Raw genomic sequence first — 144,179 nt, 5'->3', positions numbered from 1 at the left:
AACACCTCGCTAGACCAAGCCAAAGAACCATCATGCTTCAAATTTGCCAACATCATCCCAGTGCCAAAGAAACCCCAGATCTTATCATTCAACGATTACCGGCCCGTTGCACTGACTCCTATCATAATGAAGTGCTTTGAGAGACTGGTTAAAGAGCACATCACCTTCAGTCTCCCCTCCTCATTCGACCCCTTTCAGTTTGCCTACAGGACAAACCGCTCCACCAGGGATGCCATCTCCTCTGCGCTTCACCTGAGCCTGACACATCTAGAGGAGAAGAACACCCATGTGCGGATGCTGTTCCTGGACTTCAGTTCAGCATTCAACACCATCATCCCACAACATCTGGTAGACAAAATGAGACTCCTGGGTTTCAACACCCCCCTGCGGAACTGGCTGCTGGACTTCCTCTGTGACAGACCCCAATCAGTGCGGATAGGTCAGAACAGTTCAGATGTCATCTACCTCAGCACGGGCTCCCCCCAAGGCTGCGTCCTAAGCCCCTTGCTGTTCACCTTGATGACACACGACTGCGTCCCTAGGTCCGCCACAAACCACATCGTGAAGTATGCTGACGACACAACAGTGGTGGGCCTCATCAGGGATGACAACGACCTAGCCTACAGAGAGGAGGTGGAGCAGTTGGTGGGCTGGTGCAGGGACAACAGCCTGGTCCTGAATGTTGACAAAACTAAAGAGATCATTGTCGACTTCAGGAAAAACCAGCCCAACCATGCCCCACTCTGCATCAACAACAAGGCTGTGGAGGTTGTCAGCAGTATCAAGTTCCTAGGGGTGCACATTACAAACAAACTCACCTGGTCCGTGAACACTGCATCACTGGTTAAGAGGGCACAGCAGCGCCTGTACTTCCTGCGGAGGATGAGGAGAGCCCACCTGCCCCCACCCTCCCTCATCACATTCTACAGGGGCACCATAGAGAGTATCCTGACCAGCTGTATCTCTGTGTGGTGTGGAGGCTGCAGCGCTACCGACTGGGGTAGTGTGAGGAGGGTAACGAGGACAGCAGAGAAAATAATCGGGACTACACTTCCCTCCATCCAGGACATTGGCCAGAAGCGCTGCCTATCCCATGCTAAGAACATTACCGGGGACCCCTCTCACCCCCATCATGGACTGTTCACTCTGCTAGCCTCTGGGAAGAGGTTCTGCAGTGTGCGGTGCAGGACCACCAGGCTCCGCAATAGTCTAGTCCCCCTGGCCATTAGACTGTTAAATGGTCAATCTAACATATAGTTAACTTTAATCTAAACGGCTGCTAATCTGACTTTTTGCACTACTGGCAGTTTTTTATAGCTTGCCACTCATTGCACATTGCTCTCTGCACTATGGTAATTACAGCGTTATTGTTACAGTGTTAATGTTACTGTGTACCTGACTTGTTAACTGGTTAGCTACTCTTCTTGCACTATCGGCACTATGGTAAAATACTATACGTAGCCAATTACAATACAACTTTATTTATATCTGTACATTCAAGGAAACTGTGGGGGTCAGATGCATCGACATTTCGTTCTGTATACACGTGTACTAGAATGACAATAAAGTAGATCTGAATCTGAATCTGAATCTGAATCTTTATCATATTCAAGCCTATCCTGTCCTTTCAAAATATAGGTGAATTTTAAAAATGTTGTAATTTTTCAGGGTGCTTGATTTGAATTTGGCGGTGTCTGAGCACCGCATAAAAAACGTCTGGTTACGCCCATGATTTAGCTACTGGATTTGTGGATGCTTATTTTGGGTTCTCAGGTAAAATTTTGCTATAAATAAAGTAAAAATAATAAGGATCAATATAAAAATAGTAAATTATGAAAATTTCCTTATCCTGGCGACTTCCTGAATATACCAATTTTAAAATCTTTGTTATTAATATTTTTGGTCTGAATTGCAGGTATGTCTAATAATCACCTTATGGAAAGAATTACCTGTTCTATGGTGTTTTATGTTTATGTTACAGTTTTGATTACATTAATACACTCATTCATTAACGTCACTTTCTGACCTACCAGGCCCCACTTCTTAACAAACTGTGCCGATGCATCTAATATCTTATCTGCTAGTTTTTTTGTATTGAAAAGCTGAAATTGGTATTGGTAGATATTTTGCTCATTTGACCTGAATTTTGCACCATTTTGCGTCAAACTTTGTATCAACATCTTTTTTTGGGGTAGTGTGAGTGATTTGCTTCCATATTGACAAGCTGTATTTATTTCCACATTTTTTTAGTTGACACCCGACACGAGTCTCTTTTGCAGAGGCGATGAATTTACAAATGGCTTCAGCTGCACACATTGCCAGCCTAGACATGGTAAGAGGTAAGAGAGTAGGTTGAATAAAGTGAAGTGCAAACTGATGAATAGTCAGTGTTTTAATAGCCCGGATTTGCCCCCTCTCAACAATTGACCCTGAGTCAAAGCATCCTCAAAAAGAAACAACTGATTAAGCACTACGTGTGTGCTAAGTCCATGACTCAGGGTTTAAAAACCTCACCCCTTGTATTACCCGGATGGTCTGGTCTGGGTAAGACAGAGGTACGTATTTCAAGATTGTATTTGGCTCTGGGATAAAATTCACTTTTTAACGCATTTAGGTCGGCGTGCAACACTGTGTTTCGACCACTAAAAGCCAGAGCACTGTAGCGCTTTTCTACCTGGTAAGAAAAAAAGGTCATTACAATGTTTTTCCTGTCTCTATAACATTCATCAGAATACACGTGCGAGTGTGACGTCAGGCTGCTACTAATTTCTTGATAGATTTTCAAGAGTATAGTTTGAAAAGTTATGAAAACAATGACCAAAGAGGACTTTTAAGTCGAATGTTTGTAGAACTTAAGGATGTCGAAGAGTCTTATCTATAAAAATGAAAGGAGGGCAAATAATTAACCACTCCATTCCCAAGGTTAGAAGTATGACCACGTCACATAGCTGAAGGTATTCTTCTCATTTGTAGTATTTTTTGACATTCTTACAAAATAACTCATTCTTTTTAAACCTTTATTCACGACATCAACGATGACCAAAATTAACCTCTGCTTTTAACTGCGGGAAACAGATACATTTTAAGTGGGATGATTGTTGATATGGGACATATGCCCTGGCAACGCCTGCATTGACCAGCTGGCAGAGATGGGAAGCTGCGTCATTGCTGTCGTTGCTGTCGTTGCTGTCGTTGCTGTCAGTGCTGTCGTTGCTGTCGTGTCTGTCGTGTCTGTCGTTGCTGTCGTTGCTGTCGTTGCTGTCGTTGCTGTCGTTGCTGTCGTTGCTGTCGTTGCTGTCGTTGCTGTCGTTGCTGTCGTTGCGGTCGTTGCGGTCGTTGCTGTTATGGAATTTCTGGACTAGTTTACAGGCTGGTGGCGTCGTTTCTGTGATGCACTTTCCGGACAAATTTCAACATGTTACCCAGTGTTCTCTTTTATTGATGTTTACTATGTTTGTGTACTGCTACCAAATGCTACATCGATTCCACCCTGGTCATCCTGGAATGGGGGATTACCACTAGTGAGGCCCCTTCTCAAGGTTTCTTTTTTCCTTTCGCTGAGGTTTTGAGTTTTTCCTTGCACGCATGTTGGTTTAAGATCAGGTAATGGTGTGATTATAATCCTGTGCAGTCCTTTGAGACATTTTTGTGATTAAGGGCTATATAAAAAAATGTGACTTGACTTGACATTATTATTATTTCGTATTTAATACTTTTAATGGCATTGTTTGATTTTCAATTTAAATATAGGGTGACTCTCACTAAAATAATTAAATCTCAATATTTTGCTTTCGTGGCTCTTTGGGTTAAAAAGGTTCCCAATCCCTGGTTTAAAATATTAATGATGGATTGTGACTTGAGCATGTCCTTAGAGAGAAAATAAGCAGCTATATTTACAAACAGCAAAAAGAAGCCATTTTGAATTGTTGTCTTTTCTTGTTGTGCTGCTTTTTCAGGAAACTTTAAATCATAATTAAAACAAATCCTTTAAACGTCATGTTCTTTTAATCACATGCCACTGAATTATTCCCTGTCGAATGTCACCTGCACGGGTTCCCGATGTTATCCGAGTGCCTTCATCCAGGCGTTACAGCTGTTGAAAAGCCTCCCACAATGCATCTGCACTGAACCTTCCTGAAATGTTTACAGAGTCTTAAGTGAAAGCCCCTCCTTCTCCCATCTAATTGATTTGAGTGGATTATTTTCATCAGTTGTTATCCCTCTCTTAAATCTCCCCATACCCCCGCCGCATGTAAAGAAATATAGCAGCAGAAGGTTTGGAGAAAGGCAGATTGGCTTAGATTAGAGGCAGGAGGGGGCGCAAGGTGAGTAATTCTATCTACGAGACCCCCTCGCTTGCCTCCTTACTTGCAGCTTAAGCCTCTTTCAAACAAATTTGCGCAAATCAAAGTGCCACTTATGAATAATGATGTTTGGGGCCTCGGGATCAGAAGGAAAACAACAATTAACAGTGCAGGCTTTCTCTTTTTCAACCCCTCGCCTTTTGAGTCGGCACGCAGCTTTTGCGCGTGTGTGTTTTTTTGCCGCGATCGCTCGGGGAAGTATCTGTTTACTTAGTGATTACAGACAATTTGAGTGTCGCGGCCTAGTAAATTCAAACCATTCACTCGGCCAGATTGGCTCCGACAGCATCATCAAGCCACGATGTGCACAATCACGCACACAAGCAGTCTGAGAGCAGGCACAAGGACCCCCGATCACCTCCTGTCCTCCGTAGTGATGTTTGGCCAGCTTCCCCCTCTAAAGCAAATAAACGTTCATATGTAATTAGGGCCAATTGTGTATATTTTCAAGTCCATTTCCTGAGTGTGGCGGGACGTGTTCGGGTCTCTTAAGAGGGCGGCAAATGCGCCTTGATGAGCTCGTGCACGCCAGCCTGAAAGGCCATCATTTATCGACGGCGGCTCCAAAAATCTAACGGCAACATACGTTTTTCTGTCTCAGGTTGGGCGCAGATACTGGTATCGCCTACATGTTTGGTCTTTGCGGGAAAAGACGGCAGCACGTCACCAAAACATGATCAGAGAGTCAATATTTTGGCTGTGAGGAGGGCCACGTGTTATGAAATTGCGGGCAACCGCAAGCGCCAAAATGGTAGACAGGTCAAAATCATGTTGGGTATTTATTTTTTCATTTCAGTTCTTCGGTTTTCAACAGAAAATGTACTATTGCAGAGGGCAATTGTGCAACCACTTATCTATGAATCTACAACTTCATCATTCATCATATCAACCAACTCGTCAGGGTTGCCTTTGTTAGCATTGATAACAACAACAAATTGAACACAGTTTACAAGAGATTACACATGTCACTTCAGGATAAACTTGTGATAAAGACTAAAAGAGTGTCATGAATAAGAGGCAGAAGAACTTACATAGTAGTGCTTGAAGCCATAAGTGCATCAGAACAACAGTGGAATTAGAAATAGTGCAATGACATCTAGCAGCAACAGTGATAGGAAGCTTATAAACAATAAAATAATCTTCAAATTGATATGCTTTTTACAGATGAACTATTTTTCTATGAAAACGAAAAAGCATTAAAACACACTGTAAGACTGACAAGACCTTAGAAATGGAAAAAGACCAGCCACATTGAAACACTGTGGTTAAAGTGGCTAGCTGCACAGAGGAGGCCACTTAAACCAGATATTTGTACGTGCATGTGGTCCAGTTTTCGGGCCTCCGAGCCACGTACGCAAACACCGACTCCTCGGTCGCCACTTTTCTGTGCTTAGCTGCAGTAAACGAGCGGCAGAGCTGTTGCTTGGTTTCGAGGTGGTGCTGCAAGGCCAAAGTTTGCTGCCACTCGCCTAGCTGGCTCCACTCTCGAAAGGCCCGTGTATATTTTCCGGCCTTTTATTTTGAAGCACGTGTGTGTCAGCATGTATATATGTGCGGTGGCAGAGATCTGGATAATATCAGTGCAGCCAGCAAAGGATGTGAGTAATTACCGAAACTCCAAACTCTGTCTTACCCTGTTTAAAGGATATTGCTTTTTTCTTGCTACTGCATCCCCCAATTACACACATCAACACCCAGCATTAAACACACACATATTTTATATTTCTTTTCTTTTCCCTTCTTAATTTATTATTACATTTTAAAATTCAAATTTAGTGACACTATAGTGAAAAAGCATCTTTTGTGTTGATAAATGAATTATGTTTTTAATACTGGAAGCCTGCAAAGAAGATTGCACAAAATGTCAGTTCTTTGTTTGGACTCTTTGTTATTTTGAGTATTATGCACAAATTACACCATCACTCTTAGCCAATTATGTTGCTGTTCTTTGAAATCCATACCCTTTAAGACAGATTTACCTTTTGTAACCTGGTACGGGAGGTATTTTAGAACAGTTTTGGAATTTGGCGTTATTAGTTTTTTTTTTACAGTCTCTACTGTTCTCCTTGCAAGTTCAAAATTAATTGATGTCTTATCTACCTATTTGAGTGTGTACTAAACTAAACGAATCCGTGTTGAATATTTGATCATAAAACAGACATTTGATCTGATTTCACCTTATTTTCCTCAAACATGTTGCAACAAGTTTCAAATGAAAGAAAATAAAATAAAGAATCCCTGTACTGAACAAATTGGAAAGAAGCCCAAGCTTTAGAGACTCAATCTCGGAAAAGCTTTGCACGATTCTTCTGTCATATGTTTCAACTCGTGTTCCTGTCATATTTGCTATTTAAATCATAGAACATTAATACATTTTTCCGCTTGTCCTCACTAGAGTCACGGGGGATGCCTGAACCCATACCAGCCATCTTCTGGCAGTGGGCAGGGGACCTCTTGAACTGGTTGCCAGCCAGTCCCAGGGCACACAGTGACTATTCACACACTCATTCACTCCTAGGGACAATTTGGAATTGCCAATTAATCTGCAATGCATGTTTTTGGAATGTGCTAAGAAGAGACTCACTCAGATACATGGAAAACATGCAAACTCCGCATAGGGAGGCTGCTAGACCGCCTAGAACTCTGCAACGTATGGCTGTGCGCACACCACTCAGCCTCTGTTGCCCCCTACTTAACAGTCACATTTCTAGATTTCTATACTACACTCTCTATATTCTACAAGCGTTGGGACAAATTCATTCAGTTTTTCATATAATTTTTATAATCATTGTGAAATGCTCTATGTAATCATCACTGTTGTCGTAGCTGTCCAATCATATTGCAAGGAGACCATACAGAGAGCTCAAATTTTCTCTCCGCCTTTACTCAAAGGGTAAAGTTGTGCTAGGTCATGCTTTTTAAGAAATTTATATATTTTTAATTATTTTCCCAATTACGTGTGTCTGTGTATTTGGTGGGGAAAATGTATGTTATTTTCTCAATGTACAATACATTTTAGAGTTGCAATTCAACTGCTTAAAATGTCCATTAAAATATATTTTGATTGATTGATTATTTGTTTGATAAATTGATAAGAAGGTCCCGAAGTACTCACAAAGGAATACCCTCCCACACCTCTTCATTCACTTTTTTAACAGCAATCTGATGTAATTTTTGGATCGTCCCACATGTGTCGTTGCGATTATAAATCGAAGTTGGCGTAAGCCATTTCATGACAAAATTGCATTTTAATTTGATAATGGGTGAAAGACACTGCATCAGTTTTCTTCTTTCTCCTGTTCAAGAATCCACCTGACTGACCACCGTGACCACATCAGCAGCGGCAGCTAAACACACATTAGGGCTAATAACTCTCATTACTCTGCAACAATGTCCAGAGCGCTTGTCAACGTGATGATTAATGTCTGGACACTTTTTCACCAGAAGTGAAAATACCATACTTAAAGTATAAGGTGGGTTATATCTGGAGCATAATTTGGTGTTAATCACATGAACACAACTGAAACTTGTGTGTAGTAGTGTATAGCTGGGTACTCTGAGTAGTGAATTGAAAGTGTATGCATTTTTTACCTGATGACCAAATCAACTTAATTGCTCTCACATCTCTGTTGGAAAAGTTATGAGAATTAATTTGCGTTTTTATGTGGGTTTTATGTGGTAACGCAGATTTCAAAACATACCTGCAAACGTACACGTTTTCCCCTTATTTCACTTCAAATAGTGTACTCCGTGTGACAATTTTTGTATGGGAAAATAAAAACATAGTTCTCAAATTAAAAATTCCATACGCACAGGTAAAACAACTATGAATCTACAGCTTCATCAGTCATCATTTTAATCAGCTAGAATTACAGTTGTCTTTATTGTCCTTGATAACAACGAAGTCAACACTATTTGCAAGAGATTAGACATGGCACTCTATTATAAACACGAAAAGACTTAAAAGAGAGAAATAAGAAATAAAGAATGTCAGGAAGAATAGGCAAATTGACTTAAATTAGTGGTCGGAATTCCAAATTTTTGAGCCATAACGGACACAAAAACAAAAAACTAATATATCTGGAGCACTAAAATGATTAAAAGCCTTACATAAAGCTATTTTTAAAGACAAATGATATTCATGCTTTAAAGTGAGCGATTAAATATTTATTCTAAAATTCAAAGCATTGGAAAACGTAAGAAATTGTTGAGATCCAGCACGCCAACAGGCAGATGAACTGTAGGACCCCACACCGGTTACACATCACCTGTACCTGATTTTAATATCGTGTTTAGGATTAAAGGACTGTGTGGACAGCAAAAGCTGTTTGATTGCAGTTTGCCTTTGATGTTTCTGCCTAAGTATCTGTCTATCCTGAACCTTGCCAGTTGTGAAAGTTTTCTGGAGTGTGTTTTCGTCACTTGTTTTTCTACCCCCTCTCAGTTGATGAGCGTCTTTTGTCGAGTTTCTTCCTCCTTAAATAAATTCTAGTCAGTTAGATTATGTGCCCTTACTTGGGTCTGCCTCTCCAAGAATGTTTGTGTCATAAATAAATATATGTGTTATTTTCTCCCTCATATTTATCCATTTCAAAACATTTCTGATAGAGAGCCACTAGTGTGGCACTAAAAAGCCACATGCAGCTCTAGAGCCACAAGTTACCTGTGTGTAATAAGTGTGCAACCGGGTACTGAGAATATTGTGTCTGTGTGCGTGTGTGTGTGTGTGTGTGTGTGTGTGTGTGTGTGTGTATTGCCAAATTGAATTTGAACAGCCTTCACAGAAGAGGACAAACAATACAGCGTTTTTCCCGTTGGTGTTCGTTTCGATTTCCCACCCGAATCAAATCTCTACATCATACAACGTTAGACGCCACGATTTTAATCACAGGCAATGCGATCCAGACCCATAGATGATAAACAGCTGGCGGCTAAAAAGACCCCTCGGCCGCCTTTCCAGGCCACTCATCAATAAACAAGACATGAACGTGACTCCGCTGATGAATATAAACTCAAATTTAGGCCTAAATCACTTCTGGCCGTGCGGCTCTCCAGAGGCACGATGCAATATGTTGGACATTTGCATAGAAATTGGAAGATAAAGAAATCACCTGGATGTGAGTGTGTGGACACTTTTGTCCTGGTTGCACTTGAGAAGAGACATTTTGTAGTTCATTTAGCCCTCTATTGTTGATGTTTACTGCTCTTGTATTATCTAAAAAAATCCACTAATCTGGGTTCACTTTTCATTTTAAACCACCTGGGCCATCAGGGCACCACTTAACTGTGTGTCTTGGGCAAGTACAGCTTGGTGGTACCCATACCTCTTCAGGGTGTTTTCTTTTTGGTAGGGACTTGCTCCACCACATAAAACTGGTAATAAATGGTAAATGGTCTGCATGTATGTAGCGCTTTTTAAGTCAATGAAGACCTCCCAAAGCACTTTACAATGTGCTTCACACTTGCCAATTCACACACACACTCACACACCAATAGCGGTCATGCAGCCATGCAAGGCGCCGACCTGCTTTATTAGGGATTCAGTGTCTTGCCCAAGGACACTTCCACATACAACACGGAGGAGCCGTGATAGTTTTCACTGTTGTCAGGAGCAGGAGAATCCCCTGATCTGACTCAGATACAGCACCTTCATCATCTGGTCACCTCTGTCTTTTGGTTTACACCGTCATCAGCCACATGAGCCGGACCTTGGCATTGACTGACAGCGGCTCCAGCAACATAACTACTAATCCGTCAATTGTGGTTGGCCACAAACAAGAAATCTGTACTAAGAAATGAAATTAATTTAATTTATTTTATGTTAAAACCTATTTTAAATCAGTTATCATTATCTAAACTGTTTAATAAATGCTTCTTAGAAGAAAACATTCATGAAATAAATGTTTGTTAGATATTAAAGAATATATACTCAAATTATTCAAAAAAATGGTTTTAGATTGTTTCATTCAAGTTATTGTATTTGAAAACATTTGTTTTTAATGTATACAGGATTACAAAAATGCAACTAGAAAAACATACCATGAAAAGCAAATGCTGGCAAGGGTGGGCCTGAATCCCATCTAGGGTGAGTTTGAACAACTAGGATGATCTTGCTAAAGTGTACACACCCCTTTAACCCTTAGATCAATGGTTCCCAAACTTTTGCAGGCTGGCGCTCCCTTGGCTCCTCAGTGTACTACTGGAGCCCAGTCCACTTGTAGATGCACCTTCTTTGTCTTTTACTTGTCATGCCGTGTATTCTAATATGTGATAATTTTTAAGGTGCCGGTACAAATGATTTGTGCTTACTCTGGACCTAGCGACGACACAAAAGCAAATCCTTCAACGTGCGTTTTCTTCTGTTCCACGCCCGCTTCGTCAAAACCAAAATAGGTCCAAACAAGTGATGTACCGCCCTTCTTCCGTGCAAGCTTCGTTTCCTTCTCGTTTGTTGACTTTTGGAATATGTTTACGGAGTCTGCGATGACACTCAACGACCTCACACGGTGGGTGTGGCATAGTGTGGTGCTTGCAAACTTTGAATTGCGTTTATTGGCTTGTGCTATTATTAAAATTTGCCTCTGATTGGTCCGCGCTTTTAAAACTCCAACAGTAACAATTTTGGTTGGCCAAAACTCCATCACTCACTACAAAACCTTGAAAAAAACGCAGTGCTTTGCGCTTTCACAACCGCACTGCGTTAAAACTTCTGACTTCGACTTTGGACTGCCGCCCCCTACTGCCTTCTTCTTCCCCACTGCCCCCCCAGATCTTTCCACCGCCCCCAGGGGGGCAGTACAGCCCGCTTTGGGAACCACTGCCTTAGATGAGTAGGTGGGGTCAAAAATGACCCCATGGGATGTTCTTCAAAATCTTTTGAAATAAAAAATTTGTAAAATATTTCATATTCCAGGTATTCGTCAAAAAACGTTTAGACATAATACTATTAGTAGTCTTTTTATTTTTCCCACTAATTTTCGACCTCACTCATGAAAAAGTCTATATACTGGTAGGTCATGCATCCATGTGTTAAGCAGGACAATTTTTTTCAACCAGGGTGCTGCTGCACACTAGTGTTCTGTGTAACCTTGTCTAGTGTGCCATGGAAAATTTCCCAACATTATCTTTGAATGCCTTTGTTTGTATTTCTGCTTTCTTCCAGTGATCAGCTGACTAAATGTCACATTTATCCATATCCGTAGTTGGCATCGGATTACAATTTTTATTTTATTTTATATTTATTTATATACCGATTATATGCTCATGAGGTAGTACAGGGAAATATATCGAATGACTTATTTTCTTTGATGAGGCTGAATTTAATTTAAAAACAAATCATAAAACTTAACAATCTTGCACATAATTTTACAGATTCAAGTTATTATTTTCTTATATTACTGAAAAAAGGGGGCAGCACGGCGGCGCAGTGGTTAGAGCGTGTGCGGCACAGTTTTGAGGTCGTGGGAACCTCCTGCGTGGGTTCAAATCCAGCTACCGGCCCTACTGTGCGGAGTTTGTATGTTCTCCTCGTGCTTGCGTGGGTTTCCTCCGGGCACTCCAGTTTCCTCCCACATTCCAAAGACATGCATTTCAGGTGAATTGGCCCGTCCAAATTGTCCCTAGGTGTGACTGAGCGAGTGAGTTGTTTGTCCCTGTGTGCCCTGCGATTGGCTGGCAACCAGTTCAGGGTGTCCCCTGCCCACTGCCCGATGATTGCTGGGATGGGCTCCAGCACCCCCGCGACCCTACTGAGGATAAGCAGTGCAGCTAATGAGATGAGATGAGACTAAAAAAAAGATGAAGTAAAACATATTTTTTTCACCAGTAGATAAGTATTATTTTGGTCATTTTCTTCTAGAAACTATACACCAAAATGAATAACATTAGCCCTCAGTGACCTCAATGTTTGGAAAAACTCTATACTGTCAATTTAGGCACCATGATGATTTAGGCTCTTGAAAACAAAGCAACACTAAATTAGTGCAACTCATTTTTAAACATTATTGACGGATGTTGTATCGAGATATTTTAACGTTTTTTGTTTTTTTTTACTAAATACGTTGAGAAACACTAAAGCAGGGCTTTGGCGATTTTTTGAGTTAAAATTAACGTCTAACAATAAAATAACCAAAATGGAATAAAAATAAAAAAACTTATACCGTAATATTAATGTTATATTGAAAAGCCATGTAATCTCTGACAGAAACCTAATTATAGTCTTATTTGGACTCCTAATAGTCCGATCTAAAGGTTTTAGTTTATTCCTTAAATAAACTGACTTGTTCATTTAAAATCTTTTGATTTATCGGCTAGCTTATCCGGATGCTGAATTTAGTTTTTTCCCCCTCTTTTATTGATGCTTTGGAAAACCAGAAACAAATTAGACATGCTAACTCTGGCTAACTTGACTCAGACAAATTTGTTGATTTCTTATTCTATTTTCTCTCACTATGGCAAAAATGCAAACATAGTATCTACACATACAATGTGCTGGTAAGTCCAGTTTTCTGGCAATCAACATTCGAATAGGACTTGCAAGCACACGAAACAGTCAAAAGTTAAACGCGAAAATGATATCTCTTGTGTATTATTCCCAAATCTGACGCACAAGCGGTTAACTTTTGTCACTATATGTATCAGCAATACATGTATGTATCTATTATGTATCTATTATTATTCTGACTAGTCCAAAACTCAAATTCTTATCTCAATCCGAGTACAGTAATCCCTCGTTTTTCATGGGGTCTATGTTACAAAAAGGACCTGTGATTAGCAAAATCTTAGAGGTAGGAATCGTATTGTTTGTACAATTATCGTTCAATTAACTACTTTACTCTATAGTAAAACTAAAGAATAAACACTTTTTGCAAGCTCAAGAATTTGTTTAACAAATAATAATAATGTATAAACATTTTGTTTATTTATTTTAAAATAACTACTGAAAACACACGTGCTGTTTAGCAATCAGAACACAATATACGATCCAAATACGTGAAGTAATGCACCATAAAAAAGTTTTCCGTGTTATAGCGTGGGATGATTGTATTCCCTACATGTAATTATTCCTTGAGATTTATTCCAATTAAAGTCAGGATATTCCTGTATGCTTTTCCTAAAGTCATTTACTTTCAGGCGTAGATTTTATTTCCTGGTATAATCTTTTATTATTTATGATACACACATACACTGCTTCAATCCGATGTGGGAGCAAGCAGTGATTGCGCGGCCCGGTCGCAGGGACACAGAAGCCTCTCGATTTCACGTCTTGTAATGCTCCGGTTTCCTGCCATTGATCACAACATCCATTTCTTCGTCACGTGGACGGACGGAGAGAAACTCGATCGCATTGAGGGGTGGAGAAGATGCCAGGACGCCTGTTGAAAGAGGACAGAGAGGAAAGAGAAGGCATCAGCAGCATCTGTGCTCTCCTTTCGTCACCTTGGAAAAGGATGACATTGAACTGGGATGTGGTTTCGATTCTAGTTTTATTTTATTCTTGTGAGCTTCTTCACATGGATTTTTATTGTCTGTGTGTGTTTTCCAGCTGTGGGAGGTCAGGGCCTGCAAGGCTTTTTCTAATGGCCTAAAAACATCTGAATCATGTGTTGTTGATTATATTTTGTCCATGAATATTATAAACTGTCTGTCAGACTCCTTTTATTGCTTCCCCCCCTGGTTGTGCTGCTTCCAGATGTGTGATTTCATATTCAAGCATTTACCCAATCACATTCCAGCCATTACTTGTTGCCAGGGTCAGTAATCTACCCATAGGCTTTCACAATAACCTCTGCAGACCCTAAGGCATGACATCAGTAACGATACAGCTGCTGGTCTAGCCAATGAGATTTCAAGTTACCGGGGTCAGCGCTTGTTATTGGGCTTGGGAAACGTCAGCTGTTTGACAGACTATGATGGACTAGGGGGCAGTAATGGAAGTATCACAACGAAAACATGTCCGCTGCCTTTGCCAAACGTTCAGCCCTAAATCGGAGAGAAAAAAAAAGAAGAAAAAAACCTATGCAAAAAACAAGATAGGACAGGCTCGACTTTCAGCGTTAGCTTCGACGGTGATAGAAAATGACTAAACTGAAATGCACAGATACGGTGGGACAGGGTAATTGAAATCTTCTTGAGGAAAGTCAGGGGGATGGATGTTGTGCACCGATAAAATGATTTAAAATGAGTCAGATATGCCTACCTTCCTAAATAATATTGGGATTTTATGAGGTTCTTATTGGATGTTTTTCATATGCGTTGAACTGTAGCTGCAGAAAATGTTTCATGGACATAAAATAGTTATTAAGGTTTGGATTTAATCCGCCTACCTAACCGCCACTCGTGTTTTTTAGGTGTTAAATTGTGCTGTAAACTGCGAGTTGTGTATTTAAAAGACACTTTAAAAACAAATAGCCTGATCTCCTGATTGATGTGAGAAACATCTGCGAAAATGGTCTTATGAGAACATGGTTATGCATCTATTTTCTGTGGCGGACATAAAAACAGTTTGAGGAAGTCAATTATTGGGATGTGTTTTATCTACACTAAAGATCCCTGACCCAAATTCCATATCATAAGATCCAGGCCTGATCGATTTGTTGTCCGAATCATTGGTGTGAAAGAAGAGCATTACTCCGTCCATGTGTTTTTGATTGAGCTCTCGTCATGGGGCTTGTATTCTTTGAAGAGATGAGGGAGGGAAAATACCTTTCGGTTAAACATTAGGGATGTTATTGTTATATGTAAATAACCACAAATCTATGTTTACCAGTAAAGATCTTAACATTTTTTTTCAGTGACATGCAGTAAAGTTCATGTCTGGCGGGCGTAGTCAGATTTACACAGTACATAAACCTACATATTTTTATTTGTCATGTCATGTTTATTTGTATATCCCTTAATCACAAGGAATCTCCAAGGGCTGCACAGATCACAGACTATTGAAAACTACAGACTGTTATTATACCATCTGATCTAAAACCTACATGAGGGCAAGGAAAAACTCAATAACCTCAGTATAGGGAAAATGAAGTAATCCCCCTTCCAGGATGACCAGGCTGCAATGGATGTTGCATTAACAAACAATAAAATAAAAAATAAGATTAAAATAATTCAAGTGTAATATAAAATAAAAAATTAAAACACATAAATGAAAAGGATGACCAGATTTGCAGAGCAAGAAAGCAATATAAAAAGTGTAGCACAAAAAAAATGCTAATTGTCTTACGTTAACTTACAAATGCACTGCTACTTTTAAATAAAAGCATCGACAGAAATGTAATCCTCCATGATTGAACAGGGGGAAAAATTACCGGATAGTTTGACTTACAATAGCTGCTTGTATTGTCATTAATTCTGTTTTTTAGGGATAGGGTGTGTGACAAATTCGAATCACTGGTCTCACTATTGCCCTCTGCCATGAGGCAAGAGACCTGCATGCCTCACTCTGCATCTGCAGACAATACTAACTGTATTCATATTGAGAAAATAATGTGAAATTTTGGGCGATTTTGAAAAACAAAATGCAAAAATTGTAAAGGAGAAAAAACTCTTAACTTTGAAATAATATAACAATTTTATGTATTTTTTGTTTTACATTTACTTGATGGATTTCACTGGCCCAAGGGCAGATTGAAATGTGATCAAGATTAAATCTTGTCACTAGACATTTAAACATAACCTCAATTTAGGTACCTTCATCTCAAAAGACAGTACAAACTTTGCTACGGAGCTCTTCTACGTAAAATTTGTTTGAATACTGGCAACCCCTACAAAAAGACAAAAGGTATGTTTTGTCTCAGTTTGTATGTTTTTAGTTTAGACTTTAAGCAAAGTATATCTCTGCATATCCACAACTGTTCTAGTTCTTATAGTGAATAACAGTGACTTACGGTCAAACATGGAGATTCAAGTTCATTCAAAGGACTTCCTGTCATGTTTATAGTTATTATTGCAATAAAAGACATACCACCAGTGAACTATCCCTCTATTTTCAGGCACCATGCTACATTGAGTGCCCCAGGATCCTGTAGCGGGTTTTTACTTGGGAAGCCACTAAATTGAGAGCAATATTCAAGAAGAAACTCACAGTCAGGATTTTAGTTATTTATAGTTACAAAGGTAACAGCTTAGGTTTAACGGACAACATCAGAAACGGGTTCTTTGATCATTTCAATTATTTATGCCATATAACAATTTTTGTACAGGTAAAAGTACATTTTATTTCAACTTGATTTTTTGTTAGACCGATCTTATCTTGACCATTTGCATTTTTCGTCTTGGTCACCGGTAGCCGTAGATCATTAAAACCCCTTAATGTTCCTGCAAAAATCACCTAAAATCCCAATCCGAGATGTACCCAAGTAAATGTAATGCTGTCTTTGAACCATCTGGAGAATAAGGACTGTTTGGGGTTCTTTTGAAAGGTAACACATTGAAGTTTTATCCCAAACTAAAATAATCACTACTAACATTGAGTAATCTGAGTTGAAACACACAGTAAGACAAGATATTTATTACCGCCTGATTTTGTTTATTGCAATTAATTGCCTGCAGATACATGTAGCATTGGCATCTTAGGTGGAAAACTGGTGAGATAGGTCGAAGCCTTATATCGTACCTTGTTAAATTTGATCACAATCTGATAACGAAACATTATATTTTACACATTTTTCTAAGGGTAGGTTTAGGCGTTTTCAAAAGTGGCCAATTAGGAAACACCAGTTTACAGCACTAAAACATTTGCAAATTTATATTTTGCTTTGGTCATTTTTTTAGACAGTGTGTAGAGTTGTAAATGTTTGATTTCTCTTTCCAGAAGTCAATCAATGATTGTGCGCACTTGCACGTAATAATGGTGTGTAAAAGTCACAAAATTGCTTGGTGCATGTTTAGTTTCGGCTATGATTTGAAAACCCATTTAAAAATTGTATACATTCATGTTTGAAATTTCATTGGCTAACCAATGTGTAAATAATCATTTAAATCGGTTACTATTGGATGAAGATATTCGGACCTACTTGAGGAAATCTCCCTTTATCAAACAGGCCCGTATAGGTTAATGCGGGCTGTGGACTGTAAAAATAAGCCTACTATTGGGCGAGAGTGGTATCAATTGAAAGATCAGAGGCTAACCACCATATTGGGAAGAATTTTATGAGTCTGTTTTTAAAGGGGAGTTTTGGAGTGAAAGGATTGAATTACAAGAAGTAACGTTGTACAAAGCAGACATGCTTTTAGGCGGATTTTTTTTTAATTCTGTCGGCATTATCGTGTGTTTTGAAGTAAATATTTTACATGTTGGAATTCTCCAGATAGTCCTGGATGCAACAAAGCCATTTTTTTGCGGAATTTCAATGAATTTTATGACCACCAGGGGACGTAACGAGTTACACCATATCAATAGTATCTTGTTTCAGACGGATTTTGATGGATAATTAGATGGTCATATCCTGAAATCACAAGTGTTTAATCTTTCCAATGATATGTGCAATGATATGTGGCATGGCATATTTCAGTAACTGGTGACATCTTACAGACACGTATTCATTTATCAAAAGTCCGACCATCCATTAAGGGGTGAATATTGCCAGAGTATTCTACATAGGCTGTCTTTATGTAAGTAGATAGGTGACGCGTTGAGTTTTTAAGGTTGATTATCGCTTGGTAAGGAGAATTGCAATCATTAATAATCAGAGCCATTTACTGAGGTTGACAGATATATAAAAGTACTGCCTTATTATAATTTGTTTCTAATATTTGGAATCCCAGGTTTTGCTGCAATGAAAACATGTTCGTAATACAGTTGTATCTCTACTCACGAACTCAATTAGTTTTGGGAGGAGCTTTGTAACATGAAAAATTTGTAAGTAGGGACCCTTTTTGAACGTAAATGCGCTAATATGTTCCAAGACCCACAAAAAGTACGATATTTTCATTGATGAATCATAAAAGAGCTTCAGTACATGAGACGAATACATATTAAAATTAGATTACCGCACAATAAACATAAGACGAGAGGCACATAATGTTAAAAAAAACAGACTAAATGAAATTATGAAAATATTAATATCACCTTTTAACTGGCCTCTTTGTTTACTGGTCCTCAACAGTATTTTTTGACAGGCGTTTCTTGAAAAACTGATCAAATGACGTCTGCTTTTGCAGGCTTTTAACATTCTGCCGGAAAGGCGCGAGGCAGACGGCATCATAATGAGCAATAACCTGACATGTCAACACTTTTTCTCGTTGATTACTTTCCACAAATTATGAGACTTAATGCAATCTTCCAAAAATGCCTTTTATTTGGGATGTATCCTCCTCCTTGTCATCTCTTAACTCCTCCTGCACGGCGGTGTGTGTTTTCATACCTTTCTATTATCTCTTACTTTGTTTTGATGGACAGAAAAAAGTCTCTTGTTGGTCATTTCTCCTTATCCACTACTTGAATGTCTTATGTGAGGTCCATTGTGAACGATAGCTCTCTGTACCAGTACCATACCGTAGAGAATCTACAAAGTGGGAAGGGGACACGGAGAGCATGCCAGGATTCACACATAACACACCGACTTGCCAGGTAGAACACTGTGAGCGAATCGCTGTGCGTACTGTACTGTATATTTGAATCAGTATCCTGAAACAACTTTGTAACCAGAGACAATATTTCCCCGTTCAGGTACTTTGTAACCTGAAACTTTTGTATGTAGAGACATTTGTAAGTAGAGGTACCACTGTATTTTGGTGCTCAAAGAGCCCTAGGCTAGCCACAGTTGTTTTTTATTATTATTGCCCATCGTGTTTAGCTAATAGCGTATACTAATGAATTTAGTTCTACCCGCAAAAGCACTTTTGATTCATAATCCTGCCTTCTCCGGCTCTCCTCTCATATTGCCGGCCTCCCAAATGGCCAATTAGGTAATGATAGCATTACGCCGCCTTGTTAGCGCTAAGGCACATAATTAACCAATAAGTAATTTCCATGCTTTTTAATTGGGCAGCACATACAGTACATGCAGTATGTTCCTTGACAAACTAAAAAAAATGTGTGAGAAGGCGGCCTTTGGCTGACTTATTAAACGATTGAATGCATTGAAAGTCTTATTTCCAGAAAGTAAACGGAGTGATTTCATTTTCCGTGCTTTCATGCGTGTTTGTGGGAATATACGCGTGTGTGAGTGTTTGCCGCACCTTCAACCCAATGCCTGCGTCACGCCCTGCAGGGAGCGCTCCGAAAAGAAGAGAGGCGTTCTTGCAACTTGGACGCCGCTCGCTCCCAACAGGCGGCAAATGAGCCGCTTCCTAATTGGATTATAGCAATTCAATTCACTCGAAGGCTTGCAATAGCTATGCATGGATTTATAGATTTGGTTCATGAGTAACAGCAGCATAATACGTTTCACTGTGACCATACCATATCTGTCAACCTTTACGTTTTTTGTTTGTTTTCTTTGATTTTTGATCATTTCAATTTGAGTACGCCTTATAGCAATTTTTTTACGGGAAATGTTAAAATAATAAATAACTTGTTTTTTTCCTTGTGTCACGGTTGCCATGTGGCGCCAGCTGCGCCGTGTGGCGCCAGCTGCGGCTCATTGACAGATTGGCTTTCCGTCTATTTAAGCTCAGTGCTCACACTCTTTGTTTGTCAGTCCGTCAACGAACCTCTGCCCCGCAAGACGTGGGTTTTGACTCGGTCCTGTTTCCTGTTGGCATTTCCTGTCCGGTATTCTTCCCGTCTATTTTTGTCCTTTTTATTTTTCTCTCCAGTTTTCGTTCGCGTCTAGTTTGTCCAGTTTTATTTCAATACCCTGTTTCATTATCAATCCTGTCTGCCCATCCTGTCCGGTATCGACCCCATCTGTCCGATATCTACTCGGGCATTTGGTATCGATCTCGTCTGCCTCTGGCTTTCTATCATTTCACGCCAGACTGCTGCCTAACGTGCATGACTCCCCATTTCCCGTAAAATAAAAGGGCTTGTCTGAGAAACGTCACATGTTTGGGTCCTGATCCTGTTCTGGTTCATGACATCTTGCCTTAACCATTTTGGCTCTAATCCAGATCATCTCGGTCACTGATTGCTGCAGATGAAAACGTCATTGTAGATTGATATTGTTGCCGCAGTATTCTACATAGTCTATCTAGCTGTGATTAAATAGGTGCCGTGTTGTAATTATTAAAGGGTTATTATCACTTAATAAGAGGAATTGCAATAATTAATACAGGTATACAATACATATCAATGTGTTGGAATAATGTAACTTAAATAGTAGTTGGGGCAGCATGACGGCGCAGTGGTTAGTGCGTGAGCGGCACAATTCTCAGGTCATGAGATCGAACCTCCTGTTTGGAGTTGGCATGTTCTCCCTGTGCTTGCGAGGGGTTTCCTCCAGGCACTCTTGTTTCCTTCCACATTCCAAAAACCTGCATGTCAAGTTAATCGGCCGGTCCAAATTGTCCCTAGGTATGAATGAGGGGGCGAATTGTCTGTCCCTGTGTGCCCTGCGACTGGCTGGCAACCAGTTCAGGGTGTCCCCTGCCCACTGCCCGAAGATAGCTGAGATGGGCTCCAGCATTCCCGCGGCCCTACTGAGGATAAGCGGTGCAGATAATGGATAGATGAATCGAGTTAACTTGACTGTATGAGTCTGTTTAGAAATTCTTAATATTTGATCAGTCTGGCCCTCAGCTTTTCATGTAATGTTTTTATTTGGCATCCATTCGACTTTGGCACTGCTACCATACTATTTCCCATCAACTTCTTTGCAATATTAACTTTAATTCTGCCAATTAGAGTTACTTAACTTTTATTGTTTTCACATATTTTTATTATCAGTTCCCTTTGCATATCCACACTTAGCTCACTCAATATGGTTGCCACTTTCTTAGAAACACACATGACAGTAAGATGCATCGCAGGTGTACCTAATGTTCTATACAGAGTAGAAAGCCCCCCCCTAATTTTGCTAATGTCGTGAGTGCAGGGATTGTTTTGATGAACAAGTGTCACAATGTTTGGATCATCTCACCATGTTATGGAGCTACCTCTTGGAATCGACCCCCTCCCGCACCCCGGGCTCCTTCATCTTTATCTGGTGGGACTTTCGCAGGTGACCTAACTGCAGCAAATGGAAGGACGGCTATGTATTCCGCCGATGTGCCGTCTCCTAATGGAGACGAGCCATAAACACTGTCGTCCTTTTCCAAATCCCAGCAGGCTCGTCTGCACTTGATGAGTCGTCATCACCTTTGAACCCCCTCATGATGAATAGCGCTCCAAAAGGGGAAACGGAGTCTGTGTAAACCCCACTGGTCCTGACCCATCTTGTTTATAGGAGATCCCATCACTTTTGTAATGTGTTTTAATAGCACATCAGAAACGTTTAGGCAAACCTGATGACTTCTGCCAGCTTCTTTTATCATGTGTAATTCTGCATAATTTTTAACATAACATTTGAGTGTTTTGGGGAACAAAAGAGTGCAAGAGAAATGAAATAACCCTCCCTATTTTTTTCCTTCTATCAAACAGTCCAGATCATTTTGTTTAGAACAGTGGTGTCCAATGTGGTTCCCACAGGCTCAGGTAGACCCTAAAAGTAGTAGCCCATGGACTTCTTTTGAGAATAAGTCAACAGCTATGGGTCACAGTAATTTTCTATAAAATGTGAGAAATTATAGACAACAAGTGGTTGACTGCACTTTAAATGATTACAACCTGTAATAACATATTAATAACAGTGTAACGACATAGTATTAACATAAGTTGCTATTTTAGAAATGCAATTTAAACTGGTAACCCTTTGCGCTAATCAGTAAGAAAAAGTAGCTCTTTTGAAAAAGAAAAAAAGAAAAAAAAAGGACTAATAAACGGTTAAAATTTTTGTGTGAGTTGCATGTGTTTTTAATGTCTGTGAATAAGTTGAGCTTTACTTTTGTAATTTCATTATTATATTTTTTATAGTTTTATTTTCAGTTTGGCTTTTTCAAAGATATTTACACTTGTTCTAAAAAAAGGAATTCATAAGATTTGTACCGTTTCTGTGTTGAATGATTGGAATGATTTGTTGTGTTATATGTGATTGTTAATTGCAATTGAATATAAATATAAAATAAACGGTAGACTTAATTCTAACATTTCACAAGATTAAAGATATAATAGTAGATAAGCAATGTAATAACCAGTGTTTTTTCAAATGACTAGTTTATATTTTATTGACAGTTTGTAAAATACATCTGTATTTATGATATATAAGCATGTCATTTTGTTTACTATGTTAAGTAGGGCACATTTGTTATTTGGATTTTGAATGAGTGTAAACTGTAATTTTTTTATGTCATGACTAAGACTATTTCATTACTCCGATATGATTTTCTGTGAGTTTTTTTCACCATTGTAAAATATTTTACTTTGGTGAATTTTTAGGTGTTTTTTTTTTCAGGAAAAGTTTTATTCCTCAATGTGGAAATGTTCCAAGTTTTTATTAGTGAGTTATTCTTTTTCATTATACTATTGCTAAATACTTAATTATGTTAAAGAAAATAAATTAAGTGTTGTTAATTCACACTAACAACGCCTGAATCTGAAATCTCAACTCTAATTCTGATAATTGCAGTTGTTCCGCTTGGTTTTCATCAAGGGTGAAAAAAGTGTTGAGTGTTTTCAGGAAACTATTTTCATCAATTTCAAAGGTTTGACTTGAAACTGCTTTAGCAATTTTCGTGTTGTGGAAGGAAAACCCTTTGAACGCAACGGCTGGTATTTGGTCCCATCTGAGCTTTATGGATTCTCCAGCGCTCATAGGTCACGTCTGCCTGCACAGAATTCATTTGTGCGCTCGCAGAGCTCACATCGGAAAGTTCTCGCTCACTCGGCCTCCGTTTTCTGGCAGTTTGTTTGACTGGGAAATAAATATGAACATGCAAAAATGACAAGGAATGATGTGAACACGAGGAAAGTGGTCACACCCAAGTGGCGTGTTCTACACTAGCGTAAATAAACGTGATGAACCTGAATGCTAAATGCTTTCTTTCCAATTGTTGCAGTTTGATTTCCATACCTTCAGGCTTTCGTGCATTACGTCCTGCTTGCGTGTATTTATTTATCCTCAATCTTGTTGAGATTGTCGTCTCCGAGCCTTGGGTTATTTTGTCATTCTGGAAAAAACAAAACGCCTCATCCTTTTGTCTGAGCACATTGGCAAACTTTCTAGAGTAAACTTTCTGGTCGTGACTGATGGTTCACTGGAAGGCAGCAAACACATGCCTGCCACTAACGTGCCACAAATTGCAACGTTGGCATGAAGCAGACAAGAGAGGAAATGACACAATGGGTATGTTTACATGCAGCAAATAGTCGGATTTTGATCAGAATTTGGGTTATTGGGACCAATCCCAATATTTTCTATACACGACTAGTGTCAACGGTTGACCCGGGATAGATTTCAATCTACGCTTGGGCCAGTGACGTGTAGTCTGGGGAGGCAAATAAGGCTCTGCCTCACCTGTAATTATGGAAATATAAAATGAAAATATAATAAAAGGTTATATTAATTCAGTGTTTGCTATTTTTTATATATTACATTGTGAATATTATGAATTCAATTATTATGCAATGTATTATTGTACTGTGCATCTGCAGATGCAGACTGAGGCACGCAATTCTCTTGCCTCATGACAGAGAGCAATAGTGAGACCAAAATTTGGATTTGGTGCACACCTCATTCCCAAACGATAGAATTTGTGATTTTATTAGCAAGCTAACAGCAACTCAAGCCACCCAGTAATTTCTTTCTCGTTGCATGGACGATTTATGCCTTTTTTTTTTTTTTCAAAAGTAGGAGTGTATAGACTTAATTTATAGGTTGACGTAAGGCAATAAAACGTTTTTTTGCTATGCCATAGTGTATACTTTATACTTCTTTCTTGTCCTGCGAATAAAATGATGAATGAGATGTAAGTGCATTTGTTTGTAAATTTGACTGGACCTCACCAGACACGAACCTGGCGGCACGTCATTGGTTGGGCCACAACCCAATTGGAAGGGGTGAAGCACAAGATACATTGCACATAAATACGTTTCCGCATTTAACTTTTGATATTAAATCAAAGCTGACTTTATTTGTATCACTCACAACAATCAATAAAACTCCACAGTTGTTTCCTCCATGCGCCAAAAATGTTTTCCATTGCTGCGTCTCATGTGTTTATGAGTTGTGCTGCTATGCTGCCAGCCAGGAGCATAGACTTACACTATATATGTGTAGATGCAATCATGACATTTTTGCCAGAAAGATTGGAAATTAAATAAAAACGCCACAGAGAAATCAACCAGTTCACTTGATTCTTGTTGGGCAAGTTAGCATGTATAATTTGTTTCTGCACTGCAAGTTTCATACCGCACCAACAAAGAAGAAAAAATAGCCCAAAGACCAAATCAAGCATGCATCATAGGAATGGATTCTACATGAATAAGTGATCAGAATTCAAACGGACTAACCCAAAATTTGTAGTAGGACTATAATCCATGCAAATCTATTATATTCGGATTACTGTGTACGCTTACACAATATTACGATTTGAATATCGCATAACTATTTTCTGCATATTAATGTACTGATTAATCCATCATCTCATTTCACGCCCATATCTTTTCACAAACATTGAGACAAACCTTTTATGTTGTTGTTGTTTCTTATCTTAGTTTAGGAGTTGGTTGGTTGGTTGTCTGGTTGGACCCTCTTGATATGGGCTTCTTGTATGAAGGGCTCTTCCACCAAAGATTGTTGGTGGTATCGGTCGATTGGTGGTAAATAATTCTGTCTGTGTTTACACAATGCCTCCGTCAAACTCATTCCCATTTCTCTTTTAGTACCTAAAAATTTGCTTCTGTTGAAGGAACAATGACTTGCAAACAAGGGAAATACATCATGTATACCAGATCCACGACTTCAGTCGCCCATACCCTACCATTATTTTGTGTCTTTCTATTTTGTTTAATTTATTTATTTATCAATCCATATCCATTTAAGAACGCCGAGTTGACAGAGGTGGAGTTTGGGAGTATCACATTGCTACATCTGCCTTTTACTTCTGCTGGTTTCCTGACTACTGGAGTAAGCTAGGAGTCGAAAATTTGCAGGACTGGCCAAAGTTTTATCAAGATTTATACTAAAGAGCACAAATGTACACACACACACACACACACACACACACACACACACACACACACACACACACACACACACACACACACACACACACACACACACACACACACACACACACACACACACACACACACACACACACACATACACATATACATACACATACACATACACACACACACACACACACACACACACACACGCATGCATGTACACACAAAAATAGAAGCAACGATACCGTGAAAAATCATCATGGGCCTGATACACTTAGCTCTTAAAAAAGAAAAAAAGTAAAGACAGACTTTGAGACTTGCCATTACAAGTGTTTGTCTGCCACAACAGTTTTCCCAGATGATCAAAGAGAAAAATTATCATATGCAATCAAATACCTCCTGATAAATTGTATGAGTGATGCACATGCTCAATATTTATTTTTTATTAGGATTTCCAGTGATTTTTCCTGACAACAATTTGACGACATCACTCAAAGATCAGACAATTTCTCCTTTTCTAAATGTAAAAAGTGTAAGTGTAGCCTGATATAGGCATTTTGTAAACGTAGCTGGAAAATCCTTCTTTTCCAAACCCACACCACAGAATAATCAGTCCTTGTAAAACTACAATAGTATAGTTTACTCAATCTTTCCTTAAGCAAAAAAATGTGCTCATTCCCAACGGCTGCTCACACCTACTTATATTTAGATTGATGAGAAGATGCAAAGTCCAAATACTGTTATGTGTATTACTCCCAACTTTTGGCTTTCTTTTTGCATTGTTTGCAGTTTTCTAAGTTCGGCAGTTCATACAGAAACCATCGAATAAGGTTTTTTAAGGGAACGGCGAGTTATTATATTGATGAACAAACGTGAGGCAGACAAGTTAAAGTTTCTCTCCTTCTTCCAAGCAATAAATAAATCAGATGCAGATGAGACGAGCGTACGGGTTTGGCTTGCTTGTGCCGAGCAACGGCCGCCGCCGAGCCAGAAGCGAACTTAAGTCGCTCAGGAGCAAAAAAAAAAACAGACAACACTGAAGCTTTTGTGCAGTGGCTGACAGACGAGGGACGCGGCCATCGGACGGAGCAAAAAAAGATGCGAGCATTTGCCAGCCTTTCAGAAATCCTCAAGTATTTTCTAACTGTATTCACGTGGAATTTTCATTGAACTAACCCACAATACAGTGTACACAGTACAGTTGGTTTAATATTTGCAGCCTGCCGAACAGATTTTTGCAGCCCAAATATATTGGAAGAAGTAAAATGAGCATCTTTCTGAATAATTTTGCTGATTTGAAAAATGTTTTAGTTATCTTTTTAAGAATTATTTTCAGAAAAATGAGAAACACATACTGAGCAATCAATTTTGACATCGGCAAGTTTAAATAGTTATGCTTATCTTTAAGTAATATCATTTTGCCTGGAAAAAAATGGTAAAAATATAGTACAATAACAAAGAAAGAAGAAAGATAAGCAAAATTGCGATACTTTCTGCAAGAATATTTTATTTTTAGATATTGTGCTGCTTTTTTACCCCAAATATTCAAAAATTACTTCCATCCATCTATTTTCTGCACCACTTATCCTCAGTATGGTCGCGAGGATGCTGGAGCCCATTCCAGCTGTCTTCGGGCAGTGGGCAGGGGATTTGATCCCGTGACCCCAGAACCAATCATCCATTTTTGGTGAGCTTTGGAAGAAGACTGTTATGTTTCTTTTTTTCTTTTGCTGCATTATCCCAACCCTCCACCAACCCATTTTTGTGTTTGTTTGTTCAAAACAGCTTCGTAAGTTGGGTTAAATCAACCCAAGTATTTGATTGGTCCATTCTGGATCCTGATCAGTTCATTTCAACTTTTTTTTAGAGTGCCACAGACTACACGGCGACCTAAGTGCGGATTCCATCATGTAAAGGAAATACGAAATTCTCTACTTTTTTTTTTTTTTAATAAGCATTGGTTTGATAGGTCATGTATTTTCCCTATTATTCAAATCAATATGTATTTTACTAATTGAAAGTTTTTGTAAAACGAGGAGGTAATTAATATTACACACTGTCCCTTTGAATTTAATTGTAAAAAATGTCATGGATAAAAGAATTATATTGATTTTAATAATAAGCAAAACTATGTGCATTTTTTTAAAAATACTCTTGGTTGTGAATTTTTGTATTTATTTGATTAAAAATCACCCAGAGAGAGCTGAGATGATTGTCCGCCATCTTGGTCAAATAATGCATGCTGTCTCTTTAACTGTTTGAACGTTCCCATTCCCATTGATTATTTTAGAAAAAGTTGAGTTAAAATAACCTTAAAGTGATTTGGTTTTCTATACAAAGTCTTGGGATTGTGAAAACATCCAAGCAACCATTATATACTTTTTTTTCCCTTTGAGGAAAAGGTTTGGGCTCTTCCATTTTAAGACATACATCTGCATGTATATAATGTCAGCCACCTTTGGCCTGAAAACGGGCGACTATGAGAAAACGAGTGCGGAGGGGTATTGATGAGGGAGCGTTTGGTGAATGGCGTGTCTCAAGTGTCCTGTCAATGGCCAATGCATTAGTGCCCCGCTTTGGATTTAAACGCATATTCTCTAAGTACAACGCACAGCCCTCCCTTTACTCATGAATCATGTAACACGATTAGGGCGTCAGGTTGTAAAGCCTTTTACAATATAGCAAAAAATAGACCTTTCATTGGGCAAATCACCCGTAAAAGTCAACAATGTTATGTTGTTAGGGACGACAAGTCTGTGTCATGTGCATCGGTTCCCATCGTCTGGTTAAGGATCACGAGGCAACACATAAGACTTGGGTAAAATTTTTGACAATATCGTATAATTCACCATATCAGAGGGAAAACCGGCCAATGCCATACAGGAATGCTGATACAATGGAGTTCCTTATTTCAAATACGTATTCTTATGACAATTCTACAGTTCCTTGAGTTTTTGCTACGGTGAGCAAACATCAATGTGCAAATCTGCTGGAATCTGTCATGTTTAAGTTTTCAAGTTCATTAAAATAACAGTGTGACCTGTGCATCGCCTTGTCCTCATTACGGAGGAATCTTGATGATATATAACTTATAAGTTTTCACCCCACACTTGGTGTCCTCCAATCACACCCTTCCCTCTTTACTATTTAAACACTCCGTACCCTTGTCTCATTGCCTATTCTGTCACAGTTTTGTTGTTAGCACAACGTACCAAATCCTTGCCTGGCCTTCTGAATCACGGGTGCTGCCTGCCAAATTCTTGGACTGCCACCATTGTTGCCCACTGGATCACTGACCCCTTGCCAGCCTCTTGGACCACGACTGCTGTCTCTGGCGTTTGTAGGTACTGCTGCTTTTATACCGTGTACCAAACCCTGCCAGAAATAAAGACTAATGCAATAATCTGTTTCTGCATTGTGAATTTGCACCCCTGAGTGGGTCCTTCACATTTACAAAAGATAAGTTTCCTACAATTATCTCTTATTAGAATTTTTATCAGCTCAACAGTGCCAATCAAGAGGATATCGAGGCAACAATTGGCATAACGTGCCACACATGCAAGAGAAAAACGCTATCCTGGCGCAAACGTTCGAGACCCACTGCCATCTTTAGAAAAGGTGAAGACGGGTGTGTGTTTTGACTAATCAGTATTCTAGAAAGGTGGCCAGATGCAGAAGCCTTAGACGTCAGCTAAAGAATAGTCTCTTCATCGACCGGTGTCCGATCCAATCACCGATTCGTTCCGAAGTCGGTAGTGGCCTCGTCCGAGCGCGTCTCGTAATACGACACACCCACGTTCCAATGCCCTGATTCGCCCCATGGATCATTATATGACACACGCTCAAGCTTAGCAAAAATAAACATTTAATTAGGCCAAGCAGCCCAGGCCACAGAAGCGTCTTTATTTGGGATGAGAGGGAGCGTCAAATGTTCCGCCGTGATTTCACACGCGGACGTGACCTGATGCCTGCCGTTCATTTGGAAAGGCGCGTTCAGGAACAAACACGACCAGTTCTTCTCCCGCGTCCAGGCAATGTTGTAAATCCATCCCAGAACTGCTCAGAACCACACTTTTGCTACACTGCACTTACTGTTGGGTAAAATTCACAAATATGCAAAACAGCAGAATCTGCGAAAACTTGACAGTGGGATCAGTCTTTGGTTTTATTTACACAAGATTTGTGTTAACTTTTAAATCTTTTTCTAAAGTTCCTTGTAGAGGACATGGCAACTGGGGACAGAACTTCCTATTTTCTCTTCTCTACTGCTGGATTCAAGAGGACATGAATAGAAAGACAGACGTTAAAACGGCGGAATGTTTTACCTGGTCTGTTGTCAAAATGATGATTTCAAAACATTTGCCTTCAGAATTGTGACTAATGAGTGAATATTTTGTGAATGTTTTAATCAGATAGTTCCAAAGTTGCCATGGGCTTGCCTAATAATTGCAATCTCTCATTTCATTACCAGAGTAGAGAAAGAGATTTCTATACTTTCTCTAACTAAATGATCCAGAGAAAAATGCATAAGCGACCTTAACCTGGAAGGTCAACCATCTCGCGTTCTTCTCTTTGAGGTTTGGTAGCAAGGATGAAAAGCTTTTTATTCTAAATAGATTTATTCAAGCTCGACTGGATTTCACAGTTTTTCTTATGAAAAAAAAAAAAAACAGATCGACATCTTTTGGGCTATACAAGGTAAAATGTCCTCCTAAAAATATTTTGAAGTAAGGTACTATAGTCATGTTTTCAAGTAAAGTTTTTTTGTTCTACAGATACTTTGTCTCATTTTAAATATTCCTTTGTAGTATAACATTCACCTTTACTAAAACTATATGAAACATATACTGAAAACAAGTATATTTATCTACTTTGGCTATAAATTTGCTCATTTTATACATTTTCTTTTTTTATTAGACTAACAACTTGGACTTGCTTTAAATTGGGAAATAATTCAAGTTTTTCTCTGTAATAGAAGAAAAACATGTTATAAATGTAGTAAGATATGATAAACGTGTCATGACCCGGATCAGAAGGAGAACCCAGATGCGTAACGTTTCTCACACAAGCTTTATTTTACGGGAATGAGGGAGTCATGCACATTAACATAAACGCCAGTGATTCTGCGATCGCTGGGCGGAAGAAGAAAGACAGAAGTCTGGCGTGGAACAACAGGAAGCCAGAGACCAACAAGATCGATACCAGTTACACGAGCTGATACCGGACGGATGGTGTCGATACCGCACAGAACGGGACTGACAGGATTGATAATAGATATAGGACACTGGAGACAGAGATCAGACAGAACGAGATAGACGGGAACGATACCAGACACTGGAGACCGCAGACCAATATCAAAACAGGATCGATACCGGACAGGATACACAAACAGGATACCGGACAGAATCAAAACTGTCATGTCCTGCACGGTTGTCATGGCGCCCAGCTGGCCCCGCCCCTTGACACTGGCTGACCTGCATTTTCCTGATTACGCCTATGGGTACTTAAAAGCGCCTTTTGGAACTGCCCTTTGCCAGATCATTGTTTTTAGACTTGTTTGAACCTGTTTATGCTTGTTGTGCTTGTTGGACTTTGTTGCACTTCGGTGTAACATTCTGTGTGATTCTGGCAAGTTCTGTTTAATCCTGTTAAATGCAGTCTGTACATCTGTCTGCATTTGATTCTGTTTTGTTTTGTTTTTGGTCCGTTTGTGTGTTGGACAACTTTTCTTTCTCAATTAAAGTGACAGATCGTCCACGCAAATGAGTTCCTACTTCCTGCTTCCTGACCCGTTTCAAGACAGTCCCGTTCCGTTTCATGACACAAAACACTCGTCTTCCGGGTGCAGAGGTTCGTTGACGGACTGACAGAGGGTGAGTGAGAGCACTGAATATAAATAGGAGGGAAGCCAATCAGTCAATGTGCCGCAGCTGGCGCCAAAACGGGCGGGGCCAATTGGGCGCCCTTGGCAACCGTGACAAAACGAGTTTATAGAGTTAGATTGTCTTGATATTGTTTTCTTTTTAACTAAAACAGTAAGAAATATGGTTGGAAAAAAAATTGATTTTGAAAAAAGTTAAAATGAGCGAAATTATCTGCTGATGGAAAAAGAATTTATAGAAATGGCAACTAGCTGGCAACCATCGCAGGGTGTCCCCTTTCCATTGCTCAAAGGTGGCTGGGATGTGCTGCAGCACCCTCTGTGACCCAAGTGGGGATACGCCTCAAGAAAATGGATGGATTGATTTGGTAACCGAAAGGTTAAAGGAAAAGAACAATAATATTTTTCCAGGATTCAAGTCATTAAAATTCTAAGTGAACAAAACAAGAAATAATTTTACTCAAGTTCGGATTTAACAATAACCAAAAAAAAAAAAACATAAAAACGAGGCCATATTATCAAATTACCAAGACTCGGCTTGCTGTTGTTGAGCAACCAAGAGAGCCAAAGTGGTCATGAGAACAACACTTCTACAAAGCACTGAGACCTCTGAATTCTCTTTCTCTAGTCACTTGACATTTTTGTGACACTAATTATTTGAGACTTGTGACATCAGATCTTTCCGAGATCAATTGTGACAAAACTTCTGACATCAAAGCATTTCAACTCGTCATATAACTATTATTATGTCACGGTTTACGGTTCACAGATCCCTCAACTGCCTGGGTCGTCGGGTCACCTCTTCCCGTGGTGTGTCTTGGGCAAGTACAGCATTGCGCTGTCCACTTCAGATGTTTTTTTTCTGGGTTAGGGTTTGCTCCCACACATGAGGCAGATGTTAAATGTTTCCCTCGATCTGACGTAGAAACAGCACCTTCATCATTTGGTCGCCGTTGTTATTCAGTGTAAAGAATCTTCCCGCTCTTCTGCCGGATCTCTGCATTGACGTTCAGCAACGTCGCACGGCACTTGGCCTCCAAATACTTCTGCTACGTGTGTGATAATACTGATACCAGATCCTAGATTACTTGGGAAACATTCTTTTGTTTTGAAATTTTGAGTATCACATTGTTTGTACAATACGCATTCCAACACTTGTGGCTTTGCATATTTTTGTTGAAAAGTAGCGTAGTTTTGTAGCGATGACGTTATTTCCTTCGGTTTTGTGACATACAGTAATAAAGGCTCTTTGTCCAGTAAAATACTTTGCGTTTCATATTATTGAATCTGTGTCGAAATTATGTATTTTCATGATGAATATCTAGATGGATACATAAATACATAGTATGATTCCTTCAAAAAGTAAATGGAATACATTATTTAAAGTAAAATGAAATGGTTACATACAAAAGTTTTAAAAGTCATTTAAGGGTAATTCACTAAGCATCCCAGTGTGTTCTAACACATTTAATTTTTTTCTAGATTTACTTTTTTCAATCTGCACGTTTGAGGTTTCTTGGAATCAACACATTCTGTCGGTCGAATGGGCATTTTTGTTACGTTATTTTATCAGATGAAACAGACGAATGAACAGCGACTGCCAAACTGTGTTAAAGTCCATCTGTGACACTCAGCATAGATTTGCTAAATACATTCACAATCTTTTGAATACATGTCTCTGGTACTGAATCGTTTTAGAGCAACTGAGCAATCTAAACGTAATAGTGACAGCATTACATTGACAACGTAGCAACGCTACACATGCATGTGCGCTAATGAGTTCCCATTGTGTCAATCAATATCAATAAGGCAGCGAGAGCCACTTGATGAGCTGAAGAGGGTCTTCTAGCACTTCAGTTCAAGAGCTTCACGCCACAAACAAACCTTTCTATAAGCCTACTTAGCAAAATGTAACAGACCTGCTAAGAAAATGGCCAGTTTTTATTAAATGGGTATTTGTGGCCTTCTCCCAACTGCATTTTGTGGGTTCCCCAAGTGCCAACAATGTGCCATATTTTTCATGTGTCAGGTACAAACCCGATTCTCCAGCAGTCATACTAGATCGAGTATTTTTGTTGTGCCCAAGTCCAGGTCTTACCACAATTTTTCTTTTTTTTCAAACCTTTTGGAAAGTCTTATTTTGTGCTCCAATTATTTGTAAAAGTGATTTTTTTAAATGGAAAAACTAATTGTTACACTACTATTGACGGCAGGGCCATCTCAAACTGTCCTCACTTCATCAAGATCATTTATACTCCGCCTTTCCAAAGACTCGCATTTTGCGACCCACGCGAATAAGCATCTATAGGCGCACACATACACGCTAATACACCCACAGTCTTAAGTTTGAGGGCCAGCTAGCAAATTCCTTAGGGCTATCGGGTTTCGAGTTGCCTTGGCGACTGAGCACGGAGGCAGATCCATTAATCATTGAGAAGCGTTCACTCAGGAGCGGAGGTCAGACTGATTGCTGTATAAGGTATCATCTGAATGCACACACACACATAAACGCTCACACAAAGTTGGTACATCCAGTCCATTTAGCTAAATCAATGAAATCCTTTTCCGCTAAGAACTTCTTCGGTACCCGATTCTAACCTCTATCCGTCCTACACGACAATCTCCCATTTATTTTGTACAATTGTTTAATGGGGAAAAGTGACGGGTCAAAAGTTGTTTTTTTGTTTAAAATTGAAAGCCTAGCTACATTTTAACCTTAACTGACCATTGCGTAGCAGCAAATCCCCTAATGTACTATGTTTCTTTTGAACATCAGTTTTAATGAACAATAACTCGCCATTTGCGTACTTTTACAGAGAAAAGGTCAAAACATGGATTGAATCCACTATACCAATATTTTTCAACCTGTATGCCTGTGTACACCAGTGAGACGTGAGACCTTGTCGAGTGTGCCATAGGAAATTGTCCAATTTCATCTTAAGAAAAAGCAGGCCATTGTAACATTCGTCCATAGCAGTTGGTGGTAGCTGAGAATTATTTTTTTATACACTAATTATCTGCTTATGAGGTCGGACAGTATGTTTATGAAGTAAACATTTCCAAAATCTGTTACTCATTGAAATACTTTTTTTATCTTACTAAAAACAAGACAAAAAGAAACAAAAACAAAGCGGAAAAAGTAACTTATTGTTAACCTTATGCCGAAACGGCATTACTGACAATAGAGAAAATAATTGATTAAAACGTTTTTTTCTTGCGATAGTGGCCTTACTGTTTATAGCGTTTTCATGCGATAATGGCCGAAACGGTCTTTTTACCTCCCATGCATAGAACAAAAGAAAATACAAAAAAAATCTGTATTGTCCTTTTAGCTTGAGGTTAATGTCATGTAACATTACAATGAGCAAGGCCCTCAATGATGATGTTGAAAGCAGAAATTATGTTCCCAATTTGCAAAGAAGTAGGGGAGGGAAAAAGGAAAAACAAAGTTGCCAGGGAGGAAAATGGATTGTTTTAGTGTTAGGATTTGACACACCTCCTTCCTCCAGGGGGCCCCACCTGGCTATGGAACTGGGCAAGAGTGTGCCCAATGTCCATACGCCTGTCGTCCTGTAGTCCTCGCCCTTTATTTACCACCCTTTGGACACCATAGCTTGTTGGGTCATTGTCATTACATTCCACCACTACGCCAGGTTTGTTTGTTTTTTGTTTCTGAATTTTTTTCGTTACTTTGCTAAGTGCACTTTACAGTTTCTCTCGTTGTTTTCTAGTTCGAACTTGTTCAGGCTTGGTTTTTGTTTCTGGTTTCTTGGGAATTTTAATAGTTGCTTTGTTCCCACTTGTTTGTTTGGTGCTCGGTCTTAGTGTTGTTAATAAATACCGTTTTTGTTTTGAGCACCCCTTGTTTCCAGTTCATGCCTACCCCACATGTGTTTATCGCCTGCAAAACTTAAGACTTAGCCTTTATCAAAATTAGCTTTGTTCAAGTATTTTCTGTTATTTAACCAGAAAAACAAAAAATAATAAAATCAAACTTGATAACATGGTTTAAAATATAGTAAAATCCAACAATATACCTCAATTATTAACCAATATGATAAAACATTGACTGTGAATTCAGGCAAGATCAAAATGGAAGATTTATGAGGAATACTAACACAAAACTGATGGTAGGAATTATTTTTCTAAACATTTTTAATTTAATGAAACCTTTTCCTTACGATGAATGGAAAAGCTTTGGGAAACACTGCTCTATGTGACAACAGTCAGCTATGTTTTTTCATGAATCCGGGCAGAATTTTGAGTGAATCAAAATAAAAAAGGTTACCCAAATTCTTAAATTTGACGCAATTTTGAGTCAAACTGAAATCCCAAAATCTAGCTGCGGCAGTAAGACACGAAATACTTTTCCAAACCAATGGACATCAATCATGGCTACATTTGGAGCTAAACCCAAACTTGAATAAACTTATGTTTTAGTCCACTCTGGCAAACAATCTCCTGTTTGTGATATGCATCATTTTACTGAATCGTGTGACCAAATATAAAGATTCACTCTTATAGGAACATGTTCAGATTTCCTTGAATTTTAAGATGTACCTAAAGGAGAAGGTAGAGCATACATGCCATACACGTGACAACAATCTCCTGCATTCTTTGTAGGTCTGGGCTTTTATAGTGCTCTATAAATAGCTTACTTGAGTTATGTATGAGTTTGGCAGATGGCGAAAAATATCCAAGCTCAGCCCAAATTGAACAAATCAAAACATGCATTTGAGGTTGTGTTTTAACTCTGACACTTACAATGAAATGATGAGCTCAACCTTCTCATATGGCTGAAAAGTAAGCAAATAATTTTAACTTACTGTTCTAAAAATAGTCAATTTAAAATTTTTAAAATGTGATATTGAGAGTAGAAATTTGGGAGTATAATTTGTACTAAAGCTGGTGCTAATGGTCCGACAATAGTAATGTCGTCATGGGAAGGATTTTTTGTGTGAGAGCACATGCCCTCACAGGAGCTTAGGAAAGCCAGGTTCCTTCTTGCAGTTGATTTGGACACTGTCCTCATCCAGGCAACAGGTATGGGGAGAACCACGGGCTCTCAAAGCCTTTTGTATCTAGGTTGGCCCGGCCCCAAGCTGGGAGGTTTCGGCCGCCCATCTTCATCCAGGCCTGTTATCTCACTTTCTCCCTTTGCCATGGGGTAAGAGAATTTCATACCTCACTCTGTATCTACAGACGGTCAGCACAATAATAGTTACCTACTAAGTGTATAAATAATATTCAAAATATAATGTGAAAATTAAACGGTTTTGAAAAAGAATATCCCAAAATTGTGAAGATATATGAGAAAGAACTTTAACTCTGACTAATTTTAAAAAAGCTATGTGGATGTTAAACTTTTTTAATCGCTGCCGCCATTTTCTGGCTCGTGCTTATTTATCGCAGCCTCAGCCAGTCATGATGTGCCTGCAAGTATGTGCATTTCTCAGACACACTTGAATAAACTCGTCTTTTTTCATTATTTTTTCTTAGCTTGGCGTTAGGGCTTTTCTTACTTTTAATATTTTCATGCTAGACTTACAAATATTTAAAAGAAAAGATGAGTAAGACGTCACTCTCTAGAACTACCCTTATGCCCTATTCCTCCTACGTAATGTGTTTCACACCGAACAGCTTTACTAAAAGTATAATAAAAGCAGATAGGCGCGCTGAAAAATGAAGCATAAGGGCTATTTGAACTCAGTGGGCATTGTTAACTTATACTTCACAAAAAAAATATTAACTTTCAACTCTTAAGGACATCTCAAACGACGCACCCCACATTTAATCATTTAATATATTTTCTATTTTATATTTTCATGATGAAAGTTGAGGCACAGGCTGACCTGCCTCCCCTGACAGCACGTGGATGACACTAAGCAAACATATGTTGTCCGACATGATGACAACAACTGCCCGAATACAACATTATAAAAGATCATGACAAATTCAGATTCAAATCGGACAATTTTGCCCTTTGTCCCCCAAAACGACGATCACTCTCCCAGTCTGTCGTCTGGACACGGAGAAAGCGTCCACGGTTTCGTGTGACGTGGCCGCATGGAGCCCAGCGGATTAAGAGATTGCAGCGCCGGCCGCATTTATCTTTCAGGGCTGCAGCCAAAACCTGATATGCGCGCAGGTGTCTGGGAGAGAAAAGGACCAGGCGTCGCGAGAAAACTACCAGGCAGATGCTGAGCTGCTAAATCAAAGTAAGAGGCTTCCTCCTGCGTGGCCACTTTCTTTTTCAATTATGGCCTTCAAATAACTGTTGGCAAGTTGACAATTATGCTGAGAGGACATTTAATTGCAACGTTTGCCTAAGACACCTGTGAGAAAAAACCCACGAACTCCGACCTGAGGATAGAACCGAGGTTTCCACACAGAACCAACCGCGAAACACGAAACTGAATTTAAAATGGAATTCCTCCAATTCATACCATTCTTACTAATTGTATAAACAGTATAACATTGTATAGGTTAACATGATAATGACTCAGAAATGTCATTCATTCCGCAATCTTGCCTCACAGAGAGCGTTTTAATATGGAGGAAAATTAAAGGATTAGTGGAAAGTGCATTAATGTCACACACGGCTTTCTGGTCCTGCTGTTTGTTTTTTTAACAGAAAAGGCTGAAAGTTCAAATTAATATTTAAAATCCACTGTAGCTTTTTAATTATTAATAATAATTTATATCCTTTTAGGTACATTTCAATGCTTTCCTGTGGTCTTGTTACGTTTCAATTTTCATCTAAGTGACATCTTTCTTGATAATACATTTTTGAACTTTAGATAGAAATATCCATTGACACATGATTTTCCTTATCTAACTAGAAAAGCAGTATCAAATAATGTGTTCCTTGGGGAAATAATATGGATTATTTAAAGCCCCAGTGTGTTATATATAGCACCCCTGGTGGGATAAAAATACTTATACTACACAACTCTTTGAAAATGTTGACATGGCTGCAGTCTTACTACTACGGAAGCCCAAATTACCATTTTGTGATGGCAGCGTTTCCTGGTGGGGTTTTTTGGTTCACATATTGCCACATTTTCCACAAACTTTAAACAGAAGACAAAAAATAAAAAACATTATAGGTGTGTCCTATCAGTAGGTTCAGAAGTTTCTGTATTCGGGCCCCTGTTTAAGAGACGTCTCCATTCTGGCATTCCCGTGCTGTAGAATACTCTTCCCTCTGAGATTTGATCTGCAACCTCAGTGGAACTCTTATAGGTTTTAGATCAGGGGGTGGTGTTTAATAGTTTGAAGTCTGTATAGCCCTGTGAAACTTCTTGTGACTAAGGGCTATAAAAATAAACATGACAATTGTGGAGTTAATTGCAGAAAGTTTCAGTTAAGTTGATGCATTTTAGACCCAGGCCTACAGTAATGTTCTATTTAGTCCAGCCTAAATAAAGATCCCTGGCTACCGGCTGGAGAAATCATACACAGAGGCACTCGTGTAGACTATTGGGTGTTTCAGCACCTTAATCGTCTACAGCATAAATTATTTTCAAAAGCAATTTAAAATATATGAACCCTCATCCGTATTTAATCACTACACGCGATACTGCAAACACTTGAAACTAAGGTAGTTCAAAACTATTTGTTCATACAGTATTTTTAATCTAAGACAAGTTGGCAAACTACTAAATTGTGTTTTGGTCAATTTAAGGAAGAGCATAGATTTGGCATGGACTGTGGTGTCTCAACCAATATCAAACAATCATTGTTTTGTCCTCACCACTATAATGGGATCTCTTAAAAAAAGATATCGATCGATCAACATTTGGATAACCTAGCATGGTAGAAAAGGTTAAATCACATTCCCAACTGAAGCATTGACACATAGGACCAACGCCAATGGCTGTGCCTTTCCCCCATTTAATGCGAGACCTATGTTTGGTTTGGAATTCGTACCCACCAATATCATGACCGAAATCAGTGTCGCTCCAAGCACCAAATCGATTCTTTGCAAATAAAAAGCATATCTAGCAGAACAATTTGTATAGTTCCTCGGAAACTGTAACCCAAGGGTACCTCTCAAAGTTGCTAGGCTGGAAGTGGCAAGCAAACCTTTTCCAGACTGGGGTAGGCCAACCTCCACTCACAAGTTCTAGTTCCTCTCGAAAGGTCCGTCTTAGAAATGGCCTTACATCTATATCTGTGACCAAATGGATGTTGTCATCTCCTTTAGCCATTGTAAAATAAAAATGTTAACATAACACATTTTTAATATTGTTGATATTTTAATAAAAGCGAGTAGATAGATTTGGTTTCTTGCTTCTTCTTGCTCGGTGTAGCTGCAACCAGGTAAAGTGAATAGCTCATAACAAGAAGCGTACATGTCGCGTTCCCATACCTGTCAACCTCCACGGCTTCATGCCTGTACAAACTGTCGTATTTTCCCGTACAAAATACAAAATAATCGTACACCATATTTTTTTTCCGGAATGATGCATGATGGGAAATCCCCGGGCACCAGTCACATGCGATTGACATTTTTGCATTTTTCCTTACAGATTTCTTTGTACGTTATACTCGTCTTAAAATGCATAAAAAACGCACTTTGTACGGCAAAACCGTACAGGTTGACAGGTATCCGTTCCAAATGGTACCTTACTGTCGCCAACTTGTGATACAATATGCTAACGTAACTATCGACACATGTCCCTTTCACTTACAATGCACAGACCCCATGACTGTTGATTCTCAATTCTTTGGGCGGATTTCAAACAGCCCTGCAACACAAGCTAGTTGAATTCCAATTGAATGAAAAGGCGGGTGTGACAAACTTAGATTAAGAATTGATTTTGCACAGCGGCACGATTCTTATTAAATGAAGCCGTTTGTGGTTCGTTGGAGCCATGCTACGTTTAATTTGTTTTTCTCAGTTTGATTTATATTTTCTAATTTAAGTATTGTGTTTGACAGTTCAAAAGAGTGAATGCTGATAACTCTCATTCAACTTTCTTTACATTTCCGTCGTACATCATTAAACGTGAGTCAATTTTTTGGGGCACTTTTTACCTGCTTTTAAAATTAATTTATATGTGAAAGACTTTGTCATGTTATCAAAAGTTAAGCGTGTTTGTTAGCTTGTTAACTCAGATTTTTTTCACCCATAAAAATTAACAAACAAATCAATAATTAAATAAATAGCATCGGCACGGTTGTGGGGAGATTAATTTAAATGTATTGCTACCATAATTTATGTTATTTCATGTCGAAAACATGTCATACTGACAGGTCATACATTTCAGGAATTAAAAATAACAAAGAATATTATTGTTACAATCATTTTCAATCTCATTTTCTCTTTTTGTTTTGGATCCAAAACATTCAGGTTTAGTTTTTAGCTCAAAGAACTACCTAAATTGTTTTTCTGTTAAAAGGAAACACACAAACACACACACAGTGAAACAAGATCATGCACATCTATTAAGTAGTTTGTCTGGAGAGATTTCATGTGTCCCTGAGAAACCTGATGTCGAAGGCAGCAAATAAGTGTGACGATGAAATGGGGATTTTCTTGAAACTTCACACACATACACACACACACATGCATGACTGATGTTCATGCATACACCCCCATGATGTACGGCGATAGCCACTGCAGCAGTGAGCAGGCTCCCAAAGGTGATTCCAAATTTACTGGCCCCCGCAGCCACTTGAAAAGTGGCTCGTAAATTAAAGACGCGACCACTTTATCATTTTGGTGAGGAAGAAAAAAAAACCATGAGCCTATCCCCCTTTGTCTCGCCTGTTATGGAACTTTACCTTCAGATACAAGTGGAACTTCCTCATAACAGTCTCTCCCTATTGAAATAAGGGCAAATATGTGGAGCCAGTTTCAGCCACCTAAAAAAACCTGACATAAATTTTGGGCGGAAAAGAACTCTAGGATTGACTGCATCCGAAAAACTTAAGGGCATAATTACTGATATCAGTTAGATGACTATTTAGGTCCGGTGACTTATAATTCCAACGACTTAAGGCCCGGTCACACAGCCTTTCACGGACGTATCGAGGCTGAATCACGGCCAGAAATTTCTGCCCGTGAAGCAGACGCTGTTGGACGCTTTGAGATCGCGATACAGACGAGATACAGCCGTGCTTTACACACGGTAAGAAATTTACACGCGGTTGGCCGCGCGAAAAAGTTTTGCGCTGCTCAAAACTTTAGACCACGGGTAACCGCGGGCGGCACACGTGGTACACACGAGGTAAAGACGCGGTACAAACGTGCTAGGATGTGCTACGGCCGCGGCCAAGACGTGGTTACACGCGGGTAGGACGCGAAATTTTAGCGGGTAATCTTGGGTGGAGCACGGTCATAGCACGTTTGTTCTGCACCTGTATCGCGGTGTTATCACGTGCATTAGCGTGTGTACCGCGCGTCAGCACGGTCAAAGGCGATGCAGCCGCGGTTACCCGCGATAAGGACGCGGAACAGTCGCGGGCGTCTGTTTCGCGGGCATACCACGGGTAAACAGCGGGTTTAGCCAATTTTGCACATTTTCCACCGCGTCTGCTTCACGGGCAGAAACTTCTGGCCGTGATTCAGCTGCGATACGCCCGTGAAAGGCTGTGTGACTGGGCCTTTAATTACATTTTCCAAATTCTAGATCGTGACCAAAAAGCAATCATCAGGGAACCTTTGTTTTACAGTGGACCCTTTACATACAAGATCTATTCGTTACTGTATCTAGAATTTCTCATATCTCGGAAAAATTGTCCCTATAAGAAATAAATGAAAACCAATTAATCTGTTCTCGGCCTCCCAAAATCATCCAAGTTAACTCTAAATAGCTATAAAACACATCTTCCTGATCAAATAGTAATAGTGGTTTAACATAAAAATATACCAATTAGATAGATAATATGGTAAAATGCAGGTTTATCATGAGTACTTACCATGGAGGAAGTCGTCAGTTGCTAAAGGAGGTGTATGCCTAATGATAGCGAAATGAAAGAGAGAGGTGGAGGAGGAGTGAGGAAGCACATGAGACTGTTGATGATAAAGAAGTACAACAATTTCTTATTATAACTTCAAAATCCACTTATATTAATCCAAATTGGGTCTTAGAAAGTGAGCAGTCGGATATTGCGCGTTTTGTCTGAATTTTGCTTGTCTAATTCACATCGAAGTCAAGAACTGGCGCTTACATTTTCGCGACCTCATCTCTAACTTAATGTATCTTTTTTTTTGTTATCAGTAATCAAATATGTTGTTGTGAGTACATGGCCAAACCTTACAAAATGTTGATTCACACACACACACAAACACAAACACTCAGGGGAGGGTTAGACGAGATTTTCGAATAGAGCAAACTGAGACAGCCAACAGGTGTTCCACTCAATGTTATCTTAATGGCCTTTGTCCTGTGATTCACACACACACTCAAACACATACGTATAACTACAAAAATGAATTGTACACAGCATAGTTCAAAATGTAGCAAATAGTAAAAATGTAGTGAAAAGGCAACTTAGAAGGGAGTTTATCGACGATTATCCTTCGAGATAAGAAGTGTTTCGGAAGAACACATACATCGACAAGCCCCGAAAAAGAAGAAAGATTACTGGAAACAATAGACTATTGTGTGATACTTGAAACTATATATTGCACACTTTTCAACAACAAAGATTGTGTGAAGTTATAAGGCCGCATTTAAATTAAATGGTTGGAATAATAGACACAATTGCACCTACCTGGGACCTGAGAATTCTCGTTATGGTGAACCACCGAGTTAATTTACCAGAAATGAGTTGTGATTTCATACTTTCAGTAGTATTTTGAATCAAATATGATTTATTCAGTAATGTCTTGTTGCCATCACTCGGGTATAGTCTATAAAAAATGAATAAATAATTGGGTTATCAGCTGTATGTATGTATGTATGTATGTATGTATGTATGTATGTATGTATGTATGTATGTATGTATGTATGTAGGTAGGTAGGTAGGTAGGTAGGTAGGTAGGTAATAGGTTAGTGTACTGTATTTACAGTAATACTAGCAAAAACATACAATTCAATTCACTTTTCATTTTTTCCAATCTAATTAATAAATATTTTGTTATTTTGAGGGTTTATTTATTAATTCTTTAATTCCTTCATTATTTTTTGATTCATTAAATCATTAACTTACCTCTTGTTATGATACCCACCTATTATCTATTAAGCATTATGTCCTGGCACCTGGGAAAGGAGAGACCCAGTCGCAGATTCACTTGTGGACCTTTATTCAGCACCCACACTATTTTCCGATGTATTTTTCGCATTAAATTACTTTCAGGTCGGAGGTTTTATTATTAGTTACATAATGAACTCAACTCTTGAGCTATTGTGTGTTGCACAGTTCAGAGATCATTTGGAATAGAATAGAATAGAATAGAATAGAATAGAATAGAATAGAATAGAATAGAATAAAATGAAATAAAATAAAATAAAATAAAATAAAATAAAATAGAAGAGAACAGAATAGAATAGAATAGAATAGAATAGAATAGAATAGAATTTTATTGTAACATGTCAAATGCACAACAAGATAAAAAGGTCTCATCCTGATGATAATTTACAAAAATATATAAGACCTCAGTGTAAAGTAATAAGTTAGGGGAATGGTATACTGCATTATAAAACCATAAGCCAGTTTACCCTGGCCTTTTAGCTTAGCCTAGTTTTTCTTCCCCTTCAAAAGTTGCAATGCAATTGGTCACAGTGGACACAATCTGCCAACGATAGCCGGCAAACACTTAGTGGTCTCTGCATCAGCCATCCTGCACATTGTCGCCAGTATTTGCATTTTATATTGCGTGTGAGTGTGTCTGTGAGCCCACCAACTCAGAAACCCCAGATGGGATGAGGGATCATGTTCATGATTAAAAATGACAAGAGCAGCAAAGAAATTCTCTTAGTGTGGTTGCATGTGTGCAAATTGCCACATTTTAGTGTTGTAGCAGAAGACACACCCGCACGCACACACAGTTAGGTAAAACTCAGCTCTCATTTCCTGAACAAGTTGATAAATTCCAGATCTCCTCAAGCGGCCTGCACATAGACACGCATGCACGCAGGCAGCTGCCGTTGGTGCTTCTGCTGGAGGAGTGAAAAGGAAATGTGTTCATTCCTTCAGCAATTAACCTTTAATGAAGTGTGCAGGCAAAGGGGCAGAGCCAAAGAGGAACAATCCTCCAAGTGTATGGGGCTCGGCGATTGGAGGGCTTGGAGGAAACCCAGACAGTGGAACCTCAGCTTGCACTGACGTTCAGAAATGTACATTTTTGGACCTTAAACGAATTCAATGAGCCTAGGTTTGATTGCATGTTTAAAACATCTAAAATACAGTCACACACAGATACTATCAGTCACGTGCACTCAAGGGAGCGAGGTGAGGTTATGTCTCACCTGTCATCATGGAAATATACATTTTCGAGTTCAGGGTGTCCCCTGTACACTGCTCGAAGATAGCTGGGATGGGCTCCAGCACCCCCGCGACCCTACTAAGAATAAGCTGTGCAGATAATGGATGGATGGATGGATGGATGGATGGATGGTTATATTTATCAGGTGGCATGGCGTCTGGGTGGGTAGCGCACAGCCCCACTGTGCAGAGGTTCAGGATTATAGTCCAGCTACCGCAGCCTCACCGAGTGGAGTTTGCATGTTCTCCCCGTGCTTTCTTGGGTTTCCTCCGGGCACTCCGGTTTCCTCCTACATGTATTTCAGGTTATTTGGCCGGTCTAAATCGTCCCTAGGTGTAAATGAGCGAGTGAGTTGTCTGTCTTTGTGTGCCCTGTGTTTGGCTGGCAACCAGTTCAGGGTGTTCCCTGCCAACTGCCCGAAGACAGCTGGGATGGGCTCCAGCACCCCCGCGACCCTACTGAGGATAAGCGGTGCAGATAATGGATAAACGGATGGATGGATGGTTATATTTTCCGTGTTAAAGTTCTTCAACATTTAACCCTACCGTTTTTGGATTTGTTTTTTTTTCAAAATTGCTAAATTTTCACATTACATCTTTGTATCAGTACAATTAGCATGTAACTGTGCTGAGCATCTGCAGATGCAGAATGACGCATGTATATTTCTTGCCACATGGCAGAGGGCGATAGTGAGACCAATGATTTTGATTTGGCGCACACATTAGCCCCAAACAATAGAATTAATCATAGCATTAGCAAGCTAACAGCAAGTTAAGACATCCAGTATTTTTTTCTCGTTGCATGGTATTTTTTTCTTAATGGAGGTGTCAGAACCAGGACAAATGGTAGACCCAATCGTGTAACGTTTCACACAAAAGTTCATTGTGAAACAAACGGCAGCGATCCGGTGGTCGCTGGACAGGAGAAGCAAGCAGCTCATGGGATTGGAGCGTGATCGGAATGCAGAAGTGATTCGCGGGGACAGAAGATCACAGCGTGGTCAGGGGCAGAAATGGGTCGATAGCCGGCGCGGAGATCAGAGCGCGGTCAGTGGTCAAAATCGGGTAGTTAGCCGGAGCGGGAGATCACAGCATTGTCGATAGTCAAAAACGGGTTGTTAGCCGGAGCGGGAGATCAAAGCGTGGTCAAACGGATAAAACGGGTCGATGTCCAGAGACAACCAGGGAATCAGGAACAGACGAGTGGTATACGGATGAAAACTTGACCGACGGGAGCCTGAGTCAAAGTGCTTGCCATGCGTATGCAGATGTTTGTGACGGTCTGACAAGGAGTGACTGGGGTATTGGGTATAAATAGGAGGGGATTATGTAATGTGTGATAACCTCATAAATGAGTGGGAGACCTTCGCTTTTATTTTGAAAAGTAATTGCCACAATTTCCATTGTTATATTTCTTCATTTACATGGTTTCAAACCAAAGAGAATTTACAGCATTACTGATGTGTGTTTTCATTGGTATAGGAACCTTTGTGAGGTATCCACTGGTGTGCTTTATGGCTTCATCTTTCAGAATCAGATCAGTGAATGGAGACAAGTGAGGGTTTAACAGCCTTATTTCAGCACATACTTTCCTTATTTTACAGAAACCCTGTGGGTAAGACTAAGGCCACTTTAAATTAATACACCCGGGTTAATCTAGGACCTGTAACAAATGCATATATCTATCTTTTTCAAGGAAGCTAACCTGAACTTTAGTTGATGTTGTTTTTGTCAAGTTGGCGCCAGACTTTGGTGTCCTTTTCAACTGTGGTTCTCTTCCAGTGTCATTTTCAGTTCCTGGTCCCAGAAGCAGTTTCCATCCCCGCGGCCACTAAACGGGCGTTATTGTAGCGTGACGTTGCTTTTGATTACAGGAAGGTCTCACTTTACCTATACTTCAGTAGCGCCACATATCGCGTTACACACCGGTAGTGCGCACATGTAAGAACCCATGCGCGCTAGCAATGCGGTGAGACCAAGTTTGTACTTTAAACTGAGGCCTTCTCTGCATTTTGACTTGTCTTATAGGTTTTGCTGATGTGCAAACCTTTCCCATGGACGCAGAAAATGCAGCTCGTGAGCTGATCGGTGTCTCTACAGGCCAAACTTTCATACTCTGTCTATACATGTTGGGAGGACGTTACATCTTGTAGGTTTTTCTTCTTCATCTGTCTTCCCGTCTTTGCAGCTTCTGGTGTGCCAACTTTAGTGTCCTCACACCTTCTCAGCTGCCCATGTTTGAAACGTTATGGTCCTGGGCCAATATGACACCCACCCCTCTTCAACCCGGGCAAGAGGCCAACAGCCGCCTCTCACTCGACACCCTTTTTTTTGGGAGTTGACCGCATACGGGAGAGCGAGTGTTTTCTGTTTCTCTTGGACAAAGCTTTTTCTTTTGCCTCGTCTGTCTGCGCCGCACGTCTGACAAGACCAGCGAACCCGTTTTTCCAAGGCGAAGTGATAGTTCTGGCGCTGCCGACAAAAACAGCAAGGGCTCCAGTGCAGCTGGGGATCTTTCGCCATGTTTCCCCAAACAGACTGTTCAAGAAGTCGGATTGGACAGTGTGTAGCAGGTATATGGTTTAGGTGCATTACTGAAAAATAGTAATTAGTTAGAGTTACTTAATTGAACATAACTCAGTGAACATCAGGGTTACTGACACCGAAAAGTAAAGCATTGCTCCAAAAGTAACCACGGTAGTTACACATTACCGTATATGCTCGACTGTACGCCAGACTAGTACGCCCTCTTCCACCAGAGGGTGAAAACTAGGTTTGGAACTGGGCACAGTTGGGTCTGATCACCACACACGTGTCCCTAATTATCCTTACACTTTATAATTACATTCTCGATAGCAAATGACGTTGGATTATTTAATTTCCACTTTCAGTGCTGCTGCAGATTTGGTCCCTGTTTCTGGTTGGGGCATTTTGTTAGTAGTTTACTGGCCACTTGTTTGTTACTTTGTTCTTTGCAGTTCCAGTTCAATGCCAGGTTTGTTGTTTTTTTTCTGGTTTTTGTTTGGCCATTTTGTCAGTTGTTTTGTCCTGACAGGTTTTTTTTTTTTGTTACTTTGTTTCTTTGTTGCATTATACATTTCCGTTTTTTTTTTTTCTTTTCCTGGTTTGGACTATGTTATATTTGATTTTGTTTGGACATGTCACATGTTTTGTGCCCTCTTGCTCGGCTGTTACTTTGTTCCTGGTTTTGTTAAAAAAAATCTTTATTGGAGCACCCCTGTCTCAATTCCTGCTTCCCCCTTCACTTGGGACCATCTATCAAAAACCTACCACCGGCCCCCTAAAATGTTTTGAAATATCCACATAATAGAATATATACAAAAAAAACGCATACACCATCCTATGAGAGCAATCAACCAATTATATTTCTTGGCTTGTACAATTTTCGATTTTGTCTCTGGGCTTCAAAACATTTGAAAGTCTCGTTCTTAATTCCTGAGTACTTTCCAAGACAAGATTTTTTTATTTCTCCGAGGATGTTGTCATTCAAACATAATGTTACAAATGAAAGACCAGAATTCAACACACTTGAACTGTAAATTCTGTGCTCATGTTTTCCCCGTTGATTTGGTTTGTTGTTCCTGTATAGGCCTGATATAAGTATTTCAAGTTATTGTTGTAAATTTCGCTTTGATGTTAATATATACAGTGGGGAGAATATCTCCATGAGCAGTTCTTGTACTCTGTGTTTGAGACAGCCCCGCCATAACTGTTTAAAATTGTACTTTGTAGGTAAATATAAACATGTCGACAGTTCAGGTAATGATGTTGATGGATGGAGGGTCGTGAGTATATGTATAATGCAGCAGTTTTCTGCTGTATGCATTTTATAAGAATCAAAATGATTAAGTAACGCTCCATGTAATAAGGATAGTAGAGTTACAAAATGTTATTACCGGTAATAACGTGTTGCAATACTCCAGGAACGCATTCCCTTGTACTGCACTGGGCAGGTAAAGGCGATCGTTTATCGCATTACTATCGACAACCGCGCCACTCGCCTGCTCGGGCTGCTCCCTTAAAAGCTCTCTCTTAGCCAAAGTCAGCCTCCTTAAGTCGGTTCAGGAATTGCCTCAATTACCTGAAACGATCCTGCATTAAAAATGTGCTGAGGCACGCATGGATAAGCTTTCATGGTTATTTACCAAATTTGCAAAAAATACTCGAAAGTATCAAAAGTGCCTTGAAGATGCTTTTTATTTTCTGATGACTGCTGGAAAAATCTTCCACAATCAAATGAGAAAATGATGCACTTGACGTTGGTGTAAGACTGACTGGGTAAGCATAGAGAGGCCTTGAGAAATGAGAGTTTGCTTATTGGGAAGTAATCAGTTTAATGTTCAAAGATTTTGGACAATTCAGGGTTGGGTTGCAACCATTTAGGATCGAGTTTTCATGTACAAAAACAAAGTTAAATCGGGACGTCACACCTAAGCACTTTAACACTCATGAATGACGGAAAATGAATTTTTCGACAAACAAAAACATATTTTTGCTCTTTACCTCTGTCTGCTAATTTTCTTAAAACTTAAATGATGCTTTGTATTAATTACCTCAATGGTAATACTCTTATTTGTATTTTATGATGACTTAATTGTATTTTGGTGAATATAATGATATTTTGGGAACACAAGTATGCATAAAATCTATTTACACTTATAATTAAAAAAGCAAAATATTGAACTTTTAAAGACAAATGTAAGGGTCCAGAAAAGCTTCTCTAATTTTTGCTATCATTTTTCAGTTTCGATGATTTCCCTCCAAAAAATACTAAACACCTAAATGGTAATAGTGTTATGTTTTTTTTTTTTTAACTTAATTCAATTGTTAAAACTAATAAAAAAGTGATTTTAACTTTCCGAATTTTGAAACATAATTAATATTGCTAATATGTTTTTTTGGAAGTTGCTTTTTTTTTATTCATTTATTAATTTTTGTAAAAAGATTTTGCAAAAAAACTTTGTACACAAACATTTTCCAGTTTTCAGATTTCTTCATCGAGAACAATGAGCCTTTTATTTTTGCAAGGGTTCCTAAAAGAACCTGTGATAGGCAAAATTTGTCAGAACCACAACTGATGGTAGACCCAAACGCGAAACGTTTCACAACAAACTTTATTGCGGAAGCTGAGAAGTCAGGTATGGGAAAGCAAGCGCCAGCAATCCGACGATCGCTGGGCAGGAGGAGCAGGGAGCTCACGGGATCGGAGCGTGGTCGGAAGGCAGGGACGAGTAGAGTAGCCGGGATGGGGGATCAGCGTGGACGATGGGCAAACATACTGTGTTCCCTTTAAAACTATCACTATTATAAATACTGTCAGTGGGTTGTAAACTGAAAAAGGGTGGCATGCCCCCTCCGGGTTGGGGATGAGATCTTGCCCCAAGTGGAGTTCAAGTATCTTGGGGTCTTGTTCACGAGTGAGGGTAGGATGGAACAAGAAATCGACAGATGGGTCGGTGCAGCATCTGCCGTTATGCGGACTCTGTACCGGTATGTCGTGGTGAAGAGGGAGCTGAACTGAAAGGCAAAGCTCTCGATCTACCCGTGAATCTACGTTTTTACCCTCACCTATGGTCATGAACTGTCGGTTATGACCGAGAGAATACGATCTCGGATACAAGCAGCTGAAATGAGTTTTCTCCACAGGGTGGCTTGGCTCTCCGTTAGAGATAAAGTGAGAGGCTCAGTCATACGGGAGGGACTCTATGTAGAGCCACTGTTCCTCCGCATTGAGAGGAGCCAGTTGAGGTGGCTCGGGCATCTGATAAGGATGCCTCCTGGACGCCTCCCTCGGGAGGTCTGCCCTGCGACTGTCCGGGAACCAGTTCAGGGTGTCCCCTGCCCACTGCCCGAAGATGGCTGGAATGGGCTCCAGCACCCCCGTGACCCTACTGAAGATAAGGGGTGCAGATAATGGATGGATGGATGTTGACTTTGTTGTTTTGGTATTTTCGTTACATTGCTGGTATTTAAGTTCTTTTTAAGTTTTTATTGTACTTATTTAACAAAAAACAGAACATTATACGAGCCCAAAATCTTTGTGCTTTTTTTAAAAATCGGAATTACAATCTAACTCAAGGGGGAAGGGTTCAATTATTCAACAATCGTGATGTTTTCAAGTAAAAAGTATCAGTATCGACTTGGAATCGATCCATACTACCCAGTTTTTACTTGGAATGGATGAATATTAAAAATCCCAGTATTGCCCATTCCTAGATGAAACGTGTTTCCTGTTTTCTATCCCATTAACTTAGTGTTGATGAGATTGAGATAAACCATCAACATCTCTTCACTTCACATTGATTCTTTTGTAAAGTTGGAAGCTAGAAATATTTGTGCAAATTTTAGGCAAAAAGTGTTCTCATATGTTTATTTTTGCCGAAGAGTTGTCAATATTTGCTCAGTTTTGGCTTGCGATCATTTACTGCATGTCTGCGCTAAAAATGACATTTATTGTCAGGAAACTCGATACTACACGTGATACACACACGACTGAGCATATGCAAGCAGTATTTGATCTTGTGTGTTGTTGAAATGTAGAGCTGCAACTTTTGTGAAAGCCTTGAAAAAAGGAAATGGCTGATTCTTAACATGCGCCCCAAGTCGACCATCTCCCTGGAAAGCTCTTTTGAAGGGCGACTATCTTATACCTGCAAAGGCAGGAGGCCATTTTTTTTTAATTGCAGACGTCAACCTCAGGTGCATCTGCTGAACAGGAAGGAAATTGACCATAAAAATTCTGTAACGTTTTTGTCTTTTTCTCTTTAGCACATTGTTGTACAGTTCTCCTGTATGTTGTAACCAACACTAAACTTCATCATGCTGGGTTTTAAACAAAAAATGTGTATTATTAAGTGCCTCTTAGTTGTTAAAAACACTTAATTTGTAAAAAAAAAAAAAATTATAATAATATGAGTAATATTTGACTACTAGATGGCACTGTATTTTCTAATTCAAATGGGAACCAGTGCCACAGAGCACAGCAAAGAAGTAAGTTGCCAGACAAACATGGCAGTGACCTAAAGTAGGGATTGCACTATGTAAAAATATCAAAATTTCTGATTTTTTTTTTATAAAAGTAACATTGGTATAGTAGTTCAGGTATTTTGCCGAGTATTCAAATCAATGTTTGTAGCACTTGGAGAAACCAAGTATTACCCATTGTCCCTTTAAAAAATGGGCTAAACTCATGAACTATCATATAGAAATGCATTTTAAAACTATCCATAGGTCGATAGATTAGCATTTATTTTACAAACATTTGCTTCACCCACAGGGAAATGACATCATTTTCTCCCATCTTTCTGCTACGGTTACCCAAAACCTTTAAAAGGCTGGGCAAAAAATGAAAACTAAAATATTGCGTTTTGGTTTCTGTAGTTTGTATTCTTCCTTGTGCTTTTAGCACTCGTTTTCGGTTGCACTACACTAGGGGTGCCCAAACTAATCAGAAAATGGGCCAGATTTGGTGAACCAAAATATGTGAGGGAAAACCATTCATCCTGGCATTCGTTGAACAGTCTTTAATAAATTCACCCTCCGTCAAAAGTTAGCTGTTTTTGGCAATCAGACCTCATAGCTCGCCTTTGTCACATTTATATTTGACTTGCAGGGTCTTGTAGAAAAGCGGTGCTGTGCTGTTGAAACAGCTTCCAGTGGCTTCACCTTTTCACATTGTTTGTCTCCAGGTAACTTGCTGTAGTCTGGCAGTCTCTCTGCATATTAGGCAGACACAGTTGTTTCGGATTTCTGTGAAATATGCTCCGATTTCCACTTGTCCAGGAAGCAGCACCCCACACAGTTTTTGATTTATGGTTGCAATGTTGGAAATGGGGTATGTTAAAATTCTCACAGAAGGCCAAACGCAAGGTGGCCAAAAGGCTATTGCTATCATCTGTTGAAATTGTGAATTTTTTGGGGGGTACAAATGTAAATCATACCGTGGTCAACCTTACTGGCAGGCTACATATGACTAATTTCATGACACAGGTTTGATAACGGGTCATAACTGGCCCCCGGCCTAGACTTTGGACACACTTGCTCTACAGCGACACCTCATTGTCAAATCATAGACATTGTCCATTCAAGTCAAAGTTTCGCACAAGTACAGAGAATAATCTGTGATGAAGAATGTTTCAGATTTTTATAAGCTGCTCCGTTCTGTTCTCGTTGTCTCACACATCTGGGAATTTAATCAAAGACATGTTGACATTCATTAATATGTCTTTATCTACTTTTTCTGCTCTATTGTGTGTGTGTGCGTGTGGACTCATTAGGCTAAACTTTAACAGCGTTGGTTAACTTGCCTCATATTCTTTTGTGAGGTAGAATGGCGCAACAAACATCCTGACTTTATTGGCCATTAAAAAACATTTGAACTATGTGCGAGTGAGTTTCTGTGCTTCTGCCAAAGCCAATTTTGGTCTTTAAATATAAGATAGGATCCCCTGTGTTTGGCAATCCATATGCGACCGCTACAGTTTTCTTTGATGGACGTCACGAATCACCCATCAAGACTTCCCTGCACTTGATTGTTGACCATTTGGTAGATATGACTGCATTTAATGACTTGCGGTGACGTTTGAGTCTACTGAGTCACAGTCAGATTAACAAATAAATTAACCTTCATCTTACTCACCATTTGATTGGCACGGCAAGAAAATAATATGTAAATTGTAGCATGAAAACAAACATTTTATTCTCTTACCTTGACTTCTAGTTTAATATGTGCTGCTCCTTTAGATAAAAATGCCATCAGATAAGTGATCTTCTATTGGCCTAATTTGCTGTTGGCTTGCCAATAAAGTGGTACTTCTACAAATGAGCTTCCTTCATTCCAGGATTGTGATCGTATCTCGTATGGCTCGTGTGACAAGTGAATTTTCCCAATATGAAATAATTGAAAACTAATTAATCTGTTTCCAGCCTCCCAAAAAACAGATCTTCAGGATCACAAAAATACATTCAAATTGTAACTAAACATAAAAAAAGAATAACAATATAATATTGATGATATTGATATATTTCCAGAACTCATGGCTAAAGTCATAAAAAGCCACTCAAAGGAAATGCAATTCAATAAATTCCAAATTTCTGCAGAAAATAACCAAGTGTGCGGGTTTAGGCGTCTGTTGTCGGAAGCGCATGTGCAAACTTGGCACGCTGATGCTGGCGGTGAGCTGTTGTGGCAGCATTTGGGAATACTAATAACATGGATTTTCCCGGTATGTTGAGTAAGTTTTTTATTCATATATCAAAATTCTCGTGTATAGAGGTGTTCAAATATAGTTCTATTACTAGTTCTGTTGTTTAGGGCAAAGGAGAGCACCATATCAAAATCTTTGATCTCATTGTCGCCCTCTGCCATGAGGCAAGAGAATTGCGTGCCTCACTCTGCATCTGCAGACGCTCAGCACAATAATACGTTTCATACTAATTGTGTGAATAATATTGATGATATAATGTGAAAGTTCAGCCATTTTCAATTAGAAAACGTGAGAATACAACACACCATTGCCCTTTAAAGGCCGCCAGCGGACAATATTAACTATTTTCACGCACTTGGCGGTCATCAACCGTTGAGGCACACAAGGCCTGCACTGACAGCTCCCGGGTGTAGGAACATTGCCAAACTTGTCCATGCCTGTTACCTGACCTATGATGGTGGCATTGTGCCCAGAAAGACGTCTTATATTTATCCGGGGCGGCAGTAGCTCAGGAGGTAGAGCGCTCGTTCGAATCCCGGCTTGTCCGTGTTAAGTCAAGTCAAGTCAAGTCAAGTCATTTTTATTTGTATAGCCCTAAATCACGAAGAGTCTCAAAGGGCTTCACAGATTGTTACACTATATTACACAAACTATTTTCAACCGACAAGAGGAGTAGGTTATTCGTATGCAATGGAGTAGAAGTGAGTTTTAAGTTTAGATTTAAACATTTCCACAGAGGTTGCAGATCGAATACATGTCGAAGTGTCCTTGGGTAAGACACTGAACCCCTAATACCCCCAATAAGCAGGTTAGCGTCTTACATGGCTGCACTACAAGACCGCTATTGGGAAATGTGAAGCACACTGTAAAGCGCTTTGGGAAGTCATTGACTTGAAAAGCGCTATATAAATGCAGATCATTTCATTTCATTTCATCCAGCCCTGAGTTATTTGGAATGAGTTTGTCAAGTCAAGTAATGTTTATTTGTATAGGCCTTAATCACAAGGAGTCTGAAAGGGCTGCACAGACCACAGGTTATTGCAAACCAGTGACTATGATTACATCATTCCCTGATCTAAAAACTACATGAGGAAACAGAAAAACTCAAAAACCTCAACATGAGGAAAATGAAGAAATCTTGAGAAGGGACCGCACATGAAGTAATCGCCCTTCCAGGATGACCAGGCTACAATGGATGTTGTAATAACAAATAATACACAGATAGTGTCAACATGAAATATAGGTAATTCATAAGCTATAGAATAGAAGTGTGTTTTAAGCCTGAATTTAAACAGTGAGGTTGGCTGATCAAATCTCATGGGGCAGAGCATTCCACAACACCGGGGCTCGAATGGAGAAAGCTCTCGAACCTGCAGTTCTCTTCTTGGCTCTTGGGATCACTAGTAGGTCAGCATTTTCCGAGCAAAGGCTTTGGACCGGAACAGAGAGGGAAATTAAATCTGAAAGACATGAGGTAGCAGGTGCATGCATGATTTTGTAAAATACCAACAGAACCTTAAAATCACATCTTAAGCTAACAGGGAGATACTGCAGGTTAGCTAAAATCGGGGTGATGTGATCAAACTTTTTTGTCTTTGTTAAAAGCCTCGTTGCAGCATTTTGTATCAGTTGGACTTTGGGAGACCGGAGAGTAGTACATTACAGTAATCAAGACGGAAGCTAATAAATGCATGAATTATAATCTCTGATCAGACTGTAACAGCATAGGGCGATTTTAGCAAGGTTGAGAAGATGTAAAAAAGCTGCTCTAGTAATAATCTTATCATGTGTTTGAAAGGACAGATTGGGGTCAAATGTGACACCTAAATTTTTCACTGAGTCACTCTGGGTGATATTGCATTTGTCAATGTTCAGAACAGTTTTTCTGTTCATTTAGTGATATGTTTATAATATTTAGAACTGAGGCTCCAAGGACCCCAAAAAGTCCTTTAATCAGCAAACCCGGAAGCGGGTCAAACAGGCAACTAGTCGGTTTGGCCGTACTCACCACCTGTTTAAGATTATCAAGTGACAGATCACTAAATCGGGTAAAAAATCACTGGACGGCCGCAATGTTGGGCATCTATTATTTTCAGACCTTCAATATGTGACGTATTTACATGGTCTTTAGAAATCTCTTCCCCTACGCATTGAATCTTCTTATTAAAGAAGATCATAAAGTCATGGGCTGGATGGGTAACTTTCTGGAATAATCTGTTGTTTGTGTTGCCTGTTTTCTCTGTTCCTCTCTTTAAATCTGTCAACTCAGCTCACATGACAGCATTTTGATCCTCTTCGCTGAATCTGAAAATTGTGAAATTAAAAAAGAAGTTAAACACTGAATAAATAATATAATTTTAATTTCATATCTCCGTGCCTCCCCTGACTGAACATCAAATGGTATATCTGACGTTGGACTTAATTTTGTGTGAATGTCCCAGGTGTACAAATTTTGTTTTTCTTTTGATAAATATAGTAAATATGTACATTACTGAAAATGTGAAGTGTGTTTCTGTGGTGAGTGTCAGTTACTTAAAAAAAACTATGATCGGGAATTGATTAAGGTATTATATTAAAGTGTGTAGTGACACACACAAACACAACATGCACTACTTGATTGGCCTCCGGTCAGAGTGGTCCGCTGATGAGGGTGATCAGCGGCCCTCTTTGATGTCCTCAAAGGTCAAGCCAAGTTGAGTCAAGAACGGTCGCCGATCACTCATCTGCAGGGCTTGTCGCAAAACGACATGACGCCTGCCTCGGCCCAATGTGATCGGTCGTGGCTGCACAGGAAAGATTTAAGCTTAGGTTACAGTTTTGTGTAACATTTACAGTAAATACTCACATATAAGGCAAATTTAGAAATATAAATTACAATACAACATTTTTGGTCGTTGGCTTATACGTGCATAAAACGGAATTAACACAAGCCTGCGTAAGACGGGCAGAGCCACCAAAGTCATGCTGTCGACTTAGTTCCGCCGAGATCAATCCCCGTGAGTCGGACTATCTCGCTGAATCAGGGGCTTCGCCTGGCCCCCTATCTCAGCCTCCATCTTAATCCACAATGGCCTGATCTTTTCTTCCTATTCAGTCAATCAGCTCTGTCTTGAATGTGATTGAAAAGGACCATATCTCATTTTGTTCTAATTTTGTGCGTTTTATTGCCTTTTTCTTACATAATGATGGGTTCATTGAATGTGAGTGATGAAGGTAAAGAGAAGTGGAAAACAGTGACAACGAACAAGTCGAGGAAGGAAATGATATGCAATATGAAAATGGTGTATGAGTGCCATCCAAGTGCTGCTTAAAGGTACAATATATGGTTTGAAATGTTTTTTACTGTATTTAATTTTTATAATCTACACATAATAATAACCATTGTTCAGGCGGAGGTTATATGAGAAATTTTGGGTACATATTTCTTTTAGTATGCGATTGTTTTAAGCTCGGCGCACACCTGGCACCAACTGCGTGGGAAATTTGGCATTGATGCCTGTAGAACACCATTGGCGCCATGCCCCTGCACACCGGAGGCCGTCTTCAGCTGCGTTGTTTTGAGCTCTACTCCAAGTTGTTTACGTCACATGTTTTTGGATCATGTGATCATTCAAAATAATGACTAGCACAGTTAAATGGCAAGCACATATTTACAACTGAGATGATAGAAAACTTGAATGAGGGCTATTTCACATAAAATGTGAGCTTTAAATGTCTGACGTCCCTGCGAGGGCAAGCTTACTGTGGAGAATGGTGCCACATGGCAAAATAGACGTGAATAGTCATCTTGTCGTTCTCCTTGGTGGTTGCCCCAGATAACGTCCAAAGCTCTTCATATAAATGGAGGACTTGATTTGTTGGTGAAAAATTTTAAACATCATGTGTACGTGGTCAATATTGAATCAAGTATTGTATTCCATTTCACCCCATGCAAGACTATTTGTTGGAGTTTTTCCTCCATAAACTTTGTCAGTTCTACAACCCCCACCCCATTTGCTAATGTCAGCGATGATGAAATGTGAACAGCTGCCCGCCTGCCTCTTGTGACTGATGGCAGCCTGCTGTCTCTGCTTTTATTGATAATATTACACCGACTGATGTAAAAAAGACTCTTCCTGCAACGGCTTCCATTAAAACCCCTCCACCGTACAACTTTGACTTCCTCCAACCTGCTCCACCACTCTGCGCATTTGTGCAAAAGTCACATTAACTTCCTGACCTGAGGCACTCCTTCTTCTGCAGGAAACCTCTGTGATAAACAGTTCCAAATTTGAAGGACAAACACTTTTTTTAAACTTCCCTCCATATATAGATGTATATTTTCTTGAAGGCTGAACTGCGATGTCCTGCTGAGCCGTAAATAATTTTGTCTCCTGACAGGCCTGCCAGGTCCCCATGTGGCCGGCTAGCAGGTTTTTATGGCGGGTCCCGCAATTTACGAGCGTTTCGTTTTCATCTGCGTCTCCTCTGGCCGCGGCCTCTTCATCATCCCCGACAAAAAGAAGGTTCGGGTCTGCAAAGGAACAGCTGTGCAGGGACTGGACCTGCACGGTAAGCAATGATTAGCTTTGACCTGACCCAAAGGTGTAAATTCTCCATTAATGACCCGTCAATTAGCTTGGCTGAGCCTCGCCGCTACTAGCTGCTGCACTCATGTGCATTTCTTATTGCGATGGCCCGTTTCCAAATGGCAACGAGGATCTGAGCCTCCTCTTATGAAATTACTCTCTCGTTAGGACGACGGCCTGCAAAACCAGATTAGCCATCTGCTGGCCTTGGGGGCACGGGGAACTGATGGCATCAAAAAGAATTTGCATGCTTCTGAGCAGGCTTTAGTTTCCAAAGTGCGTTTTCATTTGGAGGAGGCTAAAAGATGCAATGGAATAATGAGGGACCTCACACGGACAATTCCCTACCACCTTTGCCACACTAAAGACCATAACGTTAGCTTAGCAGGTATGCCAATCGAACATTTTCTAGTGTTGGCCTATGAAACATTGTTGTTTGTATCCTTTAAGTCAGAGGTCACCAAACTTTTGCCTGCAAGACGATGTTGGGAGAAGCATATGAAAAAAAACAGCCGCTTCCGGTCAAACAATAACCTGAAGTTTTTCATATGTCTACTGGATGTCGCTGAAGACACACGCCATTCCACAATTCCATTCTTCTGTATTCTGTATATTCTGACTACTATTTATCAAACAAAGACATTTGTGCAACCACCCATTCGGTGTAATTTGATTTAAAATAGAAGTCTTTGTTTTAGGGAATACAATTGCACTCACCTGGATTTTCTCAGCCTGTGCCTCTGTGTACCCAAATAAAAACTATATTTTGTGTTGCCCAAACATTCAAACAGCTGGCTACATTTTCCAGTATATGCTTTTTTTAAAATCATTTTTATTTATCAAGATGATAAGAAAAACACTTTTGGAGTAGCCTTATTGGATAGTTTTTCAATGCAAATGATCAAATTTAGTGCTTAAAAAGGGGAAGATATTAGTTTGCTATTACTCTGAATTAACGTTTTTTTTTTTGCAAATTAATTTAATTATTTTGTTTATTTCAAAACCAATTGAATGAAATGGTCATGTCTATAAACAAATAGACAATGATTCACAACTTGTGCAGGTAAATACAAACGTAAAAAAATGGATTGCTTATATTATCTACTTCCTTCATGTATTGCCGAGGTATCGGATTTACGACTCGTTCTCAGCATATACAATAATTTAAACCCATCAATCAGCTGTTTCTTTCCCCTCTGGCCTGGCCCATATGCATATCTTTTCAAACCAAAGCGGTCCACAACTCAAAAAGTTTCGAGACCCCTGCTTTAAGTAGTCATTAATGTTCTGTTGTTCTGACCACCAACTTTTAAAGATAAAAATGAAAACAAAAAGTGGGTATTTATAGAGCAACAACTCATTTTTGAGTGTACTGGCGGAATGTAACAAAGTGAAATTGCAGTGACAAACTACTTTGGTACTGTACCTGAGTACCTTTTTATGTGTACTATACTTGATAATTGGTTGGTTGGTTGGTTGGATCCCTCAACCACTTGGGTCATAAGGGCACCATTTCCTGTGGTGTGTCTTGGGCAAGTACAGCCCATCCCTCTCCCGGCCAACATACTCCATTAATTAAGAGTTACTTTTCGATTTTACTTTATTGTAATTGAAAGCAAGTCTCTGTCATTTCTAATGCTTTTAAAGTTGTATGTATATAATACGTTACTCATACCTGTCAACCTGTACGTTTTTGCCGTACAAAATACGTTTATTATGCATTTTAAAACGTTTACGACGTACAAGAAAATCTGTACGGAAAAACGCAAATTTGTCAATTATGGGTACCATCCGGTAAACACCGACAATCACGAAACGGCAAATCAATCAAGTCTAAGTAGCCTCTATCTCTGTATCGTTTTTTTTCGTTGCAAACGAAGCGAGCGGTTTGATGCTACCGTGCGCATGCGTCTGCCGCCTGGGGATCATTCAGAAAAATAAATGTTTAAAACATTTTCTCTATTGAGTATTAGTTAACAATGCCCAACTGAATTCAAAGAGCTCTTTTGCTTTTTTTTCCCATTGCGCATGTCTTAAATTGTTAAACTTTTAGCAGAGCTGCTTGGGGCGGAACACATTAGGTTTGAGCAAAGGGGTCTGGGGGAGTGCTGGTGAGTGACATCATGCTAGTCTACGTAGCTGTTTTTTTTAATATTTGTTAGGGCAGCAGGAGAAATCTGAAAGTACGAAAATCCCTGTTGGAAGTACAGTGCAAAAGCCAACTCATACCCATTTAAAATTCTGTACAGCTCCTTTAACAGGCATGACTTTATCTGTTCTACGAACGTTGATATTTTACTTTCAAAATGAGGAAATCGAGTCCTTTGGTACTCAGACTTAATTTTTCCATTAATACTTCAAATATTTGCAACTGTATTCTTAATTTTACTGAGGTACGGTAACTGTTTATTTGTTTTAAAATAAGATGTGTCGTACCTTGTCACAAATGCTTTATTAAGAACTTAGATATTTTACTTTTTAATTAAGGGAAACGTATCTGACATCCTTTCTACAACCAGATGGTACCAACAGGGGTTTGAAATGGGCAAGGATTTGAAAAATCCAGAACCCTTTAAAAGGACATTTTGAACACTACACGCAGTGGGTAATTGTCTTTTTTTCATTCCGACTGCTATTGTCATACTGGTTTTTATTGTAATTTCATTCTGCCACCATGCCAGTTCCTGCTTCCTTTAAATGGCTCCATCATTTACCACCAAAACAAATTAAGTAAGTTTCTCCTCATACTGAAGTAGATTTTTCTACTAATACTTCCATTTTTACTTAAGTAATATTTTGCACTGGTATTGGTAATTTAATTGAAGTACTTTTATTGTGGATTCGTTTTTAATTGAAATTTGTGATAATTTGCCACAAATGCCGTAATTAACTATTAATTTAATGTTTATGACATCAATGGCAATGGTTTAACACTTGTTGTTATTAAGTCCTTTTAATTTCCTTAAAAGATGACAACGTTGACGTTCATTAAAATGGGAAATAATTCTCATCTCTTTGATTCTTGCATTGACTTAAAGTGCACCTAATTAAGTGCATTTTTCATATGTTCGTGACACACCGTTTTGCATTCCTCAGCAACAAAACGCAAGACGTCCGGGCAGCACATGCACAGGTGGCCTTGTACACGGAGAGAATCAGAGCCTATTTTTGCAATTTTGGAGCAAATAGACAGTAATCCCTTCTCTTTGCTTGGGAGGAAAGATCGTCTTACCCAAGCACAATTTACCCCCGCTATCCTCAACCTTGCTCAGCCGTTCCCCCCCTTCTTTCCACGGCAGCTTTCACTGGACTTGACCTCCACAACTGATCCGAAAAGGCTGTATGGCCCCGAGCCGGCCATGCACGTCATTATGAGCTCCTGCTCGGGTTCTTCATGGTGGTCTGGCTCAGTGGAAGGAACCTGGTCCTGCGCAGGGCAATTGGGAAACAGACAACGTGAAATAGAGTTCTGAGGTGGTGAGGGTGGGGGGAACATTAAATACTCAACTTCCCGTGAAAAGTCAACAATACCACTCTAACGTGGCTTCAAAATGAAACCCAATTCATATATATTGTTTGTATTCATACAACTGTGGCATTTTCACTATGAGCTCAAAAAATTCAAATGTCCCAGAAAAAACGTACCAAATGACATGTTTTGAGTTAACATGTATACGTAATCCATTTGTTTACTACAAAATGTTTTTGCCGCACCAATAAAGAAGAGAAAGATTGCCTGAGAAACAAGGGAGCATGTGCAGTAGTTTGTCTAGTCCGGGGTTGGCCAAACCTTTTAATGGCAAGCTGCATTTGATTGAAAAAAATTGGCAAAGGGACCTAGACTGCAAAAATGATTGATCGCTTTTATTGTCTGGATCTGATACCTCGTCAATGTTGAAGAAAAATATGTCAAATTTTTATCATACTTATGAACAAATATACATGCAGACTTCTACATCTACACATTTTATTTTTCATTTGTTTACAAATAGACCTCTTTATCCAATTGGAATAAAACGTCATACATTATGCTCCTCTTTTAAGCATTTAATTTTTCAATATGCATCAACAAACTCAAAATGCAAAAGTATTTTCTTTCATGACATTTGATCAGAGGTGTGTCATAGCGGAGGACATTTACTCCGTTACATTTACTTGGGTAAGTTTTGAGAATTTTTGTACTTCTAGGAGTATTTTTAAATCCCTATACTTTTACTCTCACTTGAGTGAGTTTGTGGAGAAAAAAACAGTAATTTTACTCTGTTACATTAGGCAACATTGAATTTGTTACTTAATTACTTAAAAAATTTCCTCCATTTAAGTACACGTCTGTCTGTCTCCGCTAAGGCACATTTATTTGGACGCAGAACTCCGCCAGGCTCTACCATGTTTAACCGATCAAACGTAGCAGCCTCGTCACATGACCATATTCGACTTCAGCGGGGGAAAATTGTTTAGGGATGAAACAGATCGAAAATGTCGGTTAGCAATACTGACTATGAAAACACGGAAGAGGAGGAGCACCACTGGCCTCACATCAAAAGCATGTTCCCCTTAAAAAGGGTGCAAAGCATCAGCTACAATATGCAATGTCTCCTTTGTTGGCCTAAACAAACAGTGATTTCTGCATTCAAGAATTCAACATCGAACTTGAGAAAACATGAAGCAGTCAGTTTTCTAAATTCTAATTCTAACTTCACTTTGGTTTTATTTGGTATTTATTACTTGCTTGTTCTATTCTTGTTTTATTCTCTTTTCATATACTGTGTATAGCGAATTTGGGTGTCCTGAAAACTTATTATTAATCCTGACACACACACACACACACACACACACATACACGTACACATTTATATATATATATATATATATATATATATATATATATATATATATATATATATATATATATATATATACATATATATATATTTTATAAGTTGAAGTTAGGCAATCAAATGTGTTTTCTATGGTAATATTTATAGATTGCTATCTTGCTCTGTCAATGAAATGATGATTGCGATGTAGGTTCATTTATTTGTGAATCTGACACGGAACTCACCGTACATCACTGACTGCCTGCATGAATTGGTTTGACATTATCTGATATTAAAAGTCGTCGTTGAAATGTAACCAAGTAGCTGGTTCGCCACCCTGAGACCAAACATCTGCCACTTAATCCAGGAATGTCCCACGGCTGCACGGCCATGTAGCCCACAGCAGTATTAGCTAACTGGTCGGCCCGACTGTTTATGACCATATGTTCTGTGACACCAGGTCACAACTGCGTCTCAACTCAAAGCAACGCCAGGTTGTAAAAGCCACGCACACAGACGTGGGGACTAATTCAACCATTAACACATTGCTAATTACTGACATTTGTTATTTTTATGAATTCCTAACCTATGTAGGTATTTTTATTGATGAGTTATTTGCTTTTGGTTTCTGGAGAACTCAATGGTGTGAAGTTTACTTGCTGGTAGGGGATGAAGAAGAAAATGTCCAAGAAAAAGGTAGCTACAAAGAAGACCCTCCAATAAGACTTCTTGCCCTTGCACAAATCTGTGACAACTTTTGTAATGGAAATTCTTTCCCTTCATCTCCTGACATTACTTTCCCAGTTTAATCCCAAAGACAGAGATACCTGGTACGTTTAAAGTTTAGTAGATATTCGAAATAGAGAGAGAGAAGACATCAATAGATTTTAAAGTTGCAAGGAGTACAGGTAGAAAAACCTTCAGATAAAAAAGTCCAACCTGTTGTCAAGGGCTTCCCCTGAGCCCTTTCTTTTTATTAAATCTCTCCAGTTACAGGAGATATGCGCTGCAAAGGGAATGAAAGAAGAGCCACATCATTGACTGATAGTGACAATGATTTAATACTCAAAACAATAAACAACAGTGTGCAATACAAGTCAAAATAACAAACTGGCCTTCTGTGAAATCTCTTTGCAGGTGTCTAATATTAAAACAGAAGGAACGTTTCAATACCGTTTGATCATTCTAATGCAAAGTCCAGAGTCGGTATGCAAGGCATGGCCCTCGATCTGTTAGAATAGTCATATTGTGTGAGTTTCATTTTTCATTCATTGAAATCATCACAATAATATTTTAATCATGTTAATTTTTCAGTAGAAATTAACCCACCTAATAATTATCTGTGGATTCTGATGTATTTATTTACTCCCTCTTTTATTTACTTGTCACAACAATATATTTATTCATCTAATCGTTGAATAGTCTCTACATTGTTCTAAGTAGAGTCTTATCAAGCCACCTGCTGGGTTAAGTCTGAACAAAAGCTGGGTGTAAAGCTGGTGCCTTGGGAATTTTCCACTAACTCACGTGTTCTGTCCCTTTGGTATAGAATTTATAAATATCAGCCATTTTGAAAGTTCCTTTGTGAAACAGGTACAGCCTTGTTTTGTATTCACAAGCCCAGAGAATTCAATTTTGCTTATTTTATTTGTTTAATACTTATTAAAAACCCATCTTATCTCACAACTGGGATGTTGATTTGAACATCCGGGGAAAGAAAAGGTTTGCCCTCCTTCAGATCCTATTGATTTTTAATCAAATATACATCCAAATATGACTGTTCATTTTGTTTGCCGGCACACAACAGTTCGCATAAAAAAGATTTCCTTTTCAAGTTTTTGCAAAAAAATTGTTTTCTGATTCATCTCAAAAACCTCCTCACGTACGGGTAAAATATTTTTACGATATTTTGCTTAGTTGCACAAATTAAAAGGAAATACATCTATAATACTACTGTGATCCAAAAGACCGAAATGTTAGTTATTGGTCCATCTAAATGCCGTGACTTATTCTCAAAAACTGCTGTGAACATTGACAAATGTCACATCACACAGAGTGACTCAGTTAAAAAATTAGGTTTCATATTTGACCCCGATCTGTCCTTTCAAACACATGTGAAGAAAATTACTAGAACCACTTTCTTCCATCTTTGCAAATTGCTAAAATTCGTCCTATACTGTCTCAGTCGGATGCGGAGATCATAATTCACGCGTTTGTTACCTCCCGTCTCGATTACTGTAATGAACTACTCTCCGGTCTCCCGAAGTCCAGAATAAAGAGTCTTCAGCTGGTACAAAATGCTGCAGTGAGACTTTTAACTACGACAAAAAGTCCGATCACATTACGCCGATTCTGGCTAATCTGCATTGGCTCCCTGTTAGCCTAAGATGTGATTTCAAGGTTCTCATAATATTATACAAAATCATTTATGGTCTTGCTCCCTCATATCTTTCAGATCTGATTTCCCCCTATGTTCCGGTCCGAAGCCTTCGTTCTGAGAGTGCCGGTCGTCTGGTGATCTCAAGAGCCAAGAAGTGTTCCGCTGGTTCGAGAGCGTTCTCCATCCGGGCACCGGTGTTGTGGAATGCTCTCCCCCCTGAGATCCGATCTGCAATCTCAGTGGAAATGTTTAAATATAAGCTTAAACACACTTCTACTAAATAGCATGATTAACCTATACTTTTCGTGGACAATATCTCTGTATTATTTGTGATTGCAACATCCTTTGCTGTCTGGTAATCCTGAAAGGCGGATGCTACATGTGCGGTCCCTTCTCAAGGTGTCTTTATTTTCCTCATGTTGAGGTTTTTGGGTTTTTCCTTGCCCTCATGTTGGTTCCAGATGAGGAGATGATGTAATAATAGTCTGAAAAATAGTCCGTGTAATAACCTGTGCAGCCCTTTGAGACTCTTTGTGATTGACTTGACTTGACTACTATGATACACAAAGCATTCAATTAATACCCAGATTTTACACCATAAGATAGAAATATGTACCTCATGTAAATATTGTATGTGTACTATGCATTTTTAATACCCACCACATTTTCAGACTAAGACCTATAAGATTCAAGAGTCAAGTCTTTGGAGGCATTTAAGTGACCCCAGAGATGTTTTTATTGCAAGCCACCCCAAAAATGTCAATAAATATATGTTTCAGTCATAAGCGGCCTTTTCTCGCTGTCTCTGCAGAGTTGTCATTATCAGCAGCGGGGAAGCCGCGTCGCGTTCGCCCAAAGGAAATAACTGGCAAGGAAAACCGCACATCACATCCACACTCTTCGTTGGCCGGGTCGGCTTTCCAAAACAAGTTTCCTCGCCCAGCTCTTTGCCACCGCTGCGACAACGTTTCAGCCAGCGGCAGATCGCTTTTTGTATTCAAAGGCGAGAACCTTAACTGGTCCCTCATGTTGCCCTTTTCGTCGAGGTTCTCCACATGACCAGATCTGAAGCTATTGGCCATCGCGATCCAGTTACGCTTTGCAGCCTGTTGCCCACTTTCAGATTGACTAAGCGATACTTTTATCTGATGTTGAAAGCAGGTTGTATGGGGAATCCAAATTTAAGTTTTTAATTAATGCTTAGGTACAGCTATGACTGGAAGACTGGGTGCATGATTTTTTACTGAAAATACCTCAAATAGTCACAGTAGTCAATGGTTTAGGTTACATTACTCTTATGAGGACACTGTAATATATGACTGCTAAACGTCACTGTATAAATCGTCCAACAGAAAACATGTCAAATATAACGTATTTTTAAAGCACTTTTCTGGCAAAAAAATGCCACTCAAAGTGATGTATAAAAACATTTAGCATACAACAAGACAGTAAAATCACCACTAACCCAAACAACCCAAAAAAAAACCTCATACACATGCACACAAACAAAATAAGTCGTGAAAGAGATCAAATATGATTATGGTAAGGCACAGACCAACCATGTGGGGAAAGGGACGTGAGGGAGGCTTATCCACAATTACAGGGATGGCAGCTGACGGCTGCAAAGCACAATAAAGATAACAAACAACAGAGACTTAAAGTGACCGAATCAGAACATTTTTCTTGACATTTTTTGCCCAACATTTTGCATGTTTTTTTGCAATACTCTTAGCAGCAAGATGACAATTTTGTCAGCTCCCTTTAGACTTCATGTTATGCAAATTAAATTGACATTTCTCAACTTCAGATTATGTTTTTAAATGCATGTTTGTATGATAGCTCATGTATTTTGCTTATTATTTAAATCAATATTGTTTTGGAATGAATTAGGTTTTTAACATTACGCGGTGCAACATAATAGACCGTGTCCCTTTAAGAATTCACAATTGGCGAAACCAGTAGTCATGTTTATAATAAGGAAGTTTTGGTAGTATATCATGAACCAGAACAGGATCAGGACCCAAACGCGTATCAGGACCCAAACGCGTGACAAGCCTTTTATTTTACGGGAAATGGGGAGTCATGCACGATGGGCAGCAGTCTGGCGTGAAATGATAGGAAGCCAGAGGCAGACGAAATCGATACCAATAGCCCGAGTTTATATGAGACGGATGGGGTCGATACCGGACAGGACGAGCCAGACAAGATAGATAATAGGACAGGATATCCAAAATAAACAGGACATACTAGACAGGGAACGTAAACTGGAGAAAAAAATAAAAAGGACAAAAATAGACGGAAACAAAACTGGAAACCGAAATTAAACCGGACAAAATAAACGGGAACAATACCGGACAGGAAATACCAATAGGAACCCACGTCTTGCGGGGCAGAAGTTCGTTGACGGACTGGCACAGGAAAAATGAGAGCACTGAGCCTAAATAGACAGAAAGCCAATCCATCAATGAGCCGCTGCTGGTTCCACACGGGCGGGGCCAATTGGGCGCCATGGCAACCGTGACATAGTATCTACTCTCAATCGTTAGTCCAATAAGGAAACTTGCAACGTTGGATTCTGCCGCCATTTTTTCTCATTATTTTACTTATTCTCGATAGTTTTGCCTATTTATCCTGGCATTCTGTTTTTATTATTTTCCTCCTTAAGTGTTGTTTATTCAGGAGTTCCATGTCTAATATCATTGTAAACGATGTTCATTACGTTGTTGTCAATGACAATTAAGACATTTTTAATTCTTATATTTCGTTACTATCCACCACTCAGCAGATAAATAATATTGAAAAGCAGAGAAGTCTTAACAGAGTACTGCATTTTTTTTTTTTACGGCGGAGACAGAGTGCACTCAAACGTTGATTACTCTTAAAGTTGGTAATAAGCAACAAAACTCAGAACACACTTGTCAAATGAGGCAAATTACACAGTGGGGTAGATTACTTTAAAAAAAGCTGGTTTTACAGACACAACGGCTTTTCCCAAAACTTAAGTACACTTTGTAAAAGCCGAATGTTTGTCCACCCCTCCAATAATAGAGGATAATGGCGGTTTCAGAATAAAGCAGCAGCCGCAGCTTTTGACGAAAAGCAGCCTCGAGGTCGCGTTTCACCGTGAAGTATTAGCTGGCGTGAAGTGTGTGCGTAAGAAATCCAAATTGCGGCGCAAAAACATGTACAGGCCCGTGTATAAGGGACCCAGTATTCTGAGGATGGAACGAGAAAGTGAGAGTCAAACGCCTGAAATATAAACAGATTGTAAGTACAATGACTGATCCGGGAGATTGACCGCAACAGCACGACAAACACAATAACAAACATGTGAAATAAACACACTTGTTGCTGCCAGTGGAATGTTGAAGTGCCCATTTGGATTTCAAGTGGCCACTAAATTGTTTTGAGTCATGAATGTTGAGTTGCAAAATGAAGCGCCAACCTGAAAAACTGGTAAAGTTTCCTGGGATTTGTTTTTATAGACACTGAATCCGTCAAATTAGTTCATATCAAGCCAAGCATGATTCGACCTTTCACTGAGTGAGCAGTAAGTGTGGGCAGACCCCTGTACACATGGCTCACTCCCCTAAATACATCAGAATATTTTTCGTTTGCAGTATTTTGTAACATTTTTACCAAAGATCTCTGATCGCACAGTACTTTGAAACCATATTTACAGAAAAAAAATCACCGTCAAACTGAGCCTCAAAAATCTTGAGTAACTGCAGGAGGGAGACAAAATTAAGGTGTTGTATTTGTTGATAAGGGACACGTTATTATTATGTCATAGATTATCATTTTATTTTTGTATTTACGGTATTTCTTATTTTGTGTTTGTATTGCAACCTCTTAACTTGGTCTCAATTAGGTTGTACACAGTGACGTCCAGTCAGGGGATAAAAATCATCATTGAAAGGGCGGGTTCGGGTTTATATACCTGCGACTCGGGTTGGGTCGGGCTGAATTTTTTTGGCCCGATTTTACCTCTAATCTGACCGTGCCTCACCAGACACTAATAAATAAAATAAAAACAACAGCCCGTTGAACAGCCCGAGCCCAAAAAGTAACAGATCTTTAAAGGGCATTTTAAACTTTTTGAACAGTATGGCTACCATAAATGTGACAGATACTGCCAACCAGAGTTCGTACTAACGTGTTACAAAGGTTCGCGCTCCTGGAGCACAATTACTTTTCTCTGTTATGAGTACTGTAATGTTTTTAAAACCATTTTGTAACTCTCCTGTCTTTACTACTTGGTGTCTTATGACGTTATTCCGCTACTTTATAAAAGCAGATCATTCATTATGGTGTTCTCTGATTGTTAAGTATGATTGTTTCTCATAGGTTACCATACACAACATACTACCCTCGATACGGTAAAATCATTTTTGCAATACACTATGCCTGGAGGAATAAAATGCATTGGACAGTGGAGAAGGAGATCTTTGAGTGGTTTAAAGCCTAGAGACAACATGGATATAGAGTGTCTCGGCTTAGTGTTTGTTTGCAAGCTCTCAAGATTGCATAAGATATATGACAGTTACACTGCTTTCACACATTTTCTTCTATCTATTTTATTTTTTGGCTATATTAAAGCCATTTCACCGGGTTACACAGCAAGTCTATACAGTACATGTGCAACTATGTACATAAATTTGTAACCATAGTTACTTTCAGAGTCACGCGCTACTTTTGTGTGTCAGTTATTTTGGGGATAACTGAACTATTTTTTGAATGAAGTAACTAGTAGCTAATTCCTTTTTTTGTTACATTCTCAACACTGCTGTCAACTCAGTAAAAGATGTTGTCAATGGCTCTTGGTGGGTTACACAAAAATAAAAGTTATACTACGAGCCCTCTAAACCTCTAAAACCTCCAAAAAGAACAGTCAATGTATTTCAGTTTTATATTTCTGCTATTTGGTGAAGGTCCATGTGTGTCCCAAGCATCCATCATAAACCCCAGACAGGTCCTAGTGTCTAAAATTGGTTTCATCCTCTCTTCCTCAGATGTAACTGGATAGATGTAAACAAACAATTACCGGGCCGGCCATCATTGGCGAGCGACTAACCGGTATGGACGGCTAGCTTCTGGCTTTAATAAGGATCCCCCTTCCATCCGCCCTTGCAGAATGTTCCTCATCAGCCCCTCGTGGCGCTAGTCTCAGGTGTGAGGCCCGCTGCAGGTCTTCCTGCGTCGCTCGGGTCCCCCGCGAACGCCGAAGCCGGCGACATCTTGCAGCAATCAGCCGAATTAGCCGAGGTTGCGGCAACAGGGGGTTGTGAAAACAGGGGGCGACCGTATTAGGTGAAAGGCGAGCCGCAGTCATCAGCTTGGGGAATCATTCCACCTGAAGAGTCTTGATCAAGCTTCATCTGTGGGCAAAAGATGTTTACAAACATACTCAGGGGCCCTGGCAGGGCACTTTGAGGTACTCTGACTTCTCACAGGTATTTTGGCAGACTACGACTTTTATTTCAACCCTTATAAATTTCTATCTACAAGTAGCAAAGGTTTGAAAACTATTTTCCCACTGTGGATAGAAAACAAGGAGGCCATGTCCTGCCCAAGTATAAATAAATATATAAAAAATATATGTATTCACAAATATATTCCATATAAATGATGTAATACCTAAATATATGAAATAAGTGAAATTTATTAATTTACGTATGCAATTTGTCATGTATTGTGTCATGTATTTTGTTGTTTATTTTGTCGTATATTGTGTCACAACAAAATGTTGTTCAAATGACAAGGTGTCCTAGTTGGCTGTGCTTTGCACCTATTGGTGGATCAGTGAAGACTGAATCGGCTACTAATGTCTTGCTTCCCTCATCCTGGTCGCAAACATTTGTTTCGAAGCTGGCGTCGATCAGCCAATTGGTGAAAGGCTCAGCCAGTTGGACACCTCTTCCCCCTCATTTTAATAAAATGTGACGCAATACACAAAAATAGAACACAAAACAACAGTTTATATATATATATATATATATATATATATATATATATATATATACATATATATATATATATATATATATATATATATATATATATATATATATATATATATAATTTGCATTTATGTAATTTACTTATATATCTCATGTTTTATTCATGTATTCATTCATTAATATGGCGTATATTTGTGGTTATATATTTACTTTTACATATATTTCCACATATGGCACGATTGATCCTTCATAAGAAAATACCTTAAAATGAGACAGCAAAAGATGTATAACCTATTGCTTGGCTTTTGATTGATATCAGATTACATTTGCAGGAACGATGTTTAAAAGGAAAGACAGAGAGTATTGTTATTTTTCAAATATATTTTATAAGTTGAAACTTTATAGAAAGTAAGAACTATTATGAACTTTTTTACCTAATATCATTAGAAAAACTAATGTACTCATTTTGATATTTGACTGTATCATATGATCCGAATGTCATCAATCTGATTTATTTTTTCAGTTTGGTTGTTGATGTAATTGTGTGCCAATTATAATGGACTGATGTTAATGCTGCAATAATGAATTATGAATGTTTTATTTGGTCCCGCCTGAAGACATATTTTGGAAAAATAGAAATGTTCAGGCCAACCCTCCTTCAACCTCAGCAGGAGTAACTATGAATAGGGCTATATGATTTGGCATTAATTACAGACAAAATATGATATATTTAAAACATTAGTTTGAGTCTCTATCACACATGTATCAAACTCATGTGCCCCGCAAGAGCTTCAAATGTTTAAGCATCTAAAATTAAGTAGATTGAAACCGGGGTCGAGAACGAATGGCTCGCATGACAGATATGGCTCTTTTCATGAGTAGATCTGACTCAAAGATAAGATTATCAAAATAATTATTCTCTCTCTGACATTTCAAAATTAGTGGAATCGAAGCTGAAGCAACACAAAAAACTGCTTTTCAGTTCAAAATAGGCGAGGTTTGAACTACTGTTTCAACACCAACAGACACTGTTTTGGCTGTACGTCTGTAAGGAATCCTTTCAATAAAATTTCATTGAACAATCTATGTTCACTGTTGATGAAATGTATGGTGAAAACCCAAAGAACAAACAGCAAACACTCCAAAACGCCAGCAGAGCACCCTGAGCAATTTGATTGAGTGAGTGGTAAGTGTGGGCAGGCCCCTGTACACATGGTGCACTCCTCTAAATACATAAGAAACCTTTTCGTTTGCAGTATATTGTGACATTTTTACCAAAGAACTCTGCTCGCACAGTATTTTGAAACTATTATCTATGCAAACTGAATCTCAAAAATCTTGAGTAATTGCACGGAAGAGCCAAAATTAGGGTGTTGTATTTGTTGATAAGGGACACATTATTATTACTTCATAGATTATCAAATCATCAAACATCACACCGTGAAATAAAATGTGCTGACATTTAGCTGAATTGTTATAATTTGAGATGTTGTTGATTTTTTTTCCCTAAAATATGCGTGACTCTTAAAATGAATCAAATAGTTTGCTTCCATGGCTCTTTGAGTCTGAAAAGTTCCCAACACTTTGGTTGAAAGAACTATTTGACCAAAAACAACATTTCCCGTAATGCCTGTCGGCTATGAACCCGGCAAAGTGACGGTTCGGGGTCAATACACAGCTGTGCTTTTTATATTAATGCCAATAAGTGAAATCATAATATACATTTTTCTAAAAACATCCTAGAAGATTTTGTTTTAGTTTATATCATGTCATATTATATTTTTAATGCAACTATAATGTTTGACTTAATAATTAATGAATTCGGAGTTATTTTACATGAAGTAGTACGGTTTATCCGTTTTACATACCATTCTATTACATTTAATTACTTTTATAACTTTCACAAGACCCTTTGGGGACAGCCATTACTCTCATGTGGCCTTTAGAAAAAGAGTTTGACACTTCTGCTCTAACACATAAACAGTTAAACGCACCAATTTGGTTGCACGTACGCCTCGGTTGCGCGCGCCCGCCAGCAGACGCTCTTTGGCTCCTCCAGGTGTCCGTCAAAGTGAGGTGATCGTTTTCCAAAAGTCTTCTGGACTTGTGCAAAGCGTTTCCATGGGATGGGCGTGACGGTCGTATGAAGGGAGGCACCCTCCCTCCTTTACCTCCACGCGTCAGGTTACTCTTTTTGGAGTGACAGCGTCACCATGGCGAAGAATTCCACGCTGCGCTATTGTCTTTTCCGCGCCATCCCCGGGCTCGGATGACCGACCAATCAGGCTCCACAACCACGCGTGTCAGCCGGCTCCAAAGCAAAATATTTTTAAAGGGGAGCTCTTTGACAAGCGCGTGGAGACGCAGCCGTGGACGCGCAAAGAGAGAGCGCACGGAAACTTTGTTGCCAACTTGGAGTGAATTGGTTGTTTCTCTTGATTTGGTTTTCGTTTCGGGTCGGTTGTGCCATGGGGCGTGGGGTTCGTCAAAATCCAGACTTTTGGAGCTGAGTGGCCGCGAAAGGGGCCCCCCGGCGGCAGGATGTCCATGCTGCCCACGTTTGGTTTTACGCAGGAGCAAGTTGCGTGCGTGTGTGAAGTGCTGCAGCAGGGCGGCAACATCGAGCGCCTGGGCCGCTTCTTGTGGTCACTACCGGCCTGTGAGCACCTCCACAAGAACGAGAGCGTGCTGAAGGCCAAAGCCGTGGTTGCTTTCCACCGCGGAAACTTTAGAGAGCTCTACAAAATCCTGGAGAGCCAGCAGTTCTCTGCGCACAATCACCCCAAACTGCAGCAACTTTGGCTCAAGGCGCACTACATTGAGGCAGAGAAGCTGCGCGGCCGGCCACTGGGCGCCGTTGGCAAGTATCGAGTGCGACGCAAGTTCCCGCTACCGCGCTCCATCTGGGACGGCGAGGAGACCAGCTACTGCTTCAAGGAGAAATCACGAAGCGTCCTGCGGGAGTGGTACACACACAACCCGTATCCGTCCCCAAGGGAGAAGCGGGAACTGGCCGAGGCCACCGGCCTCACCACCACGCAGGTCAGCAACTGGTTCAAGAACCGCCGGCAGCGAGATCGAGCTGCCGAGGCCAAGGAGAGGTGAGGTCGGCGCATGAGTCCTGGAACTTTGTTTTGCTCCGTGCAGACGCTCCAACGTGCCTCGACTTCAAACTTTAGGTCCCAAACTTCACTTCAATTCCCCCCTTATTAATGATTCCAATTCCTATTTGAAGCGATAACCAACCTTACAATCACAACAGGGCACCTATTTACTCACAGTAAAACAGATTATTTAGACGATATCAACGATTTACGATTTAGTTGTCATCTGCTACCAGTGACCGAGACTATCCAGATTAGAGCTGACATTGACAATACGAGGTCAGTTTAAGCAAAAAACGAGTTTGTTTTTTTATTTAGTTTTTTTTTTTCATTTTCCCGCACGAAAATTGTCACACCATTTGAAATTATCGAACCCGTATGCACGGGGAAAACATATAAGTTCACATGTATGTTTCTAAATGCGTTACATATCACCCCTATAAAATGCACATTTCCATAACTTGTCCAATATAGATGTGAGAGCATTGCAGTTGATTTGGTCATAAAGTAAAATTAACAACAATAACACTCTCTCTCTCACACACACACACGCGCACGCACGCAAACACACACACACACACACAAAAGCACATGCACACGTATATATATATATATATATAAATATATATATATATATATATATATATATATATATATATATATATATATATATATATATATATATATATATATATATATATATATATATATATATATATATATATATATATATATATATATATATATATATATATATATATATATACTAAAATACATCATCCGTTGCTACGACATGATGGATTAAATACACGTGACACTCTCCACATTATATTAAAATTGTTTACAATCCAGGGAGATTGTTGGATCCCTTACCCTAAATTTATTTATCGCAAATCCTTGAAGTCAACATTCGTTTCATATTTTAAGTTGTTTGCCGACATTATAATTATATATTTTTTTCTCATTTAAGTTACATTTAGCTTAAATTTAAGACCAATTACCCAGCCAACACAATTAGGTTCTTGATGAGGAAAAAAACATGTAGGCAAAATAATCAATTCATCATAAATGCACACAATCTGTACTGTTGACTGTATATTATGTTTTAGTGTTTTTGACAATAGAATTTCACCTTTCAATACTTGACAATTTTTTATATATTGTACGTCACGCAAACCTTTGTACGTCACACAAGACAATATTTAGTTTCCACGGAGGGTGGATTGATAAACATACTCAAATCAACACATACTCTCCAAAAAATAAACTTTGATTTTCAAGTTTTTTTTAATTATTATTTCATTTGATTCTAGTAGTATTTGATTCCAGTTCGGTAAAAAAACAGATGAGTGAGTGATACAGACATTCAGCGGTAATAAAAAAGGAAATTAAAAGTGCCAAGTTAGCATGGCGTTCATCTTTTTAAACGGTCCGTGTCAAGTCGTAAAATGACAGACATTACACCTTCTCGACTTGATCAAAAACTTATCCTATGTTCGATAATTTTACTTCGTGACTCAAAGGAGCTCCAGGGTGAGAAAATCTACATCTTTTTTGTCACTGATGACCAAAACAAGGCCTTAAGTTGTGTGTCCAAGCGGGGGAAGTAAAAGAAGAAGAAGACATGTTGCTGTCAGGTGCTGCTGTTTTCAGGCTTGCAAGCCGGTGTCTTCTTTCACCCTCGGGCCGCTAATTCGAGGCTGAAAGCTGCAAATAAATCACCACCTCCCCCGCGTGCATGCTCACAACGAGAAGGGAATAAGAGGACAGCCTCTCAACTGCACAATATGCTCCTTTGGCACTTATTTAATTCATGATTCTTTTTTACAGCACTCAAAAAAACTGCCGAATTAATATGCATTACGCATATCTGCACTGTATGCTGTAATTCTGTAAATAATATATTGCTAATTAGTAAAAAAAAGACGGGCATTTTTTTATGGATTGATTTGTTTATTTGTGCAAATGCGCTTTCACAATAGCAACATTTTTGCATTATACAATTGAAATAAGCCGATATTTTGACCCACAAAATTATGTCATTGTTTTTTGCTCTAATATAATATTGCAATGTTGTAGCCTACACGATTAAATAACCAGTTAATTGAATAATAAACAGGCTGTATAGGGACCATGAAGGGAGTGTTAAAATGTACTCTTTAAGTTTTAATTTCACACTGGTTATTTTACGATGTAGACAGTAATTAAGACGGTGACAGTGTTAACATAATTATTTTTGGTGATGTAATAACATTATATTTTAAACATGCATTGTAAATGGTAGGCAATTTTGCAGATTTTATTTATAGGTTTTTTTTTGCAATTCATTTTTCAAAATAATTAGTTCCAGTAAAGTACGGTTAAATTGAGCAAGAAATATGGCAGATTTTTCCTTTAATGAAAATACAGTTTATATTTTTTTCAATCTACACATGTTCTCATAATTATTTTGAGTAAAACAAGAACATTCTATTAAAACTATGCAACGGCGTTATAACAACTAATTTTGCTCATTTTACTTATTATTTCTATTCATTTTTTAAAAATAAACATTTAACTTAATAATAAAAAAAATAATATAAAATACAGGTGGTAAATAATTTTACGATTTGTTTTATTTTTACTGTAAAAAGGAACACTGCTTGTTCTGTCATGTAAACAGTAATAGTGTTAATTTAAAGAGTAAATTTTAACAGTACCCTGGTGAACTTGTGGTCCTTATACTGCGTTAAATTAATACTGGTCATTTAACTGTGTACACTTGTATAATAAGAAAGATAACAAAAATCACCATGATGATGACATATTCTCGTTTAAGAATGAAAACAAACTTGAATGTGCCATTTTTTCTCTCATTTTATACGAAAAACATTTAATCATTTTGATAATTAAATTTTCCCTTTCTACTGGTGTAAAAAAGTTGTAGACATGATTCAGGGAAAACAAAAAAGATTTTAAAAATAACAATAGTTATAATTTTCTCCCAATTTCATTTTTCAAAAATCTGGGGCAGTGGGGTATTTCAATATTTGATCAATAATACTTTTTACTATTAAAAAAGTGATTTATTTTATTATTGTATCAGGTCAAGAAAACATATTGTTTGAAATCCTTACTTCATGATGACAAGATATAATTCATAATTCGGTTTTAAAAGTAGAATTACAATTGTTCTCATCGCCATTGGTAGAAACGTTGTGAACATTGTTTACAACGAGATTAGATTTGGCACTCCAGGATAAACATACAATGGAGACTTAGATGAGAAAAATAAGATAGAAAGAATGTTAGGATGAATACCGGTTGGCAAAATCATGTACAAGGTACTGGGAGCCTGCTAAATAATGTTATGATAGTTATACGCTACAAATACAATTGTATAATTAATTATGGGTAAATAAATAAACTTAAATTCATAACCATACAAATATTTGGATTTAAATTATTTTGAGTATTGTTCTAAATACGTTGCAATTTTATTTGAACAAAAACAATACGTTGATGGAATCGTCTCGTTCGCAAATGGGGAAAATGGCACATTATTTCGATCTTTCAATTGATCGTTTTTCTATTCTAAAATAATGATGAAATAAGGTAAAATTTTAGGTATTTGTAGAGTTGTAAGGTTTTTTTTTTTTTTTCAAAAATGTGTATACAATGAAATGAAGAAATATACCATATATCGCAACAAAATTATTAGGAACCATTTTAAAAGCATCCATTTTCAGTTTAGCTTTATTATACAAGGTGTTCGAAAAATACACATTTTAGCCAATACACCTTTTTCTATTTCAGATTTGATTTTGAAGTAAGAAGGACAGATACTGGGTATGTGTTTGTACAATAAAAATGTTCTAGAATTACTCAGGAAAATAAATTTGACACGCAAAAAGTTCAAAACACAGATGCCCCAACACGTATTTGCACTTTCAGCTTTATTTTTACATTTCCAGAATTTTTGGGAGCATTATTTTGCACAAGCGTAAGCCAATTATCTGACATTGTACCCCAAAACTATACGTCCATCTATTGACTGCACCGCTTATTCTCACTAGGGGCACGGGATACTCCAAAACCGAATCAGAAATTTTAAAAAGTGTTTAGGCGAATTCAAGTCAAGGTGCATATCCATTTGTTTGGGGCACACTTTATTTAGAAAGCTTTCAGGTTGAAATATATAAAGTGCATGGTTATGAATTTACTTTTATTTGAGTATTCAATGACAAATACAATTATTTTTCTAACTGACCTCACTATTATCATTTAGCATGTTTCGTGATTATTTGCGGCGCGTCAAAATTCACTCCAATGCTAACTTAAGTGGCCTGCTGCGTTTTCCAGGGAGAATAACGAAAACTCCAATAACAACAACGGCGGCAGTGGCAGCAACGCACTAACTTCATCCCTCAACGGGACTAAAACTCTTTTGGCAAGTTCGGACGACGATAAAACCCCGGCGGGGACTCCAGACCACCAGCACACATCCCCCAGTCCCGCCCTAATGCTCGGCGTACAAGGCACCCTGCACGGCCTTGCGCCCCCGCCTGGACCCAGTGCTGTACCGGTCCTCGGAGGCGGGGAATCGGTGCACAATCACCACCATCACCACCATCACCATCACCCGCATCCTCATCATCCTCATCACCACGGAATGCACCACGACACCATCTTGAACCCCATGTCGTCTAATTTGGTGGACTTGGGCTCGTAGAGGAAGAATGTTTGGACAAAGACTTTTTTTTCCCTTTCCTTTTTTTTTAATTAAGGAACATGCTGAAATGTGCCAGTGGATTTGTTTTAAAGAAAGCACTTAAAAGGGAGGATATTTCCTTCAATTGGCAACCAAGGTGAGGCAGGTCCGTTGTAAAAGACACAATAAAAATGTGTATTTTACTGAAAGGTTCTTGGAAAGAATGCATAAAAATGTCTTATTATCGCTAATTGTTTTTAGGATTCGATGTGGTTTTCTTTGTTTACAGCAGTGGTTGGCAACTCTTTCTGTACCGCGGACCGGTTCAATGTCTGACTATATTCTCGCAGCCTGACCCAAAAATAATTAGTAATAATTTTTAATAATAATAATAACAACAACTATAATCACAAAAAAGAATCCACTGTGTAATCAGTAGACCACTAGAGATCTATATGACATAGGAAAAGGCTTTTGATTTGATCTCATCATCACGCTATTTTTACTCACAGGATACCATTGTTCTGAACTCTTTCTCATAATGCTCCATTACAACGTTGTACAACGTGGCGCAGTAAGTAAAAATAGTGTGATGATGAGCTAAATCGCAACTCCTTTTCCTTTGGCATCTGAGGTGAGCTATACATTTCGACTGATCAATCATTTTTCATTTACGGTCATATGACCCGAGTCTTCTTTGGGTCAAAAAATGTGTTGAAAAATAAATACAGTATGAGTAAAAATAAGGCACTTTTTTAGGACATTTTCATTCTATCTGTTTGCCTGATACCAAACGACCCAAGGCCCGGTATCGGTCCACGGCCTGGTGGTTGCCAACCACTGGTTTACAGGACTTTCTAAGAGAGACTGCAATATCTTTTTTTCGCGGCTGCCTCAGTACGTCACGCAAAAAACGCCATGAGATAAAACATATTTCAATAATGTCTTGATATTACAATTACTGTTATCTTTATTATTATTATTATCATTTGGAGAGAAAAAATGCATGTGAAGTTGACATTATGAAGCCTAAAATGGATTGCCTTTATAGTTTCTTATAACCTTTACAATAAAAAACACAACAGTGTGAATTGGGCCATTTCTTTCGCTGGACACTCATTTTTTAAGTTGTTCTTTTCAAAATTTGTTCAAAGATTGAATGAAAAAAGACAGAAAAACGACACAAAAAGAAAAGATTTCTATGTTTTTGCCAGAAATGAATTCATAGTTGACAACTCCAAACAAATGTGAAAACGTGATCATTGAAAAGTAGTTTTTTCAACTTGTGCACAATGCTAGTATAACTGAATTTAGTAGAATTTAATTGTCTTAGTTGTCATGAATAACAACGTAGTACAACATTGTATGCAACAAGATTAGACACGGCACTCCGGGATAAACATGTAATAAACACTTCAAAGAGGAAACAAGATAAAATACTGTCAGGATAAATTGTCGCGTATATTTACAAATAATGTCCGTAACAATAGTGCTATAGAAAGTAGTGTAATAATTTAACAGCAAGAAAAATATTCAAATAAATTGAAAAATGTAGAGATTTTTAGAGTTTTTCTCGCTTGCCTAGGGTGCTGAGGCCCTGGGGAGGGAAAAACTATAATAAATATAAATATGAAAGAGAATACCCAAAACAATGACGTTGTAAACATAAACAAACTCATAAAATCTCAACATTGCTGCCCATAAAACGAATTTCGTGCTAGTAAACATGTAGCCATTATTTTAACTGGCGTGGAAATATCAACTTGTTGATCTTTCCAGTGATTGCGGAGCTGCAGGCTTTTGTTGTCGTAAAGTGTGCGCAGGCGCAGATACAAGCGTGTGATGCACATGTGTACAGGCGACGTTCTCGTGTGGCGCATTAGTGGCCCCTACGGGAGACCCCTCACTTAGCTCCCCATCACAGGGGCCAAAGGGCAAACGTTTATGGCCTGTGTGGGGAAGCGCTTTGCGTTCACGCCTGATGAACTGGCTCATTAAGAAGCCGCAAAACTGTGACTTCATTGTGAAAAGTTGAAAGTAACATGAATCGGTCACTGATCACTATACAGTATATATATATATATATGGTAGACGTATTAATATATGGATCTGTGTTTGCTAGCCGCCTGGACGTAACCTGGCCTTGATAATGTGGAGTAGACGTCCATCAGGGAGGGGAGAGGGCAGGCAACAATGCACTGTGCAGATATTACTGTCCTCAGCAGCCTCCCAGTGTCCGCCTCAGTGCAGCTATTGTGGGTGAGTGGGTGGTTGGTGACTTGTTGGTGGTGTTGTGTCCTGGGCAAGTACTGCCTGGTGTCGCCCATCCATCTCCAGGCCAAATTATGTACCGGTATACATATATATATATATATATATATGTATATATATATATATATATATATATATATATATATATATATATATATATATATATATATATATATATATATATATATATATATATATATATATATATATATATATATATATATATATATATATATAATTCTTAAAGGGACAGTGTGTGATATTTAATGCCTCCCTGAAGTCCAAAAATCTTTCATTCTGTAAAAATTTAAAGAAACAAAAAAGGAATAATACATGAATTATCATGCTAATGTTATTTGAAAAAAAATCATAGGTCAAGAAATGTGTATATAGCGGTTTCAAGTCACTGAAGATCTCCCCATGCACTTTACAATGTGCTTCATACTTACCCGTTCACGGATACACTCACACACCGATAGCAGTGTCTCGACCTATGATTTTTTTTTTTAATAAGAAATACCATCGACAAAATATATTATAGCCCATGTATTTTTGCCCAATATCAAAATCAATGTTAGTTTTTTTTTTTCCAGGAATGTTTTTTGTACCACTAAGATACACTAAAAATTACACACTTTCCATTTAAGTAGCTTTTACAATTTTAAAATTTCTCAGTGACTTATGCAGCATTTGCGGAACACATTGGGTAGGAGAAATGGCTGTGGAAGGGTGCTGGAGAGTGATGTTTTTCTTGTCCTCTCATGTTTCTATAATGTTTGTATATTTAAGTGTAGAATGATGTAGAATGAAAATGGTGAAAGCAAGAGAAGTCCAGCTTCGTGTAGAGTCCAAACGCCAACCCAAACCCCTAGAAAGCTGAGAAAAGAGTTTATTTGCCCGCATCTAAGAAATGTGCATACTAGCATTTGCATCATGAACGAGCTGACTGAGTCTGCAATGAAGATACAAGCCAGGAGATGGCAGCAGCGGGAAGGAAAAGTTCCAAATTCCATGCAGTTCATTTAATATGAAAATGAACCAATCAATCAGGAATATATGAATCCCAAGTTTGCATGGACTGCACTTACATAAAAGAGACAGTGTATGTTTTGGGACCACTAGATGCCACTAGATGTATTACGTTGTGTAGAGGTCACCAACCTTTTTTGGAGCTAGAGCTACTTCTGGTCACTGATCATCTTGAATGGCTAGCAATGTGATATGTATTCCTAAAATAACAACTTAATAACTACAACTACTGTAATATGTTATTATCATGTTTTAAGTATTAAAAGTAAAATAAGGCCACTTGAGCACTAAAATATTATACCTGCTAGATAAAAAAAAATCCTAGAAAATCACAATGATCCATTAATGGTAAGCTATTTTCAATTACTGTCCACTGGTTAATCAGGGGGTTTTAGGGCTACCTGGTGCCAGTGACCAACAATTTGAAGACCCCATGATGCAGTGCAACATCAATTGAATGATAAAAAGCACATGGGAGAATACAGTACTACAAAAGACTCAAGGTTAACAAACTATACCATTTTACTCAGCCTATCGCAAGTTTTTGTTTTTTGAACGCAGCAATATGGCATACAATTAGCTCATAAATACAAGTATTTTTTAAAAATGCACGTTTACATAATAGTTAATCAATTTTTGCTTATTTTTCAAGTATGTTTTTTATATGAATGATATTTTCCACCACTAGGCGTTGCTTAATAATACACACCGTCCCTGACAATTTTCATATCAAGGTAGGGGCCTCAAACTATAATCCTGCGGGCCCCAATTGAACCCGATTTTCAAACTCCTGACCCTAGAAAATTATACACAAATTATTAGCATTTTACACAGCCTTTTAACATGTTTTCCCCCACAAAATAACATAAAATCCCAAATTTCTCTGTAAGATATGCATCATTCAAGGACAGTGGGATTTCTGGCATTTCCTATTCCAGGAGGTGGACTCCCATTTGAATTGAATGTTCTTGTTTGCGAAATCTGAATGTGTCTGAATCAAACAACACTGTCCTCAAACACACAATTCAAGTAGGAAAACTCATTGAGAGCCAGAAGGAGGTTTGAACTTATTTTAACTTATTTATTCATTCAATCATTCATTAAATTTATATATTAGTTTGCCGTGGTGGAAAGACACCCTCCCCACTTTTATGTCCATATAAGCTTGTAGCATCTTAATGGAAACGGCAAAACGACTTAAATTTCATTTGCTGCGACCAATTTTCGTTTTTGACTGCACAGTATCAGGTGCATGCTGTTAAACAGCAGTGTGTCTGCATTTGCTCGTGTGTGTGTTGGCTGATGTATTGTGTTACAGTCAAGAAGTCAAGCAAGATGGCGGCGGCGGCTGTTGAAGGATGAAGAAGAAGGGAAAAAAAAGCGCTTGTGTGGTTTCCCATGCGGCGTCCACGTCCTGGTTCTGCCTGATGACTTTTCCAGCGTTTGCCACTGGATTTGACACCAAGTTGAATTTTGTATCGGTACACAGCTCTTATTTATGTAGAAAGCAAGAAAGCGGCTGCTTAGGGCCACTACAACCACTAGGGGGCGTCCAAGACTTTTTTGCTGCCAACATCGTCCCCATTGTAGCATTGTGTGTCCACTCAAAATACTTCAACAGAAATACAACAAAAATAACAACACAAATAACTAAAGAACTAAATATCAAATATGGTGCTTAAATATATTATTTTGCTTTCATTCTGAAGATTAAAAAATGGTATAGAATTACTCCAAAAATATTACCACAGTACTACTATACTACTACAGAATTATTTACCCCAAAAATGCTACAAAAAGACAACCACAGTAATATTACAAACATACTAAAGAAATAGGACAAAAATACTATTATGGTAATACTATAAAAAATATACAAAAATACTACTAAAACATTGCTTTGGAAGTTCATCAATTATACTTCTACTGAAATGCTAAAAAAAATTAATACATAATACCATAATATAAAAAAATACTAGAGAAATACTACTACAAAAATACTATTACAAGAGGTTTACAACAGAAATACTGCAAGGTATACTTATAGCGATACTACAAAAATTATTCCATGGAAATATCAAAAAAATGAAACTACAGTAACACGTAATCATAAAACATGCTAAACGTACATGTGCAACAAAAATACTACAGAAATACTAGAAATGTACAACAAGCATTTTTATATGCAAATACTACAAAACACAACAGAGATAGTAAAAAATAGGGAAAAAAATAATACTACAAAAATTCTACAATTGTGAAACTACTGTAATAACACACAAATACTATAATCATACTACTGTAATAATACAAAGACTCTACAAACAAATTACAGATATCCCCCAAAAAAATGTACTTTCAAAGTACGACAAAAGTACTACAGAAATACTAGAAAAAAACTACTTTGGAAATACTACATAACAAATAATCCAGAAATACAACAAAAATTGTACAAAAATAAAGCTACAGTAACACTACAAAAAAACTGGAACGACACTCTATAGAGCTCTGCCCCTTCCTTCTTAAAGGAATTATAGATATAATAGTGTGACCAGTAAAAGCTCTGAAGTGAATGGAAGAAATAAGCTAGGGAAAATCAGGGCTATTTATACTCCCTTGAGCATGATGGGAAGAGAAAACAATTTGAATAGGCAGCGGTAGGCCGCCAGGGCCTGCAAGTCCTTCTCTGCTGGCCTAAAAATATCTGAATGTGTTACTTATATTTTGTCCATAAATACTTATAAATAATTCCAAATTGTCTGTCAGCTTCCTTTCATTGCATCTCCCTGGTTGTGCTGCAGCCAGTTGTGTGCTTTCATGTACAAACATTTAACCAATCATATTTCAGCCTTTGGTGTTTGCTAGCCTCAGAAATCTACTCAAAGGCCCTCACAATAACTTCTGAAGACCGAGAGACATGTAACAAAAGTGTTTACAGATGTTGTTTTAGCCAAAAAGATTCCGGGTTTGCGTCTGAGTGCCTGGTAGCAAGCGTTGTTAGATGTCACGGGTTTCCAAAAACTCAGTCAAAAATGTAGGTGTCACATTTGACCCCAATCTGTCCTTTCAAACACATATTAAGAATATTACTAGAACATCTTTTTTCCCTCATCGCAACATTGCTAAAATTTGCCCTATGCTGTTTCAGTCCAATGCGGGAATCATACTTCATGCGTTTTTTTTTACCTGCCATCTCAATTACTGTAATGCACTACTCTCTGGTCTCCCGAAGTCAGAAATCAACAGCCTGTAGATGGCTTTTAACCAAGACAAGAAAGTTTGATCACATAACCCAGATTTTTGCTGACCTGCATTGGCTACCTGTTAGCTTAAGATGTGATTTTAAGGTTCTGTTGGTATTATACAAAATCATGCATGGATTTGCTCACTCATATCTTTCAGATTTAATTTCCCCCTATGTTCCAGTCCAGAGCCTTCGCCCTGAAAATGCTGGTCAACTAGTGATCCCAAGAGCCAAGAAGAGATCCGCAGGTTCAAGAACGTTCTCCATTGGGGCCCCGGTCCTGTGGAATGCTTTTCCCCCTGAGATTCGACCAGCAACCTCGATGGAACTGTTTATATCTAGGCTTAAAACACACTTCTATTATATAGCTAATGAATGACCCATATGTCCTGTTGACAATATCTGTGTATTATTTGTTATTGCAACATCCATTGCAGCCTGGTCATCCTGGAAGGGGATTACCTCATGTGCGGTCCCTTCTCAAGGTCCCTTCATTTTCCTCATGTTGAGGTTTTTGAGTTTTTCCTTGCCCTCATGTATGTTTTTGATCAGGGGATGGTGTCATAATAGTCTGTGGTTTGCAATAATCTGTGGTCTGTACAGCCCTTTGTGTCTCCTTGTGATCAAGGGCTATACAAATAAACATGACTCGACTAGATAATATTTAATTTAAACTTTTTAGGACTTTAAATTTGTGAGTTTATACATGTTAAATTACTTTGTATTCTATATATTGTCATGTACATCTTTAAGGAATGTAATTAATTTTAGAAAGCATGTGTTTCTCTTTAAGCATTTGATATACGTAATATGTTCTATTTTCTATTTTGTTGCCTTATTTAAAGAATTAAAAAAATAAATAATAAACAGATTCTACAAAGATATACTACAGTGATACTAGTACAGAAATACTGTTCTACAAAATGATTACAGACCTAAATATTAAACAAAAAAAATTATATTTTATTTTGCTATAATTTTGGAAAGAAAAAAGAAATACTACATACATTTTACAAAATACTACTACAGTAAAACTAACTAGGGCCTCAGATCTGTGAAGAGGACATGTTAACCAGTCATCTATGGTGCCCACATTAATTGTAATTGACTCATATATGGATTTTTGTTAGAGAAAACCACCCAAACAAACTTGTCTCGTGCTTAATGTTGCATTTTAGTACATAAAAAATACATGATAGCATAGACTTGTGATACAAATGTGTACAATACATATACATATTGTATATGGTGTGTAGTGTACAGTGTTTTTTGCAAGTAGAATTTCTAGCATATTTCCCTTTGAAGTTAGACTATTATTTTCAACTCATTAAAATACCAAAATAACTAGTTTTTTGTCGTACACAAGACTTATTAATCTTATCAATTTTATTATGACTAATGCAAATTGTATAAACAGAAAAAAAACTATAAAGGATAATATTAGCGCTCTCCAACGGTTTAACAAAGAATTACATCAGACCTGTTATTTTCTATGTGGCGCGCGACAGTGCACAGGTAGCTTTCCATTAGACAAAACAGACAACTGCTTGTGGCCCCTGAGCCAGCAGAGGCCCCTGGAGTGCCAAAATATTTCACTCAAAGGGAATATCTTGCTCTTTCACGTTGGAACCGCCAAGGGGCAGTGACAGATTAGCAAATCACCCCTTCCTCACCGTGTCCCTTACGCAAGCAATTCTATGTAAAAAAAGTAAGAAATGGAGTGACAGGAAAATGTGAAGCACAATAAACGGAAGAGAAAAACATAATGTGGTTGAATATGTTGTAATAGTTGTAGTTTACCGGTGTTTGTGTTACGAGGTAAATTTTCCAAATATCTGAAAATAAATCCAAGTTGATTGCTCTCTGGGAGGTACACATGTTTTTGGTCTCTATAATTTATGTTTTATTACTTTAAAGGACAACATGGGTAATTACAAGATAGTTCCTGACCCCTGACTTAGAGGATTAATGAATTACAAATACACCTGACAATTAATTCAATGATTGATTAGTTTGAGATTAATCGATTTATTCTTGCTGATTGAAAAATGTAATGATTGGATTTTGAGAGCAACAAAAAATCTCTATTGTTGGTCTTATTATAAAAGAAGAGCAATTTTTGTCTTGGCCAAATATTTTGAAACAGATAGTACTGGTTTCCATGGATACCAGTTGCAGGAGAAGCCTCCTGAAGTGACTCAGATACAGCACCTCCATCATCTGATCACAGATTTTGACATTGACGAGGAGTTGGCATACTCCAGAAATACTACAAAAATACTATTACAGTATTACTATAATAAAGAAATACTACAAAAATCTTGAAAAATACCACGAAAATACAGGTGGTCTGTGCATCCCTTTGAGGCTCTTTGAGATTAAGGATTATACAAAAAAAATTATGACTACGACTTCATTTAACAATTAGTTATTCTGTAGTCCTGTTCATCTATTGTTTATATTTTCACTGTAGAGCTTGCTTATTTTTTCTAGGGGTCTTCTCAGTTAAAACATGTTTTAAACTGAAAACCTTCTATAGATTGTCTAATTTTCATGAAAAGAAAAAGAAATGCTCAATTTTGTGTAATACTGTCACGGTTGCCCATTGCTCTTACTTGGGCCCGCCCGTTTGGCGCCACCTGCTGCCCGTTGCCTGATTGGCCTCCCTCCTATTTAAACTCAGCGCTCTCATTCACTGCTTGTCTGTCTGTCAACGAACCTCTGCACTCGCAAGACTTGTATTTTGACTCTGTCCGGCATCCTTCTCGTGTATCCGGTATCGATCCCGCCTGCCTCGTCCTGTTCGGTATCTTGCTCCAGTCTCCAGTATCCGGTATTTATCCCGTCTGTCTCGTCCTGTCCGGTATCTTGATCCAGTCTCCAGTATCCGGTATAGATTCCGCCTGTCTCGTCCTGTCCTGTATCTTGCTCCAATATCCAGTATTAATCCCGTCTCTCTTGTCCTGTCCGGCATCTTGCTTGTGTATCCAGTATCTGGTATCGATTCCTCTGTCCTGCCTTGTCCGGTATCTTACTCCATTCTCCAGTATCCGGTATCGATCCCGTCTGTCCTCCCCTGTCCGGTATCTTGCTTTTGTATCCTGTATCCGGTATCAATCCCCTCTGTCCCGTCCCTGTCCGGTATCTTGCGGTTGTATCCAGTATCTGGTATCGATCTCATCTGTTCCGTCTTGCCCTGTATCTTGCTCGTGTATCAAGTATCAGGTATCAATCTCGTCTGTTCCCTCCTGTCCCGTATCTGCTCGTGTATCCTGTATCTGGTGTCGATCCCTACTGTCCGATCCGGTTTCAATCTCGTCTTCTTCTGGCTTCCTGTTTTCTCGCGCCTGACTTCTCTGTCTCGATTCTTCCGCCCAGGAATCGCCGGATCACTGGCTTTTGTGTTCACGAGCATGGCTGCCCCATTCCGGTAAAATACAGCTGATGTGAAAATGTTACATGTCTGGGTCCTCCGTCTGTTCGGGTTCTGACAAATACATCCTGAGATGAATGTTTTTTTTTTTATGTTACCATGTACAGGAGAAAGTCAGAAATGTGCAAGGTAGTGCTGTTGTCTTCTTAAATTGTAATACGATATTTTGCCCTATTTCCTACCCCTATTGTGTACCTGTTCAAGATGTAACTAGTGAATAAGAACGCTCTTTTCTTCCTCCTTGTGGTCGTTTGATCCAGTTTGCTAAACGCGACAGGAGTAAAGCAGTTTGAGGTCTTTATAACAATAAAAACAAATAAAACTGAATATTCTGGGCTTGTGAGTGCAGAACAAGGCTGTAAAAGTTTCACAAGTGTGATATCGAAATCATTTATATATATCATAGGGGTGGGCTATGACAAAAACATGTGGTCGTATAAGACTCAAGGGCAGATTAGAGCCTACGCCCAACATTAAATCAGAACACCAGTCAGAAAACAATACAGAAAATAATATACCTGGAAAAAATCATAAAAATGATTATATTATAATATTACAACAGTATCTTGTCCAAATTGGCAATTTTTGACTAAACAGCAAAACGAAAAATCACACTTTGTTTTGTTAATTTTCTGAATAGTTACTTTCATATTTTGTTTTTAAGGGGCTTACTTTATCTAATCCGAGACCATTTTTTAATAATTGCTGCCTTTTTTAAATTTATTTTTTTAATTTTGTCTCTGCATGTGTGTCTGTGTGTGCGTGTATCTGCGCTCTTCAGTTTAAATGTTCTTCTTCTTTTGATTTTTGCTAATTAAAATATGAAATTTTAAATTTTAACAACTTGGGTTCAAGAATGCATCGCTGAATGCATGGTTGTGTGCAGTGCCAAGTGCAGACCCCTATCACGCCCCCCTTTTCAAAGACCCCTATCCTTTCTTGCTTGTTAAGATCAGTATGAATATAGAGGATAGTTAAATAGGGACACAACACTATCCTTTAGGGGGGGGATGTTGGATGAGTGGTTAGTGTGTCTGCACTAAAATCCAGCTACCAGCCTTCCTGTTTGGAGTTTGCATGTTCTCCCTGTGCTTGCATGGCACTCTGGTTTCCTCCTACCTTCCCATAACATGCATGTCATGTTAATTGGCTGGTCCAAATTGTCACTAGGTTTGAATGAGCGTGTGAGTTGTCTGTCTCTGTGTGCCAGGCGACTGGCTGGCAACCAGTTCAGGGTCCCCTGCCCACTGCCCGAGGATAGCTGGGATGGATTCCAGCAACCCCGCGACCCTACTGACGATAAGCGGTGCAAATAATGGATGGATTGATGGATGGATACTATCCTTTAAGGAGCTTTCAATTTCAAATGTTGTCCTCAAATTCACGTTGTTGTTGGGTACTGATTCAGATCCCCCATCAGGTTGGAGTTCAAATTTTGGGTGTCGGATGTAACCTACCATCTGACTTGCCTGTTTGTTTATTTGTTTGATTGATTTTTTTTCACTTTTTTCCTGGTATTTAATGTTTATGTTAATCAATGATGTCGACGTCTGTGGATGATTTGTAAACTTTATCACTAGATGGCAGTATTAAGTCATGCGTTAAAGCGATACTGTCATATTTAACCAACAGATGTCACTGTATAGTGCTACAAAGCACAACAAGTAATACAAACTTCAGGGACTCAAAGTGACCATACCACATTACTTTTCTTAGCATTTTTGTTTAGCCTTTTAAATGTTTTTTTTTATTTTGGAGATAACAAGATGGCGGACAATCATGTCATCTCCCTCTGGGTGAAGCTCATGTTATGTCAAATACATACCTAATTGGTATAATGGCGGCGCCCTCTGGCTGCGGCTGCATCGACCCGCTACAACGGGTCAGGTGTATCGACATTTCGTTCTGTGTACATTGTTACAAAGAATGACAATACAAAGGAAATTATTATTATTATTATTATTAGATGGCATTTTTTTCGACCTATGAGTACTTCTAAAAATGCTTGTTAGTATGATAGTTCATATGTTTTTGCTCATTATTCAAATCAATATTGTTTTTTTAATGTAAATGGTCTGCATTTACAAACGCTTTTCAAGTCACTGAAAACCTCCCAAAGCGCTTTACAATGTACTTCACTCTTACCCATTCACACACTCACACACCAATAGCAACGACACCCATGCAAGGCTGCTTAATAGGGGCATTAGAGAGTGTCTTGCCCAAGGACACTTCAAAATGTAACATTGAGGAGCCAGGAATCGAACCTGCGACCTCTGGATCCCTCCTTACCTCCTGTGCTACTGCCACTACTAACAGGTTGGTGTTTTTTTACCAATTGGAGGCACTAAAAATACACAATGTCCACTCATGGTTTCATATTTACGTACACTTGTGGGGGTTTTTATTGCAGGTTCTACCTGTTTACACATACGCATACACCTGACATTTAAATGAATGAACGTGGTTAGGTTTGAAAGGCCATCAGGCTTGTCGGGCATCCGCATTACAAGCTCCAAATCAAAAGCGAGAGGATTTTTGCAGCTAAGCCACCCCGCCATTTAAAAGTCAGCATGTCATGTGTTTAAACGGGATTTACACAGGCTTCTATTGCTTTTATTGGTGGACATTTTGCTGTCAGCCATTGAAAAAACTCTGTACTTTATACTGTGTATGTATAAAAGTGTGAAAATCAATTAAATATATTTTATAAAACTAATAACGTTAAAGGTGGGGGGTGTCATTTAAGGGTTCCTTAAAAAATAGAAATTGTCATATTTTCTCAATTAAGTATGTGTCAGAAATGCCCAACTGAGTTCAAAGAGCCATTGTGCATTATTTTCCATTGCACCTATCTGCTTTTATCTTACTTTTATCAGACTCTTTTATGGCGGAACATGTTAGGTTTGAGGAAACAGGGCTGGAAAGAGAGGTCACGCTCTTCCCTGAGGTTTTTTTTTATCATTGAAGCACAAAAATGGTGAGGGTAAGAAAGGACCTGCTTCTAGTAGAGTCCAAAAGCTAACCCAAGCCCAAAAAATATGAAAAAAAAAAGAGTTTATTAGAGCGTGTCTATGAAATGCATGTACTTGCACACAAATCATGTCATTCTCTGCCACCATCTCCTGGCTTAAAGTCATGATTGCAGCCTTAAGTCTTCCAATCCCGCACCCCACCTTTTATAAAATTACACATTTGGGGTTTGAGTTTTCACATGGGGTGAAAAAACTAGGGCTGCGAGTTGCAGGCCATGTGCGGCTCGGGAGGGTTTTTAATGCGGCCCCCTTAACGGTAAACATGTAATGACTATATCATAGTCAACTCAAGACATGTTTTTTCGTAAAATCCTTCATCACAGGAAGTCTCAAAGGGCTGGACATAGAAAACCATGACAACATCCCCTGTTCTCAAACCTACAGTAGGTCAAGATGATAATTAAAATTTCACATAAAAAAATCTAAAATTTCTTTTTTTTTTAATTTAAAAGTAACCCTGTGATTTTAAAAGGAGAGCTGTAGATATGGTGAATTTAGGTTAATTTTGCATATTCTGTTTTTTTTTCAGCCAACAGAATTATATGTCAGATTGCTGTGTTATCAGGGGTTGACACAGTAACTGACTAATTGCATATACTGTACTATAAAATATTACCATATAAAGTTTTACAAAATACTACAGAAATACTGTAGAAATATAAAAAATATAACTACAGTAATACAACAGGAAAAAACTACAAAATTACTAAATAACAATTGAGCTTCCTTAAAATCTAAAAAAGAAAAAAAAGAAACAATCGAGAAATGCTACAAAAACAGTAATACTATAATACATAAATACTAATACAGAAAAAACTACAACAGAAAAACTACTACTGTAATGCTATAAACATTTCTACAGGAATCCTACGACAGAAATACTACAAAACATTACAAAAAAACAACAAAAAATAAATCTACAGTGATACTACAAAAATACAGCAACAGTAATGAAATACTACAGAAATACAAGAAAAAAATACTATTACATAAAAACAAAAAATAGTCAATAAAAACTTCAAAACTGAATATAAAATTAGTGCTTAAAACTGGGACCTAATACCATACCTTATTTAACATTATTGTGAGCTTTTCAAAACCAATTTGATGAAATTGATCTATTTAGAAACAAGTATAAAAAGAAATATGGCAGGTATATGTAAATGTCAACATATCTTTATATTCATTTACAAATGCAAATGAGAAAAAATTGACCGGGTCTTGTTTTTAAACCAATTCGGCCCGTTATACACCACCCTGATTTACACGAACAAAAACATGTTTTTCTTATAAAACAAACAAACATGGACTATAATATTCCATGTAAATCACAGTTTGAAAATAAAAGTGAACTTCGTATCCTACCGTTTTATTTATATTTGGCTCACAGAGAAAAACAGGTGGACTCTGCTCTTAACATTCATTTGAAAAAGCATACGAGATAACGCCGCTAGATGGCAGTCTAAGAACGTGTTTGGCTCTCCCTGGTTATTAAGGCCCTTGAAGACTCCCACGAATAGAATAGAATAGAATAGAATAGAATAGAATAGAATAGAATAGAATAGAATAGAATAGAATAGAATAGAATAGAGTTCCCTTATTGTCATTGATAGCAACGATATTAGACATGGCACTCCAAGGTAAACATTTAATAATGACTTTAAAGCACGACTTTCCTTAAATGATACCCAAAGACTGGCCTAAGCTATAATAATAGAACAACGAAAGAAAAATAGGGTTTGCAGTTGTGTGCGCATGTGGTCAAATAGGAAAGGCTGCAACCCTAATCCAAGCTTGTAAATGGGGAATGAATTGATAAGGGCAAGCGAGCATCGGTCAATGCCTGACCTTTTGTTTGGGCTTAGCGAAAGAAAAGCGTCTTTGGCGGAAGCCAAAGCTGGGGAAGATTTTGGCCCACCTTAAAATGAGTGAAATCTCTGCCATCGATGCCATAAATGTGCTCTGCAATATCTCAGATTAGTCTCATAATATCATACATTTCCATTCTATGCTAGTGCATGTGCACATGCAGTGGCAGTGTTTTTCATTGTGTCCAAAATAATTTTGCAAAGTTTAGATTGTACATGAATAAAATGGAAAAATTGCAATTCATATTTATGTTATTATTATTATTATTCTTGATAATAACTCCCCAAAAATGTATGCTATATATAAGACCGTTTATGGATATTTGTAATAATAAGTCTTATATATCACATTATTGTTATTTTTGGGAGCTGAAAAGACATGCGTATATATATTTTTTTAAGTTAACGTAATAACGTGCCCAAACTGTGTAAACCACTTGTTTCGAACCCAATTCATCTGGGGGCCACCGGGGCTAGGGTCTGGATCGAGGTTGGAGCAGTTTTCTACAAAATTGTTTGGATAAAATCATTCCACTATTTTCGAATATGTATATATATGTTATTTCCCTGCACAATTTAATTTATTTTGCACAACATTAGTCTCACCTAGACTTTGGTTCTTAAGGCCCTTGCAGGCTCCCACAAATAGAATAGAATAGAATAGTATAGAATAGAATAGAATAGAATAGAATAGAATAGAATAGAATAGAATAGAATAGAATAGAATAGAACAGAATAGAATACATTAGACAGCGATTGGCTGGCAACCAGTTCAGGGTGTCCCCTGCCCACTGCCCGATGATTGCTGGGATGGGCTCCAGCACCCCCGCGACCCTACTGAGGATAAGCGGTGTAGCTAATGAGATGAGATGAGATGAGACAATAGAGCCTGCTGGTGCATGCAAGTGCAGTAGACTTGAATAGTGTATTTTGTCCTTTACATTGTGCCCATTCTAGGGCCTAAAGGGAGATGATGGTCGGCCATCTTGCTGCTACAGGTACCCCCCCAAAAAAAATCCTGATGAAGAATTGATAAAATAAATAAATAAATGAATGGGTGCTTTATGCTCAGTTTGAATTACTGTAATTTTAATTGTTACTTGTGATTTTTAGCACTCGTTTCCAGTTGCAAGACAGAATACTATACCATCTGTGGTCAAATAATACACTGTCCCTTTAACTTTCTTATTGTAGTGGGGGCCTCAAACCATTATCCTGAGAGCCACAAATAGCTTCAGGGCCGCGTGTTTAAGAGCCCTTCCGGATCCCTGTTACAATTTTCGACATTATAACATTTTGTTTTCAGGGTGGCTTTTATTGCTTGGCATGGGCAATATTGAGAGCTTGCAAAGTAACAACAGCTGAGACATGCCATATCCATATTGTATTTTGTCCGCAAACTACTCGAAGATTTCTATCTCCATTTCTGGGTAATGTCCAAGATGTCATCCTTATTTCCCCCAGGCAAGTTTTATTGCAAAAATAATTTAACAATTTACAAGACCAAAAATCTTTTACTGTACGTTCTGTGCTCTTGTTTGCCCCATTGATGTTGATGTTCCTATATAAGCCACAGCCACTCTCTACTCACTGCCTACCATTTGCTACTGATGACACAACCAAAATACGTGCATACAAACTGACTTACAAATATCAATTGGATGCCTGTATATACGGTAGAGAGAATATCACAATATCAGTGGGGAGAAATTCAGCGACCTCGTACTCTGTGTTTGAGACAGCGCCACTGCTTTAGTTGTATTTTGTAGGTAGATATAAAAACGCCCACCCGTCGATTGATTGTTAAATTAGCCTGGTGTTGCTGGCGGATGGAAGGAGGAACTGACAAATAACAGAACACATTGTAAGAGTCATCCACCTTTTAACAAGAAAGTGAAGTATGGTTGAGTTACAGGATGTAATAATAACGTGTTAAAGTACTCTTTAGAAGTAGACATAATTGGGTTTTGGAACGCGTTCCTTTGTAATGCTGTAGGTAGCGTTACAATGCACACAAACCCCCCCAAAAAACTGCAAAACAGATGGCGGTAAAACACAGCGACATGTTTGCTCATCCAATGCCAAACATATGCTTGCGTTAGAGGCATGCGTGTACGTGTATGCATGGCTGTTTGTGGATGGGTGTGGGGTTTAAGAAAGCCTGTGAAAACCAAGAGAAAAACCAGGTGCTCGATCTGTCTATAAGCTGCTCAACCCTCTGTCCAGTCGGTGTGCACGGGGCAAGAGATCACAGCTTGCAGCCACCCAATGGCCTTCCACAATAACACATGCATGCGCGCGCAACTCATGACCCCCCCTGCCCACCACTTCCCCACTGCATTCTGTTGGGACGCTTTCATGTTTGGGATGTTTAAAAAAGGATAGCTTGAATGTGATTTGCGGGAAATTAATAGCCATTTTATATTTTACATAATATTGAAAAAGGAGATTTTAAAAAAACATAAAAATATTTAGAAAATATATGTTTTATTTATCAACTTATTTTGTAAACATGTTGCTGTAGAATGTCATTGCACTACTTCTTCATTGTGTTATTGTGCTGATGCACTGACAACTTTCGACAAGTGCCACCTTGTAAACATATTTTCCCATTTATTCCTTTTTATCTTATTTTTCTCTTTTTAATCTTGTATTACATGTTTATCATGTAGTGCCAATTGAATGACATTTATTGTCATTATACAAGTATAACAAGAACAAATAAGACAAATAAAAAACATGTGCAAAAGGATAAAAACGTTTAAAAAGAATCATATTATTGATGTATAATTAACAAGGATAAAGCCCTAGGGTTGCTAGGCACTCTACTTGGGCCAGGTTGTTGGGGCCTTGTTTTGTTGAAAAAGCTACGGGGACACACTAAGGAACCAAAGCTTTAGAGCCGCTTGTACACGAAGGCAGATGTTGGTTGGTATTTATTGGGGATACCTTGATATAAATAGCTAGAGACACTCACAGAGGCCTAAAGTACAACAGTGAACATTTTCAAGACTATCGGTTCAATCGTTTCAGAGTCTATAAGTTACATACACACGCACACAGATAAATTGTTTTTTATAAAATAGTTTAGATATATGCATATTCACAGTTGTACAGAACATTATGCTCATAACTGCTGAAGATAGGAGTTCAGGGTGGTGATGGCTTTCGGGAAGAAGCTGTTCCCCATTGCATTCTCATTGGAAACAATGTTCCCTTTGATGTTATCAATTACAATTAAGACAATTCTAATTCTTATCTTATTGTAATATATATATATATATATATATATATATATATATATATATATATATATATATATATATATATATATATATATATATATATATATATATATATATATATATATATATATATATATATATATATATATATATATATATAAATTCTATTTTATTCTATTCTATTCCCAAATTATACCTCTTCCAGCATGAAACACGGACCACTTTTAACCTAAGAATAGTCGTTGTGTTTACCTCATCTAACTGTAATCTAATTTTAGCCCCCCAAAAGTGGCATTTTTTACATTTTGGAGAATATATATTTTTAAACTAAATAAGGAAGTATTTTGGAAAAATACATTGGCACTTTTTTGTCATATATTACCCAATTTTTTGGCAGGGAGAGTCAATACAAACTTTTTGGGAGTGACAAAAAGTGTTGGATTACCAAATATCCATAATCATGTTAACAATATTATTTTATATTCAGAATAGAATAGAATAGAATAGAATAGAATAGAATAGAATAGAATAGAATAGAATAGAATAGAATAGAATAGTCTTTATCATCAAAATTTCACAGAATGTTGCACACTTGTTTATTTGGGGTGGTAATGGCCCTGGGGGATTATCATATTAGAATTACATAATAATTAAGAATTATCTTATACTCCGGCAAGAGAGAAATAGTATGTGAGGAAAACAATATATGCATATATAAACGACCGAATGAGAATTATTGAGTTGCATTCTCTTGATTTAAACCGGACGAGTTTCTTCTGTTGGTGTTGCTGCATGAATGCACACCAACAACTGATTTGTGTGCAGTTAAGCAACGATGTGCGAGAAGAAGAGATAAAAAACTAAACAGGGCAGACAAGTATTCCTCACCACCCAACTCCAAATCATAACTCTTTGCTGCATGTTTCCCTCCGCTTTCGTCGTTTATCAGTTGGGGGGAAAAGCACACAACGCGGGAGTCCAACGCATTTTGCTCAAAATGGAATTTAAGTAAAAGTCTGCTTGGGTGCCCCGCGATCGGCTAACATTCTTGTCCTTGACTCTCGTGTAAGTATCACACACACAGATTACTCTTCGCTAAGTTCTTTTGTGTGCTGATCCATATTTGACTTGACACATCACGAACAGACGCCCCCAATACACACACCCTGCTCCTTACTATAGGTTTTGCTCTGACAAGCCCAAACCACTGCAGGATGAACTTTAACACATATGTTGTGATTTTATTTTTGTTTGGGATATTTTTTTGCAAAACCTTTAAAAAGTGCATATGCATTAATTAGGTTTCTACTACGGAATGTTACTGCAACATCGATCATTTTTATTAAAAAAAGAAACATTCCCCTTCAAAACGTAAATATAATTTGTGCTGAAATGCTTTAGTCTCGTTTCCATTTGAGCATATTCAAACTTAATGCAAAATAATTTGTTTTGTCACCAACCGTTAGGTTATACTTCCATCACTGCTACAAAAGTTTAAGTTAGGACTTAAAAATCGTTTGCGGCAATGGAGACCATTTTTAACTCAAATTAAAACTTCTCTTCAAAACATAAGCAAAAAAAAAATTCTGAATTGTTTTGTATTCACATGAACATATTATCATTTACTTCAAAATGATTTGCAGTCAAGTTGTCTTTCCATTTTGTAAGTTTATTCTTCTGTCTCCCCTACAAAGTGTTTGCGCTAGTTAGTAAACGAATTTAATATCACATTGCTGCAACGTTAATCAATTTTCATTTAAATAAAAACTTCCCTTCAAAACATGAACATAAATGCTGTAGTCTCGTTTCTCTTCTAGCATATCATGATTTGGTAAATACGGATTTGCAGTCTAGTTTTTGTCACCATTCGAGAGATTATTCTTCAATCTCTGCTACAAGTTTTGCGTCAGTTAGGAAGAATTTGATTTGTTCTTGTATGCCAAATCTTTTTTTATCCAATAAAAACTTATTTTCAAAACATAAACAATAATAAAACTGAGTAGGTGCAGTCTTGTTCCCATGCGAGCGTCTTATAATTTGATTTAAAATGATTTGCTGTCAAGGTATTGTCACAGCTTTATTATAAAACGTGTTGAATAATAATCAAAGTATAAATTATGTAAACAAAAAACAACAAGAGACTGTAAAAATGATTTAAGAACTTTTTACTTTTAATATGGGAATTCTGCTTTATCATTAGAAATATTGCCAATTATAATGTCGAGATGATAATCAAGCGCCTTTAGAACCAGCCAATTGTCACTAAAATGTTTTTAATAATAATAATGATAATAATAATAATGATAATAATAATAATAATAATAATAATAATAATTTAAGGTGCATATAATAAATTATGGCAAAACGAAAAACCTGATTCTGTAAATGTGCTTTTCTGTAAATAGAGTAATTACGTAATTGACTGCAAAAAATCATTTTAGATATTTGTCAATTTACTATACAATATATGAGTTATGTGATTATTATAAGTTGTGCATACAGCAACGTATTCCTCAAAGAAATACAAAGAAAATATCACTTCGTAATAACACATAGAAATGTAACATACACTAAAGGTTCACAGAAGCCTACTTTAGCGACCCCCCTACTCCCACACATACTCATTCAAACAAATGATCTTAATATTTCAGAAAGGAATACTTTGCTCTAAATACATCCTCTTATTTGTGGGACTTTATACTGGATTTGAATAATCAAACAATGCGATTTTTTAAATTTCTTGTCATACTGCACTGCGTATTGTCCCAATTCCAAAACCAAGATTATACAAGCTCTCAAATCCATACTTAAATACTGCAAGTGTCCTGATAAATGCATGCATTCTCCGTCTGCAGAGTTGACCGAAAAAATAGACGTTTAGCGGGGAATACCATTCACCCCCGCTTTTTTCGGGGTGCAAAAGAGAACGAGGGGGCTACTGGTGGGGGGTTCTTGTCGTTGCGGGAAGAAAAGCCCTTTTGAGAAGCCCACAAAAGCAGATTGGAGCAGGGGAGGAGTCCCATCGCGATTAGGATATTTAATGGTGCGTTTACTTAATTTCGGCATTCAGCAGGAAGCATAAACAAAAGGTAAAATGGCACTCACCGCGCTTTTTGGTTGGTTTTAAGTTTTTTTGGGGAGAGTTTCAACACATTTTAAACGCTGTGTAACATTTTGTATCACAATTGTCATATCCCTGCGTTTGGTGAGACGTGTAACTTGCATAAACTTGCACACACTCCAACATTTTTCAATTAAATATTATATTTGATTATTTTCTTAAAAAAAGCAACAACATAGGATCCTATGATATTCACATATAAAAACATGTTTGAAGGTGAGGAGCATGAAGAAGTTCCACGTGGTGATATGAGCAAAAATGTCACATATAGAGAACAAACAGGCCGAACTTGAGCACGCGTCAATGTTTGGATTTTGGAGAAAATGTTTCACGGAGGAACACCAAGTGGAGAAAAGTGAGAAAAGGGAAGTGTGCATGAGAAAGAGGAGGAAATAATTATGTACACGCATATTTATACAACTATTTTACACAGCGGGAGTAAAATGGCATTATTTCTTCATCTTCTTTTGGAAATATTCTACATCCTCCCATATAAAAACATTTTGAAAAAAAATCTGATAATAGTTTGAACCTCACACAGGCAGTGACATGAATATTAGTTTTCTCTTTTTGGAACAACAACAAAAAAGGTGCTTACAACTTGAAATGATTGTCTGATGAACAAAAATAAGATGTATGTGACGTCATCACAAAAATAAACGGGCCACTGTTTTTATTCCCTCTGCTCGATGCTCCACAGGATGCAAATAATAAAAACCGGAATATTCATGCAATTCTATTATTGTTGTGATGAAGGGGAGGAGGGAGGATCCTTTTTTTCAGTTTGAAAGCGCTTTTAATTGAAAAAAAAAAACAATATACGTGCACTATCTCTTTTTCGGGTCTTATTTATAGCAATCGGTCCCTCTGAGCTCCTTTGTCCGAGTTTTTATTTCTTTTTTCCGCTTTTAGGTCCGGGATTTCGAGTGTCCTGGTGTATCATACGTCGCATTCGGAGTCACTGGAGGTGACGGAGAGGATGGACGTTGCAGGATCCACCCGCTCCGTCATACTGGACACGCTGGTGGTCGGACTGGCCGCCGTGGAAGGCGATTCGGCCGAACTGTGAGGGGTCAGGCCGGCCTCCGAAAGCGACCTCATGCCGACAGCACCCATCGCTTGGTGCTGGAGCCTGCAACAATAAGAAAACAAATCACAGTTTTTGTTTGTTTTTCAAGGAACCAATTCACACGAGCACCCTGCATGCACGTCTGCATGCATGCAAAACCCCTTGCAGACGACCACAAGATCTCAGATTCACAAAACACGCCAAACGTTGCAGGACATTCGGTGATTTTTCACGCAAGTCACGTCGCGCGTGGTTTTGTTTTGTTCGCGGGCGCGTCCGTGGACGAGTAACGTGCGCGTACGGCTGCAATCATCATAAACGTTCCACTCACGATAATAACTCCAGCGAGGAAATGTGATCTCCTGGCGGCTTGTTGTTGTTTTTTAATCAATTACGCGAGCAGTGATAGCACACTTAATGTTATGAATATCTGCAAAAGGTAATGATATTTGCTATGATCCCTTGCGCAGGATAATCTTCCTTCAGCAGCAATGCAACAAGGAATGGCTGCAAAAATGCGATCTGGGGGAATAAATGTTGCAAAATAATTGCACAATATTTTCCAAGCTGTTTTGTAAGAAAAATGGATTGCACAATCTTTTTTTCGGTTATTTTGTAATAATAAATAGCATATAGCCTGCTCGATATTAAGCTGTGTACATTATTTTTTAAAGCCATTAAAATTATTTTAGACGGATGGATGGCTTTTACTGACATAAAACAAGTAATACAAAATTGCAGTGCTTCTCCTTTCATTGCAAATCAAACAAAATCAAAATGCAAAATGCACAAAAGGATAAAAAACGATAAAAACAACGATTAATAATACACAATACATTTAGGTATAATTACAGTGGAAGTTGTGTAAAACTTTTGCTCGTGGACGCTGTAGATGTGAGTTAACGTGGATAATTTGGTACACGTTTTGTTCTATATTATTGTTGTTGTTTTCCCCTTGTTATGGGGTAAACTATTTTGTATCTCCGGTTCTTGTAAAACAAGTTTATTTAAGAAAAATGACAACAGTATAAACATGTTTAGATTTTCATTGTTGATGTTTTTTTTTTGTATCTCAGGTTCCTTAAAGCTACGTTTATGTACAAAAAATGACAATAATATAAACATAATGTTTAGATTTTCTATTATTTCTCCGTTTTATGGGGTAGACTATTTTGTACCTCCGTTTCTTTGTGGAATAAGTTTATTTAAGAAAAATCCTAATAATATAAACATGTTGAATTTACCTTCGCACATTTACAAGAAAGTTCATGTATTTTTGCTATAATATAAATAGATTTTACTTTCGAAATTTTGGCCTGGATCACTGAAACAACCGTATTTTGTGTGAATGGGTTGTTTTACACATAAAATATATATGTAGGTTTTTTTAACTTAAAAAAAAACGTTTCTACTACACAATTAATGGCTAACATTTTTTCAGCCAAAATGTATATATTATTTCCCCAAACAAATAAAAAGAGTTGTAAACAAACATAAAGTTACTTCACCTCATAAAAAAGGGCAGCAAAAGTGAAAATAAAGATTGTAAACAAAAGGTACCATGTTCCATCTCATCAAAAGACGGTAGCAAAAGTGTAAAATAAATAAAATACGCAGAAGTATTATTATCAGGATTTCCTGAATGTTGCAGTTTTGTTATTGTGTTGTCAATGTCCTCTGTTTTCTTTTTAGGAAAGTTTTAATCCTTCCCCAAAACAAATCAAAAAGATTTGTAAACAAATATAAGGTTACTTCATCCAATAAAGCAAAAGTGGAAAAAATGTAAACCAAAATAAGGTTACTTCACCTCGTAAAAAAATGTGGAAAAATATTTGTAAACAAAAGTAAGGTTGTTCCACCTCATAAATGACGGCAGTAAAAGTGAATAAATAAAATATGCAGCATAATTATTATCAGGATTTCCTGCATGTTAAATTGTTGTTATGTGGATTTCAGTCTGAAAAATGTTTTCTTTACCCTAATTAATAAAAAAGATTTCCCGATTTATTGCCACCCTTCGGGACGGCCGGCCGCGGACACCGAAGCGAAGTCACCCCTCCCACGGCCCCACGGCGCTACTTGTCGGTATCGCTCGTAGGTCCCGATCGCGCACAATAGACGTCAACAGCACGCACCTGTTTTTGGCTGCCGCAGCTCTGTCTCGTTGTCTTCGGTTTTTGAACCAGTTTCCGACTTGAGTGGGTGTGAGTCCAGTGGCTTGTGCCAGTTCCCTTTTCTTGCTGGGGTTAGGGTAGGGATCCTGCAGGTACCACTCCCGCAGCAGGCTCCGTGTCCGTTCTTTGAAACAGTGCGTCTTCTGCTCTCCGTCCCAGATGGTCCTCGGCAGCGGGAACTTCTTGCGCACGCGGTACTTGTCCACGGGACCGAGCGGGCGGCCGCGCAACTTCTCGGCCTCCTGGTAGTGCGCCTCCAGCCACATGGCCTGCAGTTTGCCGTGCGAGTCCTTGGTGAACTTATGGTTCTCCAGAATGTGGTACAGGTCCCGAAAGTTGCCCGTGTGGAAGGCGACAACGGCGCGGGCGCGTAGGATGGACTCGTGCTTGTTGATGGCCTCGCAGGCGCCCGGTGCCACGGGTAGGGACCAGAGGAAGCGGCCCAGCCGCTCGATATCGCCCGTCTCCTCCAGCGTCTCACAGACGCTCGCCACCTGCTCCGGCGAGAAGTTCAGCGTCGGTAGCTGGAACATGGACAAGTCTTCCGGCGACCTGGCCGCGGCTGGCGCGCTGTTCGCAACGAGCAGCGGCCGATCAGCCAAGTTGGGGAGGAAGAAATGGGAGGGATAAAGCTCTAAGGGCGATCGGAACACCATGGAAATGACCTGAGAGAGTAAACCAAACCGCCGAGAAAAAAAAGAGGGGGCGACTTGAGCCCCGATGCCAGCAGCCGCGCGGCAGCCGCCGACTTGGGGGAGGAAGAAGAGGAGGAAGAAGAAGAAAAAAAACAAACGCGCACGGCGGATCGAATGATTCAATGGCGATCGCCTAATGACACCGGCCTCATAATATCTCCCCCCTAAATCCGCCGTTGAGTGTAGCATTGAAACATTTTGTTTCCCTTTTCTATTGGTCTTCTTGGTGTCGCCGCGCCGTTGCCATGGCAGCGCTGCCAATCACTGTCAAGCGTGCCAATCATTAGCCAGTACGTAGCGAGAGGCTTTCACCAACAGTGCCGAGCGCGCAGGGGGGTTATCAGACTTTTCCATCGCCACGGCAACTCCTCCCTCCCTCGCCACCCGACCCGCCTTCCTCCCTTTTATACAGCCCAGCCTCTATTGCAGCCTATCTGCTGCACGGAATGAGCAATTAGAGGCGGCAATATTATTGCGAGCATCCCTCCTCCTCCCACACCTTACCCCACCAAAATGGGTGGATTTGCATGCAGTGGGGATGCTTTAAATGAGGGGGTCGCTTTGCAACTTGGTAAGACTTTTAAAATGATTTTCTCATTTTTTCGGATCGGCTGCAGTGTATGCTGCAAAGCAAAGGGACACCGCTTTCTTTTACTGGAGTCCTGGTCGGTCAGGACGCTTTCCACAGCTCAGTCCCGCCTCCTCCGACTTTCCTTTCAGGCTCCGCCCCAGAATCACCATCTTCATCAAGACCCTCCACCTCAAAATGGAACAAGAAAGCTCCCCACTCCCTCATGTGTGACTTTTGATGCCAACACTTTTTGCACCCCCTCCCTTTTGTACAGCCCAGCCTCCATGGCAGCCTATCTGCTGCACGGAATGAGCAATTAGATACGGCAATATTATTGTCATCTTCAACGAGCACCATGGCTTGGAGAGGGATAGGTGCCACCAAGGTGTACTTGCCCAAGAAACAACAAGAAATGGTGCCCCTACGACCCTAGTAGTTAAGGGATCCACCCGACCACCCACCCATAAGAGCTGCACTGAGGCGGACAGAGGGAGGCTGCAGACGACAGTGAAACCTGCAGCACTGTGCACTATTGCCTGCCCTCTCCCCTCCTTGATGGACATCTACTCCACTCTTCAGTAACTTAGCATGGCTCAAAACATCATCAAGGACAGGTTACGTCCAGGTGCTGCAGCATGCATCCAGCACAGCAAGAACTAACAGCTTCTTCCCGGAAGCAATTACCACCCTGAACTCCCAGCCTTGATGAGCAGACTGCCATGAGAATATGCACATACCTATGAATCACCATTAATATAGTCACAGTGCTGATTTTGCACATTTTACCCTTTTTAATACATTTTACCTGCACTGAAAGGAGTCCTGGTCGGTCAGTGCACTCTCGTTGGATTTGTCCCGCTTCCCCCCGACCGCCCCAGAATCTTCATCATAATGAGACCCTCCACCTCAAAATGAAACAAGAAAGTTTCCAGCTCCCTTATGTGTGACTTTTGATGCCAACATTTTTCACACACCCTCGCATAACCTCCCACCCCTTTTCTTTGCAGCGTGATCCAAAGCTAAGGATCCGATCCATGTCCACGTCCACGGTCACAGGACTCGGCTTAGCGCAGGAGCCGGGGCCAGCTGGTGTGATTTTCATGTTTGCGGCTCATATTTGGACAAGGGTGTTAAAATCTCACCGATGGACTTCACAGTGACGTGAATTGTGAAGAACCCCCACCCCCGCCTCACACACACACTCACACACACATCACCGAACTGCTGCGTGATGGTGGTGGGGGGCACGATCCGCGACGATTAATCCGACCTGCAAAAGCTGACATCATGATCCTAAGCCGCCTTTGCTGCAAATCGTTGTGGAATTCAAAACTTTTTCTTCTCTCTTTCCAGATTCTCCCGCGCTGACCAGCTAATGACCGCCGGGGAGTTTCTCCAGGGGGCGGGGTAGAAGGTGCTGGGGGGATACTTACGCGTGCGTAACAGCGCATTTTTGCTCCAAGTGGAGGACTTTAAATGATATGGTGATGAGGTGAGTTTATGGACTTGTGTTAGAAAGATGAGTATGTCCGTTTTTAATATAACTTTTGTGGGGAACGTATTGTGTTTATTTTTTATTTGCACTTGCGTGTTCGGCCCTATATAACTTTTTTAAAATTCATTTTGGATTGATAGTTATCGTTTTTTTTGTTTTACCCCCTACCCACCAGTTTAGTTAAGCATATTTCATATCTTAATATTCTCAAACTCAATCGGAATTCGTTGTAAAGTTATGCCAAGTTGTCGATATCTCCACGATAGACCATTTTGGATGTTTTTCTACCAAATCCTAAAGAGTTGGTCTAAAAAGTGTAATCAGGTCTCATACATATCAACCTAATCGTTGTTACATCGGGTTTTTAGAATCAAAAACTGTGTACATCGTATAGCCATTTTTATACAGGATCATATAAAAACACTTATTTAAAACAGTTGTTTTTCTTTGAGCGAGTCCGTCTCTCCCATTTCGGCTTTAATCTTTAAAATGCTACAGAATAAGCTACACAACATTTATTGTAAGTGGAGAAATAACTAAAAAAATGCTCCAAGAATTGTTTGTGTTTTTTATTTGGTAGATTAAAATAAACGTATTTACAGAAATTAACTTACATCTTGCTGTGAGTAAATATGAACCACGTAGTGTTGAAAATGTTTATTTTCGCATAATAAAAGGAATTGCAAGCATTAGTAAAGGGAGCAATTGAGGTGACAGGTATTTTCTATACAAGTAACGTCCCGATCTAAACTGACATAAAGTTATTTTTCTAAATGCAAAACGACAATTTTGGTGATAATCAACTGTGAGGGAGATTGCTGAGTGCAATTTTAATCCTTGGGTCAACCTTACCCGACCTAGCTTGGCTTATCTTTGCACCCTGCTCCATTTTCTGTTGTTTTTTTTTTTTTGTCTCGAATGCAAAGCCGCTTTACCTGAACGCTCAATTTTACGAGTTCGCCATTCAGTTGAAATCTGCAGGTGTTGGCTTTCATTATGTTGCGAGGGATTTGTAGTATTGAACCCTTGCAGGCAATTCGGAAATCGCTGCTCGAGTGGACAAGAGGTGAAATGTAAAACCTAAATGGAGAATGGGTGTTGGTGCGGGTGCAGGAGGAGGGAGGGGATTGCTAATTCACATTCTTCTACGTCGCCTTTTGTTTACGTTAAGCATGTAATTAACACCCCTCCCAAACAAGTTTATTCACCTGCTGCTAATTGTGTGTTTATCCGAGGGCTTGCTCAATGTTCCGAGCAGCGGGGGGTTGAAGATTGGGAGGAGGAGGAGGGAGTCGACTTATTAGTCCTTAAATCCTTAATGCACGCACCCACGCAACACATTTCGTTGGCATGGAACAACACAAACACCCACGATGCTCAAAATAATTCGTGATGTAGTGTCAAGAGAGCACATTGTTGCTTGTGATGTCATCAGAGAGAGAAAGTATGTTAACGAAAAGAAAAATGAAAGCAACATAGTTTAGAGTGCGTACAATGGGGCGATGAATGTCCACAAGGTGAACATTAATGAGCGTTAACTAATTAAGCGAATGTTTCACTCTAATTTCGGCAGGTAATTATCTATTAAGGGTATATTTGTGTGTGTGGATGGGGTACGGGCCGTTGGTTAATGGTGTATGCAGTGGAAGTACAAAATTTTATCTTTTGTTTATCAATTCAAGGCTGATTTAAATTTTTAAACGGGTTTTATTTGCTTTCTGGTCCAGTGATGCGTGGACTAAGTGTCAAAAACTGCTTCACCCTTATGAGTATCCCTTAAATTACAGGAAAGTATGTTTGCCTTTATAAACTCAAAGAAGTAAATCCCATTTACAAATGAAAAAGTTCCATGCAATCTGTAAAAAAAGCAACTGCAATGCATAGGTGTATTATAGAGAAACCAATGAATTAAAGTGCCTTAACTCAAGTCCCCAACGCTCAAGATTCTTTAGTTGTCGCTTCTGTCAAGCAAAGGTAAATTTAGTTTCTATGTGGACTTTTTAATTTTGAGTACACTATTGTAGACCTATTAATAATATTTTGTACTAATAGTGGGAGTAGAAGTATAACAGGAGTAGTACATGTTAAGTCTGTTTATCTCCTTTATCCTGGAGTACCCTGTCTCATCTCGTTGCAATGTTCACTGCGTTGTCATCAATGACAATATATAAACTATTCTATTCTATTCTATTCTATTCTATTCTATTCTATTCTATTCTATTCTATTCTATTCTATTCTATTCTATTCTATTCTATTCTATCCTTGTATTATGATTATTACTACTATTATTTGCACAAATTGTTTTAAGTCACCTTGTTTGTTTGATTGCGGATTTGTATTTGGCACATCCTGAAAAAGAACTACTTACACAAAGAAACAACAAAATATTTTCCCAAAACAGCTGCACAATACAGTAATATAATAAATAATCATGTCCCAAAAGGGAGTAGGCTGAGGCTTTTAAGTGTCTACCCCTGGTTTTTGTTTTTCATGTAGGAAAAAGGTAGTCAAAACAAGAAAACACGTTTTAACACAAAAGGGAAATTAGAAAACAAAGAAATGACATTTTAAACCTAAAATTGTACGGCAAGGGATTTCTAAGCATATATTTCCCTAAGAAAGCATATTTATCCATAATAAGTGCTAATTGTTAATACATCACATATACTCTTTTTTTTATTGGAAACTCTCCGGTGATTATATTTTGGCCATGAAATCTGACAGGCAATCTTTTCAATCAAAACATATAAAATGAACAAACTCCTAGTAAAATTAGGCTAACCTGCATATGACATTCCTGCAACGTTCGGATTCACAAGAACAACAACAACAAAAAATACTTGCACAACAAAAGCAAACACATTTTCCGGCATGTCAGCAGATCTGGCAACAAAAGTTTCTAACAAAACTGCCTCTTTTCTTCATGGCCACCCGCAACCCCCTCAGCCCCCCACCTTCTTGTTCTTCTTCTTCTGTCTAGTTTGCATTGTGCACTCTCATTAGGAGAACTTCCTGGCAGAGCTGCATGCTTGTATTGGAGCTGTCCAATCAGTGTATTTACACGGCTTGTTAGCGACAGTTAATGAGGGACGCCCCAAACCACAAGCAGCCCCCCAACCTGATCCTGACTATACCCCAAAACCACAGCTCTGCATGATTGGATTTTGCACTTTCTAAACTTGATCTGAGATGGGATGAAGTCATTTGAGCATAGGCCACATTTACTCAACCCTCCTGTTGTCCTCGGGTCGAAATGACCCACCATTGTGTTGTTGAAGGTACATTGTGTAATATTCGACCACTAGATGGCACTGTATTTTTAATGCAAATTAAAACAAGTGCCAAATGAGCATAGCATATAGCTGTAAAATGTGCACACACACATGGCAGTGCCTACTAGGTACAAATTCCGCTATATGTAAGAGAAATACAAATTTATCGACCTTTGAATACTAATACAAATTTACTTTGGTATAATAGTTAATGTATTTTGGCTATTATTCAAATCAATGTTGTTTTTTTACTGGATGTACCACTAGGAGGCACTAGATATAACACACTGTATACCTTTAAAAACCCAGAAAGGAAAATCCTCTAAATTATATTTTATTTAACTTTAAATGTTAGGACTTTTCCTAGATTAGTCCCAACAGCAGAGGAAAAATGAAATGTTTTTTAATTAACACTATCATGTAAGATGTATAAAAAAGTACAATGATGGTTCTTGAAATGACGACAACACGAGGGTTAAATATGAGCTCAAGTAATTTTGGTTCTTGATACACAGGTATACAGTTTGAATAATAGTTAGTGTGCGGGGCGCAGTACAATATTGTCTATTTAAAAATGTTATTGGGGACATTTAGAAAAAAACTTACAGTCTATATATATATATATATTTTTTTTAATTTATTTATTTATTGTGTTTTAATTTTGATATCTTTTTTGTAGGACATGACATCAATATTCTCAACCTATTCCAATACTCCTAATACATTTTGAATAAATAATGAATGTTAAATACTAACACTATGCATGAATCACCCTTTTCTTTATACACAAGGCTATTAAGTTTTGCAGCTCCACGAATAAATGTTGATCTTTTCTGTTTGTTATGGCTCTTTCAAAAATTTGGGTTGCTTCCCCCTGGGATAGTTAAGAAACTAGCCAAACTGTAACTCTAATAATGATTATTTTGTGCAATTTCAGTTGAAAGGAGATCATTTTTGGATTGTTTCTTTAACTGTCGATCAAATAAATAATAAAAAGGACGTGGAGTTTAAAATACCTATGACTCGGCTTATTTTAATATGTATATGCTCAATTAAGCGCGTGTGTTACAATGTTTAAAATTAAAATAATGAAAAATGCAATGTTTCTTGAGCCAACTCACACTCTTTTTTCATTTAAAAAATTATGTAGCACATCGTCCATCAAAAATGTATAAAAAGGAATTCCTGGCACCGGTTCAATGTTGTTTTTCAAACCTTAAATGATGATGTTGCCAATAATTCGACATTAGAAAGAGTTTTCTTATCATTTGTGGTCTTTGCTGCGGGGTAATCACTTTAGGTAATTACATTCTCTAATTATGGATTTTGCTATCCTTTTATCTGTTTTTCTTCCCCAAAAATAACAAAAAAACTATTTAAAATCAGCATAAATTTTCTGAAACAAAATATGTTGTTACTACTTTGTACCTTTTAAAATTTTCCAATTAAAAAAAGAAAATACTGAGAATATTTAAAACCTTGTGCAATGTTTTTACTTTGTGGTTACTGTTACGCAGGATTTAATACAGGTTATTCATTTTGGTTAACAAAAATGCTTTGATATACAATTTTTAACCTGTCTTTCATTTTTTTTTTCTAGAAAAATAAAACAACTTAAAAAAGGCAAAAATGATCTGTGAGTGCATGGAACAAACATTTTATTTTGATATGTTCTTATGTTTCTGTGTTTTTTGTTTTTTGGAAAATAATACATTTCAAACAAAAAATAAATAAAACAAAATGCGTTGTAATATATAAAACATGCTCATATGTGATTGTCAGTTACTCAGCTGATCACTAGGAAAAAAAAGGAAAAATGCTAAACAACATGTGTATTTTAAAGATAAAACTGGGCAATTTCCTGTTGCACACTAGACAAGATCTTGCAACACTCAAGTGTGCCCCGGCACACAGGTTGACAAACACTCTCATATTGCGTCCCACATTTAGCAGCGCCCCCTGGAGGGCTATACCGGCGGTCCCCTTCCCTTCAGACACTTCTAATTCTATTCGGCCTCATCTTCAAACGTGCGATAATAACCATCTATTTAAATCATTATCACTAATATTTCTGAGAAGAATTTTGCAAAGTACCAATTAATCCTTCTTCTTTAGGTATTGATATTTTCGATTTTGTCTGCAGGACTATAAAGGTTGGATCAAACCAGACGCCCCTTGAATTAAACGCATCCAATCAGGAGGGACGATGAGACAAACTGCAGCCAATCAGGAGCTTTATTCGCCCTCAATCAATAACAGATGCAGTCGATTGTGCTTGGGTATTGATTCAATATATTTAATATATTTAAGGGACGCATAAGATTAGCAAAGGCTAAATGCAAACTCTGAATAAAAAAATTTATGTCATGTTTGATCTCCCCTGCAGCAGTTCATTGATATAAATGAGCACACAAATAAATAAATCATCATTGTTTAAGATCTATAATACATATGTTGATTAAAAAGAACAAATAAATCGTCTTTATTGTCATTGATAACAATGGAATGTGTATTGTATAGAACGAGATTAGACGGAGCACGCAATAAAGATTTAAAAGAGAAAATAATTAAATACATTAGCAGGGTTACTAGGCAAACATGGTAGTGCTTGGAGACCTAAGTTGTAGTACATCCAATTGATAGTGAAATTAAGAATACAATAGTGCAATGACATTTAACAGGGGCAAACATTCCCAAATAACCCCAAATGAGATATCAAATGCATTTTTTCAATATAATCTCCATTTTTCAATCCAACTGGAAATATAAATATCTATATTTTTTATGGTCTTGCACGCTTGTTAAGTGTGGTGATGGATAGGTGGTTGACTGTTATTATTATTACTGTATTATTACTTATTAACGCACATCTTACATTATTATTTTTTTGGGGTATTCATAAAAGCCTGACAGTAATAATTCGTAATATTTCAAATAAGGGTTTAGTTTTATTACATATTAATTTCAATCACAAAAAGGCTTACGTTAATTGTCGTATTTTTCTTTCATTGTTAAAGGGACTGAGTGTGTTATTTAGCGCCTCCTAGTGGTCACAACTTAATTACTACTACATGATCTATCATTTAAGTGTGGATTTTTAAAAATACTGTTTGGTGGATAAATAATGTATTTATTTTACCTACCTAATATGAGTCTCTCAGAAAGGGAGCTGACCTGATTGTCCACCATCTTTCTGCTAAGAGTACCCCCAAAACAGATACATATTTTTTTTTCTTCTTTTCCTCTTTTATTTTTTCCTATTTTCCATTTTTATTTTCTTTCTTCCTTTCTTTGTGTTTTTTATTTATTTTCATTTTATTTGCCATTCTTTTTTCATTTTCTTTCGTTTTTCCCTTTCCCTCCCTTTATCCCTTTTCCCCTGTTCTTTTATTTTTCGTCTTTTTATCTCCTTTTATATGTTTTTCTTTCATTTTTGTTTTTTGTTTTATTGACTTCCTTTCTTTTTTCCATTTCATTCTTTCCTTAATCAATTTTTATTTCCATAGGTTTTTTTTCCATTTATGTCCTTTCTTTTTTTTCCTTTATAACCCCCTTTCCATTTTCTTTGCTCTTCTTTCTTTTTTAATTTCCTTTTTTCCTTCTGTCTTTATTATCTTTATATATATATATAATTTTTTATTTTCTTATTTACTTTTTTTATTTCTCATGTTCTCCTTTTTTGTTTTCTTACTTTGCAATATGTTGCAGAGCAAAAAATGAGAGGGAAATGTTTCTTTATAGTCACTTTGAGTGTCCGTAGTTTGTATTCTTCATTTTTAGCACTTGATTTGGGTTGCACTACACCACACAGCAACATTATCTACAGGTCAAATAATACACACTGTCCCTTTGATGCTGAAATTATGATTACCTAATGTTATAATAAACAATTCGACAAACAGTGGTCGAGTAGTTATTTTTATATCATCTTTATAATTAAAAAGAAAATCAGAAAAAAATATATTTACTATGCATTGGTTGTGCACTCTGGACTCGTTAATGTATGCATGTTCCAGCAGCAGAAGTTAGGTGAAAACCAGTGATGTATTTGTCTTCTTTCAGGAAGTCGTCCTCATAATTTTCACGCGCGTGCATCCGTGACAGATGTCACGGCGCGGTGTGAGATGTTTGCTAGGATTTAAGGAGAAGAAGCATTATCCTGCAAGGTTATCAAACATTTATGCCCGGCAGCTGCACTTGTGCGTCTTTTGCGCGGAAAGTGACGAAAACCCCTGCGTGAAATCCCCCACGGCCCGCCCCTTACCTCGTCTCATCATCAGGCACCCACAAACCTTTTGACAGCCCACGCGGGTCGTTATCTTCTCATCGAACATATAAACAAACTGAGCAGGATTCACATTGGAGCATCATCTGCAATGAATATGTAAAAATAGAGCCACAAACTGTTTAGTAAACATAATATTCGAGGGAGCCATTTTTGTTGCTCCCCACTTTATGAAGTATTAGCAATTATACCATATGTATAAACAAATGAATATATAAATAAATGAGTAAATACTTGCAAATACATAGCATATAGCTAAATTGACACATCCATCGATAGATCACTTACATTTAAGACAGACATGCTTCTAACATTTTGCAGTGAAAAAAACACATTTTGCAAGAAATTCCAAAGGGCACTTTATAACCCCCTACACTGCACTCTACAGTCTATACCAGAGGTGTCAAAGAGGTGGTCCAAGGGCCGGGTCAGGCCCGCTAAGGGATCGAATCCGGCCCTGCAAGACAATAATGAGGGAAACGCAGATTGAAATATGTTCACTTGATTTTGCCAAAGCCAGGTGCCTCTGTGGTTGTATTTCTCTCTCTCTCTCTCTCTCTCTCTCTCTCTCTCTCTCTTTCTTTCTTTGTTCCTCTTTGCCTCTTTCTCTCTGTGTCTTTTTACCTTATTTTGCTCTGTCTTCCTTTTTCCTTTTCTTTCTCTTTTCACTCTTTTCTACCTTTCTCTCTTTCTCTCCTCTTTTCTCTTCTTCTCTCTTTCTCCCTTTAAGTTTATCTTTGGATTTCTTTCTTTCTCTTTCCTCCTCCTCTCTCACTATTTCTCTTTTTATCCCATTTCTTTATCACGTTCTCTATCTCCTTTTTCTCTCTCTCTTGCTCCCTTTCTCCCTTTCCTTGCCCCCACACTCTCTTTTTCTCTTATTACTTTCTCTCTCTCCTCAGTCTACTAGTCCGGCCCTGTTTGTTCTATCGTGTGGCCCCCGAGTTAAAATGAGTTTGACACCCCTGGTCTATACCTTAATCTTTACCTTCAATTACCAGGGTAGAGTGAACTTTTGAAAATAACTCTGTGAACATGTAATCCTTATTTACAGTGTTAAAATAACAATCATAATTATACTGTGTATTCATATATGTATCTATAGATGTATTTTTACACATTGCAGGAATACATATTTGTAAGAAAACTGTAAATGACATACTGATAACAACAATGTCTGTTTTCTTTAATTCTATTTAATATCACTTATATTTTATACATTAGCCTTAATGTATTATTTTAGACTGTGAGGTTTTAACTTGTTAATGTCCTTTCACTATCAGGATTGCACCTTTTAATTTTCGTGGTGCATTTCACATTTACAATGAGAGTAAATTCTATTCTATTCTATTCTATTCTACTTAACCTAATAAAAATACCATAAATAGTAGTTCTTAATAGGTCCATTTTGGTCAAAATGCAAAGTTCATCCCATTTTTAATCCATTCATTATGATTTAAAATGTTCTCTCCCTTCTGTTGTAACAAATGTGTATACAGTGCAATAAGAAAATGCACATCCACACTTCCTTTCTTAATAAACTAAAAAAGGAAATCCTCAGTAATCCTCAGCAATGTTGTTTTGCAGAATCACCCGCCCTCCTCTCTCACTCTCCCCCATTGAGCATGACGCGCCAAGGTAGAGCAAAGAAGTCGTCGGAAGGTGAGGTCGGGTTCACCATTAGGTTAAAATCAGGGGAACCGACACCCCACCCCCAGCACCCAAACAAGTCCTGCAAGTAGACTTCCTTCCTAAATAGGAGGATGCAACAACACAAGACGCCCTCATCTCCTCCACCTATTCCAAAGGAAGTCAAGCAGCATCCCACACGTCAGCTTGGAACACGACATCCCTGAGAAATGTTTTGCGCTGCTTCTATTTTTAGCAGCGCTTCACAATCAACGCTTTGCCTTTCACACAATCAGAGTTAATAGAAAATATCAGTGTATACAGCTTAAATTGAAGTAGGTCAATTCTATTTTCATTTTACGGCATTCGTCGAATTCACATGTGTCAAACTCATGGACCGCCGCATCATTGTAAACGAGAACAATTGCTGCGCAGCGCGAAAAAGAACTTGCAGTTTTAAATATGTCCACTGGATGTCACAAAACCAGGTGCCACCTGCAAAGCACCTACTGTAGTCATATTTGCTGACTACCATTAATCAACTAGTGAACATTGAGGAAACCAATTCTGATGTTATTTTACCAAAATAAAAGGCGCTGACATGCTATTTGAAACAATATGAAATATATATATCTTTAAAATATATCGACTTGGTGTTTTCCAGAAGGTTAAAGAAGCCTTATCTGCTTTTTATGATAAATATTAAATCTAACTGTGGAATTACCATATTCAGTTAAACATCCATCCATCCATCCATCCATCCATCCATCCATCCATCCATCCATCCATCCATCCATCCATCCATCCATCCATCCATCCATCCATCCATCCATCAATTCATCCATTATCTGCCCCGCTTATTATCAGTATATTCGCAGAGGTTCAAGTAAAAAATTTCAAAAACAATAAAATAAACATAAAAAGCAAGTCTTTTAAATCTTTAAAGCAATAATTTAACCCTCATACATGCCAATAGAGTTAAAACATGATCATATTCAAATTTGTGTAATGTTGTAACATGGGATACGTTATATATATATATATATATATATATATATATATATATATATATATATATATATATATATATATATATATATACATTGGCCAAGACAAAAAAAAGCCAATTATTCCAAATTCCAACTGATCCATCTCGATTGATATGGCAAACCTTGTAGGGAGGAAAGACCTGAGTCACAGTCGGGAGGACATTAACTTTACCATACTAGTTAGTAAACCGCTCCTCTACTTACGACCATTTGCCTTACGAAAACTGGTAGACAAGAAACTTTTTTGCACCTTTTTCCGAATAGAGGACAGTACTGTAGTGCTTCTTTCCGCCGCTATCGGCGTGTGGCGCTGTGAGAGGTCACCCGGCATCCACCCCAAAGAAGAAATCCGCTTCCTCTTCTTAGTTTGTGTGTAAACATTCTATACTGATTCTCGGGCGCGCTAAGAACTTTGACGTTTTTATTGTTTAACAATCATTCAATATTGTTGGTGTAAAGTGTAAAGAAGGTGCAAGCCATTTCTTTTGAAATGAAAGTGGAATAAGAAAGCTTGATGCGGTTGAGAAAATCGTTGGATCGCTTTTTTTTTGTCCACTTTCTACCACGGAGGAGAAAAGAGCCTAACTCTTGAAGCGCATCTTCCAAAAGTAAGTTAAACTCAACTTTATTTATTATTATTATAGTGCATATTATTTTATGAAATGTTTATTTTTAAGTGCAAAACAATAAAGGTTATATATATCTATCCATCTATATCTATATATCTACCTATATATCTATCTACATATCTATCCATCTACATATATATATATATATATATATATATATATATATATATATATATATATATACCTTATGTCACAAGCCAGAAACGGAGACAGGACCCAGTAGCGTTCGTTTACTCAGTTTTAATGATAACGATAGAGAGCAGTCATTGCTTCCACGATCCGACGATCGACGGACACGGGTAGACGGTTGCAGGAATGCGGAAGTGGCACTTCCGTGTCGAGCGAGGATAATCATAGGCAGCAGGGATACTGGTCGCTAGCCGGGATGGGCGAGCAAGGGCGGTATCGTGTCCAGAAAAGAGGTCGGCAACAGGTATCAGGCATGAAACAGGGCAAAACAGGTCGATGGTCGGGATGGAAGAGCAGGGCAGAAACGGGTCCAGAAACAGGTTGGCAAAAGGTATCAGGCAGGATAAAATGGCAGGAAAATGTCGGAAGGTATGGAGCGTGCCTAGCTGGGAGCATAGGTTCGCGAATAGTCTGATGGCTTCCTCTTGAAGCCGGGGGTTTAAAAAGAGTCTTTGAACCAATCAGCGCTCAGGGCTTTTGGCGCCAATTGGGCAGTCACAAGTGCCCCGAATCAGCAATATTGACACCTTAAACATACATTCCATACAAGATATAGCAACTTACGAACAAATCCAACTTACGAACGATCATCTCGTTTGTAAGTAGGGAAGTGTCTGTATATATTTATATATATCCATCCATCCATCAATCAATTTTTGTCACTTTCCAGTCTGCATTGGGTTCCCAGAGTTAAATAAACTGTAGTAGAAATAATTTATACTGTTGTTTTTTGTCTTTCACAAATGCACAGTTGATAAACACTACAAGAGATTAAATGTTCGTCAAAGAAAACAATAATGAGGAAAACAAAACCTTCAATGATCTTTTTGTAATCAAAAGTTACACCCCTGAATGATCATTTAATTGTGAGCCAACCGAAAAGACCCCTAGGACACCATTTTTCTTCCATTGATTTATCAGTCAGGCCCTCAAAATAATATTTTTTTTCTACTATGTGGCACCCGAGCTTAAACGAGTTTACCACCCCTACCCTGATTATTGGAACGCATTATTGCCCCCTATAAACAAATAGCTTTGCAATAAAAAACGACCATTTTCATATTCATATTTCATGTGTGTTGTGTAATTTTTTTACATGGAATGAGTTTCACTTTTTGCACATTAAAATATCCAACTGTGAAGTGTGAAGCTATCGTGTCATAAACTTGACTTGAACAAGATAGTAATAACACTTAAAGAGACAGTGTATAGTATTTAGCAACCCTTTGTGGAAATAAACTCAACGACAAAATTAAGTGGTTAACAGTTCGCTTTCAACTCAGCCGGAAAAAAGTATTTGCCTTTACATGATGATGGTATTTTCTCGCCAAGTGATTCATAACTGAATTCAATACACATTTTGGGGTTTAAAGGGACAGTGTGTGTTATTTAATGCCTCTTAGAGGGGGACATTTCATTAATGAAATAAAAAGAGAAAGACATGAACTTTTGTACAAATTTTTTAATAAATGCTCGTAGGTCAAGTGATTTGCATGTATTTTCCATAACATGAGGTTCCACTAGAGCGCGGGTCAGCAACAGGCGCTCCCCAGTGGCTCCCTGGCACTTATTAAAAATTGTTTGATAATGGAAAATTGTATGGTTTCTGTAGTACGACAAACACAACTCAAATATGAAACAAACATTCCCAACGTTTTCAAATGAATACAATATGTGTTGTCTTCCGTCAGCACGGCGGCGCGGTGGTTAGCGCGTGTGCTGCACAGTCTTGGATTCAAATCCGGCTACCAACCTTCCTTTGCGGAGTCTGCATGTTCTCCCTGTGCTTGCGTGGGTTTCCTCTGGGCACTCCGGTTTCCTCCCACATTCCAAAAACATGCATGTCAGGTTAATTGGCCGGTCAAAATTGTCCCGAGGTGTGAATGAGTGAGCCAATTGCCTGTCCCTGTGTGCCCTGCGACTGGCTGGCAACCGGTTCAGGGTGTCCCCTGCCCACTGCCCGAAGATAGCTGGGATGGGCTCAAGCACCCCCGCGACCCTACTGAGGATAAGCAGTGCAGATAATGGATGGATGGTTGTGTTGTCTTCCTTAAATAGCTTATGTGAAGCTTGTATTTTTTTCGGCTCCAAACATATTTTTTTCTATTTTTCTTTTGGTCCAAAAAAGCTCTTAAAACATTGTGGTTTGCCAACCCCTCACCTAAATGGAAAACATTCCTTCTACAAGTTCCCCCAAAACCCAAAAACCTGTAAAAGGCTGGGCAAGAAAAAAAATGAGAAGAAAAATGGTGCGGTTTAGGCACTGTCTGTAGTTGGTATGCTTCCTTTTACTTTATAGCCCTCGTTTTCAGTTATCAAATCAGGTCAAGTCATGTTTATTTATATAGGCCGTAATCACAAGGAGTCTCAAAGGGCTGCACAGACCACTGATTTTCGAAAACCACAGACTATTATGACACCATCCGGTGATCTAAAACCTACATGAGCGCAAGGAAAACCTCAGCATGCGGACAATGACAATACAGTGGCTTCTAGTGGTCAAACATTACACAATGTCCCTTTAACGCTAGCATTTTGTTCAAATCCAAGACTTCTTCGATATTCATAGAAAAGCACAATGTCTTATCTCCTGCGAGAAAATGTAAAATTATTTGGTTGTTGTCCGCCTGTAAGTTTTCCCCGCAGTACAGTTTGAAGTCGAACCGTTTTTGTGTGAGCATGCATGTGCGATGGCCCCTGCCAATTGTAATCCCCCATTCATTTTTCACAAGCAGTTGCTAAGGTTACAAACTACCTTTGGTGCGGGTAAGTGCTTTCTTTTATGACACTGGATGCCCTAATCCTTTTTTTTTGTAAAACGGAATCCATATTTCATTTAGGATTAGCAGCACAAACCACTCACTTGCTCTCCGACTATTCCCCCGTGCGTCACATATCACCTTCGCCAAATTGCATCCGCCATCGTAATAAATTCAACCCTCATCGTTTAATCCACGATCCCTTCCATGGGTGCTGATTTCAAAAGCGTCCGGCAGTTCACCTCAATTCCAAGTTTTACTGTTTCACGACTTTTCTTGGAGCAAAGATGGACAAGGTGAGCCAACAGTAGCAGGGAGGAGATCCAGTATGAATGTTTGGTCTTTCAAAAGTTACTTTCAAAGTTTGGTGGGTTACTTTCAAAATATTATCTGATACGGTTACTAGTTACCTGTTGAAAAATATAATCGGTAACGTAATCCGAATTCCTTACTGTGTAACCAATGATGCACTCAGTCGCTGATCAAGTCTCATCACTAATTAAATAACAGAATATCAAGAGGTATAAACATTCACACGAGAGCTACTGTTGGTCGTAACTCACACCGTTCTCATGCACACACAGACTGACTTCAAAACACAAATATAAAAACATCTGTCACTTACCTCCTCCCTCGCGTCACTTCCTTTCTTAAAGGGTCTATTTGTGGACACAAACAACAGCATCAAAAGTAACAGACATTACAAAATTACAGCAATGTAACTTGATTACTTTTGATTACTTTTAGATTACTCTGATACAACATATGCTAAAAAAATCAGAAAACAAAATAAACATAATATAGATAAAATTACTACATTTGGTTAAGATAAATAAATAATTTCACCATTGAAAAAGGTCAGGTAGTTGCCGGCAGTAGCCAAAAAAGTACTTGTATTTTAACCACGTCGAGTATTTCATTCATCTGCTTTTTGTTGGATTTTTCTTGATTTTTACTCAATAGGCATGGTTGTGTAGGGTTTCTTTAACTGGATTACTTTCAATTACTTTTGGATTACTCCAATACCAAATATGCTAATAAAAGACAAAATAAACTAAATATGAATAAAATTACAAAATTTTGTGCAGGCTTGGGGAGTAACGGAATACATGGAACGGCAAAAATGATGTTGGCAAGCTTTTTGGATTTATTTCCATTTTGTTTCTGTCGCATTTTATGTTAGTTTTGCCGGAGATCAAAGCCAGGAGAGAAAGCTTACCACGTGTTGTGAGTCATAATTTTATTCATATTTAGTTTCTTTTGTCTTTTATTAGCATATTTGGTATTGGAGTAATCCAAAAGTAATTGAAAATAATCAAGTTAAAGTAACCCTACCCAACCCTGTCAATAGGTGACCAACCAATTGTTAGGAGGGGGCCTAGTCGTTTTGTAATTGGGACAGGTGTGTCTAATCACCCCACACCTGTCGCTAATAAGCCCGACACTTCATAAGGACATTTTGGACTGCACCCAGGGTCCAGTGATTATGTTGTGATTTTGCGGTGGACCCAAACGCAGGTCAGCATATTACCAATAATAATGTATTATTATGCACAAAATTAAGTAATGATTTTTTTATAAAAAAAGTTTATGTATATAATGGCATTTATTTTTTCAACTTCCAGTGAACTTTTAACTCATTTAAACTTTGAACCTTTTTATACTTGTATACTTATATACTTATATACTTATATACTTATATACTTATATACTTATATACCTATATGCTTATATACTGTACTTATATACTTGATATACGCAACAAATTTAAAGTTACCAACACAGAATCCATAGAGAAAAATGCATACTGACCAATAAAACAGGGAAACATGCATCTACAAGGGAGCTGAGAGTCCATTGTTTTAAATAATAAAACCTGACGTAAGCTGCTGTTGGTTATGTTTAATGTACATTAGTGCTGTGTGAAAATGTTTTGGGGGTTGTAATAGTTGTTCCTCCCTATGCATTTGATATGGCCCCCCGCGACTGATGTCTGGTGACACCACTGGGTGCAGTGCAGTTTTCTTACAAAATCTGTCCCTACACACTAGATGCCAAAAGCAAAATGTCGATCGCTGGTGGTTTAAGGCAGCTCCATTGCTCAGGAATGCAGAAGCTAGTGGTTCTTCTTCGCATCTCGCTTTGCAGGTATGTCGCTCAATACGCCAACCCACCCGTCCGCATCCTCCCCTGTGCTGTCAGTCAAGCTGCTGAAACGTCTTCTCGGCTGACATTTTCTGACATTCAAGGAAGTGCATTTATCAGCGTAGTACGCTTTGCCTTGCTGAATGAAGTCCATTTGCGCCGAAGCGATGGCGGCCGAGCTCTCCCAACCTGGCCTAAGTGGACACCACGTGAAGAAGAGAAGGGGGGTCGGTGGGATGTCTGAGGCGACGTACGCTTTCTCAGCGACTCTCAAATGTCACTGCCGAGACACAAGGAGGAAAAAAAAACAATGTGTAATGGGCTAAGTGTAGCCTTTCCTTACGGCGACTTTACAGGTAATCAGAAATCTGAAGCTCGCTCCTCAAAGGCCACGGCGGCACTCGCCAGGCCAAACCATCTCTGCTCGGCTGAAGGCGGAATCCGCATCTCGTGACCAAGTTCTATTCGTCAACAAGGGGGGCTAAGATGACATTCTCACGTCGGTAAATGACAAGCATCCAGCCAACCGCATACTCATATATGAGTGACGTGGTACCCAGGAAACTCGTCCAGACCGCAAACTGGTTTCTGTTCCCTAGGGCGTGAACATGACAGACGCCATGTCAAATTCTGAGATTCCTACGAGTGTCAATCAAGCTCAAGAAAGATGTATCACGTTACAATAATAACATGGTGCCAATCAATTTTAATGAGCGACAACTTGGGGATTTCATCACAGCCAAGCCATGCAAGTCATACAAGAGCATAAAAAAAGAAAAATAATGATAAGGAATTTAATCACATCATATAAAAGAGGATGTACAATGATTGAAAGATAGAAATAAAGAACTGGCTTCATCCCTAAATATTTACCTGGTTTTAGGACCCCTCCATTTGAAATCCTACTACACTTTTTGCAATTCCAAATTAAAAGTGTACATTTTTAAACATAAAACCTCGCTTGAAACACTAATGTTAAGCTTTGATTGAAGCCCTACTTCTACATGAAATCTTTACTTGGATTCATAATCCGAACTTGATTTTGTGACATTGCATTTAACTTTAAAATGAAACCCTAATCTATGGTTGAAAACCTGATCTCCAGTGGTGTATCCAAAACTGAAAAACTAAACATTTCCTTCAAACTCTGAAAATGAACTATAAAGACCATGCCTCCAAAACAATACTATTTAGTTGAAATCCTAACCCTAACTTGATTCTAATTCTAATTTCCTAACCTTGTAATTCATTTTCAAACCTGTTTTTTTAAGTAACCTTAAGACTCAACTACAAATCCCAAACTGTCAAAATGGAAATAAACTGGGGTTTAACCCATGTTCAAGACATTAACGTATACATAGACCCGGATTGAAAATTGAATCTCTTATCTTAACCCAGTTTTGAAACCCCTACTCAAAACACCCATAACTTTATATTTGTGCCAGTGCAAGTCTGGAATAAAACATGGTCTATCTAAATAAGATAGGTAAGTACTACTCATGCATACGCCTGCCGGTGTGAAGAGTGCAAAAAGTGTGAAAATGATCTTGGGTTGCAAATAAAATGACACCCCTGCAGGAAAACTCTTGAGTGCAAAGGGGAGTGAGAAAAGTAGAACTGATTGAGACTCTTGACCTCATTCTGATTTCTCATTAGTCTTAATCAGTGATGGACACAAAGGTTCGGAAACAAATAAATGATGAGTGAGATTTCGGCATAGAAACTTAAGAAAGATGTCCTCACTGTCAGTTTCAAAACGATAATCAAATCACTGAAAAAAATCCATTCTAAAAGAAAACATAGAGTCATTATGACCATTTCTCCAAACATGTTTGGGAAATTGAAAAGTAAAGACCCAAATGAGGCTGAGAACACAGCAGGAGGCCAAACAAGTGAAACTTTCTGCTTGAATGGAGAGCCTCAGGAAAGGAAAAAAGGCATGTGGCTTGTTTTCTAACCCTTATTATCATATTGACAATATTTATGATGTTTCCCTCTATTTCATTTGCAACAGTCCAGGCTCCACAAAAGTGATTTCATACGGTGGAACGAATGATTACGCATGCAGAATTGAAGTTAAGGAACGAAAATCATGCTGAATAGCTTAAGGATACAGTCGTTGTAAGGCTAAACATTTGGAGTAGGTAAAGTTCTACCGAGCAAGAAGAAAAACGGCTGTTACTCAGAAACTGATGAGCTGTTTTTGACGTATGCAGCTGTACGCAAACACTTTCATTCAGTGATGATCACTTTGCTATCATTTTGCCATTTCGGATGGATGGGGGTCTGGGCAGGTAGCATTTAGTCGCTATTTCCCAACCAATCAAGATGGATCAAGTCAAGCCGGTCCAAGTCGAGTTAAGTCGAGTCATTTTGAGTCATGTCAATTCCATCTGAGTTGTATTCAGTCAGGGTTTAGATAAATCAAGATGAGTCAGTTGCAATTGATTCAAAATGATTTGAGTAAGTGGCACTCTGGTGGACTGGTAACAGGTCCGCCTCACAGTCCCAATTTAAATTCCAGCCACCAGTCTCCATACTTGGAGTTTACATGTTTTCCTTGTGGCTGTATAGGTTTATTTTTCTGGGCACTTTGTTTTTTCCCACACATCAAAAACATGCATGTTAGGTAGATTGGGGATTCCAAATTGTACCTTGGCGTGTATACGTGTGCCCGTAGTTATATGTCTATATGTGCCCAGTGATTGGCTGACAATCAATTTAGGGAGTCCCCGGCCCACTGACAGATTTCAGCTAGGATTAGCTACTTCACCCCTGTGAGGATAAGTTTTTCGCAAAAAAAAAAAAATGAAGGGATCATTCGAGTAGACTTGAGTTGCTTCCAGTTCAATAGAATCCAGCCAAGTTGATTCAAGAAAGGTGGAGTAAAGGTGAACCATGGAAAGACGTCTTGAGTTCAGTCAAATTTTGTCACTTTAAGTCAACTTAAGATGAGTTAACGAAGGCCAGGTTGAGTCCAATCACGTCACGTTAGACACATTATTTTGATTTAATTCAAATTAAAGAAACCTGATAAATTGATCCTGCTTGCTTTTGTTTTTAATATCGAACATCCGCAGGAGATTGAATACAATGCCAGGGTTGTTTGTTATTTTGACTATTATTCTTCATTGTTGTTCGTTATGTTGATACGTGCCAAGAATTTGACATACATTTTTAGTGCTATTACGCAAGGACAATTTGTCTTCAGAATATAAAAAAAAACAACAACAGCAAAAGATGTGCTTGTTTAAAACCGTTTTTTTGTATAGCCCTTAACACAGCACTAATATACATTAAACACAACAAGGAGCCTCAAAGGGCTGCCCAGACAATAGACTAGTATTACCCCATCTCCTGATCTAAAACCTACATGAGGGCAAGGAAAAACTCAAAAACCTCAACATGAGGAAATCGTAGAGACCTTGAGAAGAGACTGCACATGAAGTAATCCCCCTTCCAGGATGAACAGGTGGCAATAGATGTAGCATTAACAAACAATACACCGTGTGTTTTAAACCTAGATTCGAACAGTTCCACTGAGGTTGCAGATCTCAGAGGGCAGAGTATTCCACAGCACCCGGGCCCGGATGGAGAAGGCTCTCGAACCTGCGGATCTCTTCTTGGCCTTTGGGATCACAAGTAGACCACCATTTTCAGAGCAAAGGCTCCAGACCGGAACATAGAGGGAAAATAAATCAGAAAGATATGAGGAAAAAAGTCAATGCATGGTTTTGTATAATACCACCAGAACCTTAAAATCACATCTTAAGCTAACAGGGAGCCAATGCAGGTGAACTAAAATCAAAGTAACGTGATCAAACTGTCTTGTCTTAGTTGTAAGCCTCGCTGCAGAATTTTGGACCAGCTGCAGGCTCTTGATTTTGGGAGACCGGAGAATAGCACATTACAGTAATCGAGACAGGAAGTAACTAAATTATACAAACTTTTACCAAAACGGAAAACTAATCCTATCGTTAGTGCGGGTTATTCAAGTACAAAGACTTAGTCTCACTTCAAAATAAAGCATATTAGTCTTGGGTTAAGATTTCTGTTGTTGTTTAAATTTCAAAAAAGCGGTATACTCAAAAAAACAGGCATTTTTAAGGGGAGAAAATCAGTAGTCTAATGCGTAAAATGTTGAGTCTATATTTTGACTATTGTGCACTGTTTACATTATTATCGTTATCTGCCAATATTGTAACTGGTTATTTGATTCCCACACCATTGAGGGTGGTTATGCTTTCTTTGATCCAAGATATTGAATAAAAAGAAATGGTTCAGGGGAGGAGCATTATAACAATTTGGAATTGTCTTATCTTATTGTTGTTTGTGCAGTCCTCTCCTGTTTTCTTTGCTAGTTCAAAATTCGTTGACGCCATCTCTCTTTATTGTGTGTTATTACTAAGTTTAACAGGGGTCAAGCAAACAGGTAGTATGATGACTGGGATAGTAGAAATGTTAATAATTCAAAATTATACTTTAAAAAAAATGTCCTAATTTTATTTTTCTATTTTTCTAACCACCCTGATAATCACTGAAACCTTTCAGTACAAGCTCGGGTGGACAAAGACTGAGAAAAGACAAACCTTTGAGGTCAACAGTGAGAAATTGCCATTACAGTTTTCTGACACCGAAGTGGCACTTCGAGAAGGAGGGTAGTCTCACAAGGATGAGGGTCTCTTCCTGCTCAACATTGTGGTGGTCATCGAGTCGTCTCCACAGAGAAGAGTGAGACTGTGTGAAAGTGCTTGTGCACAGAGATGGATCAGGAAAGGCCATCAAATGTTTTCCACACTTTGCCAAGGCAGGGCATCCATGTAGTGCTTTTTTGTGTTTTAATCCAGGGCACATGAGCTTGTGTGTGTTTGAGTGCATCAAACTGCGATGTGTGCGTTTCCATTATATTAAAAACAAATGTCAGCTTAGGACAAAAACATTAACGGACACTTTTTACACAAACTGTGTGCTATTATTGACAAAAATCGAGTTCCAAAACACCACCACCGTGTGACTGTGTGCAAGGATTGGAATGCGTGTGCAAAACCGATTTGTTGACAGCTCCCTGTTTGAGCAGAGGGAGCTTATTTCGGTAGCTGATCTTCTTTTCGACAATTTACAATGTTTGAAATCAAAAACATACACAGTAGCATCCATAAAGTCCACGAGAAAGAAAAAAAGACAAATACATTTTTTAAGGAGAACAAGTTGTTGGCAAAATAACTGTTATTGTAAACAACTACAATCGGTTTCTACCTGATATTGAAACCCACTCTTTCAGATAAAACAAGATTTTTTTTTGTAATTGATAACAAAGTAGTAAAAAGTTTCACGAAGTGATTAATATTACACTAGGATAGGATAATCATGTAATAAAGGTTTAAAAGAGGAAAATAAGATAGAAACGTCTACATAAATTGGCAAAAATGTGTATAAGGTACTGCTAAGAGACTGGCCTATGTCGTAAGGGCATCAGTACAATAGTGCAATTAAAAATACTGTAATGACATAATTTAAAAAAAGTATAGAAAAAAGTTTGGTTTTCCTGTCTGGTGCCGTGCTCCCAGCATACAACAACGTGACACCGTATGCCAGACCGCTCTCCACTGTGTGAAGGACACCAGTAGCTTCTACCCCATATTGTTTTTCTTCAGCACTCTCAAGAAGTGGAGTCACTGCAGGGTCTTACCTACCACAGCCCTGGTGTTTGCGAATCAAAAGAGGTATTCTGCGCATGTCCAGGAGATTTTGGTAGTTTAATACTTTAGGAAATTGACATCTCACATACACAGTGACCATTGTTAAAAACCGAATAAAGGCATATTTTAATCATCCTCTGAAAAAACAACTACTTCTGTTCTTCCTGATGTGGTAAAACAATAATCATAACACAAAAACAAACATGTGTTAGCAGACCAGTAGAAGTCATCAGAGATGTGGACACACTGAAGTTGAAGGAGTGTATCTTCTCTACACAGTCTCCATTGACGATGAGTGGAGCTGGGTCCCTAAAAGAGCCAGAATGAGGACAGAGGAAAATACATAATATTGGAACGACAAATCCCAGTTTTCCTTTCTAGAAAAATCCAAATGGATGCGAGACAGCAGACAACACTAAACATGTGCCTTCATATCCTAATGGATGTCAAGCTCCTATAACAGAAACAATTACATTGTAAAATCATTTAGGAGTGTGGCCTTACTTCCGGATGGGTCACATCGATAAGACATCACAAGCCACTAGAAGGACCATGCACCAAAAAGTCGTCAGCACAGCAATTGTTTCTAGATCAAGGCAGATACAATTAATTGACTTCGAGAGACGTATGAGAGAAGATGGCGTAATCAAAAAAGCCATGAGAGGGTAATGAAGAAGAGGAACTGCGATATGGCGCTTTGGTCAATCTCGCTGCCGCCCTGCCGCCACAGAATTGAAAAGTCAAAACAGCAACTGCTTCGTCCGTCCGCGTCGCTCCACTTAATCGTTCTACCGGGGAGCCGCTTAATACAAAAAGGGGACTGGCTTTTAAAAACTATTTAAAAGAAGGTATGCAAATCCCAGCGGTGCGCAAAACAGAACGCCTTAATGAAAACGCCTCCAACAACAGTGCCCTGTGGGGTGCCTCGGAGGTGTTCGGAATGCGAGGGCAGTGGGGGGCCCGCGTAATGGCCCGCAGACCCCGGAGGGCGAAACGCATGCTTGCTATGCTAAAAGGCGAACGCTGAAGGTGGGGGTGCCACACTGGACTTTAATAAGGCGTGCAAATGGTCGCTGTCACAGAATGCTCAATTGAGACAAAGGGCTCATCTGCTGAGTTTGGAAAGGTTTTTTTGCATTCATTCGGCACAGTGTGATGCTCTGACAACATTTTCTCTCGATTGTGAACTACATGCCAACAATGTGGTGTTGGTCGGCAGTGTTGAGAGCATTGCGATACGAAGGAACGTGTTCCGAGAACACAAGTACTTTTCTCTGTAACGAGTACTGTAACGTGTTTTTAGTTATACCATTTAGTAACCAAACTAATATTGCTACAAGATGCGTTACCCCGCTATTTTTCAAAAGAAGAATATACGTTTAAATGCCCTTTATTTTCTGACAGTTCCCCCTTCGCTTACAAAGGGACAAATAACCCCCAATCCGCCAGCATCACAAACCTTGAACACAACACCAAAGAAGGGTGGGCGTGTTTATTTTAACTTACAAACTATAACTGAATCAGGTAACCATGGAGCTGTCGCAAGCACAGAGGTCAAGAACTCTGGATTTCTCCCTACTGATATTCTGATATTATCCCTCCCGTATATACTCACATCCATGCCGTAATTAAACTATAAGATAAAATGCTGAAATCAGGGGGTCAGTGTATATGGGCATGATTGGTTGTGTGTCACTAGTTGTGAATGGTGGGCGGCGTGTGGGGTAGGGGCTGTGATTTACACGAGAACGACAAAAGCAATGGGGAAAATGTGAGCAAAGAATTTTTGGTAAGAGAGTGCTGAATTTTGGTCATCTACATATCAGATTATATTTACAATACACCTAGCCTGGAGAAAAAAAAGAAAACATCTTATACAGTAGGGAAATCGTCAGAATATTATTGGGGGAAATTACTTGGCCTCAAATTATGTGCTTGAGACAGCACCAATGTAACTGTATTCAGTTGTATTTTATAGTTGAATATAAACATGCCCAAACCTCTTGAATATTGTTTTTCAGCGTTGTGTTGCTGGCAGAAAGAGGCTAGGCCATAGGGTTATAAGCGTAGGAGGACAGAACAGAAGACATTGAAGTCTGCGGTCTGCTTTTAAAAACTAGTGGAATAAATCAGGATATTGTACCGACAGTTCGGTTACAAAGTTTGATTGATAACACGTTACAGTACTCGTAACAGAGAAAACTATTGCATTCCAGGAATGCGTTACTTTGTAACACGTTACTCCCCACACTGCTGGTCAACAATAAAATCTTTAGGTCTTGAATCATGACTGCAAATGCTTGGAAAACTGAGAGTGAGTGACTTCAATATTATGCATTGAACTCAGCTTTAAACTGAGGGTGTCAAAATTGGAACCCGATTAACTGGATGAGGGCCGAGCTGATCGTGACATCGTTGACCTGTAGTCTGAAATGCTTCCCTTTGCACGCCCGTCTGATTTTCTCCGGCCTCTATATTGGATTCCGTAGCAACGAAAAGGTGTTTTGCTAATCTTTGCAAGAATGTCAGGTGTGTGTGTTTGTGTGAGCGAGACGGAGAGTGAGTGAGCGAGAGAGCGTTGATTACACCCTCCTCTTCAACGCGGAAAGCCGACATTTCTCAAGTGTGTGTAATTACAGTGAGCAGCAAGCCTCCTAAGCATCCTGTCAATCTGAATCAGATTGGAAGACACACACACCAACGAAAGTTCCGCTGAGAGTGTGCGTTGTCAACCATCATACGTGTGTTTGTGTACGAATTTGGCTGCGGAAACGATGTGCATGTCTGTACCGAGACGTTTGGCGTCCGACTCTACCTCTCTCACAATGGCCGGGTTTGGGTTTCACAAACTTAAGACGTACAATTGCCCGTCTGACAAGAAGTGACGCCGTTCACGCCTTTTAGCTTACCTAGCTCGTATGGCTCAATTATGCTATGAGGGGAGCAGTGGGGGCAAAGCCAAAGTGTTTCACCTGTCAGACAAACTAAGGAAAACATGGCAGCTTGCTGTAAATGTGTGGCAGAAAAACTCACCTGCATGGTAGCAAAACTTCATTCAAGGGTTGAATAGTGCCCTTTATCAAACTCATAAATAAAAATAGTAAATATCTTGTCCTTGAGTTTGGGGTTGCGTACTTTGAGGTGTCCTTTCACTGCACCTATCTGATTTTACTTTTAGCAAAGATGTTCGGGGCTGAACAAATTAGGGAGAAGGAATGGGGGTGGAAGCTAACTTCAGGCGAGTAACTTCATGTTTTTCCCTGCGACACCTAGTGATCAAATAACACACACTGTCCCTTTAATCATGTTAATGACAGAAAACTCTGGCGGCTGCTGTTTCGGGTTCCTAACTAAACATCTGTTGGTACCAGATGAATTTGGGGAGTTAAACAATGCTTCAAACGCAAGGGTTTCTCATGCGGTGCCAACAAGCACAAGGTAACACGCTAAGACCAACTGAATAGCCGACGGACTGGCTCCGAAAGTATAGCATGGGTCATTTTGATTTTAAACTGGCATGATGTTTGGTGGTTTATCTAGCCTATTTCAACCTCTAATAATTACAACCTGGAAATTACATAATAATAACATAGGAACAACACAGTGTAGGGATGGTGCTCCCAGCCACCCACAGAACAGTCCCTACTACTGGAACCAACTGGGGTCTAATAAGAATTTAAAAACCATCTGTGTACAGTGTAACCTCGGTTTTCGAATGCCTCTCAGTTCGGACAAAACGGTGTTCGACCAAAAATTTAGAGAAATTCTTGTTTCGCTGTTTGGTCCAAAAAACGGAGTTCGAACGCCGGTACGCTAGGGTGCAATGCTGAGCGGCGTGCGGGTGTTTTAGCCCCTAATTATGCCTCCGAAGAAAGTCTGTGCAAGCAGGACAGGTGAAAAAAAACAAGTTGTTCATACAACTATTGCCTTTAAGAAAGACATAATAGCTAAATATGAAAGAGGTGTACGAATTTCCGATCTTGCTAGTAAAAACAGCATGGCTAAATCTACTATCAGTGTCGGGGAGGGATTTTGTAAGGGTTATTGTTCTATATTCGTTATCAATTATCCATTATCCATTATGATAGTATAGAATAAGGAGGCTGTGAAATCGAGTGATGCGGCTAAGCAAGTAACTGCCGCAAGTTTTGGAAGAGGTTGAAAAACTTTTGATGATTTTTCTCTCCCCACCGTCCACCACAAAGGTGAGAAATCCTATACATTATCCTTTTTTTTTTATTTTAACACGCTCATGTTAGCGTAATCTTTTGTACGGAAGATTCCGATAACGCGAACGTACGATTAGCCTGGGTTAGCTTTGTTTACACAAAACATTCAGGGTGTTGGAACGGAGCTCCCTTTCCAATAAAGCGCTAACCACTTTTTGTGGAGACCCGGGTCCTAAATGACGTGTAAACGACCTGATTTTTTAATTTTTACACGTTCGAAAGATTACGCTAACGCGAATGTACGATTAGCCAGAGTTAGCTTCATGTTTACGTTCATGGTAAACATTCAGGGTGTTGGAACGGATTAAAACGATTTTACATTACTTTTAATGGGAAAAACGATTTCGGTGATTGAACAAATCGATTTTCGAACAGGGTTCTGGAACGGATTAAGGTCTAGAACCGAGGTTCCACTGTATTTGTAATCAAATGATTTATTATTTGCAAATTAGTATCATGTTCATGCCAGGAATCATTACACTGCATGTTTACAATGAAATTTCTCCTATTATCAACAATTATACTTATTATAACAGTTTTAATCAGCCATTTGGATAATAAATTTTTTAAAAGCCTCGGCTGTAACTCACCGGTCAAAGGAACAACCTCCGGTGACTATGACCTCATTACCCTTTAAAAGCAGAGGCACGAACAGCTTTATAATAAATCCTGATTAAAAAATCCTGAAACCGAATTTATTGATCGGTACTTTCAACTCTACAACCACCCAACACAGAGAGGTCCTGAGGTCCTTAAGAATTCTGGCCCAGGGGAAACTGATGACTTCCCTATCCTCAGAGAAGTAGTAGAGGCAGGAATTAACTCGCTGAAGAACAGAAAGTCTCCAGGTATCGACAACTTCTCATCAGAACTCATCCCAAAATCTTGACAAAGATTTGCAGAAATCGGAAGACCGAAAAAGAACTCGGCTGACCATGTTAAGGGATAGACTGGGGCCAACTTTGCCACGATCCAATTACAGGCCAGTAAACGTCAACTGTTGAGAAAACTGTCCAGAGTTGCGTAATCATTGGTGCCCCGACAACCCATGTGGTTAAGGGAACCATGAACCGTAAATTTTCCTGATTGCTACTGATTTTTTTCCCTATTTGCTAAGACTGCAAGTCCTTGTGTCAACAATGTGTTTTATTATTTCGTTTGATTTAATTTTCCTTGTCAAATAAATAAATTGTAGTTGGTTAAAATCAGACAAACGCCATTATGTATTTGTGTCTCAATATTATTTTCCTTTTGGAATGATGACTCATTAATTATATCAATTAACTGGAAAAAAATATAATTTTAAGCTAAAAATAAAACTTATTTAGAATACTGCTCTCTTCATGATTAATGCTAGACACAATATGATGCTATTTCGAACTAATTTGAGTGGGAAACTGTGAGCACTACCTGCTGGCCGAATTGTCAACCACCAATTAGATTTTAAACCAAATAAATATGATTTAAGACATTTTACTCTACAACAGCAATACATGTTATTTTAGAAATGGATGCTAGCCCCTTCGTACCAATAGCTCGACCCTTCAAAAAAGGTTAGCGACCACTACTACAATGTATCCTTTAGATTGTGTTGCCTTTTCGCCACATGTTCGGTTACCAACGGAGAAGGGCGGCCATGTTTAAAATGCCGGTTGCCTGTAATTACCGATAGAACCTAGCTTCGCCATCGCCACAGCCTCTTTCCGATGCGCAGTGGAGCATCCTAATAACGCATGCACACACATTCAGCGCATAAATAAAGTGAGTAGCCCGCTGGCCTCCTCCGCCTTCTCCTCTCCGGAGCTTCCTCGTCCTCCAAACTATTTGAAAATCAATTATCTGGACAAAGCAGCTTTAAGGAGTGGCTGCTACTTACTCCTCAAGTGAACAACTTATTTGAAATTCATTATTGTGTGGAGGGCTTTGGAGGAGGCAGTGAGGGAAGGGGGTTGGTCCCTCCCATGTGCAGCACTTCCTGTTCCTCCTCCTCGGTACTCATTGTTGTCTCCGAGTGTAAGAAAAAGGGAAGGAGGAAAAAAAAACAAGCTGAGTGGACCAATCACAAGTCTCATCTCCATACACATCCGCCTCCTGTCATGCAATTTTAAGCAGCTCAGGGCCATCAAACACACACATACACACTAAAGGAACACTTGATTGGCTAGCCTTATTTATTTATTACATGCAAATGAGACATACTGTCGATGTTCCAACTCTGCTGCTTCAGCATGCATGAATATAAATATGGATGTAAAGAGGTTAGCGGGAGGCCAATGTGAAGTTCTACCCAGAAAAAAGCCATTTTGAAGTAAAAAAAAAAATCGACACTGTTGAAGAGTGAATAATTGATCCAAAACAATAGAATCACTTCAATTGGTAACACGTGGGTATTTTGAATTTATGCTAAGTGATTGGATTCATTTACTTAATTGCCTTTGAACGGATATTGTGCATTATTTCAGTTAATAATACACATCATTATTCATTTAAAAACTAAAGTGATTTAAATAATAAGTAAAAATACATGAACTATCATGTGACCAAGACTTTTTTTAATACTCGTTGGTGCGGAAATTTGTATTCATTTAAAATGAGGCTCACCTAAAGGGTGCTGACATGATTGTCTGTCATCTTGCCGATGCGGGTACCCGAAAACCCCAAAAATAAGAGAAAACATGTTGCCGTTTGGTCCCTATGAGCATCCATAGGTTGTATTCATTGTGCTTTGCACTCGTTTCAGGTTGCACTACTCAATACAGCTCTTGGTTCAGATATGACAGAGTATCAAATTTGGGCAATTCAGTTACTCTAAGTCTGAAAATATTACTTTTCTTATTTTAGGGTTGTTTAACTTTTTTTTCACATATTTATGTCATGAACCGGAACAGGATCAGGACCCAAATGCATGACGTTTGTCTCACAGGTTTTTATTTTACGGGAAATGGGGAGTCATGCACATTAGGCTGCGGTCTGGCGTGGAAAGACAGGAAGCCAGAGACTGACAAGATCGATACCAATTGTCCGACCAGATATCAGACAGATGAGGTCAATACCGGACAGGACGGGACAGACAGGATTGATATTGAAACACGTTATCGAAATAAAACAGGACAAAAGTAGACGGGAATGAAACTGGAAACCAACATTAAACAGGACAAAATAAACGGGAACAATACCCGAAAGGAAATACCAACAGGAAACAGGACCGAGTCAAAACCCACGGTTTGACCAAAATGTTTGTTTCATTTTGCTGAAAGAAGTATTGTCATGCCTAGCACATGAAGAGGAATGCCTTTTCTTCTTCAGCAAGTTCGTAAATATCGAGATTGTGAGTCGGGTAAAGCTACCGGCCTTACTGTGTGGAGTTTGTATGTTCTCCCCGTGCTTGCGTGGGTTTCCTCCGGGCACTCCGGTTTCCTCCCACATTCCCAAGACATGCATTTCAGCTGAATTGGCCGGTCCAAATTGTCCCTAGGTGTGACTGGGCGAGTGAGTTGTCTTTCCCCGTGTGCCCTGCGATTGGCTGGCAACCAGTTCAGGGTGTCCCCTGCCCACTGCCCAGAGATGGCTGAGATGGGCTCCAGCCCCCCCGCGACCTTAATAAGGATAAGCGGTACAGCTAATGAGATGAGATATATATATATATATATATATATATATATATATATATATATATATATATGTGTGTATGTACACGCACAATGACCCGTTTCAAACTCACTGGACGAGATCCTACATGGACATTTTGTACAGAATATGAAATGAGAACAAATGAATCGTGTTTTTTGCACAAAAACAAAAACCACCAAGGCTAAAAGTCTGTCGTAATCCAACGATGCGAGATGTTTTGCATGCGTGCATTTGACTTTGTACTGTGGAGGAAATAATCTGAGGCTGAAGGGTCCACAAATCCTCGGCAGCGCGCAGCAGCCTGCTGCTCCCTTCCAGGAAAGTTGAGTCTGTTTTCGCTGCAGATTAAATGGCCACAAGATTACCAGGCCAGGGGCCACGTGATTTTCACAACAGCAGTAGTAGCCCAGCACTTTTCGGTTAGAACTTTCCCACAACCCCCCAAAAAGCTCCCTATTTACAACGGTTGTGTTTCAAAACACATACGCAAGCTCATGATAAATAAACAGGGAGGTGCTTTTTCTTTTACTTGGAAGCAAATTGTAGCCATCCAACGTGTGGAAAACAGTTCTATTGATTAAACCGTATTTTACTCGTCAGTTACGACCGGAATCAAACGACAAATTGTTTTTTTTTGCTTGCTTCAAGTCACGTCAAATTAAGATTCTTCATAAACTATTGAAGATGAGTATGTTTCAAGCCAAGATTTAACCCCTTAGATGCATGACCTACCAGGACATACACTCTTCCTTCAGTAGGGTCAAAAATTAGTGGGGAGAAAAATAACAGTGGCATCATATCATAACTATAGTTTATGAAAAATACCTGGAATATGACATTATTACCCCTTTTTTATTTTTAAAGGTTTTGAAGAAAAACAACCCACGGGGTCATTTTTGACCCCACTTATGCATACAAGGGTTAAAAACTTCCACTGAGGTTGCAGATTGAATTTCAGACGGTATAGCATACCGCAGCATCAGGGCCTGAATGGAGAACGCTCTCAAACCTGCGGATTTCTTCTTGACTCTTGGTATAACTAGTAGACTAGTGTTTTCCAAGCGAAAGCTACAAAAGGAACATAGGGGGAAATTAAATCTGAAAGATTTAATCTTCATTTTCCTCATGTCAAGGTTTTGGAGTTTTTCTTTGCCCTCATGTAGGTTTTAGATCGGGGGTGGTGTAATAATAGTCTGTGGTCTGCAATATGTGGTCTGTGCAGCCCTTTGAGATTCTTTGTGATTAAGGGCTATACAAATAAACATGACTTGACTTGACTAGATGAGAGGGTCAGTCCATAAAAACCTTTGTATAATACCAGCAGTGCCTTAAATTTCCATCTTAAACTGACATCCCTGCCAGTGCAGGCTAGCCAAAATCAGGGTAATGAATGTGAATTCAGAAGTAAATCAATGTTCAATGAAAACACCTTCAATTTGAAATGTAACTTAATCAAATTTGGGCAAATATCACATGGATTTTGTGGAAAAAAATCAACATATTCACAGCTAATTGATATTATCACCGCATTTTCAAAATCCCTGACAGAATCCCTTGCAAGTGTGGTGCCCTTGCAGAAAGTCAAATATATTTTTGGGGGGGACAGTTTCCTGCGATCGCTGACTTTAGCCCTGGCAATGGTGCATGGGATCATAACAGAGTGCGACAGCACTGTCATGTGCGTTGCTGCAAGAACCGTTGCGCCCTGACAAGAGGCGTGACACTCCAACGTCTCACCACCAGCCGGACTTTGGCCTTCTCTCCTCTGCTGTCACAATCCATCGGCCACCGACGGATGTTAGCCGATTTGCGGCACTGTCATTCTAGCCACACATAAAAAAAAATGTCTTACTGGTAAATGGTTGTTTTGCATCCTGGTTTAGATATTATCTCAAAGTATTCTGGTATATGTGAATGTGGGACAGAAAACCTACCGACCCCCAAACATAAATTGGGACTCTGAGGAACTCATCCGTGCCAGTATAGCTGGTGCTTTTACTTGAGTCAGAAATAAAAAAGGTCTTTGTTCACAATTGTTTTGCATGTCTTTATCAAAATGTATCATTGATAAGTTTATTCTGCTTGTTTCTGATTTTAATATTGGACACCTGCAAAGCAGATCGCATAGGAAGCCAGTTCGTTATTTTCATTATTATTCCTTTGTCGTGCGTTATTTTTATTATTATGCACTTTTGCATCATTGTCACTCTTGGCCAATAATGCTGTTCTTTGTTATCCCCAGCCCTCAGGGTGGATTTGCTTTTTTTAACCTAGGAGATTTAATGAAAATAAGTGGGTTAGGAGAAGAGTTTCAGAGTAGATGGGGTGGCATTAGCTCAGGAGGTAGAGTGCTCGTATTGGGATCAAGAGATCGCAGGTTCGAATCCTGGCTCCTCGAAGTGTCCTTGGGTAAGACACTGAACCCCTAATACCCCAACAAGCAGGTTGGCGCCTTGCATGGCTACACGGCCGCTATTGGTGTGTGAGTGTGTCTGATTGGGTAAGTGTGAAGGGCTTTGGGAAGTCTTCATTGACTTGAAAAGCGCTATATAAATGCAGAACATTATTAGTTATAGATTTCATTTTATTTACAATTTTGCATCATATAGTTTTTTTGCACAGTCCTCTTGTTATGTTTGGAGGATAAGGGACCCATGTGGGGGAAGCAGGGACTGAGGTTGGGGGTGCCCAAAATGAGGGAATACTTTTAATAACAAAAAGGTACAGTGTTACAAACAAGCACGGGTTCACAAAACAAAAACATCTCCAAACAACACCATACTTTCAATTAACAAAGAAACCAGAAGCAAACTGTCATGATTACTGATGTGACTCAGCTGTGCCCGCTCATTTGGCGCCACCGCCGCGGGTTCTGATTGGCTCCCTGTCCTGTCTGTCCCCTGTTGTCAGTCGGTCTGCAAACCTCAGTGAATACTGGCAAGCCTTTTTTCGACCCTGACTCCCACCTGTCTCGTTTTTGCTCTCCTCTGTTTCCGGCTCCTGACCACGTCTGCTCTCCCGTCCCAGCTTACGATCTCTTTTTATCCCCCGACTACGTCTACTCTCTCGTTCTGGCTTGCGACTCGCTTCCGACCCGACCACGCCTTGCTCTCCCAGTCCCGGCTCCCGACATGTTTTTTCCGTCCCTGACACTGCCATCGCTCGCCACAGAAGATCTACTTCTGCGTTCGGAGAACAATCCGACTATGAGAGATGCTTGCTTTCCGGGTCCAGCGAACACCGGATCGTAGGCGCAGCCCTTTCTCATTCCTCCAAAAAAACTTATAAGAAACGTAACGCTATTGGGTCCTGTTTCCGTTCTGGTCCTGACACAAACACAAACAAACGTGTGGTGGATGAAATAAAAATTACCCAAACACTAAAGGACCCAGGGGGAGGTTTCCAAATCCCTATCCCAGCAGGGACATTTGGTTTCTTGTTCTGGTAGCGAGGAGTTAAGATATTGGACACACCTGTGCCTAGTTCTAAACACGCTCGGTGCCCCCTAGTGGAAGGGGGCACACCAGACCCTAACACGTCTTCTGTTCTTGCAAATTCAAAATCCACTGTCCTCATTTTGAGTGCCTACTCAACCATAAACGTATCAATAATTAAGTAAGACCTCATTAGATGGCGATAGTACAACTATTTTGGGACATAAAACAAACACAACCCAAATGATAAGAAAATATTTTTGAGCTGAATCATGTCTAAAATAAACCAGGACAGATTAGGCTCAAAATCTAAAAACCCAAGATTCATATAGTGCTTGGTTGGTAAGAAAAGATTTTCCCTTTAGATCTAAATTTTTTCAAATTCCCAGGACTTCAGAACTGGAATAGTATTTGTTTTATGTGATTTTTTTGATTGTCTTCCATCTTTTTTTAAAAGAAAATCGGTAGTTTTTTTCGGGGGAGCAATAGAGTAAAGCAGTAGTGTTGGTGACTATGTATTCAATTTGTCCTGTTTATAGTCAAAATAAAAGACAAATTAATCTGATATGAAAAAAATGTCTGTCGTGGCCTTAGTAAGGGAATAATAGGTCACCGTTCTGTCAACGGTAGCGTTTGCAGGTGCATTTGCTGACGCGAGCATCTGTGTCACCCACACCAACGCACATTTACTGTGCGTGCGCGTTTGTGACCGCAGGCGAGCCCCGGCAGGAAATCGCTCATGCCGGACAAAACGGGGTCAAATCGGCCGCTTGCAGCCGTTACCCAAAAGCCGCCTGTCGCTTTTGGCGTGAACACAAAAGATCCAGAGAGACTCCAGCTCACGCGGTATGTGATGAGCCACCACGATCCCGCCCAACTTCCACGCACGCACTCAATGGCGCAATCAATGGTGCAACCATTACGGGCCGCGCTTAAAGCGCAGCAGCCCCATTTTAGCAATTTGGCCCGCATATGGAATTATTGGATCGATAGCGTTGCGGCTTGATAGAGAGGAGTAAATTATCCGATCAATGATGACTTTTTGGAACGTTGCGTGTAATCCCTCGGAGCTGTTGGGTTGTTGCTCGCCCGTTTATTGGAATAGAGGAGAGCGGCTTCCTCCTGGGTGCTTGGCGCAGGAGCGCACACACGCGCGCGCCTGGCGTCTTTTTTTCGAGGTGGAAGCAGACGAGGCTATCAAATGGCAGGGATGAAAATAGAAGCGGGCGGCGGCGACTAAATTATTGACGCGTATCGTAATGCTTGTGAACACACGACACAACGAGCCGACGTCCTTCCTGGCAATTCAGCTCCGATCGCACACTTTGATGTGCATGTATTATGCACAATTCTGCTTGCTGACTTCACGATGATAGAGGAATCCTTCTGAGTCTGCCCAAAAGACAGTTTTATTTGAAGATGTGATTTCGATCCTCAGCAACTATAATGCATGATATGTTCAATGCCAACTATTTTATAAACGTAATAAAATGAAGCTAAAATCGAGAAGTTACAAAGTAATGTATCATATTTAACATTTTTAGAACTATTACTTGCATATTGTACAATGTTAATATGAACAAAGGAGGTCTATACTCCAAAACTCCCCTAGTGATTAAGGATCTAATATTTTGTCACACACGCTTCAGTGGCACAGTTCTGAGGTAGTGGGTTCAAATCCAGCTAGCAGTTTTCATGTTCTCTCCGTGCTTACGTGGGTTTCCTTCCTCCTACATTCTAAAAAAACATGCGAGTCAAGTTAATTGGCCGATCCAAATTGTACCTTGGTGTGAAAGAGCAAGTGAGTTTGTCTCTGTGTGCCCTGCAACTGGCTGGCAACCAGTTCAGGGTGTCCCCTGCTCACTTGCCATAGATGGGATGGGCTCCAGACGACTCCGTGACTCCACTGAGAATAAGCGGAACAGATAATGGATGGATAATGGATGCCATTATACAGCTAATCTCTTGAAAAGCGGGGGTACGCTTGACTACGAAAAACAACAGTGATCAGATGATGAAGGTGCTGTATCTGAATAAGATCAGGAGGCATCTCCTACGTGAACAGTGAACAGTGATATACTTACTTAGAAGTCAACAGGTCGGCTTCTATAAGCATAAAACAAAATGAGCTCAAGGAAGCTTGTGTCAGGCATAGCCGTAACCAAAACCCTAACCCTAACCCTAACCCTAACCCTAACCCTAATCCTAACCTTACCATAACCCTAACCAGACGCAAGGCAGAAAAACTCTGGATAATAAAACTCAACACTCTCTTTCCAGATGGACTAAACAAACGCAGGTAAAACAAGAAAAGCTCCAGTTTCCTGAATGGCCAGTGCAAAAACTTACTTTCCCAAGGGCCTCAGATTTAGGGGACCTTGGGAAAGAAAGTTGCTTCCCAACCCTAACCCTTACCCTAACCCTTACCCTAACCCTAACAGAAAATTATCCCCCTAATAAGTACCTGCTCAGAATTTAGCCAAAATGCTAATAGAAAAATTAGACAAAATATAAACCAGACACTACAGAACACAGACATAATCCAAGATTATAAAATCATCTCAGCCTTTAAAAGAAACAAAAACCTAAAAGACTAAACTTTTTTTTAAAAAGTAAATTACCGGAAATCAACATAACACAAACGCAGGGCCCCACATTCTACAAACAAGCCACCACATTTAGGAACACCGTCACCAACACAAACTACCTAATTAAACAAACAATCACACCTACTACGGAAAACTGTATATATGTCATAAAGTGTAAACACTGTGACATTAAATATATAGGAGAGACAGGAAATTCTATCAGATGTAGATTAGCACAACACATTTACAACATTAGAAATATTAGACAAAATAATACACATCTTGTCGCCCACTTCATTCAACATGGACTACAGGCTTTAGAAATATGGGGCCTGCAAACAAACAGCAATTGGACACAAAGGGAAAGACGCAGGGCAGAAAGACACTGGATAGAAAGACTTAACACTCTTTTCCCAGATGGACTAAATGAACGCAGGTGAGAAACGCTCCAGTTTCCTGGATGGCCAGTGCAGAAACTTGGTTTCCCAAGGACCTCCCAAAAAATTTTTGGGGGGACCTTGAGAAAGTAAGATTGCTTCCTAACCTAACCCTAACCCTAACCCTAACCCTAATCCTAACCTGGAATTAATCTTTTGTTTTGTCGCTACTTCCATTTTGTTGTTTTTCTGCACCTTAAAATAAGAGTCAAAATGTTCTAAATTGGCTTGCTCTTTCTGTTAAAAGTTGCAGGCCTTGAAAGTTAAGAACAAATTTGGTGAAAAGTGGTTGTGTAAAAACAAGCACAGGCTTACTGACCAAATAAAAAGAACTAGGATACTTAGTGGAGTAACTTGAATTGGACTGACTTTATTTTGCTTGAGTGGTGTAATGTGCCCAGAAGCAGGGAGGATGAAGAAGTGGCAAAGTAACAAACAGACAATCCGAAAATGTATCATTCTTTCTAGATTCAAGCTCATGCCTATAGAAGAAAGGCATATATTACAAAATCACTAAAGGGCACAACGACGGTGGACCAAAGAAGGTTGCAGTCTACATGTCTGTTAGCTGCAATTCTTCGAAGTATTTCGCAGAGTACATTCTACATCACAGGTGTTAAACAGGTGGCCCGCGGGCCAGATCAGGCCCGCTATGGGATTGAATCTGGCCCGCGAGACAACACTTAGAGAAGCTCAAAAGAAAAACAAGCTGCAGGTTTCAACATGTCAACTTGATGTTGCCAAAGCCAGGTGCCTCTCACGAAGACACTGTACTTGTATATATTTCTCTCTCTCTCTCTCTCTCTCTCTCTCTCTCTCTCTCTCTCTCTCTCTCTCTCTCTCTCTCTCTCTCTCTCTCTCTCTCTCTCTCTCTCTCTCTCTCTCTCTCTCTCTCTCTCTTTTCCACCCCTTTTCTCCCACTCTGTCTCTGTCTCTTTCACTCTCTGTGTCTCTCTTTTTCTCTTCCTTTGTTGCTCTTTGTCTCTTTCTCTCTCTGTGTCTTTTAACCTCTTTTGCTCGAACTTCCTTTTTTTTCTTTTCTCCCTTTTCTCTTTCTCTCTTCATACCCTTCGCGCTTTCTTTTCTCTTTTCTCTCCTTCTGTCTTTCTATTTCTCTTTGGATTTCGTTCTTCCTCTCCCTTTCTTTTCCCCCTCTCTCACGACTTTTATCTCCTGTTTCCCACGCTCTTTCCCTCTCTCTTTTTTCTTTCTTTGTCCCGCCCTCTCTCCTTTTCCCTTCCTCTTGCTCTTATTTCTTTATCCCTCTTTTTCTCTCTCTTTAATCTACTAGTCCGGCCCCCGACAGAATGTATGTTCTATTGTGTGGCCCCCGAGTTAAAATGAGTTTGACACCCCTTCGTGGGGAGGA

At 38.9% G+C, this 144,179-nt stretch overlaps 2 protein-coding genes and 1 long non-coding RNA gene across 3 annotated transcripts; 2 read left to right on the top strand and 1 right to left on the bottom strand.

Annotated features, from left to right (window-relative positions):
* Positions 1 to 74,124: 74,124 nt before the first annotated feature.
* Positions 74,125 to 80,606, top strand: six2a (SIX homeobox 2a). The gene is made up of 2 exons (XM_088350992.1): positions 74,125 to 74,892; positions 79,237 to 80,606. The coding sequence occupies exons 1-2, from the start codon at positions 74,333 to 74,335 to the stop codon at positions 79,604 to 79,606; spliced, it is 930 nt and encodes a 309-aa protein (XP_088207118.1). The 5' UTR covers positions 74,125 to 74,332; the 3' UTR covers positions 79,607 to 80,606.
* Positions 80,607 to 100,082: 19,476 nt separating this feature from the next.
* six3a (SIX homeobox 3a) lies at positions 100,083 to 105,143 on the bottom strand. Its single transcript, XM_088350777.1, has 2 exons — positions 104,036 to 105,143; positions 100,083 to 101,963 (listed from the first exon to the last, which is right to left on the bottom strand). Exons 1-2 carry the CDS (start codon positions 104,956 to 104,958, stop codon positions 101,771 to 101,773), a joined length of 1,116 nt encoding a protein of 371 aa, XP_088206903.1. The 5' UTR covers positions 104,959 to 105,143; the 3' UTR covers positions 100,083 to 101,770.
* Positions 104,832 to 117,034, top strand: LOC148353874 (uncharacterized). Its single transcript, XR_015852394.1, has 3 exons — positions 104,832 to 106,832; positions 112,252 to 112,387; positions 115,981 to 117,034. It is a non-coding gene; the product is annotated as an uncharacterized LOC148353874 (long non-coding RNA).
* The last annotated feature ends 27,145 nt before the right edge of the window (positions 117,035 to 144,179 follow it).

The sequence above is a fragment of the Urocampus carinirostris genome, chromosome 13, assembly GCF_059441175.1.
Source record: "Urocampus carinirostris isolate Australia breed hairy pipefish chromosome 13, RoL_Ucar_1.0, whole genome shotgun sequence".
NCBI classification, from domain to species: domain Eukaryota; kingdom Metazoa; phylum Chordata; class Actinopteri; order Syngnathiformes; family Syngnathidae; genus Urocampus; species Urocampus carinirostris.
This window is presented reverse-complemented; position numbering and strand designations above follow the sequence as displayed.

What these genes read in the sequence shown, in the direction of transcription:
- six2a (XM_088350992.1), top strand. Translation starts at nt 74,333, where the DNA reads ATGTCCATGCTGCCCACGTTTGGTTTTACGCAGGAGCAAGTTGCGTGC. An exon ending in GCTGCCGAGGCCAAGGAGAG is followed by an intron (nt 74,893 to 79,236) that starts GTGAGGTCGGCG and finishes TGCGTTTTCCAG; the next exon opens with GGAGAATAACGAAAACTCCA.
- six3a (XM_088350777.1), bottom strand. Translation starts at nt 104,958, where the DNA reads ATGCTACACTCAACGGCGGATTTAGGGGGGAGATATTATGAGGCCGGT. An exon ending in GCTGCGGCAGCCAAAAACAG is followed by an intron (nt 101,964 to 104,035) that starts GTGCGTGCTGTT and finishes TTATTGTTGCAG; the next exon opens with GCTCCAGCACCAAGCGATGG.